The 121,653-nt window shown below is 38.9% G+C and overlaps 1 protein-coding gene across 5 annotated transcripts; it reads left to right on the top strand.

Moving 5' to 3' along the window:
- Positions 1-2,645: 2,645 nt before the first annotated feature.
- On the top strand, positions 2,646-111,734 carry LOC105492278 (TOX high mobility group box family member 3). Of its 5 annotated transcripts, none has more exons than XM_071084527.1 (7): positions 2,646-2,913; positions 81,394-81,459; positions 85,529-85,783; positions 99,085-99,354; positions 103,382-103,609; positions 105,265-105,345; positions 109,756-111,734. In XM_071084527.1, exons 2-7 carry the CDS (start codon positions 81,415-81,417, stop codon positions 110,509-110,511), a joined length of 1,635 nt encoding a protein of 544 aa, XP_070940628.1. In that variant the 5' UTR covers positions 2,646-2,913; positions 81,394-81,414; the 3' UTR covers positions 110,512-111,734. The 5 variants fall into 5 exon arrangements, with proteins under 5 accessions (XP_070940628.1, XP_070940627.1, XP_070940625.1 ...); XM_071084526.1 differs by having other exon boundaries at positions 2,897-2,949; XM_071084524.1 differs by lacking the exon at positions 2,646-2,913 and adding an exon at positions 3,520-4,025.
- The last annotated feature ends 9,919 nt before the right edge of the window (positions 111,735-121,653 follow it).

Raw genomic sequence — 121,653 nt, 5'->3', positions numbered from 1 at the left:
ATTCTTGGATGACATCAACTATTTAATTAGAAACATCAAGCATTATAAGAAGATGGACAATTTTGATCCAAATCATCTCAAAACCCTAAAGGAATTTTCTTATGCCCAGAAGTTGCATTTTGGCTGCAGAATTGATTCTTCTGCTGCCCTTCTAAGTCAATAACTGTTAGCATTGTTCAGTATAAATGCAAAGCATATTTAAGATATGTTCTTGGAGAAGTTTCTTCAAATTCAAGGCTAATCCAGTATAAAGGAAACCTTTGTCTATGGCTTTGAGAAACAAGACTGCTGACAGACTGAAAACAGTGACACCCTTAAGATAACAAATACCATGACAGTTACAATTGCATTTAATTTTTTAAAGCATCATTCTAAAGTTTTTAATGGATAGTCTTCAAAACCACTGGAACCCTTAAAATTAGATGATAGTGCGAAAGCAATGGAGAGTATAATCAGATCATTTCTAAAGGAAACCACATAGGATCCTAGTTTTAATATTTACGAAGAGTCTACAACAGCAGGGTGCAAAAGGCCCCCACCCCACCCAAAGTAGATTGTTCTAATTCACATCAGAGGCCTTGGATACACTCTTCTCAAATCCTGCCTTAAGGTTCCCTGCAAATAAATTACACTATTAAAACATTCTGATTTTTTTTCCTTCTTCCTTCCCATGTTCTTTCTAAACTTCCTTTCTTTAATGATATTTCCTGCAAACAAACTACGTACCAAGCATGGTCTGAGGTTCTTGGGATTCAGCAATGATCTATCAGTGTGCACTGCCTCGTCCCTTGAGCCTTCTTATACAAATACCATGGGGATGTAGAGGCTGGCATCCTTCACACTGTATGTGAGTTTGTTTCTCATGTTGCTTCTCTCAACAGCAGCTAGTGGCTGTGCCATGTCAGTATCTCCAGGTGACTGGGATGGTTCAGGGTATGTATACACGTGTGCATGTGAGTACGTGTGTATTTTGTGTTCCAAGAGCTCAATTCATAGTCCTCTTTGAGGACTTCTATATGTGTCATGTTGGGAATCGAATCCTCTTTCTCATTCACAAGTGCCTAAAATCATGTCTGGCACATGGTAGGTACTTAAATAAATAAATAAATAAATAAATAAATAAATAAATATAGCTAGCTGCCAAATGCGTGGAGATTGGGCAAAATCGTCAAGTCAGCAGCCTTCCCCGATGCCCTTTTTCTGTTCCAGTGATTTTCTCATTCTAAATGCCTCAACATACACATCTTCAGCTCATCACCCGGATTCTTCCCCTCCCCCCAAATCAAAATCTAAACTCAGATCTTTTGCTTACCTTACATCCTAAATCAAATAATAAAATGCAGACGGATGAGTATTGTTCCCTTCCCAAAAGCATTTGCATCCTAACAGGGAAGGGAAATTTAAGAGAAAGACTTTTCCAAAACAATGGCCAGAAGTTAGGGATTGTCATTGCGCATTCCTAACTCCTGAGAGCCTTAGGGGTAAAGTTCTCGCTTCATTTTCTAGGCTCCACCGCCCAAAGCTGAATGCAGTACATCAGCCCACTTGCAATTCCCATTCTTGCAGCTAGCGGGTTTCCGCTGCGAAGCGTATTTATATTCCTGATCCTCGAAGTCTGATTACAAGTTCAGGTTTAGTCTCTGTAACTTTGATTATACTTTTCTTCGTCCTTTAATCAAGCTCAGATTGCTCCAGATGCAAAACAGAATGAGCAGAAGGTGAGGATTGTGAGTCTGCAAAGAAAAACTTAGCTTTCCAGACTTTTGGCTCCTTGTAAGAGCTATCTGTAAAAAAAAAAAAAAATTTAAATTCTTTTTTGGTACCCCAGATCATCACATTGCTCCTCTCCTGTGACCAGATCGTGCTCTATAGGCTATTGTTAAATACTAATAGCGAAACTTAAAAGATGTTCTCTTGCGAGACAACAGGTGGCCACTGCAACCTCCAGCTCTGATTGGTGGAAAGGCCACAGGCGCCCAGTGGCCCACAGAAAGGGCCTCCACTTCTGCGTTTCAAGAACTTACTCAATGGGGTGTTGTCCTGATAATATCTCAGCTCACTGTCAATTTGTGCAACCTGCTGGGCCATTAGGGAGCGCCGCTGGGTTGTCAACGTTAAATGGAGACTAGGGAGGGGAAACCAAAGCTTTTTAGGGAGGGTGGGGATAGGAGTCAACCCAGGGACAATGTGAGCAGTTGTTTCTTTTCTGAGTACACACTGCTCTCTCATGCAGTCTCCTGACCCAAGTTTTTGCTAAGAGAAGAGCAAATACAGAAACTTTCACCTAATTGAAGTTTATTTTTTTCTGCTCCGTTCCAGAAAGATAATATTGAGCGAAGGTACACACGCAGGTGTCGCAAGCCCGATCCACTTTGGAGAACAGAAGAAATGAAAAGAAAACCCATGTCATGCTTGTCTGAAAAAGCTCAGGCCCTGGGCCAGCAAGGTGTGACCAGGGGACGAAACTGTTAGCGAGTGTCATAGGAAATATTTCAGAATGTCTCCGTTCTGGTTAAAGTGGCTCGCAGATAACAAAGCTGGGGAGGGGGCAGATCTCACGGCCTCTCCACAACGTTCCCATCTAGTATAAAGCTTCTTCCCTTCGCCAAGGCTGAAGGCCAAACTCTCAGATTAACTCAAAGCAATAAAGCCGATGAGAAAATAAATAAATAAAAAGATGGAGCTTAAGAAAGATAAAGAAATAAAGAGGGGGTGGGTGAGTGCAGAGTGGGGAAGTTAATCAGCTAGGACCTTTTAGGAAAATAGGGACATTTTCTCTCCAAGAGCAGTGAATGATCTGCCTAGATCCAGTTACTCAAATGCCTTTCGAATACAAACAAGAGCAAAGAGAATACGAAGAGAACCGACACGAGGCTTCACTTGGGAAGCTTCAAGTCTGCCTACCTGTGAAAGGTCAGGCCCCAACACCCCTTCTGGGAAATCCTACAGGTGAACTTGGGGTCCCGGTTCCCGGCTACCGGGAGACACTCTTGCAGGTTGGCGTCTGGGTTAGGTGTGTCCACGCAGGGGACATTCGAAAGGCAAGGCGGGGTCGAGGAGAGGGGCCCGGGCACAGGCACCCGTAAGGAAGGAAGCGGGGCGTGGGGAGGAAAGCGACAGGAAGGGAGCAGACGGCCTGGGGAAGCTGGGGCCCGGGGAAGCGGTGGTCGCGCAAGAGGAGGGTGGGACACACGGGACGCAGGGCTGGCGGCCGCTTCGGCCGAGGAAAGGAGGGGAGAGAGGAGCGCTCCGAGGCAGCGGGGACAAAGAGGACCGGAGCGGCAAGGGGGGCGAGGTGGGGAGAAGAGGGGCCCCGGAGAGGGGGAGGCCGCGGCGGGGGTGATGGGGCCGGCGGGGCGGGGTGGGCGCGCCCGGAGGCGGTCCGGGCCGAGGAGCGCACCGGCGGGGCGGGCGGCGCGCCAGCTGCCCGCGGTGGGAGGGGCGGAGCGGCGGCGGCGCGGGGAGGGGACCGGCGGTGGAGGCAGGAGGGGGAGAAGGAGGGGAGGGGCCGGGCCCCTTGTCTCCGCGGCTCGTCTCCTCAGTCAGCCCGGGGAGGAGGAGGAGGAGCGGGGCCAGCCGCCGCCGCCGCCGCCGTCCCAGCCTCGCCCAGCGCACCTGAACTCGCCGCGCCGTCCCGGGCCCCCGCGTCGCGCCCCGCGCCCCCGGCGCCCGGCCCGCGCGCAGCGCTGTCTCGGTGCCCCGGCGGGGCGCGTCCCCCGGGCCGCCTCCCGCTCTCCCGCGGCTCGCGTGGCCGCGCCTTTGTGTGCGGCGGCTGCGGCTCCCGGGCTCCTCGGGCTCCGGTCGCGGCGCCCCTCCGACCGCGAGTCCGGCGCGCCACCCCCGGGCGCCCCCGACGGTGGATCTAGCGGCGGCGAGGAGGCGGGTCCCGGTCCCGGAGAACCCCAGTCCCGGCCCCCGGCCCCGGGCCCGGCTCCGGCATGGATGTTAGGTTCTACCCCGCGGCGGCCGGGGACCCTGCCAGCCTGGACTTCGCGCAGTGCCTGGGGTACTACGGCTACAGCAAGGTGACCGGGCCGGGCCGGGGGGCGGGTGGGCGGGGGCCACCTCCCCATCCCAGGCGCGCCCCGCGCTCGGGCTCACCGCCTGCTGCACTTTTCTTTGGCCTCTTTCCTCCCCTGTTTACTCCTTTACCTTTGAGCCTTCGTCTCTGTCCAGCTCTCCCCGCTTCTGTTTCTGCCCCATCCCACGCCGCTTTTTGTCCCCTAGCCGGCGCTCCCCTCAGCCTCTCCGCTCCCTCCCACCTCCCCGCCAGACTCTCCTTTGCTGCACCAAAGAAGCGAAGAGAGACCGAGGACTGAAAGAGGGGCTCCCGTGTGATTGTTTGTTGCTGTTATTAGTAAACACGATCGCAGCCCCCCTGGAGTGAGTGGGGGGCAACGCAGGGGGTCCCTGATCTCCTGGTCCGATGATCTTGCCCTCCCCCACTCCCAGTCCTTCTTACCTCCCCCACCTACTCGAGAGCCGGCCTCAGGGCCGCTTACGGACGGAAAGGAACAAACTTTTGAGTATGCCTTGGACAGGGGAGTAGGGTAAGTGGTGGGACCCCGCAGGTGGCCTTTGCTGCCCTTTCGCTAGGGCGCTTTGGACCTCGGAACCGGGGTGCCCGCCCCTCCCCGCTTAGCGTAAGTGGCTTCTCTCCTCTCATTCTTTTTTTTCCTGGGGCGGGGGTGGTAAGTTTTGCATTTCGGGGAGATCGGGATTGGAGACCTCCACACCATACCCTGGGGTCACCTCACCTTCTCCACCTCCCCCTGCGCCACCTTCGAGGACCGAGCGTTCCAGGTGGCTAGGTGGACCTCAGAAGGGCAGCAGGCGCCGCTCGGAGCAGCGAGGCGGGCGAGAGTCGCAGCCCTGGTACCCGGGCAGCGCGGAATTCCCCCCCGCCCTCCCACCACCACCCCTCGGTGTCCTCTGTCCTCCCTGAAGCCCCCAGCGCCGAATTTGCCGAAAACATCACCCTGAGGGCGAAATTCAGAGAAACAGTCGGGCTCTGGATGGCCTGTACCTTTTGAATGTGGTTTTCTTTACCCTTCCTCCTGCTCCTCCCTCCTCCCTCCCTTTTTCTTTCAAATCGTAGTTTGTTTATGATTGCTTGGATAACAGGAGGAAATAAGGAGTCTGCTAAAAGAAAGGTGCTAAACAAAACTAATCAATAAATAACAGGAAGAGGAGGAATTGCATCTAGAGTGAGGAACAGTTTGCTGTGCCCCGTGGCTGATGGAGGCTCGTGTTCCTTTCTATTTGTTTATACTCCGTTCCCAACTCCAGTGCTGAAGTTTGTAAAAAACCATTAGGGTCTCTCTTGCTCGCCTTCCAGTGTCATCATCGCCCAGCTCCGCGTCTGGCACAGAGGGGCCTCCCAACAAATATAGATCGAGGGGACTTTATTCCTTGTGCTTTAACCCTTTGGTGGTTGGAGCGTTCCTGCTCTCCGCATTCTAAGGGCTACGCTAAGCATTTAAAGAGAGGCAAGAAAAGGCCGATCGCTGGAGCCAGAGTTGAGGATTAGTTTGTGTCCTCTGATTTTGGATTTACTCAGGTTATTAAATGCTTTAAAAAGTCCCCCATGTATGCTCAGTCAGGGACTTAGGCAGCCTAATTAAGTATGTAGTGTTTCTGAGAATCCACCTAATTGTTCCAGTGGGGTATTATTTATCTCCTTACAACTTAGCATGTGGATGCAAGCCTTGTATAAACTGGGCATGCTCTTATTTTTGGAAGCCATTACCTTGCCTAATGTAACTCCTTCTTTCTCTGATTTAAGATCAGCAACACTCGAATGACACCAAAATAGAAACCTATTGTACAAATGCAGTGACTGCAATGCGTGGCAAATCTCTGTTCACTGGGATCCCAAGGGTACTTCAAGGGACCAGAGGAAATTGGGGGTGTTTTGTGTGTGTCTCTTTTTTATTTTCTGAGAAAGGCTATTTTGAGTCTATTTAAGCTCAGAACATTTATTTCAGGGAGGGTATATAAAGCTTGAAAACAGACATTATTTATTGAGATGCTTGTTCAGCTTCAGGAGTGTGGATGCAAGTTGGCTTACTGTCGTATTTTCTTAATGCAGCTATTTGCCTGAAATAACTTGCTTTCTTACTTATTTAGCAATCTGATCATCATCAGTGCTCTGTGTACCCAAGTTACAAAAGTTAGACATAGCGCTTAATATTGGTAGGAATCAAATTATACTTATTTTAAGGGATGTTTGTATTGACTTCCTTGCAGGTAAAAATATAACTATCTTTAAACTGAGCCACAATACTATATTTTGCTACTTTTATTTTCAGAAGTGAAAAACACAATTTAATTTTCCATAATTTTTCTTTACAGAGAATATAGTAGAAGAGGAAGTATTAACTTTATGGGTATAAAGCAGCAAGTGCTAATTAAAGGTTTATAGCATTTTGTTTCACAGCTAATTTGTGTGTCTGAAGTGGTGCTGTTCAATATAGGTTTATACTGAAAATGTAAAAACTAGCATATAAAGACATGCATTTATTTTATTAGAAAATACTCAAATTATTAATTAATCTCTAAAGACTTAACTTTTGATGACATGTATTATCTTTCTGGATAGGAAATGATGGATTTCAAAGAAAGTATGTTTCTGCCCTCTCTTGTTTTAATGACCATCTGGGAAACTTTAGAAGAAACACAGAACTCTTGGCTCTAAGCTTAACAAGTGAAAGTTAGCGCTTATCTTTAAATTTATTTACAAACCGTGAATAATAGGGTTTCATTCATTTCTCTCTTTAACAAATGACCAGAGTCCTTTGTATAAATTATATGCATGTGTATTATCTTTACATTCTGTGAGTATATGGATCCTTTTCAAATGTCAGCGCTCATGAAAGTGTACTGTGTCTATGGAGAATGGATGAAAGAGTTTTGTGGGTTCAAAAGTCGTTGCAAGTAGGAGAATAACTTCAAATAAAATATAGCCAGGATCATTAAAATCAGTTAATAATTCATGAACCAGCCACTGATGTATAAACTTAAAGTCATCACTGTTTCCTAAGGGCTAATTTCCATTTTAATTTCAAGTAGAAAGTTGACTGTTTGAACATTTCTTTTTCTGGTGTGGTTAACAAATTAAACCCCGCATATTAAGAAATAAAAACTCATTATGTTACTCAAATGAATTAGTGACTCTTTGACTATATATTTGTAATTTTTCTTTCCTGAGTTCAATTTGTCTTTTCACCAGTAAGAAAATAATACACAGAATATCAATTAGCAAATATAATTTAAGTAGCACTAATCTGAAATCCAACATACTCCAAAATCCAAAACTTTTTTGAGCACTGATGTGACGGTCAAAGGAAATGCTCACTGGAACATTTCAGATTTCAGATTTTTGGATTAGGGATGCTGAACTGGTAAGTATTATGCAAATATTCCAAAATCCAAAGAACCCCTAAATCTGAAACTTCTAGTTCTAAGCATTTCAGATAAGGGATACTCAACCTGTAGTTGTCAGAATTCTGCCATCCCAAAATAAGATACTGTATTTAATGTAGGTGTGAGGTGAAATCATATAGTGGGTTATTAACGAACTTGGACTAAACTCTATTTACTAGCTATTTCTGCATATTTTTAGGGCTTTTCCTTTTGATTTATGGCTATTGACCTCTCATCCTTACGTAGATCAGTGCTGTTGTTTTTATTCTATCAGTCCCAGACTTTGCTTTCTAATTATTATGTGTATTATTTATTGATCACTTGGCTTAATTAAGACATTCTTATATTAGTGCTTTGACTCCACCTGATTGGGTTTCTGGCTTGGCTAGCTTGAAGGGCAAAAGAAACTGAAGGGTAATTTGTCATTTGTCCATCTTCTTGGGGATCATGGTTCAAATTGAGAACATATTGAGAGGGGAATTTGATTGAAACTCTTCTTAGATTGAGAGATTGAGAGATTCCTATATCCTACCATGACAAGTCTTCATGTAAGATATTGAAGCCACATTGTGAAAAAGAAATAAGGTTTTTCTAAGAGCCTTAGACCAGGGAACATAAACTCAATTGTCTCTTGTGGGGGGGGGGGCGGTGGGCAGTAAGTTAGCCTACATGGAGATAGGGTTTGTGGCCAAGTAGAGAACATACCCCATTTAAAGGGGTAGCCTTGATCAGCATTAGTAGACTGTTGCCCTGCCAACATTTGGGTCCAATATCTCTATACTTTACAATTCTTTTTTCAAGAGGATGATAATCAGGGTTTTTATGTGAATTATCATGAATTTTAAATGTTGTAATAAATTAACAAAAAATAATTAAAATCATTATGTGGGACCCTCAAAACTTGCTTGTGTGCTGATTCTTGCACTTCTTGTCTTAAATTCATGTGTAGATGAGGATCCAAACATACTTTTTTAATAAGTCATTTATGGTTTATGTGCAACTATGTGGACAGTTCTACTCCCATGTCCAACTATGCAGACAGTTGAATAGAATGGAGTAGAGCTGCGTAAAGAAATTTGTGACCCCTGTGAAGACTAGACTTACCACAGAATGGTTGGCTTCAGGTTGGTACCCAGGGCCTTTTTAGAACCTTGGCAGCTCTAAGCACTATTGATCTGAGCTCCCCTCCACGCCCCATCAAACATTAAAATGCATCCACTTTCCTGCATTTAATCTAATGTAATATGATACCATATCCGAATTGATATGGATCCATTGACTTACGTTTTTACATTTTGTAAACATTTAGCTTCACACCTATCAGTTGTAATTTTGTAGTTTTCTGGTGTTGTGTGGCCAGTTTATTTTTTTCTCATATTGTTGTGGACCCATGAGAAGCTTGCAGTTCTAAGTGTGTGGTCTATAGTGATTAATGGATAAAACAGTCCTGCTGCCCCTAACTAGAGGTCCACAAACTCTTTATTTGACCACTCCAGATGCTGGGCTATTGATGAAGACCCTGTGCTCAGTAGAGACTAGCATATAGTTAGCCAAAGAAAATTAATTTTAGTCATTTTAAATGAAGTCAGTGAATGTATGTGGTCACAGTTTTCAAAGTATGTGTCAATATTTCAAGGAATCTCTACTTCATGTCACAAACTCAGGTGGATGTGAATCCACTTGAAAATTTGTTTAATCTGCAGAGTATTAAAACAACCTTGGTTGTCTATATCTAAAAAACTTTGCCTATAAATCTGGATTCCAGCTTTTCTTTAGAAATGTGAAAACACTGAACCAATTTCCTTGTATGACAACGTCTGCTCGGTGTCCTTCAGATGTGCCTGTACCCCGTAGTTCATCACGGCCTGCTTCACAGCCTGTCTTATATTCAGACCTTTGTAATCCTCTCAGGTCCTGGAGGCTTCAAGTTTGAAGACTTTGATTAAGAGGAGAAGAAACTAAAGGAGCAACAAATGATGCTCAAACCCAGTAAGGTTACTGTCACCAGACAAATTGCAGATCAAGTGCACCTCATCCTATGTAGGGTAGTAGCTGAGATGGTAAAAAGTAATTTGTGATAACTTTGTAGAGCAGTGTTTCTCAAACTTTACCATGCACAAGAACCAGCTGGGAGCTTGTTATAACACAGACTTTTGGACTTTACCCTTGGAGATTCTGATTCATGGGCCCAGGGCTGGGCTCCCAGGCAAAGCCAAGGTTGTGGGTCTGTAGACTACACTTTGAGTAGCACATCATGCAGAGGGCCTTCTGTGGTAAGGTCAAGAGTTTGCTCTTTCTAAGTTTATCAGTTAGAGTGCTTTGGGCTGCAGATAACAGAAACTCAACAAACGGTGGCATAAACCATAAAAGACACCGGTTTATCTTCAAAGAAGTCTTTAGGTTGGCAGTGCTAGGCTGTCTTGGATGGTTCATTGATGTCTTTAAGAGCCCTTCTTTGATTTTCTTTTTATTCTGCTGTCCTTGCAGTTTTAGCAGTCTTCCCATGGCCACAAGTTGGCTGCTGTAGCTCTGGATGTCACATCCTCACATGAAAAAATGAGAAGCAAGGTGATGGTGGTGGGAGTGGTAGCAAATGAGTACTTTCTCTTCCTGTACATCTGTTGGCAAGAGGAAAACTTTTTCCACTAGACCCTCTCTTTTATCTTACTGGTCAGAAGTGGGTTGTGTACCAACCGTAGGCCACTCACTAGCAAAGAGGAAGATTACTGTGATCAGTTTAGACCAATCCAGCATCATCCCTGAGGTTGGGCATTGCCACATGAGCATAATTAATTAGTGTTATGCTCTGTTAGCAAGGAAGAAGGCTGTTGGAAAGACAGTCAACAGTGTCTGCACCTGAGTGCATTCGAAGAATATACATATACACATACATATTTTTTGAAATGGAGTCTTGCTGTGTTACCCAGGCTTGAGTGCAGTGACCATGGCTTATTGCAGCCTCGATTTCCCAGGCTCAAGAGATCCACACATACCTGTGGTCTCAGCTACTCATGCCTCCTGGGAGGCCTCTTGAGTAGCTGGGACCCCAGGTGTGTGTTCACCATGCTTGGCTAACTTTTTCATTTTATTTTTTTGCAGAGATAGGGTCTTGCTATGTTGCCAGGGCTGGTCTTGAACTCCTGGCCTCCAGTGATCCTTCTGCCTTTGACCTCCCAAAGTGCTGAGATTACAGGCGTGAGCCACTGCGCCTCGCCTGAAAAATTTTAAGTGGGCTGATGGCTTGGTTAGAGTTTTACTTTTGTAAAGATGGATCTGACCTTTTGAGTAGATTGGTGTAGGCCCCGGCGAGAGTAGGAGAGACTGGGTAGGATGTCATCACCCAGTTGAGGTAAGGTATGGGAAGGATTTGAATCAAGGAGATGTGAATTCGGATGCAAAAGAAAAGAAAGCACTAAACAGAACCTCCCGACTTGGGAAGGCAGAAAGAGGAAGCAGAAATGATTGAGGGTGTTTGAATTTGGGGCCTGGATGAATGGTAAGACCTTGAGTGGAAGCAGAACAGAGAGAAGAGAAAGATAACCAGATCAAGCTCATTTTGGATATTTCAGTGGTATATTCTTACAGAGTCATGCACTGGAACTCAAGAGAGAGTTCGGGGCTGAACAACCAAAGTTGGAGTCTTTCTGTTTGTGTTAAAGCAATGGAAATGAATTTGAGTCCTTCAAGAGGAAGGCGACAGGAAAAGCAAGGACAACATCCTTGGACTTGAGGATTGGCTGGTGTTGCCAATTCAGCTTCCAGTAATTTAGGAAGTAACATGTGAAACTCGGAGAATTTGGAAATCCTATTGCACCATTAAAAACAATGACATAAACAAGGAGTGTGTGTCTGTGTGTGTGTTTGCATGATGAAACATCCTTTCTCTCTTAATAGTTATTTGGAAGGAAGCATTCTTAAATGGTTATTAAGGGGGAATGATGTGAAATTTGCAATAACATAATTTAAAACCATATTAGCCATTCATCAATGAAAACATTTATTTTTCTGGGAAACATATTTTTTTGGATTTTGTGAAATGTTAATGGTGTCATAACTATCTTAGAGAATCTGTTTTGAGTATGGTTAATAAGAAAGGATAGGATTTTTGTTAAGTATGCTTACAAATTCAAATATATTTTGAAGGTGGATTTAGTGCTCTAAAAAAAAAAAAAAAAAAACCCTGTTTAAAAATATAAGGAGTAGAGGCTTTCATTTAAGGTCTGCATGAGCTTCTCACAGGTTTAATCTTATCCCTTTGAGGTAGATCGTTTTATTTTCTTTGTTTCCTAGGTTTGTATCCTTAATCTCTTCCTCAGGGAGGCCATGTTCTCTTAAATATGTTTCATGCTTGTGTAAAACACACCAGGCCCTGGAAAATGGCCCTTCTTGTATGATTAACATTCTATCTTTAATCTTAATTCAATTTTGCTTTGTTTATAAAGGAAGAATTTGAAGATACACAAATGGGCTAATATGAAGACACATTTGAGTTTTTACTCTAAATTCATATTTGAATGATCTACACTCATTCTTTTGGGGGAGTGAGGTTTTAAGCTGGATCCTTCTATTCCAAATATTGCAAATTTCATGTAGCCTTATCTACATTGACTAAATTGTTTATGCGGAAGAATTATGTCAAATATGGTGATAAGAGTGAGTTTTAAAATTGAATTTATTTTAAATGGATGTAGTGTAACTACCATATTGTGAGATTTTTTCCAGCAATTTCTACAGCTAATTTGTAATAAGCAAGGGATTTACTGTAGAATAATAAAAATTCTACAGTTTCTTTAAAAAATCTCCTAGGTGTAGGAAGTAGAAGTTCAAAATGCTGACCTGACTAGAAAACTTTTATGAAATATATATGATTGGTTGGAAGTTGATCTTCTTGCAAAAGGGGATGAGTTAAATCTAGAAATATCGAACAGTTAATAAAATATACTCGGTAGATCCTTCATGCTGCTCCTTGATGTCAACTTATCTTTAATGAGAGATTCAACCTTTATTATTTGACTTATTTAAAAAATTCTAATAAAAAAGTTTAATGCAAAAGTGGTTAAAATGATTGTTTCAGTAAAAATGCTTTGGTTGCAAGTGAGAAAAAGACTTCAGTGAAACTGAGTTAAATAGAAAAGGGATTGTAAGTTTTGTTTCAGGCATAGCTGGATCTAGAGTCTCAAGGGATGCTATCAAGACTTTCTTATATTAGCTCTTCTTTCATTGTTTTCTTTTCTTTTTCTTTTTTTTTTTTTTAAATCAGCCAGGCTGTACTCAAGCAGTGGGAAGTTGTCCAGCAGCAGCTCCAAGTTACATTCTCACAGCTCAGGCTTCTCAAGAGGGAGAGATGCTTTCTTGCTTGTTTCAGCAACTTTTCTGGATCGTGTCTTATTGGATAGACTTGGGTCCCATGCCCAGGCTCATAGCCATGTAGGCATGCCAGTGGGGGAGCTGGACACTGGCATCTTCTCGGAAGCCACACGAGCTAAGAGTATGGAGCTGTCATTCTTCGGAGGAAAAACAGTGCTGATGTCACAATGAGAGAATGTGGGTGTAGGATAGGAAAGCAAAGTCCATTGAAACTGCTAACTGGAGTGAAGCTTGATGACTTTGAAGATTTCTGAAGATTTCCATTGTCTATGTTTATTATTATTCTTTGTGGAAACCAAAATGAGCCTGTGTTTATGTAATGCAGATATCATAAATATTGTTTATATTAGGAATGCCTTTCTTGTTGGGGCTGAGATTGGATGTGGTCTGCCTTCAAGAAGCCTATAGGTCACCTGGATATTCTATGGATATGAGATTTTCTCTTTCCATGGTGGGAGATGTGGTTGGTTGATAACAAATTGTGGAGACACTAGAATGGTGAAAGATCCTAGGTTGTATTGAGTAGATACTAGTAAACTATGTGTGTATGTGTGTGTCTTGGTACATTTGCATATGTATGTGCTTACATACATATGTGTGTGTGTATAGGTAGAGGGTGACATTTTGAAGTGGGGCTAATGAGAAGATATTTTCAAGACAATGTCTGAACATGTGTGAAGAAGAGATCAGAGAGAGAGAGTGAGAGAGCTATTGAATGATGGATTGGGTGGTCAGTTGCTGTTGGAACGAAGACTGTAGATAAAGGAGAGTTAGCCCTTAAATCCTTAAATGAAGGCTTGGTAACTATTTATTTGCAATAATAGGAAAGAAACAGAAGATGGCTGAAGATTCATATATATATATAAAAATATGTGCACACATGTGTATATATATGTATATATGTACACACACACACACACACACACAGCACTGCACTCCAGCCTGAGAAACACAGCAAGACCTTGACTCTTAAAAAAGTCAAGAGTTAAGGAAAAGGGCCAGTGGCTTGGACTGTGGGAACAAGATTCTCAGTGGCTGTATGGATATAGAGTGAGAAATATGTATTGCACTACACACACACACACACACACATACACATATATATATGTATAGTGTATATCTATTTCAGTAGAAAAAATGTTGGGGAAGAGAGGAGAGAGAGAGAGATAACAATATGTATGGGCGTGGGAATTGATTGACAAGCCTGAGATCTATCCCTGTGTACTTTTCCTACTTCCTCTTCTTACCACTCCTCCCCTCTACCCTCACTTCATGTGTTTTAATGGTACCAGCCTTCATCCCATCTTTTTGAACTTGTTGTTCTCTCTGTCTGGAGCCCTCTCCCCAAATGTCTGCACTTGGCTGGCCTCTTTTCAGCACTCATGTCTGAGCCCAGATGTCACCTTCAAGTATGTCCTGACCATTTAAAAATATCTCAAATTCTAAAATATCCTTTCCCCATCTTGCTAATTAATATCTCTCTACCTTCATAATTTTGTTCATAGCACATACCCCATTTGAATTTCTTGATTATTCATTTATTCATCTGCTCCTTGTTGATCTCTTTCCACTGAAATGTAAACTTCATGAGGGTAGGGGATGTGTTTACTTTGATGCACATGGTACATCTAGCATTTAGAGAAGTGCCTGGCACAGAAAATGTGGTAAGAAGTGAACTAGAGATGAATAAAAATACTGTTGGGCAGAAGATCTGGTTGTAGTTTAGTATTTGAGTGAATATGTGTTGACATACTATGCGTCAGACACTTCTAGGCAATAGGAATGCCACAGTGAAGCCACTTGTCCATTTTCAAGGAGCTGGATTGCAGTTGTGATGATCCCTATTAGAAATGTTTAAGTTTACATTTTATTTTTAATTTTTTTAAATCAGTATTTGATATGTTGGTGGCAGGAAGAGAACAATGGATGTGAAGATGACTTGGTGGTAGATTTTGCCTAGGCAGGGATGAGAGAAGAACAGGAGTTGAGGGAAATGAGGTATTGAAGTGACGGCTTTTAATCCAAGTATTCAGGCCATTGAAGAAATTTTGGTCAAGGAATAGGAGGCCCCCATAATTGCAAAGAGGGTACATTTGGGTTCAATATACATGTAATAGAAAAAATCTTGAACAGCAATGTCTTAAATGAAGTAGATATTCATTTCTTGTTTCCCTAACCAAATCTAGAGGGAAGTAGTCCAAGGCTAGTATGAGGGCCTCTTAAATACTGAAGAGCCAAGCTGCTTCTAGCTTTCCTGTGACCCTCATCCTTATGGCTCAAGGTTGATCTCCAGTCAACCTCCATGGTCCAACCAGCAAGAAGGAGGAAGGGGATTGAAGTGGATCAAGGGTAAACGAAGGTTTCCAGAAGCTGCCACATGTCACTTTGCCTATATCTCACTGGCTAGCCTGCATCACATGGCCACACCTGGTTACTCAGGAAATGTATTTTATATTGTGGCTGGCCATGTGCCCAGTGAAACTCTCAAATACTATGGAAGGAGTGAGTGGAGAGGAAGGGACACCAGGTAGTTCAGTAGGTGTGCTGTGCATGAGTGAGTGATGGGTGAGGTCTGAGAAACCCTTTTGGGGTATCTCAAAGTTTGAAATTTTATATATATACTGTAGTGTTATTGTTTTTCCTAAACTTCAAAGTTTTAGTTTTTATGTGCTTCTTGGAGGATCCTCTTTTGGTGACAGAGATACACTGTGATAAGATTTATATCTTTCCGGGCCTTTCTTCAGTTTTGGGATTTTATTTTGCGCATGCTTAAAATACCCAGTGATTTATGTTCTTTGCAAGAACCCCATATCATTATGTCCTAATTTTAATTGATTACTTGCATTTTAGGCCCAAATTTCTCTTCTTTTCAAAAATTTTCCTGAGTTTTTGTAGCACCATTTATCAAGTTCCTGCTCTTGGTAACAAAATTTTGAGCATTAGTTAATATGTAGTTGACATTTTAAAAACCAGTTTTTAAAAAAATGATGTTTTTCCTTTTTGATCAAACCTAGTTTATTTCTCACTCCTTATATCCCTATATCCACTGAGAATCTTGTTCCCACAGTCCAGTCCACTGGGCTTTTCCATTAACTCTTTTTTTTTTTTTTTAAGAGTCAGGGTCTTGCTGTGTTGCCCCAGCTGGAGTGCAGTGGTGTGATCATAGCCACTGCAGACTCAAATTCCTGGGCTCAGGCAATCCTCCTCCTTTAGCTTCCTGAGTAGCTAGGACTGCAAGTGCACACCCCATGCCCAGCTAAGTTTTAATTCTTTTGTAGAGTTGGTGTCTCGCTATGTTGACCAGACTGGTCTTGAACTCCTGGCCTCAAGTGATCCTCTCACCTTGGCCCTCTGAAGTGTTGGAATTACAGACATGAGCCACTGCACCTCGCCAACCTTTGAGTCTTTATGTAACCTTGACTATGAGGACTTGTCAGCTATGCTTGCCACTACTACCTAATCTCCTCCGCCCCCTTTTCTTTGCTGGTGTATTTTTTGTGTCAGCCTTAGAGTTTCATTTCTCAGCTCTGGGATAAACTGTGTCCATTTTCCTTACTAAAAATTAATGCTGCCTGACTGTCCCTGGGTCTTTGCTGCCGAATCCTTTTCATCTGTTTATTCTCTTGGGCATTGTCCACAATGGATATTCCAAGTCTTTCATACTCTTTTCCAGTCCCAGTCAAACCAACTTATCCTCATTTTAGAGGGGCTCTCCAATCTTTTACTTATGAAGAATTTGATATTATCTGCCTTAGATCTCTCATTTGTCATCCTCACCCATTTAGGGACCAGTTCTTTCTTTCTTCCAGGCCCAGAGACGGCAATTTCTGCTCTGGGATAAATCCTTCCAACAATCCTTCCTGCTTGTTGAATATTCTTGGTTCTGCAAACAGCTCCCATCTTTCCTGTCTCTTGCCTTTCTACCTTCGAATGTGCCCAGATGTCTTCTGACTTCCACTATAGATTTTCCAGTCTTCGCTTTAAGTGCTGCCTCACTTGTAACAACTTTTGCTGTCTTCTCATTTGCATCCACATTATTATATGCTACATAGCTTTATTTACCTCTTTTTTCCTCTTAAATAAATCAATGTGAAATTAAGACTACTGCAAATGGAAAACCTTATTGCTTTCTACACATAAAAGAAAATCCTAAAAATAAACACAAAAGGGGTGTAAACAGTGTTTTTCAAATCTCACTGGAGACCTTGCTTGCCTAAGGCTCTGCTCTCTGTTGAACTCTGTTGAAAAGGGAGATTTGCAAGTGTTAGGGAGGTGTGGAAGATGGCTTAGCACCAAGCCAAGACTTTGTCTTATTTTTTTTCTGGGGGCTTGAAAGGGAATTCAAAACAAAATGACTTTCTCAAGATGTCATTAAATGCTCTTCAGTTCCTTGTCTTTGTAATTCCTAGAGCAGAGCTTCTCATACTTGAATGGCACATGGGGATCTGGATAAAAGACAGGTAATAGGTCTGGGGTGGGCCTGAGAGTGGGCGTTGCTTACAAGTTCCCAAGTGATGCTAGCATGGATGGTCCCTGCAACACTTGTGATTGTAGGGTCCTAGAGAAAGGACCATTCACATTTACACTTTTGTCCAACTCTGTTGACCTCGTCTTCAACATCCCTCTGAATGATTCTTCAAACAAGTAATCTTTACCTAGGGTTCCATATCTTTCCCACCCAGGCCCTCCTCAACACTCCATAGACCACTTCTATTCCTTGTTATGTTACTGACACCATCTTCTCACTCTTCTCCAGCAAGCTCTGCCTTGACAAATCAAACTTCAATCATTCTTGCAAAAATACCAGTGTCTTCTCTAGGCAGGTGCTCTGCTAAGCCCAGTGCTATACTTCCTTGATGAATCCTTGACTTCTAACCCCACTTTTATCCTCTGTGTCCCCTGCCCCCATGTTCCTGGTTCCCTGATATTATATCCTTGAATGTTTCTGATCGCCATTGCCCTGTCATCTTGTCTACAGCTTTCCCCCTTCTTCCCAGGGATTGGGAATATCCTCCTAAATCTTGACCTCTTACTCCTTTGCCTCTATATGTTTTACACTTTTTAGGCAGACCTGTGTTGTTTGTATCAGTTATCAATCACTAGTGATAAACCGCCTCTAAACTTTGTGACTTCAAAAACACATATTTTGTTTGTGATTCTGCAAATCAGCAATTTAGGCTGGGCTCAGAAGGGCAGTCCTTCTCCTCTTCTGGGTTCTCTTATGTGTTTGCAGTCAATTGCAGATTGGCAGGGAGGGTTTGCTTCAGGAGGTTGGCTGGCTGTCCACCGGAGTCCTTCAATTCTCTGGCATGTGTCTTTCACCTCCAGCATGCCAGCCTGGGCTTGTTCACGATGGCGGTATTCTGAGACAGCAGGAAAGTACACAAGAACCCTTGATTCCAGGCCCAGAAATGGCACACTGTTCCTTCTACTACATTCTACTGGCTAAAGCAAGTCACCGGGCCAGCCCAGGTTCTCGGGGAGAGGACACAGAATCCATTTCTTGATGGGAGGAACCACAAAGTTACGTTACAGAAGGGCATGGATAGACGGAGGTGTGGAGAATTGTGGCCATTTTTGCAACCTACCCCAGGGTCTCAAATCCTCATCTCTATTGTGATCTACATTTCTCATCTCCTGCATAGTGGCTCTCTCCAGGCTATGACTGCTCCCTCTCTGCCGTACTTTCAAATCCAGCATAAGCCAGAGGGCAACCTGCATCCCCACTGCCCCCCAAACTCCCCTTTGAATATCTATTTTTTTCAGTGCCACATCATTTCCAGGTGCAAAACTTCAAAATTAATTTAGGTTACTTGGTTTCTTTCATTCCCTTAGTCCAGGGAGTCTTCATGTCTTCTTAATTTTCCTTCTGATAATCTTTTTCTTTTCTTTCGGCCGTCAGTATCCTAGCCCAGGCCTTGCTCCCTGCTTGTCATCTTTTCTCACCTTCAGTGAAATCTATGCTTTACTTCTGATTTAATATTCTAAAGGATAGCTTAGACAGCTATCATTTTCCTTCTGAACACTTCCAATGTCTTGCTTTTGTTTAGGGCAATGCGTTCTCAAATTTGCCATATTCATTTCCACTATATCTACCTATCACTGCTATTATTTATAATTCTTTACATTGACCCGCTTTTTAATTTGTATCACCATTGCATATGGCGACCCTGTATTGCTTGCAATGTGTAAAGATTACCCATACAATAATTGCATAGCTATTAAACTTTAAAAAACTTTCTTTATATATCACTTAAGTTAATCCAATATGGATAGTAGACACTGGGAACACTGGCCTGCAGGGTAAATTGCTATGTCCTCTACTTGACATTGAACACCCTCCGTATTTAGTATCAAACTTACCACCTTAAGCAAAAATAAAATTCCTTGGAAAACAGCTGGTGAGTTTTCTTAACTGTTTGAGTTCTGCTCAGGGTCACTATTGACCGTCATTGCAGTGGTAATAGATCAGCACCACAAACTAGGATTGCCTGCCTTTATATTTTTGCACCTTTCCTGGAGATATTCGTTGTTTTTAAAATAGCTATTGTCCATGTGACTCCAAACCCATTGTTTATAATAAATAACTTTCTTGGTGACATAAAAGCCTTGCTCTGTCTGCATTAATAACTTTTCAAATACCCTCCCTAATCCTGGCTTTGGCTAGTGATTTCTAATTGCCAATGGGGTAAAATAGTATATTACATGTTCCTCTTTTTATACCTTGTCTCAATCCTAGATTCCTATAAGACACTGTAGTTTTGACTATACAGCTTTAATCATCTGAGCCTTTCTTCATAGTTTAAACACTGAAAATAGTGGAGCTTTAAGCAGGCACAAGATGGCAGGTGACAGTGTTTTCCTTCCTCCATGTTTTTCTAGGCTGCATGATTTTTAGGGTGAAGCTTGTGGAAGTCCAAGGCAGAAACCAAGTAAAGGAAAACCTAGCCAAGTTAAAAGCTAGTGAGATGAATAAGAAGTGATAACAGAAGACCAAGAAGAGTGTAATAGATGGGAGTGATCTAGAAGATTCTTATATAAGGGAGAAAGACCATTCAGTTGTAGAGAGGGAAAAGAGAAGTATAGTTAAAAAAAAAAATGGGACCAGGCATGGTGACTCACGCCTGTAATCCCGACACTTTGGGAGGCCGAGACGGGGCGTATCACCTGAGGTCAGGAGTTCCAGACCATCCTGGCCAACCATGGCCAACATGGTGAAACCCTGTCTCTACTACAAATATAAAAAGTAGCCAGGCACGGTGGTGGACACATGTAATCCCAGCTACTCGGGAGATTGAGGCCAGAGAATTGCTTGAACCTGGGAGGCGGAGGTTGCAGTGGGTTGAGATCATGCCACTGCACTGCAGCCTGGGCAAGAGAGTGAGACACTGTCTAAAAAAAAAAAAAAGGTGGGGCATGGGGCAGGGCAGTTCAACCCTAAGTTAACAGATACCTTTGATGACAGACAAAACTCATGGCCTGATTTCAGTTGCACACTAAAATTTCCATTGTAACACTACTCATACATTAGAATTCGACTTCTGGGATGCTTTTCCTGATGATAAAAGTTGCCAATATATGTAATGGTTTTCACAGAGGATTTTTGTCCTTCTTGAAGTCCCTGCTGCCCAGTTTGTGTTAATAAAATCTGTTGGAAGAAATAATATATCTGAAGAGAATGGCCTGAAGAAGATGCCATGCTTCCATTCATCCAGATAACCTAATTTGATGAGAGATTTCTGCCAGACTTGTGAGAGAGCTGAATGCTCACGATGGCACGTTATGTGGCGCCCCACTTCACAGTTGCCTTCACAGGCCCTCTCTGCTTTATTGAACTGCACACTGATTAAGGCTTCACTTTGTATTGAGAGGATCGTGAGTAATAGTCTCATGAACATCATTTTTTAAAAAAAATTCTGTTTACAATGTATAGCCCATTACACCTCATGGTGTCTTTTTAGATGATGATTTACAGAGAATCTTCTTAGGTTACTATATCAAGAAGAACTGAAAAAAATCCACTTTGCTGTATCTGATTGGGTACTAATCTTACCATTCTTGTTCTTTCTTTGCATTGATGGCCAAGAAGCTGGAAGTCAAACAGGAAACCCATTAAGTAGCTGTCTAGGGCAGTAGGATATGCATTCCTGTGTGCTGGCCATCTAGGCTTTATTGTTTTCTCAAATTTACTTTTTCCTTGTTTTGATTCACCTATTACTTACCTTTTTAAAAGTCACCTCACTTCCTTTGTACAGAAAGACAGGCTATGAATAAATACTTAAAGTACTTATAAGTATAATAACTATGTTTGTATAGTGTCCAGGCTACTATTCTTATCGTTCTAAAAGGGAAATTTCCACATTAAAAAAAAAAAGCCTACTATGTCAATATTGTAAAACTAAAAACAAGCTCTTATCTCTTCTTCTTTTAGTCTTTTTATAAAGGTGGATACAATTCTTTATTTACAGTACTTGCTAGAATTTGTTTCTGATAGGATATCTCCCCCTAGAATTATAAAATCTACTGAAATGATGAAAACAGGAAAATTAGTATATTCTCTGAAACTTTAAATTAATGTTTGAGCTCTCTTATCATTCAGAAAGTATAAATTCCTGAAAGTTGACCTCCTGACATAATCAGCATTGATCTAGATTTTACCCAAAGACTGTACTAAGGTTAACTTGGCATTGGGGGTCCATTGGACTAGTGGCCAAGTTGTCATCTGGTCCACATGTAAATCCCGTGATCCCTGAGTTAGCTCCTGAGTGGTTGCAAAGAGTTTCTGCACTCATGCAGGGCGTTTGTCCTTTGAGAAAGTGGCCGTTATAGCTTCAGGAAACCTGCCTGGTAGCTGGTGCTACATGAGTCCTGCTCAAACTGAGAGAAGCAGTTAACCTCTTATAAAACCAGCCACCCTCTTAGATTGCTTTCAAGTGGCTCATGGCAATACAAATGTACTTCACCATTGTCTTGGGGTCACTGGTTTGTTTAATCAGTGTCTTGAATATTGGGAAACTTTTGGTAACTTTGGAAAGCAGCCTAATTCCTTCCCCCTTGGGTTGGTTCTGCTTATCTAAGGTTAGAGTCAAGAGGTCTGATGGGTTTCAATGACTCCACATATGAAGCTGTTGGCCGGCTGGCAGGGTGCGAGAGAGAGAGGCTAGGGAACCAGGCAGGCTGCCTGGTTTGAACCGAGGTTCCACCATTTATTGGCCCTGTGATCTCTGGCGTGTTCCTGAGCCTCTCAGCATCATCATTTCTGAAATGGAGATTTCACTCTGCTGGGTGCTGGACAGATGGTGGTGAAAAAGAACAGATCAAGTCTTGCCCATAGCACACACCTCCTAGGGGGTTATAAACCCACCTACTCCGTAGAGTTACTGCATGTGATTAATACACTTACCTTCTAGAGTACACTAATAACATTTGTAACATAGGGTCATTGTAAATATGGACTGTAACTCTGTATACCAAGCGTTTCATTAATGTTACCATTATCATCATTATTATTCTAAAATATTACTAACATCCTAAGATCAGGTCAGTTTTTAACATGTGGATAAGTTGCTGAACATAGACTCTAGGAGAATAATCCTACTTCAGAATATTTTAACAGAACTATCTGGGGTCACTGATAGATGACCCCACTGTTCTTTGTTTAATGTATAAAGCAGGATTTCTTAATCTCAGCACTGTTGATGTTTTGGGCCAAATAGTTCTTTGTTTTGGGGGACTTTCCTGTTTATTGTAGGATGTTTAGCAGCATCCCTGGCCTCCACCCACTAGATGCCAGTAGAACCCCCAGTTATGACAACAAAGTATGTCTTTAGATATTGCCAAATGTCCCCTGGTTCAGAACCACTGAGCTAGAAGAATATTGCAGAAAACTTTCTGGTTCTGTCATTTAGCAAGTGCTAACTGGGATGAGTTATTCCTTTGTTACAAAGGGCATTTATCTAAATATAGGGCAGTTATTTCTCTAGGGCCCGATGGAGCTAAAAGGAGCCTCCATCATTGTGTTCCTCAGAATAGCTAAGAAGGCCAGCACTCATTCTGAGGAGTAGATAGTCACCAGGGAAGGAGGCACCTGGATCAGGTAAAATAATCTACACCTGTTTCAGCACCTTGCAAATGTTTTCTTTTTCCGTCTCCCTCTTTCTGTTAGAGAATAGCTCTAGGTTAGCAAAACTACGTTTCAAACTTATGAAGCTGTGTGATCTAGCGGATTGAGAAGAGAAGGTCTTTGTTCATTCGAGGAAATAGTTGTCCTTCAACAGGGGAATTGACTTAACTGGGGACCAGCTGTGTCTCTGGGTGCTTGAAGTAAGTCACAAAACTATTTGGGAGGAATTGTTAAAATAGCACCAATGACTGGTTCTGTGCAACGATGATATTAAAATAATAAATAGGAGCAATATGTAAAGGATTTTGATTTCTTGTTCCATTTCTCCTAATATTGTGGGAGCACACTTCCGGTTCATTATTTTGTGTGTTTGGTTGTTCCTAGTATACCTGCTAGTTTTTTCTTTACTTTTACTTTTTTTTATATTTTTTAATCTTGAGTCACATGAACCTCAAGCTCTGAAGTCTTTTTATTCATTCATTCCTTAAATATTTATGGGATGGCTACTGTGTCTGGCATGGAGTGCACAGAGATTTAAGAAGCAATTTTGTCCTTCTCAACTGTGATTTCCAGAGAGTAGTGACCGCTGTGTTTGGTTTGTTCACTGCTATGTGTTTAGTACCCAGCACTGTGCCTGGCGTGTAGGAGAATCTCGATACATAACTAGTTATGAGATTTTATGCTAACATTTAGTGTTCTTTGCTTAAAGATTTCATAAGCTGATTACACATTTTTGGAACAATTGACAGGATGTCTTAAGAAAGTCTGTAGCAATTTGTTTAAAAGAACACATTCCAAGAAAATGTATTGTTGTAGGCCAGCATTTCCCAAACAGTAAATTGCAAAGACTACCTGGTTAGAGCCTTCCCAAAGCAGTTGTCACTGTGACCCTCTTCTCTCTACTAGGCCTGGAATTCCCAAAGGAAAGGGGAGTGCTGAAGACAACAATGTCCCCTCTCTGGCTCTGATCAGGGTTTTATTGTCAGGAAATCCCCCCTTTCAGGGACTTCATTGTCTGTATCCTCTAACCAGCCCTCCCCCACCACCCCCATCCCCTGCCAGCTAGCGATTTCAAGGCTTTATGGAAATGAAAAGTTGCTCTTCTTCACAAAAAAGATTGGGGGAGATAAAGTGATTAACACTTATTTTGTTCAGGAATCCATCCGAGCTACCATCCTTGAACACTCATTTGGCTTGTTGGAAGGGTAATCTCTTTCAGAAACATTGGACAGAATTGACCAATTCATTATGTATGTAAGTCTGCTTAAGAATGTTTAATTCAGTGTGCCCTCATCTCCTGGCTTCGTAATCTCCTGCCTTGGCTATTCTGTTCTCTTTGAGTTTCTGCAACTCATTTCTCCCTGATTATTGAAGCTTTCCCTGGACATTCCAGGCAGGCTTGGTCGAATCTTGATGAATAGATTTATGAGGGAAAAAAATACCATCTTCTTTTATTTGGTTATTGATGACCAGATTGTTCGGGGTAATTAAACTTGGGAAACTACAAATTTAGGCAGAAAAGTATGAGAATACTTAAGCCAATGGGCATGTCAGAGAATATTTCAAAGGCAGTGGGAAATTTTTATAGTAAGTAGCATGGGCAGTTCCTGAACAGCCAATTCTGGAAGATCTAGATTAAAACAAACAAACCTTTAGTTCTTTGTGGACAGGCTAATATTTGCTCTATTTAAAAATAGGAACAAGTAATTTAATTATGGGCATCTTTCAATGCGATATATTGCATATTTTTTCCCTAATCGTTTTCCTTTGGGGTTCATTAGGCAGGTTTCCATTAAAGTACATCATCACTGCTACTACCCATAACAAAGAAGAGAGGGAGTGACAAAATATTGGAAAATGTTGGAATGGTGTGTGTGTGTGCATGCACACATGCATGCACTTGCATTTTGGCATGTGCACTCTATGGAACTCAAATGGACTTCCCAATGTTGGAGAGGAGTAGAGGTGTGAGATGAGCCCCTCTTTTTAGTTCTTGCCTTTGAGGTTCGTGCCCCAACTGTCTTTGATAGCAAAGATGCTGTGGGATTCAGTGATAAATCCTTGACATTGCTCTTGATTTGAAATTAGTGTTTGCACTCTGAGTATAGATGGTAATGTTACTGATGGCAGGATGCACGCTCTCAGCAAGTGTCCAGGTACCCAAAGTAGCATTCCATGATCTTCTTTTGTATGTGCTTTATTGTCTTAGTAATTTAGATAGGCACTCGGGACTCCACATAAGGTTTTCTTCCATTTCCTTTCCAGTAGGAGAGCTTCAGGAAAAAAGGACAGAGGAAAAGAAAGAGAACCCCCCTCCCCAAATTTAATTAAATGGATCTTTAGTATGCTAAAAGAAGATACATGGATAGCCCTCCACCCACAAAATATCATCAGCCTTTGCATTCATCAGAAAGATTCTCAAGTCGTTTTATTTACTGTACCTGATTAGATTGCAATGTAATCAGCACAGACAAAGCATGAGATTGTCAGGTTCTGCAAATTTATTTTTTATAAAGCAACAAAACAATGTTCTTTTTTCCCCTCCAATATCTTGCCTTTCAGGTTTTTGAAACCAGAATACAACAAAGTAGGATTTTATTTTATTTTATTTTTAAATAATGATCACTCTAACTCAAGAGAGTTTCTGAGAGGTTACCATCACAGAAGAAGAACGTTGGGGTGGGTGAGCCAGGGAGGGAAAACAGCGTCATGCATAACTGTGGAGTTGTGAAAAGGCAGAAAATAGGGGTTCTCAGAAAGGAGACCCAGAGAGGAGGGTCGAGGCCAGATTTTGAAAGGTCTTGCCTGTCGTGCTGCAGTTTAGGCTTTATCTTTTAGGCACTTTTAAGCTCAATGTGCTTCAAGGGCCATGCTGCGATTTCTGTTTGGATGGTGGCTGAAACTGGGGTGAGGGATGGACTGGGGAGAGGAAGAGAGGGAGGAGTGGCCGTGTTCTTGTAACAAGAGTGAGTCCCTTTCAGCCCTCTGTGGGAAGGGGAGGGCACCGAAGAGTTCATTTCCTTTATGTCTTGTTCAGTGAATGCTGAAATCTTCTCAATGCTCATTAAGAGACTTTGTAATTGAGTACACGTACCCGTGGTGATTGGAAACCATTTGCATTTACTGCTCCATACATGTAAATCATAGTAATTTTAGGAAGACAGAATTGCAAACATCTAAAAAATTCATTTGAATTCATTTCTCAAATTCCATTTTTAATATATCCTTTTCTTTCAGGCATTCTAAAGTCTTATCAGAATTATTTTTTAAAACTGAAATAGACCACTTTTAGGCCCTATTGGATTCAGTGAGTTATTAAATTTCACATCTTCCAGGGTTTATTTTTTCTGATGCCATAGTTCAAGATAATGTTTTTTTAATACTACATGCAGAATTCTAGAGATTCATAATAGCTTATGACATCTTAATGTCCACAGTGACATTCCACTGGTCATATCCAACTGTGATAAATAGCTCTATACTCTATAAAAGACGACAGTCACTAAGTAAATGCAGAAAGATGCAAACAGCCCCTCAATCTCGTGAATAATGTTACAGATCCTGAATGTTAATTTTGAAGAAAACACATGCTTAAATTTAAAGTTTATGTCTTCAATTCACAGTTCTTTTATTCTTCCAGGAAAAAAAAATCAAGCAGCTATACTTTAAATGAATTTAATGAACTGCAAAGACTGACATTTTCACTATAAAAGTCACACTTCATTTAATGAGTAGTTAAATATTGATGCTATATTAAAATACAGGCAGAATAAAAATGGCACAATGGATTTCAAAATAGGAATTCAGGGTTCTTTTATGTTGAAAATTTCATGAACTGAAAAAAAGTCTTGTTCATCAGAATGTCTTCATAAACACAAATATTCCAGTGAAATAGAATATTAGCCTGCAGTATATAAATCCTCGTAGATAAACTGAGGTAAGTCTTCCCTTTTGCCATTTGGTTCCCTGTCAGTCTTTATTCCCACAGGATTCATTGATGTTAAACGTGGTTCCTGTCTTCAATGGGAGGGGATGCTGAAATTACAGAAGGTGGGGAATCTAGTTTCCTTGGATTGGCCCTCCTTGAATAACAAGTCAAGACAACTAGATGTCGATGAATATTTGAGAAAAATAAGTAAGCTAGGTCCCTGTAACTCCTGTGCTTGGAGCTCTTTAGTGGCTCCCTGATTCATTCAGAGGAAAGCCTGGTGTTAACTCAGTGGTGGACATTATTTCCTTGACCTCGTCGAGGCCTGTCTTGCTTCCCTCCCGCTGCATACCCAGCTCTTCTTGATCACTTGGAAACCCCTGGCACACTCCCACCTCAAGGCCCTGACCTGTTTCCCTCTGCCCCAAATACTGTTTCTTCAGATATTTTCATGGCCCAATTGTTCATTCTTTTCAAGTCTTTCCTCAGATGTCCCTTTTCTCAGGGAGGACTTTGATGGGCACCTCATTGCTTTCCCTGATACTCTCCATCCTCCTGCCTTGCTTCCGTTTTCTCCAGGCACTTACCACCATTCAACATTCCCTCTGCCTTATTCATTTCATTCTCTCTCTCCTCCATGCTAGAACATAACCTGGTGAAGGCAGAGATTTCTGTCTCTTTTGTTTGTTGCTTCATCTCCAGTGTCCAGGACTGTGCCTGCTATAGAGGAGGCCTTCATCCAAGAAGTGCTTGAACAGCACATTGTAAACATGAAGGAATGTGTGTTTTGAGGCAAAAGTGGGATTTGCAAAAAACAAACAACAACAGCAACAACAACAACAAATACTTCTCATGGTACTTGGAAACAGGGACCAGAGAGGAGAGATACTTGGATTGTAGACCTGGGACCCATCTGCATAGATAGGGTGACCATCTTGTCTCAGGTTTCCTGGGACTCTTGCAGTTGTTGCATGAAAGACCATGTCCTGAGAACTCCCTTGCTTTCCCCTGCACACAGAGGACACACTTAGAGGCCTTAGAGTTTGCAGAAGGACGGGCTCACAAACCCCCGTGTCATAGGTATGAGGAAGATGGTGCATGACTGAAGGTGACCTGTCCCTTTGTGTGAGACTGTGGGAGACCAGGCTTCTTCAAAGGAGGTGGTTGCTACTCTACTCTGCCTGCCAGTAACTCTAGGGAATCGTAGGGTAGTGTTGTCCGAGGTCCTGATTTTTCAAGGGGAACCAGAAATTTTGATTTCTGTGATATTTTAAAAGTTTTAAATATTACCACTATTTGGAAACTGTCTAAAGTCCACATCTGGCCTGTGGCCTGACATTTGGCTATCTCTGCTGAAGTTCCACACTTCCAATTTATTGGGAGACAAAGCCCATGAACCGCATTTTAAATGTCAAATGAAGCTTGTAGTTATTAATTGTCTTTATTATTTGGAGAAAATATTATTTTTAGCTGTAAATAAAGGTTTTATGTAGCTTACATGGAGTACTATTGATATTTGTGCAGTATTTCCGTGAACGATTCTAAGTACCCTATCTGTATTAATAAATTTAATCCTCCACAACTCTATAAGGTAAGTACTATTAATGTCCCAGTTAACAGAAAAGGAAATGGAAGCATGGCTGCAATTAAATAACTTGTTCAAAGTCGCAGGTGAGGAGGTGATTGATCTGGGATTCCTTCAAACCAACAGGTGGGTTCCAGAGGCTTGTTACCTACAGGCTTTTCAAACTTCACTGAGCATCAGAGTTACCTGAAGGCCTTGTTAGAATCCACATTGCCACTCCACACCCAGAGTTTTTGATTCCGTAGGTCCGGGGTAGGGCCCAAGAATTTGCATTTCTAACAAGTTGCTAGGTGACGCTGATGCTGCCTTTCTGGGATCACAGTTTGAGTTCTACTGCTCAGAACCATCCAAAGGCCTCTGAAGGGACCCAGGATCATCGGATAGAACATACTTGCATCCACTGAAGCTGTGTATGCACAGTTGGTCACTGCACTCATATTTAGGTACTCTAGTGGTAACAGTGTCGTCAGCACAGATGGCCTTGCACAAAGGCAAAACATAAAGTAAAATGGGTTTTATGTAAAATGAAGCACTTTCTGGACCCCTGTGGTCTTATACCACTGAACTTTTTTTTTTCTTTTTTTTTTTTTCAGCTGAATACTACAACCCCTGTATATTTCCAAATATCTGGCAGAGAAGGTAGGGCTGGCCAGGGACATGAGCGAACATGGTGTGCTGGTTGGCATAGGATAGAGGGAAGCTAGGCAGGTGGTGCTGGGCTTCTACCATTGGTAGGATTTAGCTTGATTTTTAGCTACAAGGATATGTTTTTAAACCATATTGAATTACATAGAAAGCATTTCCATTTTCCTTTCAGACTTCCTTATTACATCAGTGAGAAATTCTCAGTTTGGTGCGAATATGTCTTTAACACCTAATACTTGCTAAGCTCTTTTTTAGGAGAGAGATTGAGACACATTATAGGGGAAGATAGAGAGAGAGAGAAACAGAGGAGATCATACAGGACCCAGTTACAAACCCTTCTGTAGCTTTGGTTTGCTAGAATTAAATAGATTATTTTGTATTTATTATATTTCTTTTGATGGTTATGTGCTATTTATGGAAAGGAATACTGGTTTTCCAGGTATGACATAAAGTTTCCTTTTGTTAACAAAAAAGCACATTAATTTTTATGCAAATGCATGAATTAAAGAAAAATAAAGGCTTGGCCAGGCGCGGTGATTCATGCCTGTAATCCCAGCACTTTGGGAGGCCAAGATGGGCGGATCACGAGGTCAGGAGATTGAGACCATCCTGACTAACACGGCGAAACCCTGTCTCTACTAAAAATACAAAAAAAAAAATTAGCCGGGTGTGGTGGCAGACACCTGTAGTCCCAGTTACTTGGGAGGCTAAGGCAGGAGAATGGCATGAACCTGGGAGGTGGAGCTTGCAGTGAGCTGAGATTGCGCCGCTGCACTCCAGCCTGGGCGACAGAGTGAGACTCCATCTCAGAAAAAAAAAAAAAAAAAAAAGAAAAATAAGGGCTCACAATGCTATACCTTAGCCATAATTCCAAATTCTAAATGCTCTGAAAAACAAATTAAAAAAAAAAAAGTTTAGGGTTACACATTTGCAGCAAAACCTGACCTGAATTCACATGAAACTTTTTTTTTTGTATTTATCTTTATGTGAATATTCAGACATTTTGCTATAAAAATGTCCACATGTTTGATTATGGGGTGCTGCCTCAGACCAGTAGAGGTATTATGTAAATGGAATATGCACCATATTACTCTTCTAAATCTTAAAAACTTTCAACTGTGAAATATATCTGGCCCCAAGGTTTTAGATAAGGAAGAGTGTGGACCTGCTTTAAATGGCAAAATTCATGAAATTGGTATACAAATAACTGAAATTTGGCAGACACTGATCTAGGAAGAAGAGCTGTCATTGAACATGAGTCTATTAACACGAGAAGAACAAACATAACAACTAATAGGGTTTCTCAGCTTTTGCTTGCTGTAAACAGCTGGCAGTGGTTACATCTATATTTGTTAAGAGGCAGAGCACTGTATTTTGTGTAACATAAGGTGCTAGTCTTGGCCAGGCTGCCAAGCCTGGGCTTTTAAAATAAAAGTTTTTAAGAAAAATTATAGCATAATAAATTACACAATTTTATTGGAAAACTGAAGACATTCAACCAATGCTGGTTTTTAAATATATTTAGAAATACGATTTCAGGAACTTTTAAATATGCTCATTAGTCTTGTGGATCTGTTCTTTATGTTTGGACTTTATATATCGATATTTCATAAAATTAGATACATGGGACATGTCATATCTGCATTCATACTTCAGTTTCCTTCAGCCATTGGGGCATTGTATTTGTAGCTCATCTACTGCTACTGCTTCTCCTTCTTTTTTTTTTTTTTTTTTTGTTTTTGAGACAGAGTCTTGCTCTGTCACCCAGGCTGGAGTGCAGTGGTGTGACCAGGGCCCACCATGCTCACTGCAGCCTTGACCTCCCAGGCTTAAGCAATCCTCCCACCTCAGCCTCTTGAGTAGCTGGGACTATGGATGCATGCCACCCTGCTTATCTAATTTTTTTATTTTTTTGAGGAGACAAGTTCTCACTATGTTGCCCAGGTTGGTCTTGAACTCCTAGGCCCAAGAGATCCTGTTATGTTGGCCTCCCAAAGTGCTGGGATTACAGGCGTGAGCCACTGCGCCCAGCCCATTCTACTACTTCTTACTTGGTAAGAAGTGATGTCTTCTCAGTGTGACAAATAGCTGATTGCCCAACCATGTTTTTTTTTTTTTTTTTTTTTTTTTTTTTTTTTTTTTTTTTTTTTTTTGCTTGTCTGCTTAGCTAGGATGAGTTTCTCTCACTGAACCCCATCTAGCAGAGGACAGAAGAGTCAGAAGAGGGTAGAGAGGATTTCGATACTCATAGAAGATGTAGTGGAGGATGATTAGGGCCAACCTAGCTTGGGAGCTGGGCACACTGAGGAGAGCCTTTGTTAACTGATAACTACCTATCTGAAAGTAAGACCTAATCTTCTGGTGAGGTTTCTAATGGATCTGGACAGGCTAACTGGATAGGGTATTTTATCAGTTTGATGAATGAACTAACCCTTGCATTTCTAGTTTAAATAAGATGAAAGTGGTTGGGAATAATGAGGTGTAGATTCAAATATAACATGCATGAGTGAATGTCAGTTTCAGTGGTTTTAAACAATTTGTGGCCTCCACAGTATTTGTAGATAACTGAAGACGGATTAGCCCATCCATCTGTCTGGTGCATTTAGCGCTAGAACAGGTTGGCTCTACATGCCTCTCATGATACCATTTCCCTTTGATCTTCCTGGCAATAGTTGTCTTGTGAGTCGTCCTTATTATAAGGAAGGATTTCCTGATACCTGACATTTTGCTCCCTGTATCTTCTAACAGCCTCTAAATCCAGGCTTATTAATCATTGCCATTGGTGTTTACACTCAAGTGTAAATTTTAGTTGGAAAAAATGGAAATGATTTGCTCAACCACAGGATGTTAATGATTATTGAAATATGATTCAAATCAGAAACATATCCAGCTATAGAAGAGAATGTTTGGGAAAGCAGTTCATTATTGATCATCAAGCTAGTAATCTGTGAAAACTATATCCAGCAAAGTGGTTGTTCTTTTTATTTATATTTATTCAAATGAACATTAAGCTCAGCAATTCCAGATTACTATGAGGTATTCTTCATCTCTGTTCCATATAGTGTTGCATTTTATCAAGATAATGTAGATATTTAAGAAATACATTGCTGACAATTCTTGTAAATATTAGAATTCTGTATGAGAATATTGATATTAAAGCTGTATTAGGATGGATACCATTAGCAACAATATAGAGAAGATGTTTTATTAAATACTAATTTCATATGTTATTTAACAAGTAGCCGGCTTTGAACACATTAATCTCTCTTTTTAATTCAAGGTTGATGGTCTGGGTCTTACATATTGTATCCCTGAATAGGCCATTCAATAACTATGCAAAATATCTATTTCTCCCATGGGTATTTGTGCTTTGATATATTCTGATCCTTATTAAATTTAAACAGGATCAAATTTATACAGCTCTGGCAGAGATTTATTAAAATACACTGAATGGGCAGCTTGTGGGAGTGCAGTGTACTGTAATAACATATGCCTTTTACCAGAGAATAGTAATTATTGAGAATCAAATAAATCTGTAGGAGGTTAAGTATATATGGAAAAGATATCAATTGCAGTTCTTCAAAACTAGCCTGAAATATTATTTGAAGATGTGTTACTGTGCAAAATAATGAATCTCATCTTTTTAGACTCTAAATATTTAGCAATATTTGAAAAATGCAGGTTTTTTCCGGGATGTTTCATATTCCAAAAGGGGAGGGGCTAGTTCAACATTATCAGAAGTGTTACATGTTTTTAGTATACTCCATCTGTGGAGGCACCTGTTTTTTACTTTGCCCTACTTTTTATTAAATAAAATTGAAAGCACATATATTATCCTGTTGGTAAAATATACTTTGTTTTTAGAAGCAAAAATCTGTGTCTCTTTTGGTCCGAGGTTTGGGAGAGAGATCAGAGATGGACTAAATAGAAGTGTTTTTGATACTTTTAAACTGGTTTATATTTTTAAAGTATTATTTTGTTCTTAATTTAGAGTTTTCCTCCATACTTTCAGAGTGACTTTGGTGTGTTTAATCTGATCAGATTGCAATAGTTCCAATGGATTAGTCTTTCGGTGGGGCATCACTGCAGAGGGTAGCTAGGATTTTTAATACTCAACGTGTATGTAAGATGCATGTAGTCTTTCAGAGCTCTCATGACTCTGATGTTTTATCCTTCATAAATTATTTAATTATGTTACAATCATCATTATTAGTGCTCTTCTCTTCTCCTATGTATAGCCACCCTTGAGGGTGGGCTGGGGCACCACCAAGAAGAGAGCCATCTGACAAGAGAATATTTTGCCCCAACAAACCATTGTGGCTTCCCAATACCTTCTTTTCCTTCCAATATTTGAATCTCTTTCTCTGCCTAATCCTTTCTAGTATAGAGGCAGAGGCACAGGTGGAGGTGGGGCACCTTTCTTTCCTGGTCAAAGTTGTATGAATGTCAAGTGAAGGCTCTGGAAACCATGGGAATCTTTGAGTGGTGGTATCTGGAGGAAGTGAATTAGGATACTCTCCGAAATTCCCCCAATTCTTAAATTTGATTGAACATTGGTAAGTGATAGTTATGGCAGGGGGTAGGAAATCTGTTTCTGCCATGTATTATGGTAGCTACCCTAATTTTTGTACTCATTCCTTAACATATTGTGTGTGTGTGTAGATTTTATAGGAGAATCACTGTTTATGCAAACTTTATAGTGTTTTCTTGGGTCATGGTTAATATTTGAGTGTTCATGATGTTCTAGGTAAGTCTCTATAGGAATTATTTTTAGGTATTGTGGTATAACAGCATTTTGGCTTTTTTGATCGGGAAGTCAGATATGTTACATACAATAAAATCTGCCCATTTTAAATGTGCTGTTGGAAGTTTTGACAAACATGTGCAGTTGTGAACAACCACTACAAGATAAATATAGAACATTTCCATCACCGAAAGTTTCCTTGTACCCCTTTGCAGTCAATCCCCTACCCCCAGCCACTGATCTGCTCATCTGTTTACATGATATGTATGATATGCATATTTGTTTATATCAACCAATAAGTATATAAATGTTGAGATATATCATACTGGTAAACCTTTATGGTTAGCATATACCTGATTTTTTTCAATCTTTCATTACATTTTGCTCACATGAAGTCATTATCAGTAGAATGAGGAAATGTCAGAAATCTGGAGTTTGAGCAAAAAATGTATATTTTAGTGAAAAAGATTTGTAAATGCCTCCAATTATTTGCTACTTAGAAAGTAAGTATACTTGGCTCTGTTGCCAGCTTTTCTCCTTCATTGCTGCTGATGAATGAGACAGATTTTTCTAAATGCATATAACTGATGAATCCAGTTCCCTTTCTCTTGCAATTAAAAGTTTTCATTTATGTGTCTGTTTATTGGGAAATCTTTGTAATTTTTCTTTTATAGTGCTAGTTAGATCTATAGGGCAATATAGACCTAGTTTCTGAAATTTGAAACTGGATAAAAAATATTAAATGAGATGATTTTTAAAATCTAAATGTCTTAATGTTAATTTTTGATTGATTTTCTTAGGTATTAATATTCATTACCATTTGAATAACTGTGAAATTTCAAAGTGATTTTACAATACCAACACTTTAAATCAGGTGAGCTCAAATATTCCTTCAGTTCTGTAATATGTGATTGATTCTTTGAGGATTTTTTTTAAAACAAGTATATGTGTGTGTATTTGATTTACATATACAGATTCAGATACACACACACACACAAGCACACATTTCAAGTGGCAAAGAAAAGAGAAAAAAGTAATTATGCTGTTTATATTTTCAAGTTAGCATTTCAGAAGATTGATTATAAAGATAAATTAAAATAATTTGTACACTTTTTGGATGTTGATTAATGCTAGTGCAAATAGTGGAGAAAATAGAAAGCTAATATAGTTTGCTATAGGTACCCTTAAAAAGAAAAAAGGAAGTAAAAAAACGAAAAGAATAAATTTAGCTTATGCCATTTTTCTGTTTTACTTGCTTCTAATTTAGAGTAACATAATCACTAGCTTCATAAATGCAAAGCTCTTAAATCGTTTGCAGTAACAAGAGCATGTTCTAGTGTTGTCAGAACTTTTGTTTGCACCTGGTGTTACACTTGATCACTGAATAATTGAGTGATAATGACTGTTATTTTTAAACTAAAGCATAACATCAGGGGAGGATGGTAAACACAAACCGCCCAGCTTCCCAAAGCCGGTAGGGAAAATATTTCTAAGTGTCAAAGCATGATAGAATTGTTGAAAGTACATGCAGCCAGCTATGTAAACTCAGAAAATGAGACATGGAATGATTTGTTCTGCAGCTCAAAAATTATAGTTTTTAATTTCATAAAGATGGAAAATTCAAACAAAGAAAAACTAGTAGAATTTGAACACCATGAGCTAGGGTTAGGAAACCATACTATCCGGCCAAACAGTTATTCAGGACCAAGGACAAGGCCACAGGCACGCCTCTCCCCACTTAATTTTTTCTTTTCTTTTCTTTTTTTTTTTTTCTTTTTTTTTTTTTACATTCATAGCTGTACTTTTAAGTTATTCATTTGCTTAATTTATTCACTCAGAAATTAAATTACCTATTGAGTATCAAATAGGTAATGTGACAAAACAAGACAGACGAGCTCTGTTTTCATGGAACTTATATTCTCTTGGGTCCTTTTTCTTCTCCTCCTCCTCTTCTCTTCTCTTCTCTTCTCTTCTCTTCTCTTCTCTTCTCTTCTCTTTTTTCTGGAGTCTCACTCTGTTGCCCAGGCTGGAGTGCAGTGACTGTGATCTCGGCTCACTGCAACCTCCTCCTCCCAGGTTCACGCCATTCTCCTGCCTCAGCCTCCCAAGTAGCTGGGACTACAGGTGCCCACCAACATGCCAGGCTAATTTTTTATATTTGTAGTAGAGACGGGGTTTCACCATGTTAACCAGGATGGTCTCGATCTCTTGACCTCATGATCTGCCCGCCTTAGCCTCCCAAAGTGCTGGGATTACAGGCATGAGCCACCGTGCCCAGCCCTGGGTCCTTTTATAGTTAGCTGTTGTATTCTGTTTCTCTTCTTCTGGGGCTCTGCTCTTCCTTCAAGGTAATTTGTATCTCCCATATAAATACCTCTTCTTAGATTCTTGACCTACTGGTCTTCTTCCAATGTGCTCATCCTCCCATAGCCTTCACAAGCCTTCTATTTTCGGCTCTATTGAACTTGCCAAAACTATTCTTATCTCAGCTTTTACAGCCATACAGAGAAAACAATACCTATTTTTCTCATTTCTTAAACGGCTTCTCCAATGATGACGTGTGTTATATAAGTGGTTTAGTGGTTAGGCATCAGTTGGGCTCAAAACTCATCATGTGAAGTTAAATTTGTAAGCATTGGCTTCTCATTCATGATTGACATGATATTCAGAATACAAGGGAGGAAGGGCAATATTAAATCAAAAAGGTGTCTATTTAGGCCCCAATAATTTGGAATTTGTTAAACTTGAACATTTGAGTGGCAGTCTGATAAAGTGGAACAACATGGATTTGGAGCCTAGTAAGCCAGGATTTGACTCCATTATTTAGCTCCATGTCTTTGTTTACATTATTCTGATTCCCTTAGAAGTAAGGAGATAGTAATACCTACCTCAAGTTCATTGCCAGGTCTAATGCATATAAAACGTCTAGAAAAATAGATGTAAATCTCTTGCTCTCCCTTTTCTGCAGCGGTCAATGACTTACAATGAACGAAACCCAGAATACTTCTTTCTGTACAGATATTTAGAGTTTGAAGTCAAGGTTTCTGGGAAATAGAGACATACTTTCAAATTATCCTAGACATCTTGATCATTTCATTATGGTTGAGAAACTTTTATATAAATGGTTTAATATAGGCCTCCCATTATTATTTCTTAAACTTCCAATTGAAGAATAACATATATAAAAATGCACAAATCATGTCTACAGTTTTAAATTCACAATCACTAGGTATTTTTATTTTTAATGAGTCACATAAGCAGTGAACATCCCCTTATTTTAAAAGTTTGACATTTTAGATTCTTCAGTTTTAGATTGGCTTTTCTATCTCAATTCTAAGTCGCTTTGCTTTTATTCAGTAGAGGTTTAGCTTTAGATCTCAAGTGGGAGCAACATAGAAAAATCAGGTCACTTTTACTTGGAAAGGAAACTAACATTTATTCAGCCCTTGTAAGACTGTAGGTACTCTGTTAGGAACTTTGCATATATTATCCCGTATTAACTATAGGTGACTTTAGGTTTTAGTGTATTTTCAATTTCCATTTCATCTGGATTTCTATAATTTTAATTCATGCCTTTACCCTCGTAACAATTCCAGTTGCATGAATATTTGGGAAGCAGAGGCCTATTCCTAGGGATTTCTGTACACTGAATATGCAGAGAAGAAATGATTATCATCTTTGTGATGAATATACCATACATCTCCAGTTATAACCCAAATGTTTCTATAACACAGAAGTAACATTGTATTACCTGTTGTTTGGAAGATGATGCCATTAATTGTGATAGCTCTCAGAGGGCATGAGAAGCATTGAACCAGTTGCCTTTTCTACAGCCTATGCCCTTAATATTGTTCTTTGAGTAAGGTTGTGATTTATTCAGCCTTTTGTGTTGGTGTCTGGACTTATTTTTTCTTAAGCTCCCTGAAGAGTCAGTTGCTGTTTGTTTGCATTATAGCTCTTCTTTCCTTGTGCTCCACCGTAGTGGTATGCAACGTGACATTGTGTACTTACGTGTATTTTTGGCATTGGAAAAAGAAATCTGATCGGCTTTTGGATGTGAAGAATGGTATTATTTATTCTTTTCGCTTATGTTGCTCACACCATGTTCTCTAGCTCTTTCCTTCCCCTGCAAGCTCACATCTTAACACTTCTTGGCATTCACTTTATTTAAGCCTTCTTTTCTTCTTCTTTTTTTTTAATAACATACCAGCCACATTCCTAACTCAGAGCTTTTCCATTGATTCTTTCTTCTACAAGGAATTCTTTCCCCCAGCTCTTTGTAAGACCAACTCCTTCTCATTTGTGTCTCAGCTCAAAAATGTCACCTCTTCTGAGAAGCCTCTCCTGTTTTCCCTTTCAAAAGTATGCTACCCACCAAGTCATTTTAAGTGACATAGTCTCATTTTACTTCCTTCATCTAATATTCTTATTTATTGCCATCCACTTTTGCTTATCCCCAATCACCAAGGGCATGGACTTTGGCCTCTCTTGTCGCTAACTGCATCTTAAGCACATAGAATGTGCCTGGCATGGGATCATGAATATGGCATTTGTTGCATGAATGGATGTATTGAGCAGCAACTGTGCTCTGGGTAAATAGAAAACAGAGGTTCACGTTGGTTGGATTACTTCTGGAGTCAAGTTCTGGGTAATAGAGCATTTTGGGTTGGAATCATTTTGAACATTCAATCTGTCAGCTTCCTAGTTTTTCCTTTAGAAACCTCCTGGTACTTGGTCAACTATTTCTGGGGCAAATTTTCATCCCTTTGATTCAGGTAAAACAAAATCCATTTGAGCCAATATTTATGTGTCTTTATCAGAATGTGTCCTGATTTTGAGATGGGGTCATAAAAAGTATGTATCTTGCTATCTTCATGGGCAAACTGTCTTAAACAAGGACCTGCAAATACAGTCGAACAAACATAAACCACAGGGACTGTTCCTCAGACTTACCCTGGGAGGCAGATATGACAGGATTGATCATTTCTAAAATTGGGGAATAGGCAACGTGGTGCTTTAACGTGGAATATCTGATTCTCTTCCCCTCTGTGTTCTCTTCCCCTCTGTGTTCTGCTAGTTCCCTCAGGAGCTCTGAATGTGTCCATTTAGGCATTTCCCATACTGCTTTAAGTATTCTTTGAAATTATAAAGGCAAACATAACTTTACATTAAATATTTTTTCTCCATGCAGTAAACTTTCAAGTCATTAGAATATAGGCTAATGGTTCTCAAACTACTTGAGGCCTTCTGACTCACTCTTCAAACTACTGCTGCCGTCCTTCATGTTTTCTTGGTATATTCCTACTTTTCTGGAACTATTTGGGTTACAATTCTCTGCATTCATTCTTTCCTACAAATACACATAAAAATGCAGATTTTTACCTCATAAAGAAGCACATGCTTCATAGGAGAAACAGAGTATCCTAATCTGTAAATACTTCACCATCTATTTTTAGGACATCTTATATTCACTGTTCTTTGGTATTATGATACGAATGTGTTTTCTGTAGGCTTTACTGTTTCTTCCCCCGCACCCCCACACCCACCCCAGCCCGGAGACGGAGTCTTGCTCTGTCGCCCAGAGCGGGAGTGCAATGGCACAATGTCAACTCACTGCAACCTCCACCTCCCAGATTCAAGCAACTTCCCTGCCTCAGCCTCCTGAGTAGCTGGGATTGCAGGCGCTTGCCACCACACTCAGCTAATTTTTGTGTTTTTAGTAGAGACAGGGTTTCACCATGTTGGCCAGGCTGGTCTCGAACTCCTGACCTCGTGATCCACCCACCTCGGCCTCCCAAAGTGCTGGGATTACAGGCATGAGCAACTGTGCCCAGCCGTCCTTACTGTTTCTCTTTGAGTATCCTGGACTCTCAGCTTTTATGGGATGCACTTGTTCTAATTAATTATAATTCATATTGTCATGTCGATGCTCAGATGGTCACAGCATGACCTGCAAGAGTCCCCTTAAATGTCCTTTTTGGTCCCCTTAGTATTACCCCCGGGAATTCCTGAAAGCATTGTTGTTTTCTGAGAATCACAAGTTCCAGTGGACCTTGATTTTTTCATGACCCAATACATGGAGTCAGCTATTATCCGAGGAGCTCCGATTCCTCCGATAGAGCATAGTGCCATCCAAAATTTAGGTGCTCTGCATGATATCAAGGTGTTCCATTCAAATGCTTCTGGAAGGTAGAAATGACTCCCCAGTTAGAGAGAGCTAGAAGACAAATTTTCTTTTCTTCTCCTCCTTCTCCTTCTCCTTTTCCTCCTCCTCCTCCTCCTCCTCCTCCCCCTCCTCCTCCTTCTCCTTCTTCTTCTTCTTTTTTTTTTTTTTTTTGAGACAAGGTCTCTCTCTGTTTCCCAGGCTGGAGTGCAGTAGTGCGATCTCAACTCACTGCAACCTCCACCTCCCAGGTTCAAGCAATTCTCCTGCCTCAGCTTCCCAAGCACCTGGGATTATAGGCATGCACCACCATGCCCAGGTAATTTTTGTATTTTTAGTAGAGATGGGATTTCACCATGTTGGCCAGGATGGTCTCAAACTTCTGACCTCAAGTGATCCACCTGCCTTGGACTCCCACAGTGCTGGGATTACAGGCGTGAGCCACTGCAGTTGGCCAAGACGAATTTTCTTTAAGGTTATGAGTTTAAATAGCTATTTCCAATTTTAATCCAGCATTACTAAATCCATTTTTATTTTGTTCTAATGTAAATTTTTTAGTATCTATTTCTGCTCAACATACTTACTCTAGATTTATAAGACCCTGGTCCCAAATATTACTTTGATTCATTTCTCTAATCTTTACATCTTGTCTATCACTTTATTGTAATCACTTTATTGACAAACAAATATTTTGAGATTATTCATGCCTATTCTAAGAGAAAGGGGAAAAAACAAATAAAACACCTTGCCTTTTATCTTGTAAGTAGCAGCATTTTTTTTTTTAACAGCAAGACATATTGTTCTTTCCCTTGGAAATGCAACAGATATTTTTTGAGGTATAAGAGGCAGAGGCAGATTTCTAGGGATTGAAAGAATAGAGCTGATCTTGTACTTAAAAAACCCCTCCTCATCATTACCAGCAGCAAATATCTCTGGTTTCTTGGAGGGGCAGGACCGAGGACGCTTTTAGACTCATCTCTTGAATACCATGACTTGACATTATTGTACCAGCCTGAGAACCACTGCTGTGGGTCTTAGACTTTGAACTTGATAATTCAAACCTAAAGGTTAATTACATTAGTGAAACTACTAATATCCGTCATTATGTTTAATAAGTTGGTATGTTGCAAGCCTCTTTGTTTTAACCAATACCTAGCAATGCATGTGTTTATATATATTTAAACATTATGCATGTTTGTGTGTACACATGTACATGCATACGCATACACATTAGGCCACATTGCATCATCTGGAGGAATTGTGAGTGGGCGTGTGTGATTGGCAAGTGTGAAATTGAATTTAATATGAGATTCTCTGTCTTAGGTAAAATATTTGAAAGAACGTGGATAGAGAAAAACTGTCTAGCTTTGGAAAAAAAATGGTTTATGTGTTTTGGGAGCAAGAGGTCTGAATGTTAAAATTTCATTTAAATGGCAAAACACTTTTAGAACTATGCTGAAGAATTTGGTTTTAGTGGGAAAACTTTAATTTGCCTATAACATGAAGTGCAAGTTATTAATTGCACCAAAGATAACATGCTAATTAAAAGGTTCATGCATAATTGTCAGAGGTTAACAGTGCACACTGACAGACTTGGAATAGAAACTAATTATATTATGTTCTCTAAAAGGAATATTTTTACCCATGAATGTAAGATACCTTATTATAGCACTGTTTTTTCTTAGCTTGGAAAAAAATCTTGTAGATGTTCTTTGTAATGAGGCTGCAATGACAAGCATTCAAACCAATGATGAAGCTATATATAAATAGCTTTATTTGCAGCATCAGCTTCCAGTATAGTTATAATTCCAAATAAGCATTTATTTACATTTGCAACTTAGAAGAAAGACACTCAAAGTAGAACCTTCCTAAAATTTATTTTCCTGGGGTAATAAATAATAAATGAATAATAAAGCAACCAGGATTTCTGGAAATAGTCTAATGTTCCTTTTTGAGATACTTTATGAATAACAATCATCTTTTGATTGGCAGTATGCTAGAGATTTGGGCTGTTACACTCTTGCATTGCATTTTATACCTCTGAATTTTTTTATATCTGTGATATATACATACAAAGCTATACATGTGATTTTAAATTATGAGTATGTTTAAATAATAGTAATAAAACGATCACCTATTGGTCTAACATCCAACTTTGTTCAAAGTTATCAATAATTTTGAAGTTCTCTCTGTGCACTTCTCAATTGCAACTCCCTCCCTTCCTGCCCTCAGAGATAGTCACTTTCCTGAATTTTACTTTTATTATTCCCTTGTTTTTTCTTTATATAAAATTTTGCCATACATCTCTTTATCCCTTAGTGATATATTACTTAGTTGTACATATTCCTGATTTCTTTATAAGTGGAATGATGTTATATATTTTATTTTCTGACTTGTTTTTCCCCACTTCAATATTAGTTTTGTAATAGTCGTCTAAGTGAATGCAGGTGTCTTTCTTTTGGTTTGCCACTGTATAGTATTCCATGGTCTGAGTATCCTACCTCTGAACATTTGATTTGTTACCAGTGCTTTGCTATCATGGGCGGGTCCTGTAAACACCCTTGTGTATGCACTCTGCTGCACATGTGCAAGAATTGTTCTCATGTCTTTACTTGGGAGTGGAACTCATGGGTTTTAGGGGATGCTCTTGACTTGGCAACGTTGAATTGTTTTCCAGAGTGGTTGTATGAATTTAATACTCACACCCAGAATGTATCTGCATTATACATTTCCTCCAAATCAGCCTTCATAATAATGTCTCCAGATATTTGTATGATTAACTGACTCTCCAATTAAACAAAGGAAACATTTTCTTATACAATGGAAACTTACAGGAGTCCTGCTATGATAGTGTATTTCTTTGCTTATAGCACTTAGTCAAAACTGCTCGATATTTTGGATCAAATATTAAACATGTTCAGTAACCTCAGGCTCATTTATAATATTGTTATAGTTAATGCAAACATCACAGCTTAATTGTAATATAGTTCAGCTTTCTGATTTACCTTCACTCCTTCCTGGGAATTCTGTTCCCTAACATGATTTGTAGACAGTATTTACCTTCAAATAATGTAATCTAGAAATTCTAAAAAAGAAAAAAAAAACTAATATTAGGCTTAGTAAAATATAATTAAGATCATAGACACACTCTAAAAATTATCTGATGTATTTCATTTCTCAGTATCTGACTTCTGGACTACCTGGTATCTTGGATTATTCATGGTATTCCTTTGCTCTATTAATATGAAAATAATTTATTATATATCTTTTCTAAAAAAATGTTTTTGAAGAAATATTGCTTATTTGTGACTTATTTTGCTTACTAAGCCATGTGAATACAATTGAGTATGTTGAAATAAAGATTTCAGTTGCCTCATTTAAGGTTTGCCTTCCTATATGTAATCACAGAAGCACTCCTGATGACAAAGAAGGCAGATAACTTATATTCTTTAAGTCACGTAGCCTGCAGCAATTCTTTAAAGCCTCTAGTTTCATTTTTTAATGCAAAGATTTTTTTTTGTGTATGTGGAGATGCAGTCTCACTCTCACTGTGTTTCTCAGGCCTGTCTTGGATTTCTGACCTCAAGCGATTCTTCTGCCTTGGCTTACCAAAATGATGGGATTACAGGCATGAGCCACCACCCTCTGGCATTAATGATTTTGATAATTTCTTTTACACAGTATCTCCTTGTTTGCTGTGATACAAAACAGCCCCCCCGCCCCCAACACACACACTTTTTTTTTGTTATGGCTCCCTTTCTATCCCCATTCTTTGAATCAATTGATAGTCTGAGACACAATCCAGTTCGTTCTGTAACTCTGCAAACGTTTAAGATGTAGGTGTTAGGTGTGTATGTGCCCCAGTTGAGAAGTGAACTGCCACACATTTTAACATTACATGGGAACTCTATGCGTCTCTTCACTTTGAGAGTCCATCACCGTTGTGTTGTCAGCTTTCGGCTGTTTGAGCAGATTTCAGATTTCTATGGGCAGCTCTGATCAGGGTTTCCAGCTACTTAAATCCATTAACCTCCAAGATAACTTTTTTTTGAGAATTTAACATAAACAATACTACATTATAAATACTAGTGCTTCTTTGATGCAGTGGACATTCTAAGGAGAGTCAGAGCTCTTTAAATCTTTAATGTAATTATAGGTGATATCTCATTGCTGGAGGCCTCTCCAATAATTCCCCACTCCAGCATAAGTGTCCTCTTATCTCTACCCTTCCCGTAGCCTCTAAAGAGTCTGGATCACTTTATGAACCTGACCAAAAAGCTGTGGTGATGAACAATTTATGGTAGGGGGCTGACTTCCATGACTCTGTGGGTTCTATTCCTGTCTAGAAACCCCACTTCTTTAAAAGAAGGGCCAAGAATCCAGGAGGTCCTTGGGTTGTGCATGCCAGTCCTTTCATAGAGTCTCCAATCTGTCTCCAATCCAATCTGATACATTGCTTGGTGGGTTGGGTTGAGATGAAGACATTGGTTGACTCTGTGTTGATTTCTCACCTTTGAGAGATGGTTTACCTTCTCATTCTATCCTCTTTCTTCACCTTGGACTTGCTTCCATTAGTTGGGGGAAAATGCTCTTTTAATCTGTCTTTTGGTAGCTAGACCTTTGGACATGTGTGTAAAGGAGCACGAGCATTTTGCTGTGTTTCAGGCATCAGCCTAGTGAGCTTAAAACTGAGAAGTGCTTTGTGCATTGGCTTTAGTGTGAGAAGACTTTTAATTGCAGTCCTCCCAAAATATTGGATGTGTATAAAATAGCCTTAGCATTTAGCATGATGGCTCTTGTCCTACAATGATTGCAGTTTTGACCAGGACTGTCAGTTCAGGACTAAGTTAATAAAATTCATCATTGAATTTTCAGATAGGTTTAGATAAAAATTGAGACTTTCCTAGAAATTCTTTTCTTTTTTTGAGACAGGGTCTCACTCTGTCACCCAGGCTGGAGTAAAGTGGTGTGATCATGGCTCACTGCAGCTGCAATCTCCTGGACTCAATCAATCCTCCCACCTCAGCCTCCTGGGTAGCTGGGACTACAGGAATGTGCCACCATGCCCAACTAATTTTTATATTTTTTTGTAGAGACGATGTCTCCCTATGTTGCCCAGACTGGTCTTGAACTGCCGGGCTCAAGTGATCTGCCTGCCTTGATCTCCCAAAGTGCTGGGATTACAGATATGAGCCACTGTACCCAGCCTTCTAGAGATTCCTAATTCTTATTGTGATATAAAATTATTAATTAGTTGAATGTGATTTTGACTATTTTGTAGTTTTTGGAACTTGGGGCTTATCCATGAGGCCATTCTCTGGAAGCCACAGCAGTTAGTGCTTTTTGTGGCAAAATCCAGTCACGAGCTTCATGAAAACCCAATCTAGTGATATTGTCTAGCATCATCTGTAATTGTTCCTATGCTTCCAAATTCTCAATCAGTTTGTTTAATGCTTAGTTTGGTGACTCTGGCATTCAGAGTTTATTATAGCTGAAGAAACAAGCAAACAAGTAATCCCTCTGAAGAAATGGATTAACCAGATGATTATTTTTATTGGAATGAGAGGTTAACAAAATTAGAGCTATTGATGGCACAAATTAATCACTACGTGATTTGATTTGATTGCCTTGATTCTTAACTGCATTGATGACTAACAAGAGAGTAGTGAAATGAGAAGATTCAGGGAATCCTAGCAAGGCCTTTTCCTTCCCATGCAGTTCTCTCTTTAACGGATCTTCCTATCTTACTTCTTTAAAAGACCTTCTTCTTGGCTGGGCGTGGTGGTTTACACCTGTAATCCCAGCACTTTGTGGGGCCAAGGTGAGAGGATCATTTGAGATCAGGAGTTCAAGGCCAGTCTGGCCAACGTGGTGAAACCCTGTCTCTACTAAAAATACAAAAATTAGCCGGGCATGGTGGTGCAGGCCTGAAATCCCAGTTACTAGGGTGGCTGAGGCAGGAGAATCGCTTGAACCCGGGAAACGGAAGTTGCAGTGAGCCAAGATCATGCTACTGCTCTCCAGCCTGGGCAACAGAGCAAGACTCCGTCTCAAACAAATAAACAAACAAGCAAGCAAACAAACAAACAAAAAGACCCTCTTCTTTAAATGTATCTCCAGTGACTGCCATTCTATTGGACTTCTTTCATCTCCACTCTCCACTTCCCGAGATCGAGTCCCTTGCCTTGCCTTTCTGTCTCATTGATCCTTTACTTGTCCATCCCATAGGCCCCTAAGAGCCTCCTTCACCCCATCCATGAAACAAATCCCATTTCTTCCATCCTTTAAGTCTCATCTCTGTCATGTGATCTGGAGGGTGGGCATGGCTATGGTCTCTTAACTAATGTGTGTATGTGGGACGTTGTGTGCACACAGGCATTTCTCATTCTCTTCATTTTAGAATGTGAACTTCTTATGGGAAAATACTTGACTTTGTCATCCTCTCCCAACACAAAAATTGTTGTACAACTAGGAACGGTTGGCATATGCTACCCTCATATTCAATTTTGCTAAAAGAAACGACTTAATCCCTGGATTATGAAGACCTATTATTTATTAAATATCTCATCTCATGCTGTAGTGAATATGAAAATGATGATTCTTTTGGAGAACAAATACCAGAATATGACAATTAGAGTTTATAATGATAAAATGGACTTCGGAATGATGTATTTATTTAATGTATTTATTTAAACTATCTGACATGATGTACATAGATTATATGATACATTTATTCTTGGAGGTATTATTTTATAACATTGAAACTGATTAATTTACAACATGTATGTTTTTACCATAAACACATTCTTTGGTTCAATAATGTCTTAAAATAACAACTCTTTAAAAAAATTTTTATTGCTTATTTTAGGAAGTTGGAGAACAAATTCTATGGAATTTTCCCTAGAAAACCTGTCAATACAGCTTAAATATTAATTATTGGTTTTGATTGCCTTTCCTTTTTGTAAAGCATTAAAAAAATTCAGGTTGTACTTTAGCTTGGAAACTAAGGTAAAATTTTGCCATCACACTCCCTCCTTTCATTTGCTCATTCATTCAACATAAGCATGTCCTTATGCTGGCGTTATGCTGGGTGTTTTTATAGTATCATTAATGATAAGCTAGAAGAAAGTTGATAGCAATTACTATAATAGGGTAGGTGCAGGGTTATCCATAACTATGCTAAGTGCTGTATGCATATTCACCTGTGTGGTCCTTGCAGTGAGTGACCCTGTGAGGTGAGGGCTGTCATCATCTTAATTTTACAAGTGAGGAAACTGACACCTGGAGATGGCAGGTCACTTTCCCAAAGTCACACAGCAGTCCTGGAACCCAGTCCTATTTGACTTCATAGCCCAAGGCTTGCTCTTTATTCTGTATTTTAATACTTCCCAAATCACTTTAATTAAAACATAATTTTCATGATGGAAAGACCCTAAAAAACATCATCTTTAAAAAAAAGATACAAATAAGAATTTAAACCAAGGTTCAGCAAATTAGTACCCATGGGCCAGTTGCCTGTTTTTATTAATAAAATTTTATTGGAACAGAGTCACACTCATTTGTTTATGTATTGTTTGTCTTCTGTGGTTGCTTTCCTGCTTTTTGTATAGTTGCAACAGAGGTGATATAGTTTCTGTAGTTGCAGTGTGTCTATGGATGACCCATAGAGCTTAAAAGATTGACTATCTGGTACTTTAAGAAAAAAGTTTTTTGACCCTGATTTAAAGTAACTTGTATTGTCATTGTTAGGATTATTCTAGCAAACCAATGTTATACTTAATGCAAGAAGCAATATTATTTGACAGTGTTTTAAAATTTCTAGAAACTGCATTACCTGGGTTCATTGCTCTTTAGGATATCATGGAATTCTTATGTTGATGTCAAAAATTTTGTAATATTAAAAAATGCTTCCTCTGCTCTCTTAGTTTTATTAAAAATTATATTTCAGAAAACTTTCTGGGATTCTTCATTTTGATGACAAAGTAATTTATTTGGTTGAACTTCAATGCTAATGTTTTCTTTAAGACCTTGCTGCTTTTTATTAAACATGGCAACCTGGATCAATGGTAATTTTCCTTTTTTGCTATTGAATTAGTTTCTCAATCTGTGCTTTTTTTGGTTGAGAATAGAGTTTTAGATTTTGACTGAAAATTGTTTCCCTTTCTTGAAGACCCGTTCTTGTAGGTTTGACTTGCATAATGTTTATTGCTGCTTGTCTTGCTGGAAACTGGCTTTCTGGCTAACATATGAGGACAGATATTTTAGAAATGGAAGCTAAACTTGAAGCATGCAAAAGTGTGGCTTTTTCCATCCACATTAGATTTTCCTCCTATTTTTTTGTTTTGAAATCTTGTTCCTGAATGGCCATAGCTTTTATTTTTGTGTTCCTGGTGCTGCATACAGCCTGGCAAATAGTAGGCACTCAGGAGCGCTTAGCTATTTGTCTTACTGTAGGCTTGGAAGGAACTTTTAGGAAAGAATGGAGTTGCAGTGTGTCAGAAAACTGTGTATTACTAAGTCACCTGGGAAAATGCGGCCACTTTCTCCATCATTGGCATGGCTCAAGTTTTACCTGGTGGGGGTATTTAAAGTACAGGAAACTGTGTTACCCTACTTCCCTATTCTGTTGCTGCCTTCCTGCTGGTAATTGGGGATGGTGAGAAGAGTCCATCTTAGCCCACCCCAGGAGGGAAGGCAGAAGGAACTTTAGTTATTGACATGGTTGTTTCTTATAGACCATTCTCAATAGGGAGGCTTCTTAAAAGGAATCTGTTTACATTAGTGGCTTAATGCCGTACTTTCACTAGTATAATCCACATAGCTTAAGGAGTGAGCATTAAGATTGGAGAAGAAAATATTAATAACTCTCTCTCTTTTTTTCTTTTTTTTTTTTTTTTCCGAGACAAGTCTTGCTTTGTTGCGCAGGCTGGAGTACAGTGGCGCGATCTCGACTCATTGCAACCTCCACCTCCTGGGTTCAAGTGATTCTCCTGCTTCAGCCTCCCAAGTAGCTGGGATTACAGGCACCTGCCACCATGCCTGGCTAATTTTTGTATTTTTAGTAGAGACAGGGTTTCACCATGTTGTCCGGGCTGGACTCAAACTCCTGGCCTCAGGCTATCCGCCTGCCTCAGCCTCCCAAAGTGCTGGGATTACAGGCACGAGCCACCATGCCCAGCACTCTCTCTGTTTTTATTTATCATTTTTAATTATAATTATTGGTATGTTCTGAAATACACATAATACATCAGGATGGTGGTAACTGTGTTTATAGTTTATAAATAAATAAACCTGCATATGTTGGAAGTGGGTGCCCATGCTATTAAAGAGACAGTACAGTGGCTCAGAGTGTAGACTTGGAGACCTGTTTTTCTGCATCGCCATGTAGGCTTGGCCAAAGTGCTCAGTTTGTTCCTCGGTAGAATGGGTACAGTGATTGTACCTGTCTCATAGGCTGTTGTGAGGAATTAATGAGTTAACATATGGAAAGTGCTTTAAACTGTATCTGGCACATGGCAAGTTATATGTAAGTGTTAACTGTTATTATTTATATGAAAATCTTTGGCAGAAGTGTGTAGTAAAAAATAATTGGAGATTACTTATTTAGCACTTAAGACTTCAGACTCAAACAGTTGTTAGTTTGAGTCCAGACTTTCTTGTGTGTAACTTTGGACAAGTTAGCTATAAATGGGCATGGTAATAATAGTAGCATGTTACTGACTTAGGCACACATATTTTTCACATTTCAACATGTCTGTCGTTAGATTATGTCTTATAATCAATGGTGTCTTAGAATATCATAGTTTCTATTTTCTAAGGTTGTTGTGAGGAAGAAATAAGACGATGAATGGGAAGTGGTTAGCATAATAATATAGATGGTGTTTAATAAACATTAGTTGTTATTATTAAGATATATGGGCATATGCATTATTCTAAGAGGGAAATGAGAAAGCAAAATCCAGTGATAATAGTAGGAAGGTCTTGATCAGCCTTTGATATCTAGTAGGATTACAGATTTTCACCTTTATAACTCTTGGAATACTCCTGTGGTACCCAGCTTGGGAAATATGGCCACATTTTAATATTCTCCAGAAACCCTGTGAACCACTGCCATGTGATATTATTGCTCCATATGATCGAATGCCGATTAGCTGGTACCCATACTCCTCAATTAACAGGGTATTTTTGGATAAGAAGTCTGTGCCAGGAGTTAAGGCCCAGGCTAAGATGATGTGCATGGGATGTACCTGTTTTATTTATATACTCTTTGGTTTTTGCTCCAGTCATAGTGCTGCCTCCTCTAATAACCTAAATGTTTAAAACACAGGAGAAGGAAGCATAGAGATATAGAGTAACATTTGATGCAATGTGACTTCCTTTACAGATTAAACATTAATACGTTTTTAAGAATCTCTTAAATATAGCAGAATCTCCTCTATTTGGAGGAGAAAACCATGAAAAGCATTTTCATTTCCAGTATCAGAGCTCCCTGTCTCTGCAGAGATGGACAACTTCTGGCCAACAGAAACGTTATGTTACATTGGATCAGAAGCAGAAATTCGTAGTTGTCACTTTGTAGCCAGCGACCCTTGTGTTCAGGTCAAAGACTGATGCTTGTCCTGGTTTTCTGCTCATCTCAGATTGTGCACTCTCAGAACCTGATGGAGAAGTGACTTGGAAAGAGCTTTTATAAAGAGCTTTGCATCCTTTCCTTGTACCAAGGTGGCTGGAAAGTTGCTCAGCAGCATCTGTGTTCACCCTCTGCCTGTCTAGGCAGGTATGTATTTGAAGCCATAGGGAAAACATATTTTCAGCTCAGTAGAACCGTGGCGTCCAGGTGAGAGTATGCTGGGGTGGGTCTTAGATCTTTCCAGACTACTGTGGAGGACATTGGTTTAGAAATAATCACAACCAGTTTTAGCATCCTTGTTATTTAGGGTGAGGGCCAGGTCTAAAAAGAGTCCTTTGACCAAAATCCTCAGGCAATTTTGTTCCTTGTGGATTTTTAGAATCAATCTGGTTCTAAGAATCTGATTCCTGAAGTGATAGATTCTTCATACTTTCCCTAGCATCATCTCATTTATGATTTTTTTTTGTTTGTCTTGTATTTATTTTATGAACCAGAGAACCTTGCCTTAATACTGTACTTGAACACAGCTTTAGTTAACATTTTGAGTATCTGGAACACTTGCCATGAAGAAAAACAAAGGAAAACCTCTCAAATAATTTGCAAGGACTGGATTTTGCATGTCGTTTCGAAGTAAATGCTGCCTGGCTTCATTTGAGCAGCTGTCTGCATTGCTAAGGCTCTGGTGTGGAGCACCTAATTCCCTTCTGTTGCTTACTGGCTTTCTAATTTTTCCCCTGTGATCATAGTTATAAAACCTAATTTCCAGGGGGTCTTGTGAATCATATTAGTAGCTTTGTGTTATAATAGCAATTTTATATTGCATTGGTATTCATTTTCACTATTACGGAATAATCAAATCAGCACCTCTCTTATTATGCCGTTGAAATAGAAAATAATGGGACTGTAATGTAAAACTGCTAATGTGATGAAACTCGCTCATTGTGTTAAGGTAAGAATGTTCTCCTTTCTTGTTCCAGCTCACTTGAAACTGTGATTGAGGAAGGAAATGGAAAGCATTTCTACATCTGTGATAAGGCCCCGCGTACATCCTTGATTTGAATACGTAATTGTCTTTTGATGGCGCAGGGTGTGCTCGTTCGCACACTCGGAGGCCCTCCCTGCCACCGTGGTGATGCACGGGGAAGCGGGATGTGCATGGACCAGTTTTATCCTGTGGTTTCCCTTTTAATCATGAGTTACATTGGATGTCTCTTTGTTTCCAGAGGACTTGTTTGCACGCTTTCTTCCTCATGGAGGCCTTCTTCTGGCCTTTTTAAAAACTCAAAGAGCACATTTTTTGCTACATTGTTAGAAAATACAACCTCCCCCACACCCCCCACAAAGGTTCTGATTTGACAGGGATGTTGGGAGGCAGGTCAAGTGACTGCCTAATGAAGATGAATGAAGAAAATTGCTGGTACCAGGATCACGCGGGGGCTCCCAGCCCAGGTTGTTGCAAGTGTGATGGAATCTCATCGCTTCATTTATCAGTGTCATATTTGGGCTAAAAGTGAGCAGTATTGTTCTCATTTTTCCCAGATGGATAGGTCAACTTTAATATTTATTGCTCTTGTAGAACATTTGTTTGATGTATTTCCATTAGCTGGGCAATAATAGAAAAGCGGTGGAGAGAAACATAAAACAGTTCCCTTCCTATTCAGTTGAAATACAGTGTACACTAATGTATAACTACGGCTTGAAGTACCATTGATTTCCCCCCTTTTGGTTGATGACATGATTGTATATATTAAAGATTCCCATGAAAATAATGGAGAGGCAGCATGAATATCATATATATTGAGAGCAGCTGGCGGGGTAGAAATTGGGTTGTCTTTTGATTTTTGTGATTTGGTCACATAATTGGTGAATTTCTCTTGGCCGTATATTAAATTCTTAGCCCAATATCATATTTTAGAATGGGGAATAATGTGCGGTAGATCGCATCATCCTCTGGGTTCTATGGTGAATCTCAATAAAGCTAGAATTTTCCTGCCATTATAGAGCAAATTGTTTTCAGTTGCTGAATAATGTTGATTTTTTCTTTATATCTTTGCGGGCAAAAAATACCTTGTTATGAAAAGTATTTTCCCCTATGTTTTGAATATATTAAAGATAAGGCCCTACACATTAAAAGAAAAACTGACTCTGTAAGAACATCTAACTCCTGAGATGTTAGTTGATGATCACATTTTGCGGCAATATGAACATTGGGCTATTATTTTGTACTGTGGAATAAACCTAGCTCTTCGTGAGGTAGGTGTTGTCTTAAGTGCAAAGCAAACATCCTAGCCATATGTTTCTATAATTTAAATTAATTTGGTACAGTCATACTGTTAATCTTTAGTGACTTGTTGATTGGCATTTTGCAGACATATTTCTGGAAGGCTCCCAATACCATTTTCTGCAGCCTTTCTGGCAGTAGCAGAGAGCAACATTTCCACAAATTGGAATCTTGTACAGCACTGGGAAGCAAGCCAAGATTTAAATTAGACAATAACCTCTGCTCTGTATATAGCTTCTATTCTTCAGCTGTAGGCAGAGTGATTTGTTTAATACAGTCAGCCCTGTAGCATATAATAGACTGATATATGAGTCACTCCTTGGCAATGTGTGTTTCTTAAATTTATATAGATTGAACAACTGGTTGGTAATGTACTTAGTTACAGTTGTACAAACAATAACTATTAGCAGGGCTGAAACAGGCCTAGAAAGGCTGCACTGGGCTGGTGTTTGTGAGGATCCTGAAGTATTGCCGATTTTCAGAATAATTCCCCTTTTGAGGCTGAGGGAGACTCTATTTCATAAACATGAGTGTGCTTTTTTAGCAAAGTAGCAATAAAAGTTTTATGTTATAGTTTTCTGTTTCTCATTTTCTATTTGTTTAAAATTGAATTGGGGAACCTAATTTGCTTCAAAAATTAAACTTAACATCAGTCTACATTGGGGCAAGATAATATGATTGCAGGCATTTTGTTTTTGTTTTTAAACATTTGCTTTTTTTTTCTTTTTTAACAAAGAAATAACATAGGTATAAATACGTATTTTCCATTTTTTTCCCAGGTTAGACTGTCGTGGGCATTAACTGTTCATGGGTTGAAAGAGATCTTTCTGAGCAACAAAGATCTTTTCTTAAGGGAAAAGCTTGTGCTCCAAGTTCAGTTCATGTTTATTTAAAAGATTAAAATCATTAGACCAGATCTCACTTTTTTGTCCAAAAGAAAATTGATTTTGCTTCCCATAAAAGTGGGATCAGAAAGAGGATATTCAGGAATACGCAAATAGAGGCAATGTAGAAATCTGTTTGTGCAGCTGAACAAAGCAATTCTGTTTTTACCGCTGAACATTTACTTAGCCTTGGTGTGAAAATTTCTGAACAGAATTGTCACCTGTCTTTAGAAAGTACTTCTTTTGTAAGGCAAAGGGGATCATTTTGATCTGAAATGTTTTAATGCTTTTTCTTTTTAAACTTCTGCCAACTGGAGCATTTATAAAATAACGTACCCTGTAAATATTGAACAATACAAAGACATCTTTCATAACAGTTTATAGTATGTTGCGTGTGCTCTGTGGAAGCCAGGCAGCAGTTAGTGGCAAATGATATGCCAATCAAAAATTATTACTGCAAGTATAACCTGGTATAATGCAGTATCTTATCTGGAAGTGTCAACTTGATATAAGCCAACTCTTTGTCTTTTAAAGTTAAGCTCTTGTTTGCCCTCAGTTAATTCTGTCTCCCAAAGGCTCATTTGAATTGCATAAAGGATAATCTGCTTGACAGTTTTATACATTTAAGCAATCTTGATTATATGGTATTTTACATGTTTTTTTAAGCTCCCGGTTACTATTTTATTTGGTTTTTAAGTCTTTAGTTAGGAAAGAATAAAAGAAACTGATAGGTAGAATTTGATACTCTTTCTGTGAACAGCATTTAGTAAAACTGATATAGCACCTCTTTTTTTTTTTGCTCCATGGTTCATGATGGTAATATTTGATAATTGTTGATGATGGGGTGGAGGCGAGAGTAAATTCTAGTGAGAATAAATGGAAGAAAATGTAATATCCAAATTTCATTACACTGAAATAGAGATTTATAGACAATCTTTTCCTCCCTCTCAACCATGACTTAATTTGGAGAATTTCTAGATGAATTTTGGGTGAAATTTTAGGATCAAGTGCCTAGTGGAAGAATTTGGAGATTATATATGTGTTAACTGTACTCTGGAAAGGCATGAGTTATGTGTTAACATCGTGGTGGTAGTTAAGAGCATACCATCTGGTATTATACAGACTGGCTTCAAATTCTGCATACACCACATGTGCATGTGCTGTGTGATTTTAAAACAAGATACTAAACCTCTCTGAGAGTCTGCACCTGTAACCAGAGGAGAAAATAATACTTCCCCAATAGGGTTATGATCAAGGTGAAATGCACTGAAATGCCAGTAAATGCTACTGTTATTAAGGTCTGCTTTCCCCACACTTTAGGCCTGGTGAGATTTGAAAAAGTTGGTCCAGAGTGGTAGCTTTAGTACTTACCTTTCTTTCACTAGCAAATTATCTGATAATCATTAGTGGAAAGTCACATGGCTGTTCTCTATATCCTGTGATGAAATGAGTTTTGAAGAGAACATAAGGCATCAGGGCATTTTGGGGAATTAGGAAGCTCTTCTGTTTCCATAAGCACGTTCTGGGCTCCCAGCTCCCTTCAAAGTTGTATTATGATGTCTTAAAGGTAAAAGGGGTTTTCTCACATTGCTTTATCAATTGATGGACAACAATTCTGCAAGGTTAGCATCAGTATTATCTTGTTTTATAGATAAGGAAATGAGAATGTAGAGAAGGACCTTATAAAGAACTTACCTAACTCCAGCAAGTGGATGGGAATTGAACCCATGTGCCCAAGACTGCAAACCGATGGCCCTTTCACCCACAGCAGGCAGTACGCCTATTTTAGGAGAGTCACTTCTCCATGGAAGATCTCCCCTACCTGCATGGTGCTGAGAATTGTGGTGTAACCAAGCCAATTACTAGCCAGTTGACATAAACTCATACTTACTGGCCTATGCCACAGGTAGATGGTTCGTCACCAAAGAGCAAACAAACTGGAAAAAAAACCTCTCTTCTCTAGAATCATATAATCAGATTGGTGAAATGATTTTGCATCTGATGTAAGAATGCTGAGTCAATATTTATTGATGGAGAGGTTGAATGGGTGATGGAACCAAATGTACGCGAATATAATAGAAACATCCTCAAAGTGTTGAGAGGATGATCTTGAGTGCAAGTTTTTGTTAGAGAGATGGATTTAATCAGAGACTTGAAGGACAAGAGGGGCACAGAATAATCTAACAAATGTAGAACTACTGAGATGGCCTTAAAGGATATGGAAAGTAGAAATAAATAAATAGGAGATGCTGGCTCGGTTAGAATATCATAACAGCTGTTAACAGATAGACCCACCATGTATAATGAGGTAAATGTAATAGAGGTGTATTTCCTGTTCAAGTATTAACATCAAGGTTGTTCTGGTAGACAGTGGAGGAGGGACCCAGGCTGGTGGAGGCCCTGCCATCTTGTCTTAGGTTCGAACACCCAGTTGGGATGGACCGGGACATAGAGAAGGTGGAGAAGCCACACCTGCTCAGCTGCTTTGGCCCCAAAGTGAGACACGTCCTTCTGCTCACATTGCACTAGTTAGTAAGAGCTAAATTGCCTGCCCCCCAATCCCCATCAAAATGCAAGGGGGTTGGAAACAGCCCATAATTATATACCATGGTAAAAGGAGCATGACTCTTAGAAAATAATTAGCCTAGCTGCCACATATGACAAGCAGATTTGTTTGTCAGTATTAGAAGATTCTTTGGGGAGTTGGAAGAAGAGATAATAAAATTATTATTGCAGTTGTGGGTGAAAGGGTTATAGGGGAGTTTTGGATTATCAGTCAGAAAATATCTGTTCTCCTAAGATATGAAATTCAAGTCTTTCAATATTGGTGAAGATAAATGTTTAAAGAGCATGTGCCCACAGGGAGAATTATCAACAGTGGAAAAGCATCTGAAGTATTGACATTGAATATAAGGAGTGTGGCAGTGACTGAAGAACTGTCTGGGTAATTATGTGCTTAAATGGGTAGGAGTTTGGGAAATAATTACCACCTTTACTCCAAATGAAAAGGGAGACTTTGTAGGAAAGGTGGGATTTCAAGAGGTGGAAGCAAAGGCTGTTTAGATGAGAAGCCATGTTCTTTAGGCAGTGTTTTTAAGATGATTCTGTGATGCAGTAGGATAAAAGGAAGAAGATATGGAGGACATTTTCTTGTGAGAAAAAAGGGGCTAGGGAGAACAAATGAGAACATTTAGGCTTGTCAAATATTTATAACCAATTTTCTCTCTTTATTCTTGCCAGTAAGTAATTCTCTTCAGGTGATATTTGGCATAAAATGTACTTTATTGCTTTGCATCACCCTGTAGTTTATATACACATTTATTTTTTAACCTCCCCTGGGAACTCACCATTACCACTTTCATTTTATGGTCCAATTTATGGATACGCTGAACTTGAATAAAGATTGCACTCTCACTTTCCCAAAGAGCTGGATTCTGAGAGGAAGCGGGCTGATGTGTATGTGGATATATGATGTGTATGTAGGTGTGACTGTCCATATATGTATATGCATGTCCAAGGTGAAAGAGTTCTCAGTGTTACCTTACATGTCTTTCTCACATGCACCTTATTCTGCACAAGTTCCTTGAAATACTGCTATTGAGATCCTGTTCCCATTGCCCCAGTTATAAGTCACTGATTCTAGGCGCCTATTTCTTTTGTAGGACTGGAGTCCTTTGTGGGTATGAATATTGACTAAGCACAGGAAAGCTTGGTTCTGTCCACTTGTTCTGTGTTCAGTGAAAGTACAAAGTACGTGTTTGTTTCACTTGTAAGTATAAAGGGGAAAAACCCACCTGTTTTGCCTTCAGAAAAATTCTTTTGATCTGACTGTTCTCAGAACGAAAGCTGGAGTGAACTTTTTTTTTTTTTTTTTTTTTTTTTTGCAGTTGGGTTTTCTGATCTACCTTGTGCCTCTCATGAAAACACAATTGGGAGTTGAAAGAATCTACTGTTGAGGAAAAAAAAGGAAGGGGCTTTTCATCATCCTGCAAATCAGAAGCAAAGATAGGGCTTTTTTTTTTTCTTGTCATATCTGATAACACCTGGTAACATGTGGAGCCCTAACTCAGCTGGGAAAAATGAAGAGTAACTTAATTTTGATTGGCCATCTGTCTTATGTCTCAGATTCAGTATATGAAAATTTAGGTTCTCATGAACACTCTACCTGAAAAGAAAAAATTAAGGAATATACATACACACACACATTTTTATACAACATATATATATATAAGTTTGAAAAATGACCAACAACACAGCACTATTAAAAAGTTTCCCAAATATTGACAAAGTAATTTTAATGTTAGAATTCATTGTACAGACCCATTTTGAGAAATAGATTTCATTTACAAAGACAGGAACAACTGAAGAGGACTGCTTCAGAGTCAGCCTTTGTTGTGTCAAGGGGCCTAGTAAAGCTGTTCAGCTTGGAGTCCTGCAAAAGCTCAATGCTTCCTACTGCTCCTGGCAATGTGGTGTGTAGCCCCAAGCACAATTTCATCTGTGGCCGTGGTACTTTCTTTCATGAGAGGCAAGAAGCCATTAGAAAAATTAGAACAGAATATTGAAACATACTGGCGTGTCATCTTCTCATCTTTGATGTGAAACCCCAACCAAAGTACTTCTGCTTCAGTTCCCCTCTCTAAGGATGGAGATAACACTGCGAGTGACCTCACAGGGTCATTTCTTCATCTATGCAGAAAATACATATTTAGCGTCAACAGTGTTCCACATAGTGTATCCAATACTGAGAACAAAAGAGGGAGCAAAAAGAGATGTAATTCCTTTGTGACATTTCCAGTCAGTGGGTGGGACAAGCAGATCAGTCCATTAATTACCCAAAGATATGTAAAATTGCAATCCTGATGATCAAACAAGGTTATACATACCAGCACATACTTAGCACTCAATACGTGTGAGCTCTTGTTAGAAATATTACACAATAAGTCCTTTTCTGCTGATAAATCTAAATGAAAAAAATATTACTCCCATTTATTTAACACAGATTTGGGGAACTGTTGTGAGTCTTTAGCTGTGTGGTAAGATTACATGTCTACTGGGGGCGCTCACAGCTTAATTAGGAAAAAAGACAAAGAAACCAATCATAGTGCAGTGTGAAAGGGCCTCAGTGTAGGGGCAGGAGGAAGGAGAGCTCACCCTATTGGATGTTAACAGAAAAGGATCCTTCTATGAAAGGGACTGGAAGAACCAAGAAGAGAAGGATTATGAGAGTGGAGGTGATGAGGTTGGCAATGGAGTAGAGGAGCAGAAGGAACAGAAGGGAATAAGGCTGTGTAAAGAAAGTGATGTAGATTTGTAAATGGCTTTTTCCTTCAATAAGGAAAGGAGTTTTAATTAGGCTGTAGGTAACTGTGGAAGGATTTTAACCCTGACAGTGACATGTATGATCAGACTTCCATATTGGAAGACTAACCCTAATGAAAACTGATTAAGTAAATTATGCTGTAGTCATGCCTTGGCATACTGTGTTAAAAATCACATCTTAGGCCAGGCATGGTAGCTTACAACTGTCATCCTGGCACTTTGGGAGGCTGAGGTGGGTGGATCGCTTGAGCCCAGAAGTTTGAGACCAGCCTGGGCAACATAGACCTTGTCTCTACAAAAGATAAAAAAATTAGCTGGATGTGGTGGCGTGTACCTGTAGTCCCAGCTACTCAGGAGGCTGAGGTGGGAGGATTGATTGAGTCTAGGAAGCTAAGGCTGCAGTAAGCCATGTTCATGCCGCTGCACTCCAGCCTGGGTGACAGAGCAAGGCCCTGTCTCAAAATAAAACAAAACAAAACAAACAAACAAACAAAAATTACATCTGAGAAGGTATCAGTGAAGAAAATGATTACAGGATACTTTTCAATTTAAAAAAATACACTAAATATAATTTTTGGTTCCCCCTTGTGAAGTGTTCGTCTTGAGGGTGGAGTGAGAAATGCCTTTTATGTTAGTCCTCAGGCTTTCCAGTATTTTCTACTATTTTAAACAATACAATATAAATGACAAATGGAAATAAAGGTGTATTAGTTCTTTCTCACACTGCCATAAAGAACTACATGAGACTGGATAATTTATGAAGAAAAGAGGTTTAATTGACTCCCAGTTCCACAGGCTTAACAGGAAGCATGACTGGGAGACCTCAGGAAACTTATAATCACGGCAGAAGGCAGAGGGGAAGCAAGGACCTTCTTCACATGGTGGCAGGAGAGAGGGAGAGAGTGAAGGGGGAAGTGCCACACACTTTTACACCATCAGATCTTCTGAGAACTCACTATCACAAGAACAGCAAGGGGGAAATCCTCCCCCGTGATCCAGTCACCTCCTACCTTGGCATACTGCGTTAAAAAATCACATCATAGGCTGGGTGCGGTAGTTTACGCCTGTCATCAATTCAACATGAGATTTGGGCAGGGACGCAAATCTGAACTATATCAAAAGGTACTGCTAGGTGCAGTGTGGAGGAAGGGTTTGAAGGGGGGAAATTGGCATCTGAAGATTGGTTAGGATTGGTGGTACCATTAGAAAGATACGCAGTGATGTGAAAGATGTTTGTGTGGTTGGTGTAGTTGAATGACCACATGTGGAGGATAAGAGAGAATCGAAGTTGGTGGCTTTGGAAAGGAAATTTAATAGAGTGATGTATTTCTGTATAGGAGTATGTCTGACATTGGTAAAGATAAGCTCTGTGTTTGATTTGTTGAATATAAGTTGTTAATAAGTCATCCAAGGCAATATTCAGAAGGAGTTAGAAATTTGCAACTCAGTATAGTGAAAGATATTCAAACTGGAGATTCGTTTGTGGTTGACGCATTGCAACATGATGAGTTTTTAGAGGATGTGTTAAGAAGAAGCTGAGAACCTTTCCAGGGGATAAGATCACTGGCTTAGAGTGACTGTTCCCAAATGAAAATAACTCATTCCAGAGGGTGATAGCTGAAAATGTCAGATGGGGAAAAGTGATCATTTGAGACCTAGATATTATGGGGGACATGTCCATAGGCTTTGGAGATTAGAAGTCCACAGTAGACTTAATGATCACAGCTTATTAAATAGAAGAAGACAGATTTAGGAGGGTTAAAGGTGTAGGGGGACAGATCACAATGTGGAGATGGACACATAGTTAGTGGGCTTGGGGGAGGGAGGTAGGAGATTAATTTGAGAGGGGTTCAGCAGTGTTTGCTCCCCTAACTCTAAGGGTGAATGGGACTGGAACATTTTGCTAGGAGGAAACAGTGGAGTGAGAAAAACTGAAGAATCAAATGAGAGGTAAATTGACAGAGCCAAACCCAGCCATTGTTGAGTGGGATTCAGGACACAAATGGAAGAACATGTTTTGCTGGGCAAAGGAAAACAAGGGGATGATATGAGGTTCTGGTTTGGGGTGATAGTTGCAAAAGAACTGTATACCTCATGGCCTCTGTTTATGCATTGAGGGACAAAGTCCATTCGTGGAGGAGTGGGTGAAATTTGGTGCTGAAAGCTCAGCAGAGCTGCTGTGGGGAAATGGGATAGGAAAAGTTACAGGTGCTGAGTGGTTGGAGAGGCTCTGCTGAGTCAGAAACCTAACAATAAAAAAGCTCATGCTTATTGGGAGAGAGACATTTTTGATGCTTATGTCTCCAAGGTATGTTAGTTGTATGTGTGTCTGTTTGTCTCTCTCTGTGTGTCTGTCTATTCCATAATGAGAGCTTAGTACGCATTTGTTGAATAAATGAGTCAGTCATAGATTTGTGGACAATTTTTTTTATTTGCTTCCTAGAACCCAAGTAAATATAATACCAAGATTTGAATCTTTTTCCTGACTTTTGTTTTCCTTCTCTATACTTGGTATTGCCTCTTCCACTAAAAAGAAAGTTTATGCAAGAAGGAAGAATTAAATCCAAACACTTCTTGTGTCTTTTCTATGGATAAAGCATTAGACTTGCAGAAAAGTTATGGCAATAAGATGATCATTGCCCTTAGAAGCTTCTACTGTAGTGGGCATGGGGGTGGTGGGATGGAGCAGAGGAAGAATTAACCATTATCAGCACAGGCTGTGTCATCAAAACAAATGGAAAGGAAGAGCTTTGGACATTCCACAGAAGGGGGTCAGTAAATCTGGTAGCTTGAGCTGAGCAAAGTTCCTGCAGTAGGGGAGGTGGTTTACACGGGACACTGATGAAGGCATGGAATCTCAGCAGGGGACCACTGGCTAGGGGCAGGGTGTTTTAAAATGGAAGTGGCGAGAAGAGTTTCCAATGGAAGAGAAATCCTGAAGTTGGGAAAATGTGGAATGTAGTCGAGAAATAAAATATACGTACCAGGATACATAGGCAGATATATCTATATGCAGAAAGCACAATGAGTTAGTTACTCATTGTCAAGTTTTGGCCCTTGGAAGTTTCCCTTTGGCTTACTTAAGGTAACTGATAGGACCTCAGATGAAAGGGGAAAGGATTCAATGTGGGTCAGTTTCATTATTTTAGACATATCAGAATCATGGGGAAGAATTTGCTTTTCCCTATTAGTCATTAAATATTTGATTCCCAAAATCACAGACTTAAATTCATATTGCTCCACAGACACAAGTGTCAGTTTCAAAGGGTCCTAACGTCAACATTTATCAAAACCAAATTATGTTGAACAATGGTTTCAAGTTTTGTCAGAAATTTCCTTAAATTCCCAGTTAATATTTCATGTGTCAATTTTAACTGCAAACCCTCGTCTGATTCTCTTGTTTTTAAGACCTTATTGAGAAGATACAGGACAATGGTAGTTTGGGGCTTATACATTTTGTTGTCCTAGAGACAAAAACTATCCTTTAATCCTGTTTCTTTTAGTAGATGTCATTTTCTTATGAACACATTCAGATACTTTCTCATACTTAAAGGATGTGGGTATATAAAATTGGGGATGGAGGTGTTTCTCGTGCAATACATGTGTGTTTAGTTTTGAAATGTCCCTGTTTTAGAGCTATTAGTTCTTGAGGTGAAAGCAATCTACTTTACCTTCTGATATATGACATTTCCTAGTAGTGAAAGAGTATTGAGGAAGCTTATTTTTCTTCATTTTGCCACCATTCATGATGAAGGGATGTCTTTTTCTTTCTCTTTCTTTTTTATTTTCCATCTGACTCAGCTGCTCTGGTGGCCCTGATGGAGAGGAATGTGGGATTGGGGGATGAGCTTGGCACCATGAATGTCACTACCAGAAGCCAACAGTTTCCAAGTTGTACAACTGTTGTCATCCCATGGTGCACAAGGCCTCACTAATCCCAAAAGATGCATCTTCTGCTTTATTATAAGAAAATAGTTTTGTCCATTTGTTCCAAGGATTTTCATTTATATACTATTTTGGACTCTTTATCTACAGAGGAATAATTTATATGCTAGGTGCATAATGCTTGTTATTTTTCCCCTTAGAACAAAGCAAGATCATATGGTGGATGGTCGCCACTTTCTTTTCTTTTAAAAATTAATTAATTAATTAATTAATTAAAGACATAAAGTCTCGCTTTGTCACTCAGGCTGGATGGAGTGCAGTGGTACAATCATATCTTAATACACTCTCAACTTCCTGGGCTCAAGTGATCCCCCCGTCTCAGACTCTAGAGTAGCTGGGACTATAGGCGTGCACTACCACACTCTGCTAATTTAAAATATGTGTTTGGAAAGACAGGGGTCTCAATATGTTGCCCAGGCTGGTCTCGAGCTCCAGGGCTCAACCGATCCTCCTGCCTAGGTCTCCCAAAGTGCTGGGATTACAGGCATGAGGCATTGCACCCGGCCCACAATTTCTTTATATCTATAATTCTTCCTTGGCTATAGCGGGTCCTCTTACTCTCAGCCACTTTCCCATTCTCCCACCAAAACTGGAGTTGAGTATTTGAATTTATTTTTGATATTGTTCTGTGTAGGTACATGCATGTTTGTCCTGTTTTCACAACTCCTGGAGGGCAACTGGTGCCATCCCACCTTTATGCTTCTGCTCTGTGCTTTTGATAAATACCAAAGTGTCTTTGATGTCATTGAACCCAACAGATCTATTTCAGCCTCATTGTACTTCAAGCTTTTGTGGCATCACTTTCTCCTTAGTGAGGTCTTCTCTTGATGTCAGGGATCCTACCCTCGCTAGGCTTCCCTTCCACATCCCTTGCTGCCCTTTCTCAGGCTCCTTTTTGGGATCCATGTCTTGGTCATCAGACATTGGTGTTCTTCAGGGTTCTCTTCTAGGCCTCTTCTCATCTCACTTAGGAGGTTCTCCCTTCCCAATCTCAGTACGGGGAGCCTCATTCATTGAACACCAGCACCCATGTGTCTCACAGAGTCTCACATGTAAAGGTCACTGTATTCCAGACTTTTCTGGTAAATAACAGACATATCCTGGCACCCTAACCCCAACAATGTTTACAATGCACCCATGCTTTGGCCCACTGCTGGAAGACTGATTCTGTTCAGCTTCCCCTGTGTTGATGAATGACCACATATCCAGTTATGCCAGCCCCAAACCTAGAAGCTTCCTTGATGGTTCTTCTCCCTCACCCCTCTCAATTCATCATCAAGTCCAGGGAAAACACTCCTAAGGAAGTTCGTGGGATCCATCCATGACTCAGCTTCTCCCATCTTTGCTCTCTTCTCTCCATTACCATCTGGGGTCATGCTATCACCATCTCTCATCTGGTCTGATGCATGATTTTCCTAACTGATCTGCCAGTGGCCACTCTTATTTATTCTCCACCCTAGATGCTTCCTTTTTTGTTAATTTAATTTTATTTTAGATTCAGGGGGTACAGGTGCATGTTTGTTACATGGTTATGTTGCATGGATGTGTTGCAACCCAACTGGTTGGGTTGGTCTTCTAGTGTACCTGTTACCCAAATAGTGAACATTGTACCTGATAGGTAATTCTGCAACCTTCACCACCCCCTGACTTACTTTAGGAGTCCCCAGTGTCTGTCATTTCCATTTTTTATGTCCTTGTGTACCCATTGTTTAGCTCTCACTTTTAAGTGACAATATGTGGTATTTGGTTTTCTGTTTCTGAGTTGAGTTTACTTAGAATGGCCTCCAGCTCTATCTATGTTGCTGCAAAGAACATGATTTCATTCTTTTTTATGACTCCATAGTATTCCATGGGAGACATATATATATATATATCTCACATTTTCTTTATCCAGTCAGCCACTTATGTGTACTTAGGTTTGTTCCATGACTTTGCTATTGTGAATAGTGCTGCAGTGAACATAACAAGTACAGGTGTCATTTTTATATCATGATTTCTTTTTCTTTGGGTAGATATCCAGTACTAGGATTGCTGGGTTGAATGGTAGCTCTATTTTCAGTTCTTTGAGAAATCTCCATACTGTTTTTCATAGAGGTTCAACTAATTTCCATTCCCATAAACAGTTGTATCCTTCATGGCATAATTCACAGGAAAAGTCTCACATTCATTCATTTATTCACTTATATCTATAGTTATTTGACTGTTATCTTATTTCTCTTCACTGGGCTAGATGCTCCATGAAGGCATAGATTTTTTTTTTTTTTCCAATGTCTTTTCACTACCTTAACAAACTTTCTGGCACATAGGAGTTAATCAGAATATATTTGTTGTAAGAATGAGTAAATGAATCAACAGTAAAACTTGATTATATTTTCAGAATTTATGTTTATTTACATGCTTTATGCCAATGGAGATTAATTAAATCCTTCTTGGGCAGTTTCATTATAAATAAATATATATTTTTTTGATTGCAGAACTAGTAGGTCCTAATGTTAAAACGCACTTAAAGCATAGAAAAGCAAAAGAATAAAAGAATTCTATCAAACTGGATATGGTTTTGAATCATGTTTTTCTGTTATACCATGACTATTTTCCTTTGTCATTCAAACTGCTTCAGAATTGTTTTAAAATTAAATTGACAAATTTGAGACACAAAACCTTTCTAGAATGTTTATCTTTGATAAATGAAAACTCTTGGAAAGACTTTGTTTAAAGAAATTTCCCCAAAGTATTGTAGTCCATAAGGTATGATGAACTTTAGGCTCCTTTTAAAATATATTACATTTTGTTTAGGTTCAAAAATATGTTTTCTGCTTCAGTAACTACTGCCACTTTATATAACCCCATGTTATTATCTGGATCTTCCATCATTCCAATTTCTCAAGGATAGTGTGAGGATTCCTTGGTTAGTATTTGTTACAAAGCAACATTGTATATAATTCCAGTTGACCACATTAAGTGCTAACTTCAGGTTCTACCACTAGGAATTAAATATTTCCTTGTCAAGGTTACTTTTCTTGTATTAAAAAAACTGCCCTGTGGGTCATCTCATGCCTGTAATCCCAGCACTTTGGGAGGCCGAGGTAGGAGGATCACTTGAGGTCAGGAGTTTGAGACCAGCCTGGCCAACATGGTGAAACCCTGTCCTACTAAAAATATAAAAATTTGCCGGCTGTGGTGGCAGGTACCTGTAATCCCAGCTACTCAGGAGGCTGAGGCAGGAGAATCACTTGAACCCAGGAGGTGGAGGTTGAAGTGAGCCGAGATCGCGCCGCTGCACTCCAACTTGGGCAACAAAGCGAGACTCTGTCTCAAAAACAAAAACAAAAACACAAAACAAAACAAAACAAAACAAAACAAAAAAACTGCCCTGTCTGGTAGAGGAAGCAACTTTACCATTTTACCCAACAGTGAATGGGTAGGCAACACGTAGGTTTCATCTCGGCTCATTTCCCCAAGGCGCATGAAGGGAGTTTATAATTGTACAGTGCTGGAATGAGGTACGCCCGTGGCGTTTCCCCAGCTCTCCTCTTCTAGGCAATGCAAGAGTCAAGAACTTCAACTTAACGTAACATATTTTCTGTTTTCTCTGGAGGGTTTATTTTTCCGTGGGGAATTCTGATCCCTTGTGTCGAGGGCTTTCCTTTGATATGCACCCTTTTATTTTCAGTTATGCATTAAGATATTCGGTGTCACCTCCTTATAATCTTATTAAAGTCATTAAAACATGGAAGTGAAACAGTGTGGGCGATGTGCGTCGTTGTTGAAGGCGTGGTTTTCCTGGGAGGTTTTCTTGGGAGGGCATATTTTTGGTCTGGAGTATTTAGCACAGTGGAAAAGGGAGCAGCTTATGGCTAGTGCCAGATGGACATCCCTCAAGGAATCTGTTAATTATCCCAGGGGCCCTATTATACGGGGTTTATTTTCAATATTAATCTTGATATGAAGGCAGCTGCAGTTCTTAAAAAAATCATACCTCTAACTTATTTTTATTATGGCCAAAGAAATTTATAGATTGGCTTTATAGATGGATTCTACTATTCCCCTCAGTTATTAACCAGCACTGTGGAATGTGTCGTAATTTTTCCTGTGTGCCATATATATTTTTCCACTAGTAGCTATGAGAAAAATAATTCTTTTTTGTTAGGAATAAATGGAGCCAGTGTGTATGGTAATATGTACACTTTGTGTAAGAGTTGCTGTAAATAAGGTGCTAACATTTTACCTTAAAGGTAAGTAGTGTGCCCCCTCCCTTTTTTTAGCTTCTCAGCAAGAATTTTCTCTCCAAATATGCTGCATTTTTAACTGTGGCATATCCAGAGGGTTAATAAATATTTAGAAAGTATATATAGTGTCTTTAGCTTAAAATGCACCCTAACTGATATCCTTTTGTGGTTGTTTTAAGAATTTTTACATCTGTTTTACCTGCCTTTTGGTCACTTTTGCATTTACAACTTGATATAATTCGCCTAAATACAATTGAGTCACTCTTTTAGAATTTGATTTTTGCTGGTGAGTAAAATTTAATATATGATTTATGAAGAGCTACTTACAGATTGCTGAATAATCACATCTTTTTAAATGTTTGTAAGGAAATGTTAAGGTAATCTTAAATGTATTAGTATACAGTGACTCTTTGGGATCCCAAGAAGAAAATGCCTCCCTAATTTAGGAATACTTTAATTCATGGTTGTTTTATATAAAATGCTAAAATAAGTTGTAGCTGAACACCAGATTAAAATTTACATCTTGACTGAATTCTATTATTTGTCTTCAAGATGAAAGCCAACAGCCCCTACTTTGAAGGGATTTTATTTTATGGTTATGTTTAAGAAGCCATTAGCCACATATTCAAACTAATTAAAACATAGGTTTAGCAAAGACCCTTCTTTGAAAATAAATATAAGATATAAAATCTTAAGTTACAGATTTTGGAATAGTCAGTTGGGAGGAATGTGATTTCTGTCCTGCCTGCCCTAATACCTCATCAGAAGTGGGATTTAGAGCCTCATGTGAGCTCTTTCCTAGTAAAAGATTTTAGATAAACACAACTGGTAAAATACAGAGAACTAATGAAAGCTATATGATCACCCATCTGGTAAACAGTTGTCCCTACAGAATTCTGGCAATCATAAAATCACAGAAAAATGTAAGTAATCAAGATATTCTTGCAGTGTGAGCAAAAGCTGTCTGCCACTATGCAGTAAAACATTAGCCTTGACATGTTTCTAAAGCCAGACTGGTACCAGTGGTTTCATAGATTCCCATAATTTCTTATCAGCTATCTTAGACTTGCTCTTAAACAATGATAGATGTGAATTAAGAGACATTAATAGACCTCAGATATAATCCTGTTTGGCTTAAATGATTATATGTTATATATGCTTATGAACTTCTTATCATTGATGATTTGTGAGTTAAGTAGGCTTTAGGTATTTGGTTTATCAAATATGATTAAGACTGGAAAATAAACACATTCAGTCCCTTATAATACTTAAAAATTTATTGGTTTATTGATCTTTTAAAAATGTTAGCCTTAAAAGAACATGTTAAACTATTTGTTTCCTGGCTTATTCTCAGCAGGAACAAAAAAAGCAACTAGGTGTTTATATAAATGGAAAACTTCATTGCTGAGAACCTACTAGTTGATATATATTTGAAACACATTTAAGAGAATCTTTAATTGCAGTCAGTAATCTTGTAAATAGATATATCCAAAGGCAACACAATACCCTCTTGAAGAAAGAACACATTGTATTTGGATAGTGTAGAAGCAATGATTCTGTAATATTTATTGTAAAATGCCTCAAGTCTTGAATTTATGTGTAATGTATGGATTGATCTATATCAGAGTTTCTCAGTCTCTGTTGACGTTTTGGATAAGGCAGTTCTTTGTTGCGGGAGGCTGCCCCGTGCACTGTAGGATGTTTAGTGACACCCTGGCCTTTATCCCCTGGATGCCAGAAGTCCTAATGATAAAGAAACTCTCTCCAGACATTATCAAAGGTCCCCTGAGGAATAAAATTGCCCCGGTAGAGAATCACTGATGTTTATACCTATCTGTTTATAACTGTTTATAGCTTTATCTGCATCTGTGTATTAGGACATTCGTTTTTTGCACCTGAACATGATTATGGTTTAAGAGCATTACATTTTATACTTTTGAAATCAAAGAATGGAAGACAATGTAGGAAGTCATTGATGTTTTGGTGGAATTCACACTAACTCATACTTAGAGGGATTTACTGAAATTAGAGAGCATGTGTTTTTACTATTGGTTAGTGAAAGAGTTCAGTTACTGAACTAAAGAAATTTTGTAATTAGTTAAAAGGTTTTCATTTAAAAATACTGAGGAAGATTTTATTTAATTTGTTGTTCCTTTTGTACATTTGAAGTTTCACATGGTTGTGCAAGAAGTGATGCCCAGGAGACTTACTCAGGGTGTCTAATATAAATATGTCATGTCATTAGAGGCCTGAAAGTTTGTTTTCAGCAGAAAGTCTCTAAGGTCCTTAGTCACTGGATTGCAGCAAGAACTACAAAGTCTGGCAGTACAAGGAAAATAACTCAAATTTTATCTTACGTGACTTTTTATTTCTATTCTATTTTAAGGCTTGATAGTACTTTGGCAACCATAATTGCAATGGTTCACCTGAATTTGATGTGGACCGCATCATGTGCACGGAAAAATAAATGGCTTAGTAACAAGTGTCTTTAACCACATTGAAGCTGCCAAGTACAAGCCTCCCTGGGGTTGATCCTGAGGCCGTTGCATTATCAGTTGAGTACCTATTGTGTGCCTGGCCCTGGAGTTGCAATGGCCAATGAGGCATTGCCTCTGCTCCCAAGGACTCTAGCAGGGAGACAGACGCTGAAATAGATCATTTTAACATAGTTTAGAGCAATGCACAGGTTGCCTTGGAGCTTAAAGGAGGAGAATCCAGTCCAGCTAGGGGAAAGGAAGGTGGTGCCAAGGAAGGCTTTTCCGAGGAGTTGTTTTCTGAGCATCCTTGAAGATGAATACCTAGTGTGTGCATCGGTAGAACTACTTATTCTGAATGAATTCACACTAAAGTGCCCATGGCAGATGAGACCTAAGCTGTTATACCTCCCAGCGATATTAGGATTTATAACAGGTCACAAGCCTTTCTAAACCCAAGAGAGGATACTGCTAGTAATAGAAGCTTGCATGTCATATCTGTCCATGGAGAAGGGGTCTTCTCAAGTCCAGCAACATCAGAGAAAGTAGCCACCTTTTCCATCTGGACTAATGGCTTCTCTTAGCTGTCATTTCAGTGATTCTCACAAAAACCAAAACAGACCAAGCACATCTCTTTTGTAAGTTGCTGTCATTTTATAGGAGATGCCCACTGGTTTGCCAAATACAAGAGAAGACATGCAGAATAGACATTTTTCTTACCTTCTGAAAATTATGCCTCAAATTCTATCTTCTGCTGTCATGGTCTGATCTTCCTTCTCCTTTGTGTTTAGTCTCTTCCCTACCTGCAAACATTTGCAAGTCTCCTTTTATTAATAAGCATGTTCAAACTAACCCTCTCCTAAGCACAGTGTATACTTGCAGGCTCCTATATCAGCCTTCTCTCTGTCCTTCCTGCCTAGAGTGCATACATCTTCATTTCTTGGTATGCAAGTCTCATTTTGATGACATTAAGTAGCCCTTTGCCCAAGTAGTTTTATCTACCAGAGTGCTTTTGTCTTACAGGTGAGATCCTACACATCCTTCAAGACCCCACTCCAATGGCTCCTCTTATTGAAAACTTCTGCTGACTTTCCAGAGGCAGTACTTCAAATATCTCCTCCATGTCATGGGGAGTCATATCTGTTTTTTCTATTAGAGCTGTTCTTGGGTAGAAACTGGGTCTTGTTTTTAGCCCAATATTTACCATTGTATCTTTTATACTGTAGGCACTTAATAAATGCTATACAAAATGTTTCAATGACCCATTCATTTTCCCCAGATCATTGAACTCCTGTCTTCCCAGGATTCTCATTTCCAACTCTGACATTTATCAAGTGCCTCTCTGTATGAGATCCTTTGCTTGGAGTTTATTTTGTCTCCCTTCTTCTTGCAAAGCCCAGTCCCATGTAGTTCTATCCTTTCCTCCTTAGAAATGAGGAAACAGAAGTTCAGAAATGTAACATAAAGCAACTTACCTGATGATACTCAGCTTGTAAGTGGTAGAGCTGGGCTTTGAATTTGGATGATTCTGGCTCACTCATTTACGCATTCAACAGAAACATACTGAGCAGCTCCTGTGGCCCAGATACTCTTCCAAGGAAACAGCATTGAACTAGACAAATGGACTGTCTATTCCAGAATGGAGAGAAATAGTAAATGGACAAATAAATCTAGTACATTAGTCAGTGATGAGTGACTCTGTATCTCTGATGAGATATAAAGGAAGAGAATGGGCAAGGGGCGAGGAGGGCATGTACAGGTCATTTTAGCTAAGCTGACCTGGGAGGACTCCCTGAGGAGTGAACACTGAGCAGAGACCTACATAAAGTAGGGATATAAGGGAGAGCAGCCCAGGCAAGAACAGCAGGTGCAATGAGTGGCCCAGAGAAAGAACTGAGGACCAGGCAGTACAGTGTTTCTGGAGCTTAGTGGGTGGGAGCTGCTGTCTTAGGAGGGAGTTTGGAGAAGCAGCCAGCACCCAGATGATATGGGGACTTGTAGCCCATGGCAAGAAGTTTGAATTTTACTCTAAGTGCCTTTGGGAAGCCGTTGGAGTTCTCTAAATAGTAAAATTCTCTTGCACTATTGTATAAGCTACAGCAGTTTGTAAAACAGATATGCTTGGTTTCTGTTGGTTTCTTCAAAACTCGTTGAAATGTCACCCGGCCATTAGTATAGATACAAAAGGTGACTTTAAGCCTGGCATGGTGGCACATGCCTGTAATCCAAGTGACTTGGGAGGCTTAAGTGGGAGGATCATTTGAGCCTAGGAGTTTGAGGCTACAGTGAACTATGATAGCACCACTGCACTCTATCCTGGGCAACAGAGCAAGACTCTGTCTCTTAAAAAATTTAAAACATTTTGAAAAAGGAAAGGTGACGTTATTTGCACTTACCCATTTAATCCTCAAAACCCCTGTGATGTGGCAAATACTGTTCTTTTCCCTGTTTTATTGATGGGAAAATTGAAACACATGGAGAGTAAACAGCTTGTACACACTGACAGCAAGCAAGTAGCTCAGCTGGAAGCTGAACTTGTTCTTAAAACAAGTGAGACAGCTTGCCTGCCATCCCACAACTAGTTTGGTACTAGGATTGGAATTCAAAGTTAGTCTGACTCCTGGTAAAGTGCTCTCTGAATTTTGTTCTTCCTACTGTCGCCTCTGCCCAGTCTAGACACTTTCAACCTTCTGCCAGCCTTGAAGTTTTCTTCACTGGTCTCCTTGGCACCAGCCTTTCTTAATACTACTCTTGTGCATCTCACACTGTTGATAAGCTCAGGTGTGGGCTTTACATCTCTCTCTCTCTCTCTCTCTCTCTCTCTCTGCCTCCTTCCTCTAACAAAATCCTTTGTGAACTTTCCTATTTAATATATTTAAAAATATTTAGGTGAGCCTTCAAGGCCCACCAGAGCCTGGCTTCCTACTATCTCCTCCAGCTTTCTTCCCTTTCTCCTGTAGCCAAATTGCTCTCTGCTTTGTTCTTTGAACACAGGCTGTGTACAAGTAGGTCTGAGGCTTCACTCACTCCCTCCTTTTTGCCTGGGATTGCCCCTCTGTCTGCCTTCTTTCTTGGTTAAAGACTTGTTCCTAACTATTGGATACTACGCTCGGTACCTAGATGACGGGATCATTCATATCCCAAACCTCAGCATCATGCAATATACCCATGTAACAAACATGTACATCTACTCCCTGAATCTAAAAGGAAAGTTGAAATTATATATTGAAAAACATCTTGTTCCTCTGAAAGGCCGTTCCTTTTTGACTCCTCCTCCTAGATTTGCAAGCCTCTTGTCACTGAGTTGGCCCTTAGCTTGATACATTTTTTTTGTCTCATCACCCCAATTGAGTTTTCATCCCTTAAAATCAATAATCATATCTTCCCCTTCTCTGCATCTACAGAGAAGTAGATAATATATTCCACTAAATATATCCTATTAAGTAGCATTTAATAGGGACTCAGTTAAGTGTTGGTAAGGCTTTCGGGGAGAAGGGAGGAAGACAAACTGGAATTAACACAAAAGGTGTAGTCACTTGGCAGCATGTGTGTTACCACTGGCTTTTTTTGTGGGTGTGTATTTGAAGAAAACCAGAGATCAGAGGCCTTCTCTTCCTGTTCTCCTAATATTGGTGATGATTGGTTGCTTGGCCAATCTCAAAGATGGCCCCATTTTTGCTTAAAAAAAAAAAAGCAACAAAAAACTCCCCAAAAACAAAACAAAAAAGCCCCCTTAATTCTGGAACCTTAGTATCCACTACTACTTGTATTTGTTTTCCTGATATTAAACAAGTGCAGTTGGGTTTGAGAGGGTGTTTTTTCTTTCTTGCCACTTTTAACTAGTCCAGATGGTTATGCGATTCACAGACTCAAATGTGTCCAGATCATGAAAATCCCAAGGCCTCCGTGTTTGAGCAGAGTCCATATGTTTAGGCATTGTTGTTACTTGTGTGGGTCCACAGAACTTGTTGAAGAATCCAACAGTGGAACTTGTGTTCCTACTTGATCCAAGTTTGGATGTTCCCATCCTTCCTCCTGGTGATATGGGTAGAAGGGCTGGATGGTCACCTCACAAATGGTTGCATGTCCCTGTCATCCAGGAAAGTGAGAGGAGATTGTAAATATGCGTGCCAAGCCTTCATTGCTATAAACAAAACAGCTTGTGCTCTATCAGCATTTCTGTGAGATGTGTAGAAACGTTTATTTTAAAAAAAGGAATTTCCACATTAGTCTAAAATGAACAAGGCTAGTCGTTCTCAAATATTAGAGTGCTTCGGAGTTCCTTTGAAGCTGGTTAAAAATACATATATTAGGGTCCCACCGCCTAGAGCTTCTGCTACGGTAAATCCAGAGTGGGGAGCGGGTAATGTGCATTTTTAACGGCCATCTGGTTGTTCTGTGGTCCTTAGCACAACACTTGGAGAAACCCTGACCTATAATAGAAAGCAATTGTTTTTAGAAGAGGAAATTTTAAATTAGAAAAAAAATTAGCTGTCAAATCTAACACTTGAATCCTTGCCCCCATTGACATTACACTGTTGGTTCTCTCTTCTCTCAGCATTTTGCCTGCAGGCCAGAATCTGTGTTGTTCATTGCAGTTTGTGCTCAGCCACCGAAGGCACCTATCCCTATCACCCAACCCCCATCCACCTAGGGCTCTATAAAAAGGTTAGTGCATTCTCTAGAATAAAGCCTTTTTCTAGGCAGATGGTTCTAGGGTTCAAAATAGGACTTTTATTATAACACACAAGACTTAATGTTACCATGTTTTCCCCATAGATGTAGTTTGGGGAGTGACTAGTGGTGGTGGCTGCTGGACATCTTGTCTTCACTTGGATTTCAAGTACTGTGTCTGGATGGGCTTGGACGGCAGTTCTCAGTATCATTATTTCGCACCCAGAAATTCATTTGTGCCTATTGGACACCTGCTATTTACCAAACACTCTTCTTCTTACTGGGACATCAGTGTAAAAGACAGACAAAACATTTTTATCTTTATTGAATTTATATTCTAGTGGGAGAGGAGAAAGGCAGTAATGATATTATTTGATGTTGAAAACTATTCATGGAAAAAGTAGACTTGGGGAAGAGGGATAGAGAGCGTTGGGGGTGGAGGAGAGTAGTCAGAGAGAAGGTGACATCTCAGAAAGGACTCCAAAGGCAGGGAGTAGAACGAGCCTTGGGAACATTTAAGGGGACAATAGTCTGGACAGAAGAAACAGCCAGTGCAAAGGCCCTGGGGTGAGAACATGTCTGGGGTGGTGAAGGAACAATAGGAAGCCAGTAGGCTAGAGGAGTGTGAGCAAGGGGAAGGATGATGGCCAAAAGGTAAGAAGAAAGGGGCAATTGTAAGGATTGGGCATCTCCCCCGAATGAATCAGAAGCCACCGGTGAGTTTTGAGCAGAAGAGTGACATGGTCTGAGTGAGATTTCCTCCCTCCCTCCCTCCCCTCCTTCCTTCCCTCCTTCCTTCGTTCTTTTCTTCCTTCCCTCTGTCCTTACTTTCTCTTTCTTTTCCTCTGTCCCTGTCTCCTTCCCTTCTTTCTTCATTTCCTTCATTTTCTTCCTTTCCTCTTTCTTTTCCTCCTTCTTTTTTTTTTGAAACAGCATCTCACTTTGTCACCCTGGCTAGAGTGCAGTAGCATAGTCATAGCTTATTGCAGCCTCAAAGTCCTGGGTCCAAGCGATTCTCCCATTTCAGCCTCTTGTGTAGCTGGAACTACAGATGTATGCCATCATGCCCAGCTAATTTTTTTTTAGTAGAGATAGGGTCTCACTATTTTACCCAGGCTAAACTTAGATTTTCGAAGGGCCTCTTTGTCTCTGTGTTGAGGGTAGTCTGTTGGGGAGTATGGTAGAACCAGAGGGACTTGCTGGGAAGGTAGTTGCAGAGGTCCAGGAGGGAATGGATGGCTTAGGCCTGAGTGGACCCTGAGAGGCAGGCACACATGGCCCATTTTGGGTACAGTTGGAAAGATAAGCCAACAGAATCTCCTGATGATTGGATGAAGGAAGGGAGATAGGGAGAGAGGATTCAAGAATGATATTTGGCCTGAGTCACCAGAAGTGTGTCATTTCCCCATCAAAGACTGGGTGGAGCAGGCTTTGAGGAGATGAGGAGTTCAGTTTTGGACATAGGTCTAAGATGCCTACTGACTTCCAATTGGAAGTGCTGTAGACAGTTGGATGTATGAGTGTGGGGCTCAGGGGATCCTCATCTAGGAGTTTTATCATGTGGACATGTGTGTGTAATTATATGTATGTGTGTGTGTGTAAATCTATGTAATTGTATATACATAATTAGCAGAATTGTGTGCATATATGCTTGTGTGTATACATATCTATATATAATTATATATAGATTCCTATATTATACCCCACAGCCTATTGTTTGCAATGTTTTGTTTCTAGAGTATAGTTGAACCCCCAACCTTTGGTGTCGATGGTCTTTAGTCACAAAGTCACACTTTGCTTCCTAATGTGGTACTCCAGACCCATCCGCGATAATCATCAGTATTCATTGTCATCTGCTGTATTGGCTTGTTTTCACTCCTTTGGGCTTTATGTCTTGAAACAGATTACTAATGCTGAAAATGGTTGAACCTTGATCATCTCTCCTAAGTTCTCTTCCAGGGGGTAGTTAACCGAGCCTTCACGTGTGTGTGGACTTTGCAGTCCTGCCTCTGCCAGCATGTGACCATGCTTGGCACACTTGATCCATCATGGCACAGTTCATTTGTGTAAGTGACTTGACAGATGTCCATAGTGAGGCATCAAATTGGATGGTGTCTGCTAACAAATCTAATGGGAGAAAAAGAAAAGAGAATTCGAAGGATTATCTTTTTTTGTTTAGGATTAAGTTTGTGCCATTTAGCTGTTTGAGACCCTGTAGTTAATGCTGCTTTATTAGAAGCCTATACAATTCTTCACATGGGTGTCAAAATAATTTCAGTGAAAATGATGTTGTATGGACGCATCAAGCTGAAGTATTCGTCTTGTGATTACAGATGGGTTTTTGTCTGGGCTGTTCCACTTTCTTCCGGCTCCTTTGCTGGACTAGCTAGACTTAACAATCTGCATTAATTTACTTTGGCACTTCACATGGTCAAACAGGCCATGAACACGATGGTCCTTAATAAGTTTCTAAAAAATCCTATGGTGCTCCTTTTTAATTGACATCCTTCATAAATTGTATTTGCCCAAGCTATAATTACTCATCAAGCAGCAAAAGCAAGTCTACCTCCAAGTATAATGAAGATGTTATTTTATGAAATTATTAAGATACAGAAGTTCAACACAGAGTAATTTAGTTCTGCTTTATAATGATATCTTTGGGGACTCTATCTTTGGGGATCACATCTATTATAGCCTATCAGCAAGGAAGAGGACCTATCACCACGAGTGTGCCTCATAAATGCCAAATGCCCCTGATTCCCAGTGACCATTTATGTGTCTTTAAAACAGTTGGAATTGGCTGATTTCTTTAATAATGTTTGTATATGACCTTTAGAACAATTAACTACTTCACCTGATATTCATTTAGTTTATTTAGAATATTTTGTTTTGACTCTTGAAATTGCATAGATGGCCCCGTGTATGGTTGAGTAGGGGATCTTTGAGGGAACATCAGTGGAGGGTTATGAGCTAGAAAGTTTAGAAATAGACCAAGTTAAGGTGACTTAGAATGAATAATTAAAAATTCGTATTTAGTTGATTCCTATTAATAAAACAAATACATTTTACCATGGTATAAAATTAGGATATTAGCTTTCCTAAGAAAGATTCAGGGAAAATAAAATAATATTGTCAATAAAGGGCTTAGAACAAGCCTTCCCAAACTGTGGTTTCGCAGGATATTACAGGGGAAACAAAAGGAAGTGATCCACAGCTTGTTGTTTGTTTCCTGTCTCCCCCTTAAAGAAAAATGTAAGCTTCATCCAAGTAGAAACCTTGTCATCTTTTCCATCATATTGCCTCCAGTGCCTAGCACAGCCCCTTGTACATAATAGGCACATAAATATTTGTTGGATGAAGGAACTGCAGGACTTCTCAGAGCCTTTAACTTTATAGCAAGCATTGTGACTCATCGAAGAGAAGTCAGCCTTTCCCAAACTTACTGGACCATGGAACGATTTCTTGAGGAGCATTTTACTAGACTTGGGTACCTCTGGGAAATTCTAGCTTTGAGTAAAATAGATAAAAAAGTAAAACTGAATTGATCACTGAGTGAAATATTCAAGCTTTCACGGATACTGGAATGGAAGTGATAGAGATCATGAGGTAGGGAGGAGGCCAGACTTCTGTGGCTGAATCTATAACCTTGAGCAAGTTACTTGAGCCCTAGAAGCTTCAGTCTTCTGATCTATAAAAGAGGGATGATAATTATCTTACTGGGTATTGGGAAAATAGATTACAGTTAGTCCCAGTTTGGAAAACTAAATGAAATAAAGTATGTAGAGGGTGTCACTGGGCTGAATACTTATTACTATTATCTTTAAAAAGTAAGTGAAAATGACTTCAGTTAGGATGGGCAATTAGGAGGCATTGAAGTTTATGTGTGATCCACCTTTCTCCCTCTCTCCCTTCAACAAATACTAGAGTGCTTGTAATATTCCAGGCATTGTTAGTTCTGGGGGAGATGTCAGTGAACACAGTTAAGGCCCCTTCCCCATGGACCTACAGGGTTTTTGTACTATAATGTGTTTACTGATGTCACTGTCTCTTAGAACATAAAGTAAATTTAATTGTACACAATTCACTTAAAGTTAATTGTTCTGAGGTCATTATATTAGAGACCTGCCCCAAAGGAGCACTTTTTCTCTCAGAATCAGATCTGTTCTTACACCAAATGACTAAAGCAGGATTCATAGGTCACATTTTAAAATAAAACAAATAAGATCAAGCTAGCATTACTAGGTAAGGTAATCAAATGAAAATGCCACCCTTTCATTCTGATTAGTTTAACCACCACGGTAGGGTGGCCAGATTTACCAAATAAAAATACACAGCACCCAATTAAATTTGAATCTTAGATAAAAAATAGTTCTTTTAATATAAGTATACCCCAAATAGTGTGTGGGATATACTTATACTAAAGCAAATTTGCTGTTTATTTGATAAATTTAACTGGGTGTCCTGTATATTATCCAACTACCTTGCTACACTGAACTAGGATCCCGGGTACCTGCACAGGAGAAAGACAATTGCCTGCAACAAGTCAATATTTAAAACCCCTTTGTAGAGTGGCTGTTTTACCCAATACAGAATAGAAACCTTTACTTCTATTTGAAATGATTTGTAACTGTTCCCGCCTGATCCGCAAGTGTCTCCAAATTAAAAGCCATTAATTAAGGCCTTCTATAGATACAAAAGATATGCAAAGAGTGCTTTGTAATTCTAGCTCAGTACTTCAGGTGAGAGCTTTTCAAATTACCTGGACCACTGGAGCCACCTGCTTGACTAAACGTCGTGTGGCCTGCACCGCTCATCAGTGTGCGCCGCGGTGCCAGCGTTGTTACTGATTTTTCTCATTTCTCCAGGGCAAATACTAATTAATGGATACAATTCACAGCTGATTAGCTGTAGTTTCTTCAGTAATTACATTCGCATACTAACTGTTCAGAAGAGGATTTCTAACCCAGTTCTTATTTCACTCTAAGCTTAATTTGTTTTTTCAATTGTTTAGGCCTTTAGTTTAATAGCCATTTTATTTTTCTTTGTTGTTTTAGGTGCTACTAGATAATAAGTAAGTTTAATCTTAAAAAAAAATACTCTCTGATAATGAGCTGTTTGCTTTAAATGGATTTCTAATTCCCCAACAAAACCTACATTTAAATAACGTTGAAGTTGTGATATAGGCTGTTAGGTGGTTTGGAGGGGCCAGGACTGGTGCACAGAATACTCATCTCGAGCCCAGGTTCTCATAAATATCCAAAAGGAACATTTACATGGAGACCTGAGATTTTAACTCTAGCATCATTCATTCATCAAAAATTTCATGATAGAAAATAAAATACTTAAAATATAATACTTTTTCTTGCATGTATTTAACATTGTAGGAAAACAAGGGAAAATATGTGTGTGAGTGTGCGTGTGCCCATGTGCAGCCATGCACATGTTTTTGATATCACATGCCTTCAGAGAAACCAGATAAAAGTCTTTCTTAAGCGCCAATTCATCTTTCAGAAATCTTTATAAAGATGTTTACCTAAATGAAGCTGAGTGCTCGGTGAGAGCTTTTTGGATGGCTCATTGTATGTGTATTTCGGTGTGTTGGCTGTTGTGGGATACTCTGGAACCATTAGAGTCTTTCGTATAAATCCTGCTTAGTTCTCAGATCCCTGACATGATGAAGTGTAGCATGCCAATCCTGCTTCTGGGTGCAAGTCCTTAGGAGTCAGGGATTGAGAGCCCCCAAGAAGTAAGTGTTAGTTTATTGAGGAAGAGGATTATATGAGTCTTCCATATCTATGTGTCTCTCTCCATATTCTATGTATTCTCTATATTTATCTGTGTATCTATCTATGTACCTACCCATTTATCTCCATCCACCCATCTCTCACTCTCCTTGGGAAAATGGTATCTTTAAATAATTACTAGCTTTATTTATATTAGAGAATAGATATATATATATTTCAACCTTTGGAGACCAAACCTATGTTTTATTTGATGTATTAAAGGAAGGAAATAATAAACTTTATAAAAAGGACATTCTTTCACCAGTTAAAAATCATGAAAATAATATAGCTCTAGATTATTATGATCACAGAGCCTTTCCATATTGCCAGACTGATAACAGAATGTTTAAAGCAACAAAATGTGCCGATTTAGACCATTCGAACCTGAAAACACATTTCTGCCAAAATCCAAGTTTTACATTTTGATAACAGGTCCCTAGAAGTAAAGAGCTTAAGTCTGAAATGCTGATACGGTCTTATTTGTGATGATATGAATGGCCCATTGTGTTAGGGAATGAAGTAAAAATTGCTGTGTTCATAAGATCCTGCTTATTTTTAAACCTCTTTGCACTTAATGTTACATTGAGAGATTAAATATCACTGTTTTCAGCAACTCTGATGGATATAGATATCGCTCTAAGCTCTGTTTGGAGATTTTAAAAATATTCTTTAGACTTATAATTTATTTATATTCATGCCACACCCCATTCACTAGAAAATAGAATTTGAGTCCTGGGAATTGAATTTTATTCCCTTTAATTCACATTTTAACCTACCCACACTTGTGACATCTGTTCTTGAAAAGTAAGCTATAAAATCCTTACGTGCTTTTAAAATGTGTCAAGGTGATTTTCTTGGAAACTCTTTTCCCTCTCACCTCTCACAAATGCCAGGTCAATAAACAACACACGCTGGTGACCAGTTGGCTTAATGTTTGTAATCCTCTCCCTTCACAGTTAGTCTTGATGAGAAACAAAACTATTTTATAGAGTTATTGAGTTAGTTTAACTCTGTGCTTTATTTTTTGAGGGAACCAGCTGACAGTACAGCATAGTGCCTTGAAACCTTTGTCATGTTTCGCATTTGGGCTGATAAAACCCTCTTTTATTTAGCAACACCAGCATTCTTTCCAAATCACAGCCAGAATGCTTTATTATGCCCCATATTAACATCAAACAATCTGTTTTCTTTCAGTTTGGAAATAATAATAACTATATGAATATGGCTGAGGCGAACAATGCGTTCTTCACTGCCAGTGAGGTAGGTGACTATCTTAATGTGTTTGTTCCTGTTTTTTGTGTTATTGAGATAATTTAATAGGCTTGGAGGGAAAAACAAAGTATCAAATTTCTCTCTCTCTTATGTGGCACAAGGTAACGACTTTGGAGGAGAAACGAGAAAAGCTTATTGGAAAAGAAAACCTGATAAGTCTTTTATCACTTTTCTGTAGACTGTTACTAATGATAGTAACTTCATACAAATCTTTTGAATTTTAAAAAAATGCAAACAAAAAATAAATATATAAGAATGTATGTTAAAACACACACACACATGCAGTGTTGGTATCTAAGCAGATAAGTGGTTACCTTTTTAGAAACCAGGCTAGAAGTGACTTTTAATGGAAACTGTTTTACCTTCGAATATATCTAGGGATAATTAACTGTCATTAAGTTGCCATGGTTTGGGAAACCATGTGACAGAAGAGTATTATAGTTTCTTGGGGCTTGGGGTGATGTGAAATGAGAGTTGTAATTTGCTGCTAGATCCCCACAGCCTGTTACAGTGCGTGGCAGTAGTAGGTGCTCAATAAATATTTATTGAATGAATGAATGAGTGGCTGGCATGCTCCAAGACTTGGTTGCAGCTTTGGAAACTGGGTGATGGAATCTAAATGCAGCACCTCATTGTCTCTGGGTCTGTCTTCAGTTTACGGGTGCAGATGAAACAAGCATCGTCTTCTTGCTGCTGTTTTTACTGCATTTCCTATTATTGATTTTGGACTGCTGTTTGGTCTCATTGGCCTGCCCTCCAGAAAAACCTCAATCTTGATTAGATAAAAAATGGTTTCCTAAAAATGGTAGACTGTGTGAGATTTAAGATTTTAGAACAAGAACAAACAGAAGTGAAATTGACCCAAATGGAACATTTCCTCTTGCGGTTCATGTAATAAAAAGTCCTCATTTTCCAGATACATTCAAATACAGGAAACGGAACTAGCTTGACCCCAGAGAATGAAAATAATAATGGCTTCATAAATGATCTTGGTAAAGGGAGGCAAGCGTTATGAAAGAAATTAACTTTGAGAAATTATTAGAATAAATGGGGAATCAAGAATTAAGGGTATTCCTAGATTAATCATTTTTATAGTGACCATCATCTCTCTAACCAAGAAGACAGCTTAGATAAGGGAATATTGTTTGGCACTGGCTGCTGTGTTGTTTGTGATAATGAACACAAACCCCATCTGTAAGGACAACATGATGTTTCATTCTGTAGGATTTTTTTTCCCTACATTTGAATCAAACATTGATGAAAGCTCTACTGCCAGCAGCTGTTCAGAGACAATTTAATTCCAGCTGTGATAATTCACCGTGTCAGACATTGGCTGTTATATGTTGATACAACAGTTCTCCAGATTTGCATTTTTATCAAAAGGAACAAATGTTTTGAACATTTCAGTACAGATGGTATTTAACCATGTACATACTACTTTAACATGTTCAAGGTAAACATTGAAAAGTCAATATCTGTAAAAAAAATCGCATAAACTCTAAATGATTAATCTAATATTGGTCAGATGGCACAGTTACCAAAGTCAGTGTGTCTTTTTGTTGTTGTTGTTGATGCCATGTATGGTTATTTTTTTTATAATCTTAGATATCCAGCATTTTGGATTCCTTTTTTCTCTAAGGAAAGCTTAACTTTAATATATTATCTGTCATTAAAGGTAGTTTAACATTTTAATGTTTTCTTGGTTATTTCATTGGATTATTATATTAGGTTAGGATATTGTAATATCCTAAATTGAAATTAATTTGTCGTTAAAAAAATTACACCATAGGGACATATTGCATATGACATCTCTCTCTGTTCCTTAACAAAAATAAAAACCTTCCTAATTGCCTAATTGTGACTGCTTAGCATAGACATGTTTTATGTTAGTTTTGGAAGTAATCTTATGTAATGATTTTTCTTTACATCTTTTCTTGAACAAAAAAGCCCAAGTAAATGTTAATGCTACATTATAGCATGTGCCTAATTTCCCAGTCACTGCATTAAAAGTAAATTTACTTGTTTTTTTTTTTTTAACATTTTAATGAGTGTAAACTAATTCAGGAAGACTTTAGGTTTGCATGCTGTAAAGTCTAAATTGTGCCTGAAACCAATTCCCTTCTCATGGATATTGTCCTGTAGATAACACTACAGGGACTAGGATACTCTTGAGTTTGAAATTCACACATTTGCTTTATGTTTTCTGTCTGTGTCATGATTACCCTGACCATTTTTAAAGTACTTTAAATATTTATTGAAATAATATTTCAAGTGTTAATTACAGTGGTAATGAAAACAGCCAAATGCCACATATCAAGAATGAGTGTTTATCCGTATTGTTAATGTGATATGTTAGATTTCATTAAGCAGTAATGGGGTAGCAAATGAGTCACAAATTACAGTTGCATCTGTTACTAGACCACATTAGTGCCAAAATAACGGCAAATGCAACCATAGGGTTATGTTCATTAGCCAACCACGTTTGTGGCCAATTCATCCCTTTGTGTTTGGGAACTAGGGGTTCCACAGTTAGAAACTGCCAGCTTTTGGGGTCATTATTAGAATGCATGTGTCAGAAAATCCAATATTTTAGTCTAGCATTCCAATGTATTATTCTGCTATGATGTTTTGCATATATTGAGCCTGCTAAGAACCTCAAGATGTTCAGTTGTCCTACCATAGACTGCCATAGCTCGTGACCTCTTTTTTTCTGGTGAGATACAAATAACATTTGACAGGTTCTATATGTAAGAAATGTGTTTTGTTGCTTTTTTTTTTCTTGAGTTTTTCTTTTCTCTCAAGTGGTCATTACGTTATATCATGATTGATAGCTTGAAGAATGATGATTTTCAGCACTTAATTAGTCCTCTTAACTGTTAATAGCAGACTCAAATTATCTTGCACCAGTTCATTCTTTCAAATACTATTAATAATAAGTGAACTATAAATTTGACCCTCTGAGCTAGGAATAAAAAATACGAGTAGTCCCCCAAACCCTTCACCTGACCAAAGAAAAAAAAAAAAAGAAAAAAATAGAGAAAAAGAAAAAGAAACAAAAAAACCCAAAAACCTAGACCTTGCCACTCCCTCAGAACCTCTCGCCAAAAAAAATGCCCCCCAAAATGGTTAGTGTGGTTGGGTAGAGCAACCCTGATTTATATCACAAGGCCCTATTTTAAAACACTGCCTTTAAGAATCTCAGTACCAGTGAAGAAAAACAATGCATTAAGACTTATTTAGGTCTTGAGATATAATACTTGTCTAAGTAGGTGAGCAGCATCAAATCTAATTAGTATTTCTATATCAATATAGCTCTATGCTTTCTAGATCATCTTTAAAATGTAGAAGACTGGTAGAAAATGTTCAGATAAATGCATATTAAAATGTTCATGTAAAAGAAAATAACCCTCCTTATAGTTTAAATAAAAGCGCTGGCATCTTTTAATATGAGCTGTGATAATCCCTATATAAAACATTGTATTACACATAGTAACAATTTCCATAGAAGTAGTCACTGCACTTGGGAATATACCAATGAGGAAATTAAAAAAGCAGACCACAAATTTAATATTACTTGTTTTATATGTTGTGGCAGAAAGTAAATATATGTAATGTTCACTTCTGGATTAATGTGTGTGTGTGTGTGTGTGTGTGTGTGCGCACGCGCGCGCATGCCACAAAATCATCAGCATTTTATAAAGCATGTGCATAGTGTCAGCGGTTTGAGCTGTTTCACTAACATATCAATAAAGTAGCAATTTGTTATATGCTCCAACTAACAACAAAGACAGATGTTGCTAATTAAGTAGGCATTAAAAAACTGTTAATAGTGATACTCCATTAAAACCATATGATAATGAGACTTAAATCTTTAATCAGAATGATCAGCAAAACTTTATATATGGAAATCTGTGTTTAAGATGTTTTCATTTGAGAAATAAATATTTGGCTTAGATATGTATGTAGTGTTTTCATGCAATGTCTTTCTCTTTCCCTCCCAGGAGGAATAAGATATAGGAACAGAATATGAAGATATCTATATTTTGTTTCCTTTTAGCAGACATTCCATACACCAAGCCTTGGGGACGAGGAATTCGAAATTCCACCAATCACGCCTCCTCCGGAGTCAGACCCTGCCCTAGGCATGCCGGATGTACTGCTACCCTTTCAAGCCCTCAGCGATCCATTGCCTTCCCAGGGAAGTGAATTCACACCCCAGTTTCCCCCTCAAAGCCTGGATCTCCCTTCCATTACAATCTCAAGAAATCTCGTGGAACAAGATGGCGTACTTCATAGCAGTGGGTTACATATGGTAGGCCCCACATTTATTACTTAAATTATTTTTTAATCATTTGCACAAATCATGGTAAAGATCTGAGAGTCCATGTTCTGAAACGTGCTCTTGCCTGTTCCTAGTGGATTGATCCCAGTGCTATTTACATGCAGGTACTGGATCGCTGCCTGGTATTGAACAAAAGGGTATTGGGTTGGTTGCCAGTAACCAAAAAGAAGATGATCCAAAAAGATTCTGGTGATTTAAAATGATTTTTTTTTTTAAAGTCCAATTCATTGGTCTGGAAGTAGCCAATCTTGCCTTGCTGTTGGTTTAACACAAAGGTGTGTTTGCATTGAAAGTTTGCCCAGGCAAGATTTTAGAAATGGAAGTCCTTATCAGGTGCCTAGGTCTTTTGAATTTTTAGAATTATAATGCTTACGATACATGATTTACTCTTACTGCAAATGAAATACCAAACTGAGATACCAAAAAAGGGAAAAAGTATAATTGCTTATACCCAGCAGAGAAAAATATAGAACAAGCGATTGTGTGAAATACACCTAATTGTGTTGTTTATTGTCATAAACATCGAATAAGGCACTCCAGAGAGCCAAGATAACTAATGCAATAATTTTGGTTCTATTTTTCTTAGTGTGCAATTATAGTCAGCAATCACTAGAGTAAATCTGCTTAAGTATTTTAAACTCTTCTGCTGGGATTTTTCTTTTTTTTTCCATCATAGCATATAATGCATTTGTGTCTATCTAGGTGAGGTACTAAGTCGACATTTTTAAAACAAGATTAATAGTTTATAGGGCTTTTTAAAAAAACCCTGATAAAAAGAAACAGATGTGTTGGTAAAACAAAAAGCAAATCCTCTTGCTTGTTTACATATTTCTCTGCACATTAGGACCGTGCCAGTGATGTTTATTGGTTTCATTGTTAATTCTCTAGATAACAACATATGATTGCAAAATATGTAGTGGATTAGTGGTGCAAAGATTCAATGTGCTCTCTGAAATATAAGATTACTTTCCCAAATAGGATTGCAGTAACATAATTTTCTTTGCCTGTGATCTTTTGTGTTTGAGCTGAACATCGGGGTTTTTATTTTGTACTTTTTTTGCTGTTGTCAGAAAAGAATTCAGTGAACAGTCAGGAAATAGTCATTAAGTATTCATAAACATTACTCGACATCACAAATAATTGTTTCCTGGGGACTTTCTTATATTTTTTACCTTTGACAGTGGAATGGAGGGTTCTATTCTCTGTTTCTCCACAGCCAGGCTTGCAGTGTTTTGCTAAGAAAATAATAAAAATAAAATGGGTGTGTTTAGTCACCAAGGAAGTTTGCCAGGGTTCACCGTCATTCACAGATGCTCTGTGAGGCTTGTTTAAGTTGCAGAAATAGTTAAATGTATGTTAAAATGTGTACTTTATTAAATTGGTAAATATTTATTAATAATATAAGAATCTGCCTTTAAATTAAACATCTGATGAATTACCTTGCCTTAAAGCTATAAAACTGTTATTGCTGCCATAAAAAAGTGTAAAGGAGGCATTTTGACTATGAAATTTCATTTCATGGTCAATTGAATTTACTATATTGGAAAGAACTAAAGATGGAATCATAAAATAATTATGATGTTCACATACACTTAAAGAACAATGCTTTCACGGACTGGTGTTGGGAAAGAGGACTCAATGTTTAATGCTTCTTTTGTAATGTATGGCTAATCACTAAAGCAGTTGAATTATTTCATTGATTTTTAAAAGTATAGGTACTTTAGCTAAGTGCAGGCTGTTGTCATGGTATTTACATGGACCTCATCACATTTATTGGTGCCTTTTTGAAGTTTTGCTGAACCTGAGTGATATTTATTTTGGCTTGAAACAAACTAATCTTGTTGAAAATTCTAGTAGAATTTCACCTTGAAGAAATGTCATGGGGTTTTAAATCACAAATGTAGGAAAAAATAAAAGTACTGGGACAGAATTATGATGAATACAATGTGTCGTTGGTTTTGTTCTATGTACTACCTGACATGTTCACCTATAAACTTGAATTCAGAATCGCCAGAGGCATGGTTAAAAATTGGTTATGTCAAGGTTCTTCTATATCTCCCTCCCGGTACTGAGTTGGCTGGCTACATCATAACACTCCACAAAAGCGTCCTCAGAGATTTCCCTTAGGAAGGTCACCAGAAAAATAATAAATAATACTTTATACATCACGCATTCAGCTTCTGAGTGTGTGTTGGATATTTCATACCTTGTGCAAGTAAGAAGTTTTATTATCCAAATGAATATGGCTGTCTGTTAAGGATTGCCATGGTGAATTAAGACTATCATATAAGAAGAAAAGCCAGCTTGTTGATGTTGTATTGAACCAGCTTTTCTTCAGAGCTTCATCGGTTTTCCTTTAGAAAGAGTGACAGTTTGTCACATTACTGATTAGCTGCATTATTGTTGGCAACAAGCACAACATGTTTATCTTCCTTAAATTTATGCCATTATATTTAAAAACAGAAGGCAGGAACAAAAAAGGGGGATTAAAAAGAGTCCAGTGATTAGCATTCACATTTCAAAATATGCAAATAATGCCCCAGTATTCAAAAGCGAATTGCTGAAAAATTGAATGTCGATGCATTTGTGACTTCAAAGAACAACCTTGATTTGCTTGTCGTGAATACGTGTATCTTAAAACAGGATGCGGTTGGCAAGTCAAAATCAACAGTATATTTCGGTTAAAAATTTGTCACCTCTAAGCGTTATTGTCAGTTCAGATGATCATCTGGAAATTGTTTTAATCCACAAAAGATTGCAATTCTAAAAATCTACAATGTGCGTTCCAAAGGGTTGTGTGTGTGTGTGTTTTTTAACACCTCTCTATAATCTGCCCGGCCTGCTGAGTAGCATTGACATCAGTAGTACATCAATTTCAGAAAGTGGATTATTTTTACTAGACAGCTATTGTGACATATTGGGTCAGTCATAAATGAAAGATATTCATGCAAGCATGCAATACTTGTAATGAAGTCTCACTCTGACCTTCTGTATGATTGATTCTGTAATTTAGTTTTCTCAGGCAGTGCCTGAAATGAAATGAAATCATGTTGAACAAGTTTTGAATACCCACAGTGCACCAGGAGAAGAAAAATCTGCAGCCCTAGAGGCTTGAGAGAGAGCAGATGAACGATTTATCTCTATGCTATTATAGCCTTTGCCAGCATTCAACATTTCTTTTTTTTTTCTTATTTGGCTTAAGTACTTAATTCTGCAGGTAGCTGTAAATGGGAAAATAAAATGCTGTTCAGATTTAAAATGACAGGACAGGAGTATGTGCAGGGGACTGATAAAATATCTTGAATAGAACTGACCTTTCATGTAGCTCAAAGTTACTGGGGGATTCATCCTCATAATTACCATATAGATTATTTTTATTTCTTTCCTGCAATGAAACATTTCAGAGAGCAGTAGTGCTGATTGAATGAAAATTGAACTTGTTAACATTCTTTTCAGCTTAGCCTGTTGTACATAACAGAAGGTTAGCTTTGATGAATTTCAAAATTCTCTTTGATATCTAAGAAACAGACAGTAAAATAATTGTCTCTGGTCTGATATTTTGTATGCCCCCCAAAAGAGAATTTATAAAACACACTGATAATTCACATACTTTTCTTCATATATTATATTTCCATATTTAGAGGACTGACATTTTCTGTTTGATACTACCTTGGATTTAATTGTGATCACACATATTTACAGAAAATGCTATAGTGGTGCTCTAGCAATATCAAATGGAGTATTAGAAAATTGAAAAAGATGGAAGTAAGGAAAGTGTTTGAGTATGGTAGTATTCGTACCTGTTAAAGGGGAGAGAAAAAGAGAGGAAAAGGTCCTATAGGAGACACTTATGCAGAGAAGAAAATTATGAGCTTTTAAAATATTCATAAGACTCTTAAGTCATAATCCAGACAGATATCATTTCTGATAGAAAAATGGCAATTTATCAGAATATTACATCTAAAATTACCAAGCTTATTTTAGAAGTTTTTATACCATCATTTGGCATGGCTCTAATTTTGAAGCTGAATTATTATATTTGTTTTTAAGAAAATGACTTTCATGCCATTTTTATACTTCAAAAAATCTTACGTTAAGAGAAATAGTAGACTTTCAATTAATGCATTGTTTTTAGCAATGTTGCTTTAATGTGTTACAGATAAAGCAGTTATTTCATGGGTCATTAATGTGTTTAATGCATGGAACGTTCTATTAAAACAAGCCCTTATTATTGTTATGAATGCGTTCATTGCCATTGTCAATAGAGGCTGCGGAGCTAAAGTCCACAGGATGATGACTATTTAGCCATGGGGGGACAAGCAATTTCTCATACAAATTGAATGCTTACGAATTTATCTTACAGATTGAATAACTTTGGTCAAGTTATGATCAAAAGCTATTTTTCTATAAATTAACGATATAAAAGTCACAACTTATATAGGCAAAAATACACATTGAATGGAATAAGACCTATCTGCGTGAAGTCTAAATTAAAAACTGAAACCATATATTAACCTTCAGCGAATATTTACTGAGCACCTACTAAGTGCTGTATATCTTTTTCTTTTTTTAATTTTGCATATTTTTTAGAGAGAGGATCTCACTCTGTCACTCAGGCTGAGGTACAGTGGTGTGATCATAGCTCATTGCAGTCTTGATCTCCTGTGTTCAAGTGATCCTCAGTTTCCTGAGTAGCTGGGACTACAGTGTGTGCCACCATGTCCAGCTAGTTTTTAAAATTTTTTCTAGAGACAGGGCCTTGCTGTCAGTTGGCCAAACTGGTCTTGAACTCCTGGCTTCCAGCTGTTTTCCTGTCTTGGCCTCCCAAAGTGCTGTGATTAGAGGCATGAGCCACTGTACCTGGCCTGTTTTTAATCATTAGAGCTTGATTATACTGTTTGTGAAATTGTTTTGTGTTTCTTTTTTCTTTTCTTGACTACCAGTGTCCCCTCAACGAATTACAGAGATTCAGTCTGACTGCTGCCTGAAAGAAGCTTATTGTCAAAAGCCAACTTTAATTTAGCTATTACTATACCTTGACAATTGTCTGCCAAAAATACCCAGGCCACAGACACTTTTACAAGCTGCCTTTTTTTGTAGAGCCTTGTACCATACTGGGCTTAAAATAAATATTCTTTATTCTTGTCCTGTGCATACTACTGACTCTAAACAGATAGGAATTGTCTTTAGGGCTGAGTTAACCTGAGGATCATCTGTCAAAGTAGGACTGTGTTCCAAACTTACACTAAACCTAATTAACCCTTGTGCAGTGTGATACATGATTACTTGTTTGGTTTATAACATTTAAAGGAAAGTGGTATGAGAAAGCTGGTCGTGGTTTACTTCCCTGTATCTTCTTTTTAACATAGATCATCTATAGTTAAGTACTGTAGTACTTAGTGATGGTTCAGAGACAGCAAAGACACCCTTTTACAGCACTCAGATTCCCACGTAAAACTGACATGATGGCTCAAATATTTTTTGGAGAAGTGAGAATTACTCTGTGTACCATTACCCCTGTTCCTTTTATTCACAGCCCTTGTTGTCCTTTGCAATGGTTTCCTTTGCTTGCTTCCCACTTGTCTCCTCCTTACCAGAATAGAAGCTCTAGGAAGGCAAATGCTCCTTGGGTCTGTTTGGTGTCATCCCTGGGCCTGGAATATACTTGGCTCTCAATAAATACTTCATTTGTTTAATATATAAATGAATAAAAGGAGAATGAAAGGATATTTACTTGTTATTAAGAGCATACTTACACTGCTAAGTTAAAATGGAGGGGAGGAGGCTTAAAGTATCAACAGCTATGAAAGTGGAATTGCTCTTTAACATGTCAATTTAGAACTGAATAAAATAAGCGTGGAGCTGTCCCTTTGGTAAAACAAAAGCAGTTACAGGTACATGAGTAAATTACCATTAAGTGTTCATAATAAACTCTTGAAAATTTTATTTTGTCAATAAACTATTAATTAACTTTAGGGAACACTGTTTTTTACAAAACTTTCATGGGTAGGTATGTCTGATTACAACCCTGAGAGTAGTTGTTAAGTAAAAATGATCTATTTCAGTGCAGATATTTTGATGAATATAAAGGTTGTGGCACGCAGGTCTGTAATTATCATTGGTATGCATTTGGCATGACTGTGTCAGGGTTCATTGGAGTTACAAACGTAGCAGTTATGCGTAACTATTTGATCATTGTTAATTTGGAAATAAAATTTTAACATTGCTATAGGACATAACTAAATAATTGAACATAAAATTACTGGCCTGCATTTCCTATTTGCAGTTAACTCTGATATTTATGAATACAAAGTAATTTTTATTGCTGATAATTATTTAATTACTTCATTTCTCCAGACATATTGATTAAAAAACTGGCACAGTGAAAATATATTTAGTCACACTCTAATATATTTGGGTTAGTCGCTTCTTAATTGGATGTTATGCTCTATTTTAAAAACCTAATATTGGATCGTTATGGAGAATATTTATGTGCAAGTGTAGATAGAAGATGCATTGAACATATTTGCATATTAGAATTTAAAAAATTTTTAATGATGAAATCAACCCAAGTGGAAGTAAGTACCATTGTAATAAGTATAAACAGGTAATATAGAATAATAATGTATAATGTTTAAAATAAAATGTCAATGTGAAAGCTTGTATCTTAGATTTGCAAAAAGAAACAAAACAAAGCAAGACCATAGTATGTTAACTCTGTACTACTAAGTGTGCAGCACAAAGATAAATGTGGCACTGCTCCCGGCCTGAAAAAATGAGTGAAAAAGATTTAAATACGTAGAGTTTTCTCTTTTAAGGAAATTAGAGCAAGTTGCATCCATTCTCTTCTCATATCCTCCTACCCTAAGACATACCTTCATATGAAGTACAAACACGATATTATAACATAGTGATTTACACAGTAAGGAAGTTTTTCACCTTTCAATTCTCTTTTAATCTTGATTAAGTCCAGGAGAAAGACTCCGTTTGGGGCTAGTTAAGTCTTTCACACCTTTCTTTTAGCCTTCTTAAGTTAAAGAAAGCAGAGCTCAGGCCCAGAGCCTTAGGCAGGCCCCAGTATCCACACTGACTATAACAGTATTATTTTCTTTTCCTGGTGTTTATTTGACATTCCACTGGCCATGAGTGATTTTAATTTTTCATTTATGTTAGTGATCTAAAGTTTCCTTATTAATATAACATTATTCAAATTTTAACCGTTCACTCAAATGATTAATGTTCAATAATAGACTGGGTTTCAGGCAATTTAAGAAAATGAGGGATTGCTACCCAAAATATCCATTCATTGGATTTTTCCTGTTTAAAAAAGACAAAGAGCCTCTTTCATCAGGTGGAGAGAGAGGCAAGCCTCAGCCAAGCACTCCCCTACCCACACCAAGACATACAGAAACCAGAAGGCTTTGTTGAACACCACAGGCATGAATCATACAGGCCAATAGATAGAAGGCAGTGCCCCTCCTATTAGTGAGAGCATTTTATGAGATCCATGGCCCACCCATTCTGAGTGAACTTCTGTGACTGCAAAAATTAGTCTTTGGGTATTCTTCGAGACACAGATTGAGGTGATAGGCTGTACATTTATATTTAAACTAAATAGAAATGTCCGCAATTGATTTAGGTGGGTTGGTTGCCTATGAGGTATGGTCAGTTAATATTTATTGCAATGAATAGTCCCACTAGGTATATACTATGCTTTAAACTTCCAATGGCAGCCTTCTACACTGTGAATAATAATCTAGACTTCCTAACCCAGACAATAAACCTTGTCACTTTATAGCCATGACTTGCCGTTCCAACCTCATAGCCGGCCATGCTCTTCCTGGCCCAGTCACACTGGACTGTCATTTCCTTATTGGTGGTATGTTTGCCCTTGCCCCAGGTTTGGGTACATGTTCATCTCTGTCTGGGATGCCTTGGCTTGGTTAGCTTCTACTTCCCTTTATAACTCAGCATAGTAGGTCATCTCCTTGGGGAAGCATCCCATGATTTCCCCACCTTACACAATTAGGCCAATCTCTCCAAGCCTATTGTGTTTCACCCTTTACCTTGCCTACCCTGCACCCAGGTTTCCTGTCCACCTTTTCATTTCTCAAGGATGTCAAGTTCTCTCCCACTTCAGACCTTGCACATGCTGTTCCCTCTGCATGGAACATACTTTTTCCTTCACTTCACAGTTGGCTTCTCCTCATCCTTCAGCATCAGCTCAAATGCCATCTTTTTTGAGAGGCCTTTCCTATTGACCCAATTAAATGTAGCCATCCTTCCCCAATAACTCTTTTTTGTATAACTTATTTATTTTCTTCCCAATATTTATCAAAATTGGAATCTTGTTTATGTGGATGATTTCTATTTTTAGGAACAGAACATAAGCTTTGAACATTCACTACCTGCCTCCCCTAAGAAGATGATTTTTATGATATTTTAGGTCTCATACAGTAGTTTGCAAATGAAGGGGATTTTGACATTTGCCAATGTTTGGATACATTTTGGTTGTCACAACCTGGTAGGGCAGGGGTGGCTGCTGGTATCTAGTGGGTAGAGGCCAGAGATGCTGCTAAATATTCTATGATGTACAGAATATCCCTCCCCCAACAAAGGATCATCCAGACCAAAATGTCAGTACCACTCAGGTTGAGAAACTCTTATCTAATATCGCCAATTAGAAGACAAAACAAGACAAGGAAGAGAGAATGAGTTTTTCCCAAATACTGAGAAATTTAGGAAATGATATAAAGGAAGATTACATATAAAATGTAATTGTGAAAGGAGTTGAAAAAGCTACCAGCATTCAACTCTTACTGTTGGTTATGATAGTGGGCAATCTCTTATAACCCAGTAGCTGCTTTGCCTTTAAATGATCACTGGTAAATCTTTCAGGACTTAGTTTTTCTAAGTGAGAAGTAATATTAACAAAAGCCCATTAAATTTCTCTGGGCTATATTCATGGTTATACATTTCCTTATTGTGTCACTACTACTGGGAAAAATTGTGAGCAATTTTGGTGGGAGTATATAAAAATTATTCTGGCCTACACTTTGTTGTAGTAAATTTGTTCATCCATTCAGGATTTTGTTTAATGTGTAAAATAATCACATGGTAATTTCCTAGTTCTTGAAGATATAAGGTTTGATATATTGCCTTCTCTGGCCTGATACATAGTAGGTGCTCAATACTTTTATACTGAGCTGACATCTTTCTCTTCTTATGTGGTAGTCCTAAGATCAAGGGTAACATCTTTTAAAGGTTACTTTTATGGAAAGTGATTGGAGCTGTTGAGGATCCTCAAGTTCCCCAAGGCAGTTGTTAATAATTGGTGGCCCTAAAGGAGCTTGAATTTCCAAAGAGACACTTTAGCCATTGATCTTCTTATACTATAATATTCACTCATAGGAAGTTATTATCGACTAACTGTGAACCATGGTGAGTGGTAGCACGTTTTGATGCATCAATTATGTCGGTCAGAGGTTACTTTAAAAATAGTCTAGAGGTCCTTGGTATCTTGTCCAGTGGGAGATGGCATCTTTTTGGATCTGAAGACTATGTGACGATTCTAAGTTTTGGCAAAACCTTGGCCCCACCACCAGTACTCTTCAGGAATGGTTTCCATACTGTCACCCTGCAAAAGAACCTTGGTTTTGTTTTGTTTTTGTAATGAAATATTATGAGGAACCTCAATTTATAAAACAAATGGAAATGGAGTTGATTTTGTTAAAAGAGGATGATGGCAGTGGAGATCCCAGAGTCTCATTCATCTCTCTCTGCCAGGACACACCTCTACCATGAAGATACCATGGCTCTCTAGGGCCCAGGTTTTCTGTCAAGCATTCACTAGCTAGCCTGGGGGCCTGGGGAATCATTCTTATGTGTCTAAGAATGAGTATAGTACTAGTATCTAATGCAGAAAGCAATCTAGGGGATTAAATTAGAAAGTGCATATTAGACTTAGCACAAATGCTGGCACATAGTAATAAACGCGCAGTAAAACTTCCTTTTTAGTACAGTGAACCTGGGCTTTCCATCAGCAGGAGCTCCCCAGCAACAAGATCCATAATAAAGGCGTAAATTGCAGATGGAATTCAGGAAGGGCTGCTGAAGCCGAGGAGACACGCTTCTTGGCCTTGTGTTTGGCCGTGAGAGCCATCTAAAAAATGCTCTGGGTGTGGGGTGAGTCAGTCGAGCACCTATATGTGCAGATTTTCACAGGCATTGGAGCAAAGAGATCAAAGTAATTCTCTGCTGGTGAGAACACTGCAGAAATCAGATGATCACATTCCATGGCCATACCAGTTAACTAATTTAGTATTATACAGTCAGAATTAAAATACTTCATTAAATGTGCCCTGGAATTTGCCTATGGATACTTTAAAACATCTAGATTTAAATAAGATGGAAAGATTTTTAAAAAGCATTCTGGGTCAGGTGCAGTGCCTCATGCCTGTAATCCCAGCACTTTGGGAGGCCGAGGTGGGCAGATCACTTGAGGTCAGGAGTTCGAGACAAGCCTGACCAACATGGTGAAACCCCATCTCTACTAAAAATACAAAAATTAGGCAGGCGTGGTGGTGCATGCCTGTAGTTTCAGCTACTCAGGAGGCTGAGGCAGGAGAATCACTTGAACCTGGGAGGCAGAGGTTGCAGTGAGCCGAGATCGTGCCATTGCACTCCAGCCTGGACAACAGAGTGAGACTGCATCTAAAAACAAACAGACAAACAAAAAATAAAAGCATTCTGAAAGACATATAGGAAGAAGAAAATTTAGAATAAGCTAGATGGCATAATTACCAGTAGTTTGGGGGTGGAAGTTATGTCAGGGAGCAGTGGTTAAACTTTAAGAGAACATGGAAGACTGAACAGATAGCTCAGATTTTCTAGGAGAAATGAGTAAATGTGGTAGAATTCCAATCAAAAAAAATAATTAGGATAAACGGATAACATAAAATCCACACAATCTGCAGAAAGACACCTGCAAGTAGAACGTAATATTGTAGGAATAATGAAGGAGAACATTGCCAGTGATACAAGGGAGTGTGGTGTTCTGATACTCGTGACACTTTCCTCCAGGATTTCACAGTAATTATTCAGAAATTATTAAGAAATGGAAAATGTATGTATTTAATATTCTAACACTTGTTGACGGACTCTTTTAACCACTTGCATTATCTTCTTTTTTTTTCTGATTAAAGTGTTTTAGTTTTTGTTTACTTTTGTATTGTGGTCACAGCTTATCAAAATGGCATACACATGTACATAGAAAAAGTTGCAACTCTCCCCCGCTTGCCCCTCCCATTCTACCCCTTATAATGTAACCATTGTTAATGTTAGGATACACATTTTTTTTTTTCCTCAAAGGAAATGAGGCTGTCGTATAGTAATTTTTTAACGGCCGGGCGCGGTGGCTCACGCCTGTAATCCCAGCACTTTGGGAGGCCGAGGCGGGCGGATCACAAGGTCAGGAGATCGAGACCACGGTGAAACCCCGTCTCTACTAAAAATACAAAAAATTAGCCGGGCGCGGTTGTGGGCGCCTGTAGTCCCAGCTACTCGGGAGGCTGAGGCAGGAGAATGGCGTGAACTCGGGAGGCGGAGCTTGCAGTGAGCCGAGATCGCGCCACTGCACTCCAGCCTGGGCGACAGAGCGAGACTCCGTCTCAAAAAAAAAAAAAAAAAAAAAAAAAAAAAATTTTAACTTGCCTTTTATGTACTGTATCTTGGGTAGACTAGTGGTTCTCTACTGGGAGTGGTGTTGCCCTGCCAGGGGCAAAGTCTGGAGACATTTTTCATTGTCATGACTGGTACGGGGAGGGGCATCGTTAGCATCTAGTGGGTAGAGGCTGGGGATGCATCTGAGTACCTACAATACGCAGGACAAGCCCCCTCAATATGCAGGACAAGCCCCTACAATAAAAATTATCTGGTCCAAAATGTCAAGAGAGCTGAAATTGAGAAACTCTGCCCTAGGTCAATGCACATAAATCTAATTCATTATTTTTAAAAGCTTCATAACACTTTGACGTATGGGTAGACCATGATTTATTTAACTAGTTTTCTTTGATAGATCTTCTTACTGAGTGGCATTTATATATTTAATACGAAGAAACCAAATGCTCCAATTTAGTTATTTACAATTCATTCTGCTTCTTTAAAGAGCAAAAATAAGCCTTATCAGAAGGACTCAAAAAAGGAACAGTTAAGAATTCATAGGCTTGTGTATAAAATTAGATTCTGGGTCACTGTGAGTCAAGAGAATTTGGTTTCAGCAAAATCACAGACTCACTCCAAATGACATGTCTTAAAGTAAGTCATTTGAAAAGCGTGTCTTCATTTTTTGATTCTTTGGAATTAAAAAAAAAAATAGAGAACAAGCAGCAACAACTCTAAGGCCTTTCTGTATGACTACCAAGAACAGAGAAAGTTTCATGTAAAGTAACTGCAATAAGTTTCAGAAAAAGCTATTTCTGATGATCTCTACCATCTTTTTTTTAATGATTTTTTTCTTATACGTATTTACGAAAAAACTCATTAGTACATTAAATCTTGGTGGATTGAACAAAAGAAAACAAAGTAGGTTTAAATGAAAAAAGTGATATCCAAACCAAAAGACATTGAATGACTTCCAGATGCCGCTGACAATGTAATTCAGAATCGGAATGACCGTCTGGTTAACCACAGAGGATTTCACAGAAAGGGTGCCCTAAAGCAAACAGATGTTTGCTCTGTGAAACTAAAGCTCTGTGCTTTGCTGGCCCATCCTCTGCATGTCTTGTGCATTTCTGGGAGAATAAAATAAAGAATGGCTTTGCCTTCTCTCATAACAGCTATGTGTGTGGGAAGGATGGTAAACTAATGGATGAGCCTGAATGGGTGGAGTCTCTGCTTCATTCCTGTCTCTGCCACCAGTTTCCTCAATCAGAAACAAGAGCTAAAGATTATATTTAGTTTTGCTAATTTCCTTTCTTCCTTCTTTTTTCCCTCCCTCCCTCCCTCCTTCCTTCCTTCCTGCCTTCCTTATCCACTGACAGTTCTATAATGAAATATTCTGGACTAGATACTTGGATTTTCTGCTTCTCACCTTTCAACTTCTTGGCATGGGTCCTTACATTTAATAAATGAACGGAGACCATCATCCTGCAATAGGTCAGACCTATCAACATTGCAACAGTTCAAACCTATCTAAGGAGATGCTAATCTAATCAGTTCCCTGATTTCTGGAAAAACTGATATCTTTTCCCCCTTTGCTGCTGCCTTTCTAGGATCAGAGCCACACACAAGTGTCCCAGTACCGGCAGGATCCCTCCCTGATCATGCGGTCCATTGTCCACATGACCGATGCTGTGCGTTCTGGGGTCATGCCTCCTGCCCAGCTCACCACCATCAACCAGTCTCAGCTCAGCGCCCAGTTGGGGTTGAATTTGGGAGGTGCCAGTATGCCTCACACATCTCCTTCACCTCCAGCAAGCAAATCGGCCACTCCCTCCCCTTCCAGCTCCATCAATGAAGAGGATGCTGATGAAGCCAACAGAGTAAGTTAGAACTGCCTTAGTGTGTAACCTGCCAGAGAATATGGGATCACCCCATGCTGTTTGAATTTCATTCATGGTGTTACCTTGTTTTTCTTCATAGATTTGGAGTAGCATTTAACTGTATGATGGTTTGTTGTTTTTCTTCACTGTTTCATTTATTTTCTGTAGAAAGTATATTGGACTGGAAATTGAGAGATCTAGCTTCTCCTAGTATAGCTGTAAGGCACTGGACATGTTATTTAACTCTTGTAGGCCCAATTTTTCTAATCTGCAAAAGGAGGGCTTGGACTCCCTGCTACAAATTTCTAGAAATTCTAGACATTCCAGAAATTCTAAACTGCTCTGGTTCTAAATTAATGTCCATGTGAGCAAGTTTCATCCAGTGTGTCAGTCAAGCTGCTGCCACATTTGACAGCCTTGAACCTTCAGTGATGTTTATCTCTGAGTTCATTCTCATCGTCTTACATTTTTACCTTCGTCATGGGAAATGTATAATTTTAAATGATACATAGTTTGAAATAAAAACTGCGTTCCAGGTATGACTTTTCCAAATGCTTAGAATAATGAAAAAGAGTACTGTAATAGTACATAATTACTCATTAGTCACTCATTAATTACGTGCTGTATACCTACTCTGTGCTTGGCATTTTGTTTGGTTCTTGTGATATAGAGATGTATAAGAGAACTACTGCTCATGAGGCTCCCCACTGGAGATGAATAGCAATGTTTAAAACTAGCTCCAGATGTGATTAGTGATATAATTGATGTATCTGGTGTGCTGAGATTCTAATGGATTCCGCTTGGGAGAGTGATTTGAGGAAGACTTTACTGAGAAAGTGATATTTGAATTAGGTCTAAGAGGATGAATAAAAGTTTGTGAGGCAGAAGACAGAGGCCAGCATTTTGATGGGGGCTCATGAGGAACAGTGGAAGTACATGCTATTTATAGGTATAATGAAGTTTGATATGGGGGAAGAGAGAAATAGAAGTTGAAGAATAAAATGGCTTAAATGTGGTGGTCTTTCTTCTGTTGTAGCTGAGAGACAATTTATTATTTGCATCAAGGAATGGCATAAGTAATTTATGCTTTAAAGAGATAACTTTGACTATATATGTAGAATGCCTTATAAAGGACCGAAGAAAAGGCAATGAATTAGAAGACTCTTTTGTTATGTTTCGTTTCATCAAGGGAGGGAATGGACAGGAGGTACCAGGTTAGCAGGCATTTTAGGAGTGAGAATCATAAACATTTTAAGGATTTGGTGATCCACTGGAATTTGGGGAAGAGACAAATTGGATTTTTAGTTTGAGAGCCAGAATGGCTATCAGCAAATGAGAGGAGCAACCCACAAAGAGGGGAGTGTTCTCCCCCATGGGGAACATGAGAGTTTGGGATGTTAGAGTTGAATTTGAGGTGCTTACACTGGAGTCTAGAACTCAGTTCATGGGAACTGGAATTATAGATTTTGGGACCATCAGCACATGGATGAGAAGATGTGAAAGTAATCAATCAGGACTTCTGTCAAGGACAGAACCCTGAGCATCATTTATTTCTAAGTAGCAAAAGGAAGAAGAGGAGCTAGAGAAGATTAAGAGTGATGAGGAACAGGGAGGGAGTTTCGAGTGACGCTGCGGAAATCGAGGGGGTTTCGAGATGAATGGTTTAGTCTATAATGTTAGCACCCCCATTGGGCCCAGGAATGGTAAATGCACTGACAGTCTTCTCACATTCACAGAACTTCAGTCTAGAGGATTGAGAAGTAATGGTTAAAGACTCTTGAGGGATATGAACAGATGGGGTTAGGTAACCGCTTAGCCATTACAATTCAAAGGGATTCCTTTCCCTCCACTCACACGTCCGTGGATCTTCATACTTGCCGCTGTACCAAACAGAAATTGTCATCTTAAAGAGGACCTCCTATGGGACTCCTAGCTTGCTCCATTTTAAGCGAGGGTCTAGGTTTTGTGTAACGACAATAAAGCCAATTTATCTTCATTGAACCTTAGCTGAGAAAGGAAGATTAAAACTATCATTGATTATGTCTCTTTGGGGTAAATCTTTTTCTCCAGCGTTCTGTCCGAACCCTTTTAAGTCAATGACACAAAAATTTCCTTAGGAGAATTAATTCTGAATTTTTATTTAAATTGTGAGACTCCACGTTTCTGGTTTATTCTTAAAAAGTAATAATGATTAGGGCACATCATGGTTATCCAAGAAAGGCATCAAAGGTGTTTGACGTTTGAATATTGTTTTACAGAGAATGAAATTGAACTCCTCTCACTTGGAAAAAAAGCTCCTCTGGAAAGTAATAGCATCTTGCCATTGGTCAGGGTATTGTGGCACTAACAGTGCCGGATTTTCTTCCAGGAGAAGAATATAGTTGTTGGACTCAACTAGAAAAATGTGTGTGTGTGTATATAGTTTTTCTTGTTTAAATAATGTTTTTCATTGAAGTTAAACTTGGCTCCAAGTGAACCTCTAACTGAAAGGTATCTGACTGTCTTGGAAATCCACGTTCATTAAGTAGAATTAAACAAGTCTCACTTATTTTGAAAACTTAGAAAAAAGACTATGGGCTCTAGAGAATTATTGAATTAATTGTGTGAGTTATGAAAGATGACATTTTGGAGGAGAAGAGAGATATGACTTAAAACCATCTGAAGCTTATAAACTGCTCAGATAAAGTGTGGATGCTGTTATCACTTAAATAGTGCAAACAATAGGCTCCCCTAGAGGTAGGCCAGCGGTTTCTTAACTCTTCCCTGAGGGTTCAGAGCTCTCTAAGAAAATTTCCTTACTAAGAATTTTAGTAAATGGGAAAAATTCCAAATGACCCTTATTTAGAAAGTAAATAATACTCTAGGAAAAATTTGAATTAGAATTCAAGCCATTAAAAAGCCAATCTGTTAGTAACTTGAATCTATCTTGGTTGATCTTGCCCAAGGCTGGCTTTGAGAACAGATTTTTGTCAAACATTGCAGGATTCTTGGTGAAGTTAACTGCAAAATTATCTTTGATATTGTGATCCAGGGGAATAAAACATTTACAAATCTTTTCCCTGCTTCTCTGATAAGTATATTAAATGATCAGTGAACTTAGATGATGGTAGCGGGTGAATATGGAGCTGCGCTATCTTTAAACTAGGAAACTATACCCGTATCAGTTTATGGTTCTGATCTCTCAGAGTTCATCTGGTGAATATGTGTGAGTCTCTGTGGTAGCATTCTTGTGAGCAGGGTTACTTGCCACAAATAACAAACATCTTCTCTTTAGTCTTCTTTGTGATTTTTAAGTATCAACTATTGCTCCTTTTTGTTTTTTTTTTTTTTTTTACAGGTTTTTAATTTTATGGAGAGTATCAATTTCACTTTTATCTCCACTAAAGTTGTTTTGACATTTTTACATTTGCTGTTAATATTTAGAAAATTATTGTTATTTTAGAAAATAAAGATGACCTTGTCCTTATGGAGCAAGTATAGAAATTGGAGCTGATTTCCATTTGAGTTTCTGGAGAGCCATTAGCAAAGTCACATTCTGGTAAAATAATAAAATCAGCCTCAAAAAACAAATCAATTCAGACAGATCACATATATGGCATGTGACTATGGCTAGGGACCTCATTTAAAATATTTGAATATGATCAACATCCTGAATATTATTTAGGTTTTACTTCTAAAACCTCTGAAAATACAAAATATTTTGCCGATGTATACATGTGTAGTATAGCATCTATATAGCATTGCCTGGTACAGAGTGTACTGTTTTTCATTATTATAATTGCTATTTAGAGCATATGTTGTGAATGTATTGAGGATACTTCTGGGTCTCATTAATCGATGTTCTAAATGCTAATCTCTGCTGTCTGGTTAACTCCAAGCAAGTTTACCCCTCCCCCGGTGTTGGTGGTGATTCATCTGTTGATGATGCCTAACAAAACCTTCAAAGAACAATTATGGATCTGAGTTAAGTCTTGTTGCATTCTCTGCAAGTACATTCTAGGCAGTGAATTTTCTTCCTGCTTTGCAGGCCATTGGAGAGAAAAGAGCTGCTCCAGACTCTGGCAAGAAGCCCAAGACTCCAAAGAAAAAGAAAAAGAAAGATCCCAATGAGCCACAGAAGCCAGTGTCAGCATATGCCCTGTTTTTCAGAGACACACAGGCTGCAATTAAAGGTCAAAACCCCAATGCAACCTTTGGAGAGGTCTCAAAAATTGTAGCATCTATGTGGGACAGCCTTGGAGAAGAACAAAAGCAGGTGAGACAAAGACCCATCAAGGTTCCATAAATAAGCCTCATGATCATTTAAAATATTCCTCACACCTTTTCTGAGTGCATGTGTTCACTTAACATGATTGCTTCTTTTGAAAGCCTTTTCTAAGCGATGGAATTTAAAAACCTAGACGTATAAATCTAAACAACTCTCCAGTTATATTGATTTCTCTGTCAGCTTATGGGTGCATGTTCAGAACTCATTCAGAGGAAGGCTGGAAGAAATCCAGGCAGTATCCTGCAAGCATAAACTTTTGATGATAATCTTTTCATTTTAAATAATGTGGAATGTTTCCCCTTTTGTTCAAAAAGGGCACTACAAAGGGATTAGGTCCATCCCGCTTGCCTTTCCATTGATCATCTTTCTGAACCCTTGTGCTGTCCTGGTGGGTTTCCAAACTTTGAAGCTGCCTCTGCGTGTCTCATTATTGTCACTGGGCATTTGAAATTTTATTCCAAGTTCATTTGAAAGCAAGGCAGTATGAGAGGTATTCAGAAATTAGCCATGCTGGTGGGAGATACTTCCTTAGGGGCTTCGTCTCCTCTCCTTCCCCTTGCAACTCCTCCACACAAATGAAGAGAAGAATGGGTTCCTTGGGGGTCGGTCCCCCCACTTGCTCCTTGCATGAAACTCCAATTACCATTAATAGAAGTTAACTTTTACATATGCACAGAAGAATAGATCAACCCTTATGAGTGATAAAATAGAATAATATTTTTCAGGAACGAAGAGTGGAAAGTCCTTGATTTTTATTTACAAATCATGAACTGATTTCAGGAACTCATTCCTAGGAGCTTGTTTGGTTGGGATGGTGCAACATTAGAAATTTCTTGTTAGTTTGCACTGAGTTTATTACTGTAGACAGCAGAGTGATTTTCTGTCCCAGAAATATAATTCTGAGGGACTCGAAAAGTGCCACACCTAACTTTTAAACTCTGGAGAGAAAGATGCATGTTGATCGAACACCCAACTATCAGACCACTTAAGAAAAGGAGAAGCCCAAATCATGTTTAATATGCTGGAATTTTATTTATGTAACTCAGTGGGGTCACTAATGGAAATCTCCTAGCTTGGATGATTTCTGACTTTTAATTTTGCTCCAAAAGAAAACCAAGGTTGAAATGCTTTGCTCTTTTCTCTTCTGTCTTCATCATTCTACCTGTTGTTTTTATCCTCTGGTTTTGGTATAGTTTAGAAAGGTATCTGAGGGAAAGAAGACATTGATGGAGAAACTCATTACTTTCTCTAAAGTAAGCCATTTGCAGCAAAGCTTATTCTTCTTGCTACCTTATTTATTGCCTTCGCATGAGGTTTTCAACTGTTCTCAGGAAAAAAGTGATTCTCAAGGAATCCGTATTGCAACCGGAACTCTTTTTCTTATTTGCAATAGTAAATATAAAAATTGTGCTCCAGTGAGGGTGGCAGGGTTCTGTTTTGTTTTAATATCCGTGTGTGTGTGTGTGTGCGCGCGTGTGTGCGTGTGTGTGCGCACGTGTGCACACGCTAACATTTAAAAATCAAAGCCAAGGAGACCAACCTTTTTATGTGAGTTGTGTTTATGTGACCTAATTTGTGCAGCAGCTATTTTATAGCTGAGAATTTATACGCTAAAGGTGGTGCTAATTGTGGTCTTTTAATAGGTATATAAAAGGAAAACAGAAGCTGCCAAAAAAGAATACCTGAAGGCCCTGGCAGCATACAGGGCCAGCCTCGTTTCTAAGGTAAACCTGGGCAGGGGCGGCCAGGGTCCGAAATAGTTACAGCATGGAAAACAGCCCTCAAGCATTGAAAACATAACTGCAGCTCCCCTAAAAGCCGATGGAAAGGCATCTTGAACAGCTTGTAAACTTAGGTGTTTCCATTAGAGATTACCCAAATGATGATCTGAAAATATGAGTTAACTTAAGCAGCCGAGTCTAAGTTGTTTCTGAAAGATTTCCCTGATCTTTATATATGTGTATGTACCTATATATATAAATCTTAAATAGGCTCTTATGCTTTCTTCTGGTCAGGGATTGGGACCTGTGTTAATGTCCTCTGCTTAAACTGGGAGGTATGTTTGTCAGGCATTTTTGGACATCATATTATAAATTCTCCTGTGGTTATATGACTATGATAGGGGGGCGTTGCATTTTTGACCAAACTGTTCCATATCCTATAAATAAATAAACCTCATGATCATTTAAAATGACATTATATTCCAAGTACTAAACAAAAACTATATGTATTATACAGAGAGTATACAGTGGACCTTGGTGTGTTATAAAATGCACCAATATCCCAAGCAAATATCACTGTAGATTGTAATTACCTTAATCCAAAGGAATATGAGTTGTTACATTATATTAACATTTAATTAGCTTTTTCTCTTGCCTTTATAGATTTTAGAGGTTTTGGAAAGGATAATTTGATATAATATATTTTTGCTCTAGATAAATTTTTTCTGACAAGTAGAGATACAATTTCATTGTCACTGTTGATGTCTCAAGTACAACCTAGGGTCTCAAAGACGTTTTAAAAGGGTTCATTCCCTTTTTTCTCTTTTCACCTGAGTTGTTTCTTCTTTATATTATCTGTATTAAGTGCTTGTATCAAGATCTAGCATTTGCAGCTGCTCAGAATCAGATCAACAGAGGTCCTCCTCTCTTTGTTGATGGCTATTAGGACACTTCCCACTTCATTAGATAGAGAAAACATTTATCAGGTCAATAGCGAAACCTCTTTCTCAGACTCTGGAAGACACGTACTGGAAGATATACTGATGTTGTACTCAGACTTGTACATCGGCAAAGAACAGCTGACTGTATGGGCTGCAGATGTTAAGAATTAAAGTATAGTTGGTGGTTAATTAGATGGAGTGAAGTGAATAGAGCAACAGTGTGCATGTACTTCTTAAGTGGATCATTTATTCATTCATTTATCCAGAGCAGGTATAGGTGATTTTGTGCATTAGAGCATGAATAATTGACTGTATATGGATTTATTTAAACCAAGATCCAGTATCTCAAAAGGCATTCAGGGAGTATTAACCATGATTGGGCTCATGAAGTCTGTGAGTGACTTAGAAGGGATAACTTAAAACTTATACATTGCATGCTAGGATCAGGATTCAGAAATATTTTCAGAAGAAATTCAATGACACCAAAAAGGAAAAAAAAAAATCAATAGGATAGAATTTAGAAGGAATAAATTTAAAATACTAGGATTTTGTTTGTTTGTTTTTTAATTCAGTAAATGCACTTTGAGAGGATCCTAAATCTCTGTTCAAATAACTGTGAGGCAATGAATATGGTCCTTTAGGTATAAGTTTAGAATAATTTCAACCTGAACCCAAAGTGTGAAGTAGCTGCTAATATAGTGATTGCACAGGAAGCAGCATCGAATTGTACAGTGATTGTTAGACCACTTCTAAAGAATTGGTTCTGTTTTGTAACCAATTGGTTCTGTTTTGTAACCAATTGGTTCTGTTTTGTAACACAATGTAAAGAGAGATGACAATCAACTGATGTCTCTCTAGAGCGTTGCCTCCACGATGGTGAGGACTGAAAATCACATCAGGTTAGAATAACTGAAAGAATCAGGGAAGCAAGGACTTGGAGGCATATGATCTTAGTCCTCAAATATAAGGGCTGTCATATAAGAGAAATTAAGTCGATCTTTGTGCCCAAGAGAGGAGAACTCATCCAAGGGGTGAGCTTACAGGGAGCGAGAGTTCAGCCCCAGCATCAGAAACATCAATAGGGTTGCATCATATGCACATTTAACTTATGCCTCTACACGCGGAGCCTCAGACCTCCCCCCTTAAGATATGACTCTGCTATCCCTTTTAATCTTTACAACAACCAAAGAAATTCATGGAAGCTTACTATTAAACCATAAAGGAGCAAGAAGACAGGCAAGGAAGAACTCTGCAATCATCCACCCATCTCCATTTACCATTAAGGCAGCATCTTAAAGGCACAACTGTGCAACTGAGCTGCCCAGGTGTTGAAATACAGACTTTCTTTGAGTTTTTTTCTTTAAGACTAGCTTGTTAATTTTTAACTACTAGAGTATATAAGAATTATGTACATGCTTACTGGGTGTATTCTACTTTATGGGTGATTTAATGGTTTTTTGAAGACAAATTTGAATATTTATAGGTTGCTTCTTACCCTAAGACCTTAGAACATGACCGTTCAGGAACATGCAGCCGCACTGAGTTTTGTAATGCGGAGAGCTGTCCACTGAAGGGGAGTGCCTTACGATAATGACATGTGTTCAAACAGAAAACATCAGAGGTGGCTATTCCTACACACTGGATGACTCTATATGAGGTTACATCTCGGTTTCTTTCCAACAGCAGGATTTTATAAATCAGAGTCATAAAAATTTAGAAATATACAATTATTAAAGATAGTAGATGGCTGCTTGAGGTCTGCTAGGTGCCCCTGCAACACTCCCCCCAAAACATCCTAATCAAATGAAGAATACAAGGAAAAAATTGTCTTTGGAATGAATCATTCCACTGTTGCATTAGTGGAAGAATTTCCTTTTGTGGAGGCAGTGAAGTGTTTTTAGCACAAAAAGTAGTACTTTCTCTCTATGTTCAGCCCTATATCTGCTGTTTATCTTTTAACAGGCGATTTGGTCCCATGAAGTTGAACATTTCCCCCTTATGTATGACTCCTTTAATAAATTCTGGAAATCTTCAAAAATAGTTGATGAACTAAAACATTTCTAAAATTGTGAAAACTTCAGTTTGGTATCTCTGAGGAAACCAATAATGGTTTTCTTATATTTGAGTGAACCTTGTTATAAATAACCACACAATACAGGGCTTTCAAGTATTCCAGTGGCCATTTTCTGGTAATAGTAATTGTTAACTAATAAAAATAGCTAATATTTGTTGCTTCCCATGGACCAGGCACTTTCTTAAATGCTTAACATATGAGTTCATTTAATTCTCACGACCTCTGCACAAGAAAAATATCATATAACCTGGCCGGGCGCGGTGGCTCACGCCTGTAATCCCAGCACTTTGGGAGGCCGAGACGGGCGGATCACGAGGTCAGGAGATCGAGACCATCCTGGCTAACATGGTGAAACCCCGTCTCTCCTAAAAAATACAAAAAATTAGCCGGGTGTGGTGGTGGGCGCCTGTAGTCCCAGCTACTCCGGAGGCTGAGGCAGGAGAATGGCGCAAACCTGGGAGGCAGAGGTTGCAGTAAGCCGAGATCGTGCCACTGCACTCCAGCCTGGGTGACAGAGTAAGACTCCATCTCACAAAAAATAAAAGAAACAAGAAAGAAAAAGAGAGAGAGAGAGAGAGAGAGAGAAAGAAAGAAAGAAAGAAAGAAAGAAAGAAAGAAAGAAAGAAAGAAACCGTATAACCCAATGTTACAGATAAGAAAACAGGAACAGATGAGTAAATTAACTTGTCCAATGTCACAAAGTTGTTAAGTCAGAGAACTGCGTTTGAACTCAGGCAGCCTGTACTCTGTTGTCTTTAAACATATGGTACTCAGTGGTAAGGTCCTTAGTACAGAGTTAAATGCAGAAGAATTATTGCTGTTAAATATGTGTATGAGTTATCTTTTTGCCACAATAGTGCTGTGTAACAACCATCCCCAAAGCTCAGTGATGTGGTACAAGATGAGCATTTATCTTCAGAGAGTGCCAGTTAGCTGGCTGGTTCTTCAGATCTAGGCCAGGCATAGTAGAATCAGCTAGTCTTGCTTTTCTGTCTGGGGTCAGCTTGCATGTTGGAGGGGCTGGACTCATTCACATTGATCACAGTTGGCTGGATGGCAGTGAACTGACTCTTGGGGTGGGTAACTGGGCCACATATCTGTCATCATGCACATGGCAGGGGTAGGCTTGAGGCCTCATTGTGAAACTGGGACAGTATCACTGCCAGGGCATTCTGTCAGCCAAAGCAAAGGCATTAGAGCAGCCCAGACTCAAGGAGGTAGGGGATTTGACTCCACATCTGGGAGGAGTGAAAAAGTCACAAGACAAAGAGTACAGATACAGGAGGGCATGAATAATGGTGGCCATTAAAAAAATCAATTTATAATATCTAAAAATGCTTAAATATTTTAAATACTTATGTATTGTAACAGTCTGGAATTTTTTCCCCCAAAATGCAGGCTGCTGCTGAGTCAGCAGAAGCCCAGACCATCCGTTCTGTTCAGCAGACCCTGGCGTCGACCAATCTGACATCCTCCCTCCTTCTCAACACTCCACTGTCTCAACATGGAACAGTGTCAGCATCACCTCAGACTCTCCAGCAATCCCTCCCTAGGTCAATCGCTCCCAAACCCTTAACCATGAGACTCCCCATGAACCAGATTGTCACATCAGTCACCATTGCAGCCAACATGCCCTCGAACATTGGGGCTCCACTGATAAGCTCCATGGGAACGACCATGGTTGGCTCAGCACCCTCCACCCAAGTGAGCCCTTCGGTGCAAACCCAGCAGCATCAGATGCAGTTACAGCAGCAGCAGCAGCAGCAGCAGCAGCAGCAGCAACAACAACAGATGCAACAGATGCAGCAGCAGCAACTCCAGCAGCACCAAATGCATCAGCAAATCCAGCAGCAGATGCAGCAGCAGCATTTCCAGCACCACATGCAGCAGCACCTGCAGCAGCAGCAGCATCTCCAGCAGCAAATTAATCAACAGCAGCTGCAGCAGCAGCTGCAGCAGCGCCTCCAGCTGCAGCAGCTGCAACACATGCAGCACCAGTCTCAGCCTTCTCCTCGGCAGCACTCTCCCGTCGCCTCTCAGATAACATCCCCCATCCCTGCCATCGGGAGCCCCCAGCCAGCCTCTCAGCAGCACCAGTCGCAAATACAGTCTCAGACACAGACTCAAGTATTATCGCAGGTCAGTATTTTCTGAAGACGCATGTGGCAGACGGATTTGCGTATACGGAGGAGAGTGGCATAGGAGGGTAAAGCATATGTGGCTGAAATCTGTAAGTTGGTGTTGGTTATGCAGAAATGTGTAACAGATCAAACGGTCCTCTCAAGTGTCTATTAGATAGGCAATAAGAACTACAGTGTAGCTGAGTAACATCTTCTAGCTGACTATAAATCACTTTGTTTTTAAACGAGAAAAGCTGTGCTCTTTTATGTGATGCCTTTTTTATTTATTCAGGCTATACCTACAATATGTGAATCAAACTGTTTAATGAATCCTGGGACATATTAATGACTATAAACTGGCCTCTCTGAGTCATAGAAAATGGCCTTATTTCTCTAGAAGTGAGTAAACCACACTTCCAGGCTATCTGAACTTCTGAAGCCCTAAAAATAAAAAGCACAGTTGTAACTACCTGAAATATGAAGATCCAGTTTCATACAAACATTTGTATGACGTGAATAGTTGATGGCATTTTTTTGTCATGAAAAAAAAAATGTAAATCACAGACTTTTGCCAAAGCTCTTATTTTTTTCCTAAATCTCTCCAGAAAAAAAATGCAAGTGATTAAATTCAATTATTGACTTGTTCACACTTTTTATCCATGACTTCTCCAAATCAAACCACAGTATATGTTGTAACAATATCTATGGCCACTGTTAGCCCATTATATTCATTCCAATTAGAAGAAAAGAAATGTGAATATTATATTCCGTGTTTTGAGTGACAAGTTTCGAAAAATAAAAACACTGTATTTTTAAAAGGGAAATGCACTTAAATGAGAACAGTTATTACAAAAGTTAAGATTTAAAAAGAAAAAGCAAGAGTTTTTATTATGATGTAATACCAGTAGACTATTTAAAAGGCACACCACATCTGAATAATCAATGTAAATATTTTCTTTCAAAGTTGTAAGTTTTCATATCATGTGCTGTAAAGTTTTCCTAAATGAGGCTTTAACGTAAACACTGGTGACATAAACCATTCATTGCTACGTTGCTTATTGTGTTTTTATGCTGTTTTATACTTTTTTATGAGTTATGATAGCAGCAATTAAGTTGTTTGTATTTTGCTTAACTAAAACAAAAATGCTTTTATCTTGCTATAGAATAAACACATTTCAGTAAAAACTGTGGACTGTATTTTGATGCAACAACAAGGAAACTGTTCACTTTTCAAATAAAATGATATGTCAGATTTCATTTTTGGTTCCTTGAATACATGTAAGATGGGGAAATATGCCACATACCAAGTTTCATTTCAGCCCAAGCATCATCTTCCATTTTTCAATTGGAAATATGATATTTATGGCCAAGAATACACAATGCATAGCCTGAAATGAAGATCCTTGAAAAAAGGCAAAACAACCCATTGGGAATATTTGTGTAATTGTCTTTTTTAAAAGATGCAAGTACAAGGTAAGTATAGCGAGAAAAAAGTAATCGTTTTTTTGGCGGGGGGGGCTAGAACTACCTGGGTATTGTGGTGTTATTACTATTAAAATGGATGGTGAATGCTAATTCTTAAGCCAAAATAATTATTTCGGTGCCCATTTATTCCCCCTTTTCTTGCTCTGTAGCGGTTCCTCTTTGAGAGCAGTGTGACCACTATCCCCAGTTGTCTTGCATGATTAATTACAGCATCTGTCCTGTCAGAAGCTATAATGAAGAGGTCTTGATAAAAATTGCAAATTACCACTGGCAACAGTCTTAAACTGCTTATGATAAAATGAAAATTAAAAACAGCAAGTGTCAACCCTGACCAGAATCCTAATCTGGAAAGAATGAGGGTGTGCGTGGTGCGCTTCATAGCTGCTGTGTGTGAGACATTCAAAAATAATGGAATATGGATCCCTCAAAGTTGTTGTATTTCAGAGAATATTTACTGTATGTTGTGGGTTATGAATAATGAATTCAGCTTTCAATATTTCATAATCCTCTCCTACTCTGTATTATGTACAAATATTGAACAGCAAGAGATTCTAATTATAAATTTATGGATTTCTTGCTGTAGAAAAATTTATGTCTAAATTGAAGCTTTTCATAAGATGTATTAGTTGACAGGTATCAGTGTTCAAACAGCCTTAGAATGATGCCTAATTACAGCTACAAGGGAGTGATTGTATTCCACAAAGAAATGATCTGCTAGCATCAGACCCAGCAGAAGTAGAGCTCGAATGGTAAAAGATTTTCTGTGAATTGAAACTAACATTACATAACAATAACCATTTTATATTCTGTTGTGAAACCTTTAGACAAATGTCTTCAAAATTAATTGCTAAACTACATGTGACAGTAATTGTGTATTAGTTCTGTAATTGTCATTTTGAAAACCCATGAAGTATTGCTTGGAAAAAAATGTCACTAGTGATAAGACTTAATTGCAAGTGAAGTCTGTTTTCAACTGTTTGCAGTTAGAAGCAGGTGTTGTAACATCTATTAAATGATTTTTATAAATCTTAGGTTTTATCACATTTGATTAAATGCTGCTAAGCCAGTGACGGTCAATTCCAGAGGAAAAAAAAAGCTTAATGACTGCAGTTTATAAAATTAATTACCAGACAAAACTATATATTTAAAATGTCAAAAGGCTAGAATCATGAAAAGAATTCCTCAACCTTGTTACCATATTATTGTTTTCAGGATTCACAAAGCATGTTATGTATCCATTTACTTTTCAGTTTATACGTATGACTGGTTTCTATTCCTAAGACTTAAGTAAGTACTTGGTGCACTTTTTCTTTTGTTAGAGGTCAGAAATAAATCAGGATAATGAAAAATAGACATGAGAAATGTGGTATCTGATTAGTGTCACACCTAAGTGGCCTAAATGCCTTCCCTCTTAAGTGGTCTACAGGCACCCCCCTCACCCCCACCACCTCCATCACACACACACACACACACAACCACACGCACACACACACACCCCTTGTCTCTCCCAATGCCATGTAGACATTATTTTATTACTCTGGCTAAACATGTTCCCTTTTTGCATTAACCTGTACTGCTGTATGATGAAAGAACATAAGGCATTTTCAGTTTTAGCTGACATGGGGTCATGAGTTCCCGACTCAAAGAACAAAAGCTTAAATGCCTTCATGGAGCATAATTTCTGCAATATATTACCACCTGACGGAGGTTTGAAGGCTTTCTAGACAGATGGATTAATATCTCAAGTTTAAGTAGAAGTCCTCCACTGTGTCCATTCAGTGAGCTTTAGACATTTGAATGGTTTCTTTCCCATTTCTCACTTCATGGAGCATTTTTCAGCACTGGACTTCAATATAACCTTTCCTTCCCCCCCCCACCCCCTTTGTTTGGCTTTTGTTTTGCAACAGCTGTTATTATCGTTTTTGGTCAGCTGTGATTGCTGGAGGCAAAATAGGACCAGATGGTGTTTTGCTATGCATGAATGGAGAGTTAGAGGAGTTGGGATTGAATAGGCCAAGTTTGAATGGTGTCTATGCACCACCTGCCTGCCTTAGCTGTGGCGTACACATCACAGTAGCATGATCCGTCTCAGACCTACTAGAATCGGATGGGAAAGTGGAGAGCTGGGCTGGATTTTCCCCATATTTATTGATCTTCCATGCACTAACAGAATAATGCAGTGTACAGTCAATTTGAGATAATTGGATATGACACAGCATGGACATGTAATCTATCACTCCAGAATTCTGGTTTGCTTTAAGGATCTGACTGCTCTCCCAAATACACACACACACACACACACACACACACACACACACACACACACTCAGTAGTAGCAAAAAATGGGCTAAGTAGACGCAAGTTAAAAAAAATATCTAAAATAGACTTTTAGGAGTCTGAGGTTTTGAGAAGGGAAGACATTGAAAAATGTTAATGCAAAGTGAAGAAAACCTGGTATTAATAGAAAACCCTCATATTTGTATGTTATTCTTCAGGTATTACACATTTATAAAAAAATGTGCCTTACTAAGAAAATCAAACAGATATACAACCAGACTTGAATTCTCTTAGAAAATATTCTTAAATATATAAATGTTTTCTCCCCATCCCCTCGAATATAGTTAGCTTTACTGATTATCTGAACTGACCTCAAAATAAAGACTTTCCCTGAATTTTAAAGCCAATGAGCGGGTTTAATCCTTGTAGTTTGTGATCCTACAGGTGTGTGGGTTGTGTGTCAGTGTGTGTTACTGAGGAAAAGCTTAACCATCCAGGAGACAATGACGTCAGATATGCAGACAGACAGCTCCATTTGCCTGAGGCCTGAATTACTTAAATTTACCTCTGCTACATGCAAAACACTGTGATAGGTCCCAGAGAGATGCAAAAACAAACAGTGCCTTCTGTTTATTTTGTATATGCTTGAAATTTTTCATAATAAATGTTTAAAAAATAAAATAATAAAATAACAAAGCCATTCTGAACTTTAGGAGCTTTCATTTTTTTATTGGGGTGGAAAAGATACCCACCAGACACAATGATTTGTGTGCCTCTAAGAGCCATTTTAAAGGTGTGGTTTCTAATCTGAGAAAATTAAAATGTATTTAGAAAGGGGAGAGACTGCTATTGGAAAGCTACATGAAATTATGGGCATTTAAGATGTGCCTTGGAGGTTGTGTAGGATCTCAACAGGCCAAGAGAAAAGTTATCCTGGTAGAAGTAGAAGACAGCTCCAGCCAAGGGGAGAGCAGAGAAAATCCATTCAGGTTGAAAGCATGGGCACCTCAAAACAGCAGAAGAAAATCAAACAAAATTGGACACACAGCTTTTGTGGAGGTGAGCAGGAAAAGCACTGGAGAGGAAGTGAGGGGTCAGATTTGTAGAAGATCTGCTGGGGAATTATGATGAACTCAAAAAGCACTGAAGGCATCCAAATAAGGCAGGTATGATGAGAATTAATTGAATGCATGAAGGCTGAAGGGTTTAATCTACTTTTTTTAGAGGGGAGCGTCCAGGGGGCACTGAAAGCTGAAAGAAAAAATGGAACAAGATGACCACTTGAAATGTATGTCAATATTTCATTATTCATATGCATAAATGAAGCCATCGCTTCATGTACTTTCTCCTCTTTCTCATGCCACTCCCATCTTCCTGGTGCAGGAACACACCATCAACAAAGCCAAATCAAATCAAGGTTTTTTTTTGTGTGTGTGTGTGTGTGTGTGTGTGTGTGTGTGTGTGTGTGTGGTGGCAACTGTAGAACAAGCCTTATCCTTCCATTAGCATCGAGAGAGCTCATTTCTGTGTTTCTGCTGTGAAAAGAAAGCTATTTTCACCACTGGTAAAAAGTACCTCTTGGTGCTTGAACTCAAATGTGATGAAGGATGAAAGAAGCCCTTGCTTTGTTGCTGAGTAAAACCTCAGGCAGCACTGGGAGAGATGTTGGTTACGGTCTCAATTTAATTTCAAAGAAGAACCTTCACAGATAGAAAATGTGAATGTGGATGTACCCTTCTTAGCAAAGGAATAATGCTCTTTTGTGAAACATATCATTATCCCTGGCATTTGTATAGCACTCTGGACTTTTCAAAGCAGTTTTCTGTGTATTACTTCATTTGGTTCCCTTTCTAGATAGGGCAGAGTTAACCTCATGTAACAAATTAGGAAACTGAGGCACAAAGGGGGTGGTGGTGGCTTGTTTCAATATCTCTTTGTTTTTAAGAGGGATAGCCAGAAATGGAATGGATATGTCCTCGCTCTAGGTCAAGTATTCATGTGTGTATGACATATGTATTTGATACAGATTTATGCCTATCATATATTTGTATATAAGATGTATAAATATATGTTTGTATGTGTAGCTAGCTAGATGACACATCCATCACAACACTGAACAGAAACATTACTCTGCTTTCCTCATGGCGAGGCAGGCAGTAAGGTAGAGTGAGTGCCACAAGTAGTAGCCAACATTCTCAAAGGGGCTTAATGCCACATGGCACTTTTTTTGGTGTGAATGCTTTCCAGTCTATTTTCTCTACCTCTCTGTCATTCTTTTATATTCAAGCAAACAGCTTTGATTTGTGGGGTTCAAGTGTTATGACTGGAGGTACTACAAAAGTGCCAAGGCATAGTATCCTTCTATATGTTTAAAAAGAGAAACAAGATTTAAGGAAGCTTGAGATGGGTGAGCATCAGGTAGGTGTTCATTGTTGTATATTATTTATGGAATCCAATGAACCGCTCCAATGTTGAGCATGAAAAATCTAAGACAGTATAGGGGATGTATCTTCCCAGGAATTATGCAGCAACAACACTGTATACTGCTTCATGAGTTACCACTCAATTTCTGAGACCATATGCCTCTTACTAAGTGCAGTGCATGCTACCACTCATTTGTCAAAGGAGATACGTCCCGAGTCCACAAGATTTTATTATTGCCTTGTTTTAAATGAACAGAGCACTAAAGCTACCTTGCAAATGGTCACTTGCTAAGATTGAGTAGAAGTGAATGACATTTTTGAACATATTCATCCAGAACCAGGTATGAGCATTCTGGTATTTGAGGCTTTCATTTGCAAGGTATTTGAGTGACTTATCCAGAGGCAACTGAGTAGCGATTTTTTTGAGATCCAGGTCTTATGTTTATTTTCAGATTTTTGGCCTATTTTTTCTTACCAGGCAGTTTGCCTTGTGTGTAAGGATATGTTGTTACCAGGAAAGGTGTTTCTGATAGCATTTCTTGTTGTGTCATTACTGTCATGCTTCTGACATGCAGAGAGAACCTTAATTTCCAGTTTGTCATAGTGAGCGAAAATGATGCCATGTTCTAAACCTGCCTTAATTGGTAATTTGCAAATTTGATATAAGATTTTAGTCCAAATCATTCAGGCCTGCTGTTGCAGCCCTCACCCTTTTTGCCTATTCTTACTCCTCTCCTCTGTAATTGGTATTGTGTATGTGGGATCCCAGGGGACAAATAATAGCATCTGCAGAAATTACCTACATACAGTCTGACCCCGTGTGTGTTTTTTTGGATGCCAAATTAAGACATCTATCTTTGGATATTTGGACAGTTACCTGGAAGGAATGGCACCATTTTGTTCATAATAACACTTTTATAAATTGTGTCCAAATGCTGGCATACCTAGCTTGTAACTTTTAAATGATGCTCAGAATATTTTGGCCAAAGAATGTGAATATAGTTGTAGTTCCTTCCAAATCAGAAACTAATTCCATGGGGGAAATGCAATAATATCCTTTTGCATGCAACAAAACCATTACTTATACTGCTTGGAGGTAGAAATTTTGTAACAGAAAAAACAGAGAAGAAAAAGTATGTTTTTTCCTAGCTTAAATCCTAAAGTCTTAGTTAGCAAGGAGATCAGGCCTTCTAATAAGGAACATTTTCAAGATTAAAATATGCTAAAGGCCAGGCACGATGGCTCACGCCTGTAATCCCAGCACTTTGGGAGGCTAAGGCAGGTGGATCACGAGGTCAGGAGATCGAGACCATCCTAGCTAACATAGTGAAAACCCGTCTCTACTAAAAATACAAAAAAATTAGCTGGGCATGGTGGCGGGCGCCTGTAGTCCCAGCTACTCGGGAGGCTGAGGCAGGAGAATGGCATGAACCTGGAAGACGGAGCTTGCAGTGAGCTGAGGTCATGCCACTGCACTCCAGCCTGAGCTACAGTGCGAGACTCCGTCTCAAAAAAAAAAAAAAAAAAAAAAAAAAAAAAAAAAAGATGCTAAAAAGGTGACAATGATATTGACTTCTAGATCATCAAACACCCAGAAATATGCTGATTAGGCTCAGTCAATGGCTAAAGACAAACAACAAATCTGAGCAGAATGACTTTTGAGGATGGGCACAACTTACCTTTCTTAGATTGGGTTAAATTTCTGCGAAGTTATTTTTGTTTATTTGTAGGTTGTATCTGAAGTTTGTTTCCTGCTGAAGAATCACTTATCTATTGGAGACAAAATGTGTACTTTGTTCAGTCCTCTCAAAGTCAGGCTGTCTTGAGTAGGTTAGATAGCTGACAATAGAGGTTTAAATTCTTGGACCAAAGATTGTTCAGAGATCAGTCATCTTTTAAAAGTTGCTGTTCTCTTTCATTGTTAAAACTTTTTACATAGTGAGGGGGCCTCTTCAGGGGGAAAACTTCATTTGGAGATTTCTGGAGGAACAGCTTGGAAGGGACACTGAAAGACCCTGATAGCACTTTGTGAAGAGAAATTTAGGAAGCATCCCTGTTGGCCAAATTTAAGGACCTAAATCTGTACCACACGTATAGGAAATGAGCAGAAATCTGTAGCACAAAGTAAGTGCACTTAATGCTGAACAGAACTGCGGAGGTGTATCAACATTCCGGGCACGTGGGCCATGATTTCTGCCATGATCCTATGCTATCAAGGTAACTAACAAGGCTTCAAGTCAAAGAAACAGAACACAGCTGGAGAAGATCATCGGATTCATGTGGATTGTGGAAGCCTAGGCAATAGCCATGAAACTGCTTGGCCCCAGAACTAATAAGCTACATTTTGTAAGCCTGTATTCTTACAACAACTAAGAGTTTTATGTTTGATACAGATGGTGTTTATACAGAGTATGTGAGCTCAGCGTGAGAAGTAGTCATAAAACAGACTGGGGTTTGGTATAATTATTCACAATTACTATTGTATAATTGAATGCCGTAACTATTATATAAAAAATATTTTAAGAAGTAGACTTGCTCATACTTCCACAATAGTTCTTAACAATAAGAGACATATGCTGTAAACATCGTAACATATTTTATGGTGTTTACAAACTTACACAAGGTTTGGCGAAGTTGCAAATATAAAAGGCCGGGTTCTCTTTCTTGTATCCTTAGGGGAATCAGCTGCCCTTACTCACCTTCAGTAGCAAGCACCCCTTCTAATCACCTGTGGACTTGAGAAGTCAACTGCATTGGACCACTCAAATGAATGAATGAATGAATATTTTGGCAGATACGAAAGAGAAGAGAAGAATGGGCATGTTCTGTGGAAAATACACAGTTCTCTAGCTTTCTCCAAGCCAGCAAAGCAGAGTCCTATTGGGCCAAATTGTGGCAATTGGCACATGAGCATAATGCTTATTTTAATATTTTTGGATGAAATTAGTGAATCTATAGTGTCTAACTGTTATATGTATAATCTCTTACGTTTTCTAATAGAAAGATAAGCCTATGTCCCTATCACCCCCAAGCTATAAAACAACCAAAAATAAAATTCATTCGAGTTTTAAGTGAAACTTCATTTCCTTTTAATTGCATATACAAAACAGGTCTGTGTTCATAAGCATGGCAACTCTTCAAGCAGGGAACAATAGAGCACAGGAAGCGAACTTCAGAACAAATGACTTTGTGATAGTTTTGTTTTCTAACACACCTGTAACGGGCATGGAAATCATGCCCTCCTTTGCTCCTACTCATAGGTGGCATCCATTGCTAAACTTTTGCCTGTTACTCTGGAGGCTAATTGCTAAGCTTTGATGACACAGTAGTTTCAAGAGATTTCCAATATGTGCTATGTTAGCATTGAGAGTGAGAAGCATCTTTATTGTCTGAACCCCTCTTCAATTTTCATGATTCCTAATGAAAGGAGCACGTGCCAGGCTGGAGACCATTACTCGTGCAAGCCCATCTTCTGTTGTCACAATGATGGAGCCTTTGAATATTTATCTGCCAGATGACAAACAGGACATCTTGTGCCTTAGCAGCCTGGGAGAGTGAGAGTAAGCTCTCTTGTTATATTGGAAGCCAAGACTTAATGTTCCAAGCCTGAACTGAAACAACCTGTCTTAGGTATGGTTTCCAAAGAGAATGCTTCCAAATGTCCTCCTTGGCCCTGGAGGAGGGAGGCAGTGAAGTATGGCTTTAGTACCTTTACACCTGAGCATGTAGCTTCAGCCTTTCAGAGATTCTCAGCTATCTTGCTGTTTCCTACACCAGGAAGATGGCCAAGAAGGCTACTGACTCAATGAGAGCAACAACATATACAGTGAACTCCAGGATCAGAGTTCCTGAGAAAGAGAATGTGAATGCTTAGTGAGCAAGGATGCTTGGGGTTTTGCCTACCTGAGTCTGGACTGGTTCACCCTAATTTTTTTTTTTTTGCATACATATTTATGTACTGCTAAGTCTGACCTATGCTTTACAGCTGTTTCTTTATGATTGTATCGTACCACTTTTTACCAACCTGGCTTAATTCTATGGTGCAAGCAGCCCAAGGGACTGTTAATAGAAGAGAACTGTTGTGCTTTCTGATGTTAACCTCAGTGCTTAGGATTTTATTTCAAACACTCTAGCTTCCATTAATAGCTTGCTGTGAATGCGTTACCTATTAATTATTCTCACCTTGTCATGTTTACAAACTTTGTTGTTTTTCTCTAAGCTTTATAAAATAGAGTATCTATTTATTTGACTCTTTACCCTTTATCCCATCATCTCATTGGCTTACAGGCCAGCATAATATTATCCAATTGAGTCATTCACTTACGCATTCGTTTAGCAAATATTTACATGGAGCCTTCTCTCATGGAGTTATATTCTGATGGGGAAATGCAGTTTTATTCAGCAAGTATTTGGGCACCCAATAAATGCCATGAATAAAAATAAGCGTGGAAGGGGGAGAAGGAAGGCATGGGGTGGATAGGGGATGAGCTACAAGTTTAAATAGGGTAGGCAAGGAAGGGCTTATTGAAAAAGTGACAATGGATGAGGGATGAAGCTGTGTGTCTATCTGGGAGAAGATCATCCTAGCCAGTGAAAAGGTGACTACAGGATCCCAGGAATGCAGTGTTTGAGATGCTGCAAGGCAGCCCCTGTGGTTTGAGGGGAATGAAAGAGGGAAAAAGCAGTGGATGAGGTCTAAGTGGGAAGTCCCAAGGCAGACTGTGTAGGGTAATGGTTCTCTATCCTTGCAGTGGATCATAATAGCTATACATTCTTCCTTAGATGTGTTAATGATATTGTGGTTATGCTGGAAGAAAAATGAATTCTTAATTTATTGAGTTGCACTCTGAAATATTTATAGATATTGATAATCTAGATAATGACTATCTGGATAATGTGATGATGTCTCAATTTGCTCCATAGTAATACAAGACAGGGGAACTGGATGGGAATGTGGAGGGGGCAGGATTGGTCATGGGTTGAGAGATGGC

The sequence above is a fragment of the Macaca nemestrina genome, chromosome 18 (genome assembly GCF_043159975.1).
Source record: "Macaca nemestrina isolate mMacNem1 chromosome 18, mMacNem.hap1, whole genome shotgun sequence".
Lineage (NCBI taxonomy): Eukaryota > Metazoa > Chordata > Mammalia > Primates > Cercopithecidae > Macaca > Macaca nemestrina.
Note: the sequence above shows the minus strand (reverse complement) of the source record. Positions and strands in the feature narration are given on the sequence as shown.

Excerpts from the sequence above, each read along its gene's own strand:
- LOC105492278 (XM_071084524.1), top strand. The coding sequence starts at position 3,939 with ATGGATGTTAGGTTCTACCCCGCGGCGGCCGGGGACCCTGCCAGCCTG. Across the intron at positions 81,460-85,528 it reads CGTTCTTCACTGCCAGTGAG|CAGACATTCCATACACCAAG; the intron begins GTAGGTGACTAT and ends GTTTCCTTTTAG. Across the intron at positions 99,355-103,381 it reads ATGCTGATGAAGCCAACAGA|GCCATTGGAGAGAAAAGAGC; the intron begins GTAAGTTAGAAC and ends CCTGCTTTGCAG.